The sequence below is a fragment of the Dendropsophus ebraccatus genome, chromosome 3, assembly GCF_027789765.1.
Source record: "Dendropsophus ebraccatus isolate aDenEbr1 chromosome 3, aDenEbr1.pat, whole genome shotgun sequence".
Taxonomy (NCBI): domain Eukaryota; kingdom Metazoa; phylum Chordata; class Amphibia; order Anura; family Hylidae; genus Dendropsophus; species Dendropsophus ebraccatus.
The window spans coordinates 54,054,730-54,176,625 of record NC_091456.1 but is presented as its reverse complement, the minus strand read 5'-3'; the positions used below and the strand labels follow the sequence as shown (position 1 = coordinate 54,176,625).

The following is a 121,896-nucleotide window of genomic DNA, read 5'->3' as shown; positions in this document are numbered from 1 at the left end:
GCGGCTGCGGGATTTTGGGCTTCAGGGCAGAGTGGCAAAGAAAAAGCCATATCTGAGACTGGCCAATAAAAGAAAAAGATTAAGATGGGCAAAAGAACACAGACACTGGACAGAGGAAGACTGGAAAAAAGTGCTGTGGACGGATGAATCCAAGTTTGAGGGGTTTGGATTACAAAGAAGAACGTTTGTGAGACGCAGAACAAATGAAAAGATGCTGGAAGAATGCCTGACGCCATCTGTTAAGCATGGTGGAGGTAATGTGATGGTCTGGGGTTGCTTTGGTGCTGGTAAGGTGGGAGATTTGTACAGGGTAAAAGGGATTCTTAATAAGGAAGGCTATCACTCAATTTTGCAACGCCATGCCATACCCAGTGGACAGCGCTTGATTGGAGCCAATTTCATCCTACAACAGGACAATGACCCTAAACACACCTCCAAATTGTGCAAGAACTATTTACAGCAGAAGCAGGCAGCTGGTATTCTATCGGTAATGGAGTGGCCAGCGCAGTCACCAGATCTGAACCCCACTGAGCTGTTGTGGGATCAGCTTGACCGTATGGTACGCCAGAAGTGTCCATCCAACCAATCCAACTTGTGGGAGCTGCTTCTAGAAGCGTGGGGTGCAATTTCTCCAGCTTACCTCAACAGATTAATAGCTAGAATGCCAAAGGTGTGCAATGCTGGAATTGCTGCAAAAGGGGGATTCTTTGAGGAAAGCAAAGTGTGATGTAAAAACAATGTTATTTCAAATACAAATAATTATTTCTAGCCTTGTCAATGTCTTGTCTCTATTTTCTGTTCATTTCACAACGTATGGTGGTGAAGAAGTGTGACTTTTCATGGAAAACACAAAATTGTTTGGGTGATTGTCTGGGTGACCCCAAACTTTTGAACGGTAGTGTATAATTTTATTGGGCAGCCGCCACTTAACGGCAAATAACAGCCATTATTTTAAAACAACAGCCGCTATTACACAAATAACGGCCATTGTTGTTTCGTTCTGTTAAATGACAGACGTGGTTTTGACAGTGTGTAAACATAGGGAGAGATTTATCGAACATGGTGTAAAGTGAAACTGGCCCCTAGCAACCAATCAGATTCCCCCTTTTATTTCTCACAGACTCATTGGAAAATGAAAGGTGGAATCTGATTGGTTGCTAGGGGCAACTGAGCCAGTTTCACTTTACACCATGTTTGATAAATCTCCCCAATAGCTTACATCAGGCACATTTGAATCTAAGTTGTAGTTATTATTTCCCCATGGAAACCTAATAACTCTAAAGAACACACCTGCTGGCATTTAGTGTGCTGTATATAATACTATGCTGTATGCTATTTGTACAGAGCGATGCTTCTAGTACAGTACATCCAGCAGCTAGTGAGGCTAGTACGTCTACAGGTGTCCTCTAAAAGCAACCAGGTCCCATCAAAGTACTGTAGTCATCTGTACAGTTACACACAATACTAATATAGATACTGCTGTGTGCATGGGGCCTAACACTAAACACTGCAGAAGTATCAACAGGATTCCATGAAATGACTTTCATCTTTTGTAGGATTTTATTAGGGATTGTCTGAAGAGTACCATACAAAACAATCAGGATGTTAACATAGAAATGTGATTTTTACTTTATACAAAGGTCATAAGGCTCCAATTACAGGTAGAATTTCTCCTATTTTACAACAGAAAGCTATACATACAGGTTTAATATGAGCTCCCAGAGTTGTGTTTGTAAAGACAAGCCACAGAAAGAGGTACATTGTAAAACTACATACAGTAACACATAACACTGTTCCAACATGATCATCATAAACCAGCTAAACATAACCTTTACTGTACAGACGTAATACATGAACTATCAAAGATAGCGCTGGGGTCCGGCTCCATCACCCTCTGTGCTATCATCACATGGGTCGGATTCCAGAGTGACAGGAGCCTACCAAATCTCTCCCAGCTGTCAGATGACAGTTAACAACCAGTAAGAATAGCTCGCCCCTGCTTTTTATTTGTCTCCCTTTTTAGGATTTTAATCCCCGGTGTGAAAGGCTAATGTTATTTTAAAGAGGAGACCACATTTTTACAATATAAAAAAATCCCTGTAAATTTCTGATGACGTATTTTACTCCGAGATCCAACTGTACTGTAGATTAGAAGGAAACAAATGGTAGCGGTGGTCAGCTGTGATGAAGTGTAACATGGTTTGTAATACATCATCTGTTGATAAAATTCCCCTTCAGGCCTATTTCAGACAGCTGCATTTAAGGCTCCATATTATGCCTACAACATCCCGACCTCACATGGACTTACTAAGCCAAACTTTGGAGGTTGTAATATGAACCCCATAATACGGTAGCCTGAAATAGACACCTTTTGTGGGCTTTTTTTTTTTTTAACTTAAATTCTGTGTGGGGATAAATGCAAAGCCGCTCTCCTCCAAGAGAGGAAAAAACCTTGCTCCACATCGCCACCTACCGGAGGTAGCTTACACGTTTCAAGAAAAAATGGCCCGCAAAGGTGTCCAAAGCCTTTATGCTGGGAATAAACTGGTATCCGTTCATATCCGATTTTCAGGACCCTGTAATAAAAAACCCTAATGTTGATGCAAAGAGAGGACTACTTTGCTCAAGAATATAATGGAGAGGACTACTTGGACTTCATCATTTGTGGGCTTATAGCAAAGGAATGCAAGAACATAGAAAGATAAAAATTGCAGATATAGAATCAGCGTTGTATACTCTACTGATGTATAATCTACTGATAACTTTTGATAGTTTTGCAAGTGTTTTGGAGGTGATAGTGTCCCTTTAAATTTTCTAGTCTTACCTAGTATTACTTACATTGTTATGGTCCACATAGCCCTTATTACATGGAAAGATGTGCAGCTGACGAACTATGATTTTTTTTTTAACTTGCTTAAAAGGTGTGATCAGATGACAAACTAGCACTTTCTCATACATCAGCTTATAACTAGAGTTGATCGAACCTCGGGAAATCCTAGGTTCGAACTCGAACATTCATGAACCTGCCTCATTTGATTCCCGATGCCTTCCCAGTCCATAGGAAAGGAGGAGACTGCTTGGGTACCGCCTAGGTAATAGGTTGAATCCCAGAATTCTAGCTGGTACCTGGGCACTCTCCTTCTTCCCCGCGGACCGGGAAGGCATAGGGAAACAAATGCGGCAGGTTCGTGAATGTTCGAGTTTGATCGAACCTTGGATTTCCAGAGGTTAAATCAACCCTATTTATAGCCTGGCCTATTACACAAAGATATCAGCCCATTCAGCTAGTGTAGTTCCCCGACACTGTATACATTCCCCCTCTGCAGGTAGTCCTCATACTTTATACCTCTCATCCCCCTCTGTAGTTGGCCCACATACCATCTGTCTCCTATATCCAATGTCCCCCAAATGTGCATCTTCTTACCACTCTTGCAGCTTGTGTTGAGCAGGTGGGGGGAAGAGTATAACAGGTATGGCATCGATTGGCTAATGCTCGCCACCCAGTATAAGAGATCTGGTCAGCTGACATTAACTAGGGCTTATTTCTAAAGTAGATAATGGCCAAGTGAGTAATGGCCTTGGTGCTTACATTGTAAGGTCCACTGAGGTAGGGACTGATGTGAATTAATAAAATCTGCTTTATTAGTTGGGTTATACATATAAGGCCTATTGATATTTGCCTATGCTTTCTATAGAAACAATTTCACCTTCTGTTCTGTTCTGTCAGCTGCACCCTATAAAGGAGGAGAAATTCTGCCCTTATACATTATTACGATTGTCCATATTTACTCACTACATAACATAATACTAATATCTTCACTGTACTAAAACCCCTTCTAATGGTGAGCACAACAAGGATTGCTTGGGAGACAAATATAAAAGTATTAAAAAGGAAAAATTGAGAACTTGTCCACAGCAACCCAATAGCTTTTATGTTCCAACTCCCATTAGAAAAAACTTTCCCCATTTATAATGTATGTCACATGCAATGAAGCCATCCACTTTCATCTAGACTTATCTGCACTTGCTTTAACCTGCTTCTAGTCCTTCTATATTATATGTTAACAGACAAACAATACACAACCTAGACACTGAAATAATGTCTAGTGACGTATTAATGCACATAGCTCTCTGCTCGACCATTGACAAGTTGCAGGAACCAAATACACACAGAGTATATGACAATTCACACACTGTAATGAATAAGTATGGGCTGAACACGCGGGAGGGTGGCTGTCATCAAGATGCCTTCATGCGCAAATCTACCAAATGGTATAAAAAGTCTCACTCTAATAATGTACTACTTGTACTGAAGTTGCATATATAAGTCTTAGAACCCATTCAAGGGCACAGGAAGCTGCAATGATACCAGAAATGTCTCATAAAATGGTGTGGCAAACTATACTATGGGCAACAAGGCCACTATATTCAAGACATATATTCTTGACAAGCCAAATGTATATAGCATCACAATGTACCTTGATGACAACTTTCCTTCACCCGATTAATAAAGAAAGAAGTTACTATATTTGCAAACAGTAAGGGATGCCTAGATCTGCAATGAGCAGCTACACATTAATATTGCATACTCAGATTAAATCTGATTAATCCCTTCAGTTCTCGGAATACCATCCAGTATATAATCTCTTACATGAACATTTACGTTAGGCTGGATCACTGTTTGCTTACATAACTGTCTTAGGATCCTGGCGGTACCCCTATATACTCTACTCATTGTGATACAGAAGGATCTGGTAACAGGAGGGAGGTGACGGGGGGTGGTACAGGCGGTATTATCAGGACGTTATTTGTTAAGGCTGTTACATATTGGGCATTGTAGTGAGTATAAAGCTCTGTATTAAGCAATGCATCCAGTTACCTCCTTTTTTTTCTTCAGCTCTGAATTATTTCCTGCATTTGAAAACAAGACATGAATTCATCATCCTTTTAGTCCTCTGTGCCAAATAGCAAGTAAAATCTTTAGGGTGTGAATGCAAAACCAATATCGGACATAAGCTATTTCCAGTTAAGTCAATCTCTGATGCATTCTCTGCAGAGAAACGCAATGTGGATTTGCATGTAAAATGAGTGATATGTGGGGGTCACCCTGCCATAATACTACAATAGAAATGCAACAACTAGAGCCCTGGGGTTCTACTGAATATGACCACTATAGGGCTCCGTTCAGTACAACCATGGATGGTCCAGGTGCCATAATACGGATGCTAGTACATGGCAGCATTATGGCTATGTGAAACTAGCCAAAGACTGTTGGTTTTGATATGAAGTCAATGGTGATGATATACAATAATGTTCCTTTATGCATAGATAACATATATTTGTAATTAAATAAATTACACAGTTCAATTATATAACACAAAATATCAAGAATAAAATGGCTGAATCTGACAACTCAATGTTTCCTTCAAACATAGTGCAAGTATATTGTAGACAAGGAGAATGACTTTATGAGTAACATCACTATGCCCCATATATAATGTAGCCAAATGAGATGATCCATGGTTCAACTGCAGATGGGTAAATATTTCCTCTGATTGTGACACTGAACCATTTTTGAATAGATTTCTTGTGTATTTCGGTCCAGTATTAGCTAAACAATATATTGTAATGTGCTTAAAGGGATTCTGTCAGCAGTTATGAGCTCTTAAAACTAACACAAGTTCCATTGAGAGGGTGGGCAAATGAGTTAACACAGAGAGGATGGGCAGAGGGGTTAACACATACCGATTTGATCATGCAGAATGCATGACAGAAAAAAAGTCTTGTAGTGTCTAAAGCTCCGCTACAAGTGCCCAGGAGGCTGACCCTTTACTCTAAGGGTCCTATTACACTGGCCGAGTAAGGACCGTTAATTTTAGTTTACTGGACCCATTAGATGGCCTGATATTCGGGCAGTAAGGGCTACATAGACATTGTTAGCAATGTCCATGCAGCCCAATGCCCAAACACCAGATACCTTACCTCCCCTTGCTCCTGGTCTTCTCTACTCTGCTCCACAGCTTCCCGGTGCAGAGCTGCGGAGCACAGGAGAGAAGACAAGGAGTGGGGAGAGGTAAGGTATCAGATGTTTGGGCAATTGTCAGCAATGCATCGCTATTACACATAGTGATGCACGGTCGTCACCCAACGATTTTAGGACCAAACCTAAACTAACGATCAGCCAATGATCGTTTCATCGGCTGATCGTTATCTCTCTTACATGGAGCAATAATTGGCCAAATCGGCCCGATTATCGCTCTGTGTAATAGGGACCTAGAGGCCCAGACCTCTTTGATCTAGACAATTCCTCCGCCCCTCCCTTTAGCTGTAAGTGACAGCTCTAGCATCCAATCAGGAGGCTGCATGAGGTTTAGGTAAGCTTTAACTCCTCTCTCCATTCTATATATGGAAATGTCAGCAGGTTGGGCTCTTCTGTGCTCAATATATAAGGATATTCCATTCAAAAACATTTAAAACTATTTACATGATAGATCTGGTGGACAGGTGAAGGATTAACATCCTATCATGTGACCACTGTGCATATGCTGGTAGCTCATATGCGTAAGTATATGTACTGTTAACTTAAAGGGAATCTGTCAGCTCTACATGATGCTCAGAACTGCAGACATGGGCAGATAGCTGGTAAGACAAATGGTAGCTTTCTTCTAGTTGATGGCTGTTTATTATGTTTTTTGAGCAGGGAAGGGAGTGGTGAGATAGAGAGCAGGCATGCATGCTGCTGCTCAGCCCAGTCACTGTGAGCTTATAAAAAGACACACAAAAAAACCCAAAAAACATGATTTTATATCTTTACAAATAGCCAACAGCTAAAAGACAGGTATAATTTGTCCCTATCAGTTATTTGCCCATGTCTGCAGCTCTGAGCATGATATACCCTTTAAGTGTTCGTTCACACATACTTATTTTTCTGTAGATTTGATGGTGCTGATTTGAAGCTGCAAAATGGAGCTATTTATTTATATTGGTTAAACCTGCACCATCAAATCTGCAACAGATTAAGTATGTGTAAATGTACCGGGGTATTCTCACAGGGGTATTCTCACCTAACAAACATTTATTATTTGTCAGATATCGCAAGAATAGACAATTTTTTTATTTTTTTTCATTAGCCAAATTGCTTCCTTATGCATCTTGGCCCTATTCTCTTACCTTATAGCACACAGCTCATTGCCTAGGTTACAGACAACCAATTGCCAGGCTGCTGACATCCTTGGTGGCCAGGTTGCTCTGGAGCTGGTAAGTATACCTTTGCCCCTTCTATGTCACCCTCTCAGATCACAGATGGTTCTGGAGCTTGTGGATTGTGTCTGGTTGTGTCTGTGATCTCAGTGGGTGACACAGAGACACGTAGCCGATTCAGCTCAGCATCACTGTGTCCAGACCAGTTGTCCCCTAAGTAACGAGAATGTATTTTCAATTACTGTTCTATTTATTCTCTATGGGATTTTAAGACTGGAGGCATGGAACCTCCATTGATCGCTCCAGCCATCCGCTAATAACCGTAGGACCTCAGTGTCGTTGTTCATACTCCTGTGGGGTCCGTTACTGGGCCGATTTTTGATAATTCCTGATATGCTAATTAGCATGTTCCGAGAATTTGGGGCGTTCCCAGTCTGCCCGGAGCACCTGCTTGGCCCGCCTACTATGCATATCCATATATGCATAGTTAGGCCGCTTGTTACTGGCTGCTCCCTGCACATGCGCAGCAACAAGCGGCCTAACAATGCATATATGAATATGCATAGTAGGTGGTCCAGGAGGGCAGGGTAGGCGGGCCGAACGGGTGCTCCAGGCCCCAAATGCTCGGAACACGCTAATTAGCATATCAGGAATTATCAAAAATCTGCCCAGTACCGGACAGGAGTATGAACAACGGCACTGAGGTCCTACAGTTATTAGTGGCTGGTGCATATTAGCAGGTTCACTGGCCTGAACCTGCTGATAGTGCCACTTTAAGCAACAAGTCTAAATACATGATATAATTTATAAAATCAAATTAGGATATTCTCCAGATAGATTTTTATCTTCACTTGAGCTTGGATTTTTTTTTTGTCATTTTTGATCGGAATAAATAATTGACAGTAAATGATTGTGTGCAGTAATAAGCTCAGCCAGTAAAACCTGAACATAACTCTTTCAGGAAAGAACAACGCTAACTCTGATATCAAGATTTGTACATGTAAATGGATGTAGCTGACAGCTGTGATTTGTTCATTTCAATAATTTATTTATTTGTTTTTGGATGTTTTATTGTTTTCTTGTCAAACCTTGTAGTGTTCTCTGAAGACAATGGTAATTGTATGCAATCATGTAAATGGTAAAATAACTGTACTTCTGGATACTTAAAATAAGCAGCTTCTCTCTTACTGGGGAAACGTTTATTTCAATTAGATATGAGAAATTTGAGTGGAGCTTTCTTTTTTCCATACTCATGAACTGGCTTGTGCAATTGGTGTAAATCATATAACCTGCTTTGGGAGGAACATACACACGTTTTACATTGTTCCTGGCTGTAGTCACCAATATATACCAGCTGAACACCATACAATGTGTTGTGCAAATGTCATCTCTTTTCGGAACACAAAAATATATATACGAGGCATAGATTGTATTAAACTGAAAAGAAAACATTGGGAAAAAGCAAGACACATATAAAATATCTTTCTCAACATGCGCTTGTGCATTAAACTTTTAGGTCTGTACAATGAAATAAGTTAAGAAGACATATTTCTTTACTACAAATTTACCAAAATATTTCAACACATAAAAAGGTAAGAAAATAAAACCAGCAAAAAAATGTTGCTTGTATAGGCATCGGTTACCCATTCCACTGCCAGCGATGACTGTACCATCCTTCTTTATACCAGTCCTCTCTGGCAGGAAGGCGGTATAGGAAATCATACTGAGGTTTATATTCAAATTGTCTCTTCAGGAATCGGTGAGAGTGGAAGTCTTGACACTTTTTCTACTTTATACACATTATTATGTCAATTGCTAAAAATATAGAAATATTTCCATAATTACCCCACTATACAGTATAAAACAATGAAATCTAGATAGTTTACAATGTAATTCTGTATTTTTGGTAACAGTATCCGTGACCTAGTTGAAGATTGACATGACTGCTTTAAGATATGGAAGGGAAGAGAAACATCTGAATATAACCCTCAGCCGTTAATATTGCAATAGTTTAAGAGCTGTTGGCAACATTGAGTGCCGAGCTGATTTTACATGCCAGCCACTTCCTAAGTGGGCAGTAGTACTCATTGTGGAACTGCTCAAACTCTGGAGTCTGTCGGATGTCATGTAGAAAGGAAATGTCAATGTCGGACTCCAGCAGGACAAGCAACAGCGGTAAGAGCACCAAGAGCAACCCCAAAGCTACCAAAACCAGCCGAGAAAAACTCTTCAGGAACGCATTCAGCTGCATGTTTCCCATGAGGAAATTGTAGCTCACGCTTAGTGCTTTCCTGGCCTCCTTCAGTTCTTCTTCCTCTGCAATCAAAAACGCATGTTCATCTGCATCAAATTCCTCAAATGAATCGGCATCGTCTCTTTCCCCCTCTGATCTGAGCGAGCTGTTAAAGAGCATCTCCACCCCCTCATCTACTGGTGTGGGCAGCAAGCTAGCACTGGGGTTATACACCTGCTCTGAGATAGTTAAAGGCTCCTCTTTCACGCTGTCCTCTCCATCATGTCGGAAATCTGGCATCACCTCAATATCTCTAGAAGGGGAGTTGCCAGACACAGGAGAAGAATTAACATCATTCTGCTGTGTCAGCAGGATACCTGGAGAAAAGAACAAAGAAACACTTATTGTCAGGAGTTCTAGACGATATTGGTCACATTATCTAATATAAAATAGCAGTCAAGAATGCAAGTTTTAATTGAGAAGGTTTTGTTAGCAACACATAACTTATTGTGAGAACGCTTCTTTAGTTAGCAAGTTAAGTAGTCATGTGGGTGGTCCTATTAAGTGATTGACAGATAAGTGTGCATAGAGAAAGCTGTGAAAGCTTAGCAGGACCACCCATTTGACTCCATAAGTCAGAATGAGCAAAGATTTACATGAGTAAATGACAGGTTATCCTGGAACTTTTGCCACAAAACTATATATTAATCTGCTCAGATCCTCCTGCTCTATAACATGATGCCTGCAGAATGGACAGCACATACAATGTCACAGGTTCCCATTAATGTAACATACATCTCTAACCAGCTCAGGCACAACCTGTCCTTTAGACGTCTTCTGCTCTACTCCTATAGACGCTGCTTTAAAATAATAGCCTGAGTTTTAGCTTGACATTGAATCTTTAAATAGAAAAAAATTGTTCAGACAAATAGATGATATGTTATAAATCTTCTACTCCGTTGCCATATGTCCGCCACCTCTTTTCTTTGTTCCCAGTCCCTTACAGTATAAGGCTATGTTTACACTTAGTAAGAGACCGGCCGTTCCGTGATCCGGCCGGGTCACAGAACGGTCGGTCTCTGAAAAAGATCATCCCAGCCAGTACTGCAGATGATCTTTTCGGGCTGCAGAGTTCTGATGCATCAGAACTCCCCACAGCACACAATAGAGCGAGCGGCCGGAGACGTACGCTCTATTGTGTGAACTGACAGGGTTTTCTGCGGCCGCTATTCACTGAATAGAGGCCGCAGAAAACTGACATGTTAGTTTTCTAAGCCGCCGCTAGGGATCCCGGCCGGAGTGTATACTATGTGTATAAAGCCGGGATTCCAGCCGGGATTGCCTTAGGCTGCAGCACTACGTAAGTGCCGCAGGAATCAAGTCCATTGTAACAACAGCCATGATTTCCGCAGCACTTACGTAGTTTGAACATAGCCTAGTGTTGTAAGAACAGTGCTTTCATGCTATACGTGAAAATAGACCATTATAACCGTAAACTATGGGGGAGATTTAGCAAACATGGTGTAAAGTGAAGCTGGCTCAGTTACCCCTAGCAACCAGACTCCACTTTTCATTCCTCACAGACTCTTTGGAAAATGAAAGGTGGAATGTGATTGGTTGCTAGGGGCAACTGAGCCAGTTTTACTTTACACCATGTTTGATAAATCTCCCTGTCTTACTCTAAACCACTGTGATCAACGGTGTGGGTTAGGGAGGTAATATTGGATTCAATACTGCACAAATAACTAGGATCCCAAGGAAGAATATCAGCTTGTAAAAACTGTTATACAAGAAAATAAAATGGGAAGTAGTTATAAACATGGATTAAAAAAAAGTAAGTCCTGACAGGTGCCAAATAGTCTCCCTTTTTATGCATTCTCCACAGGAACATCTGCACCTTCAAACTTTAAATGGGTTATCCAGGATTGTAAAAAGTACAGCTGCCTTGTGTGGCTATAAGTCTGTTTCGTTATACTTAGTAGTTTGTTGTGTTCATTGTGCCCTCTGCTAAAGTTTGTGAAGAAAGCCTTAGCTGCAATGTAGTCTAAACTGTTAGGGAAGTTTGAGGGTGTCTGCAACATATATCCTATTTCATTAATAGGGGGATGGTGGGGAACCTTTATTAAGTACGCTTATCTTGAATAATAGCATATTAATACCTCAGCTTCCTAGAGAATGTGGGGTTAAAGGGCACAGCCCATCAGGAGAAGCTTCATTTATGGAGAGGAAATTAATTGGTTTTTCACTTAGGAAGCAGTAGTGCTTGTGATGGAGCCCTGACCTCTGTGTAATTACATAATCCGATTCTCCATGGAAGTTTAACACACCCAGAGATAATAGTTAATCTGTCTTTATGAATCAAGAAATTGTGACCGATTATTAGCACTTCTGGGAGTAATTGCTACGTTCTATCTAGAGCACATCTATTGCTGCGGAATCTGTTGGCACTATATGAATAATAATAATAATTATTATTACGTCATAAAATATAATGTGCTTTCATATTGATCTTAGTTATAGCATATAGACATCCATTTGTCACGTAATTCACTTTGCAATATTGGGGCACATTCACTATTGCCAATGTTAGAAGAAGAATGGCTCAACATGCACTAAAACTTGGTGTAAAATCCTGCCATAAAGTAAGCCAACCACCAAGTATATCAAACAGCAGGAGCCACTGAGATCAATCTGGCCCAGTTATAGACTGCCTGGTCTATTTTTATGCTAAGTATTAGATAGGATAAGTAAAACCTGCCCCATTCTATCCAGAATACTAAGATACTTGATGGCCAACATTACTAGGACTGGCATTTGTTATTTTACGAAGCAAATATGTAGTTGGTGTGATTTGTCCGAAATTAAAACACACACCTCTTACATTTGGCACATTTCCACCTGTCTAAGGATAGTGGCACGCACATAACATGGCCTATTTCTGCACATCTATCATAACCAAATATATTGTAGCCGCAGCTACACAGATATAGGACTGTATTATGCTCATGTAAAATAGCTTTACAGTCAGTGAATTAAGTGAGTTCCCGTTATAAGCACTCACTCTACCTGTTACATCTTGCCTACACTTGTCTCACATTTTACAATTTTTTCAAATCACAGAATACGCTTAAGGATAGCGTTTTCTCATACATGTCTCCATAGGACACAGAGAAGACAAAGCGCAAAGTAAATGTATGCTAAAGCTATGTTCACACTATGTAACCACAACGGCCGTGTCAAACAAGGGCCACTGTCTTGGGTGTTCCCAGCAATCCAATTGACCACTTATCACAGTGTAAAGTACGACCGGGAGCTGTATTTTACACTGTGAGACTGTTTTCTATGGCCGCTGTTCACTAAAAAGCGGCAGTACAAAACAGACATGTCAATTATTTTCTGTGGTCGCAGTGAACAAAGGCCGTAGTGTATACAGTGTGTATACACTACGGCCATTGTCCCATTCACTGCTGTTTAATTAAGCACGGTTCGTAAACTACAGCTGTTGTTTTACGAAAAAGTACAGTAAGTGAACATGGCGTAAAAATGTGTTAAAAAAGTTTATAAAAACAAATATAATTGCAAAGATATAATTATAAATACAAAGCAAAAAAAAGTAAAGGCAGTCTTAAAGAATACCTGACATAAAAACTGATTAATGTAAGGTTACACGTATACACAAGTAATCCTACTCTGCATCAACATATTAATATGGCTGTGGTGTAAGATACCAAAAGTGCCCACCTATCCCTTCCTCTCCCCCGTCCCACAGCATCTGAGCTGTCTCTATTTGGTAGATTATAGAAGAAAAGCAAGTTTTACCAGCACTTGTGGCTTTGATCCTAGATCCAAACTTCAGCAAGCGAATGAAAATCTCTTTGTTGGAATGGTTCACCATGCGCAAATAAATACTTTTAGTGGTTTTGATTTTAACTAAGCACTTCACCATCATGGCTGATACTTTGCTTGCTGTTCTATGCACTGATGTGTATCAGTACTAGGGAAGAATAGCATTGATGTGCCTGAGGCAGAAATGTTTATAGCGCAGAGCAAGAGAATAGGAAGGTCACATAAACAAAGCCAAGGGATTTACATGGGAGGATAAAGTGAACCGCCACTCTAATAATACACGCTGTGGAACTCAACACTTTATCCTTTATCCTCACTATATGGTTACAGGTAATCTAATCAATTAATGTAGTTTAATGTGAAGCTCCATCTTTGGGTAACACTGGCTACATAAACATTGGGATCTGCTTTTCACTTACTTTAAGATTGGTATTACTGTATAGATACAGTGAACACATAGTCCATGATAAACATTTTTGGTGTATATAGTATATATATATATATATATATATATATATATATATATATATATATATAATTTTTTTTTCTTTTTTTAACTTTTCTATTTTACTATCTAAAATGGCCATTAAAGAGGAACTATCAGCAGGCTAGACAAATCTAACTTACTCATAGCCCCTTATAGAGCCCGGGACACTGAGGAGGAAGGTATGTGTGTTACCTTCCTCCTCGGCAATGGTCCCGTGCTGTAAGTCAGAGTAATCTTCACTCCGGTACACTGCTAACAGCACTGCTGCATCATCCAGCCCGCCCGTTCTATTAATTATCATTAGAAGGAGCAGCAGGATGACACAGCAGTGCTCCTAACGGTGCACCAGAGTGAAGATTACTCTAACTAACAGAGTAGGACCGGCGTAGAGGAGGGAGGTAATACACATACCTTCTTCCTCAGCGTCACCGGCGCAATTACATTTGTCTAACTTGCTGATAGTTTTACCTTAAAGGAGTACTCCAGAGATTTTTTTTTAATCAACAGGTGTCAGAAAGTTATACAGATTTGCAATTTACTTCTATTGAAAAAATCTAAAGCACAGCAGGTAGTGGTTTATTCTTTCCAGTCTGGAGAGAAGGAGAAGTTTTCTATGGGGATTGGATACTGTTCTGGACAGTCACAGACAAATGTGGCAGCAGATAGCACTGTGTAATGGTGCGTTTACACAGAAAGATTATTTGACAGATTATCTGCCAAAGATTTGAAGCCAAAGCCAGTAACAGAGTATAAACAAAGATCAGGTCAAAAGGAAAGCCTGAGATTTCTCCTCTTTTCAAGTCCACTCCTGGATTTGGTTTCAAATCTTTGGCAGATAATCTGTCAGATAATCTTTCTGTGTAAACGCACCATTAGACTGGAAAGAAATGTCCACTTCCTGCAGGGCATACAGCAGCTAATAAGTACTAGAAGACTTGATATATTTTAATAGAAGTCAATTACAAAGCTACTAGAGTAGAGATGAGCGGACCGTTGGACTTTTGGTCCGACGGCATCGGCGCTCTCTCATCATGCCTTTGATCCTAGCTGTATATTCCCGGGAACGCAAGTATGCGGCAGGGATCAAAGGCATGATGAGAGAGCGAACTGCTTTCGGACTAAAAGTCCGAGCAGTTCGCTCATTTCTATACTAGAGTACTAGAGTGTACAAACAATTGTTATTGCAATTGTAGTAAAGATGAACGAACCTTAAGCATGCTCGAGTTCATCCGAACCTTGAATGTTCAGCATTTGATTAGCGGTTGCTGCTGAAGTTGGATAAAGCCCTAAGGCTATGTGGAAAACATGAATATAGTCATTGGCTGTATCCATGTTTTCCAGACAACCTTAGAGCTTTATCCAACTTCAGCAGCCCCAGCTAATCAAATACCGAACGCTCGGGTTCGGATGAACTCGAGCATGCTTGAGGTTCGCTCATCTCTAAATATTAACTAACAACTATCGTTCTGTGCATTATAACAAATTAATTCAGGTTGTTCACAAAAGCGCTCATTGGCAGTTGTTTATTAAAGAAAATGAAAAAAATCGCTTTGTCTAATAAAAATGGTGCACCAGAACGCCATATTAAAGTCTATGTAGGGGTATTTATCAAGACGAATAATATTAAAGTCACTATGGGGGGGGGGCATTTTTTGAGGCATTTATCAAGACCAGCATACAAATAACCTTACATGCTGATGGACGGTGGGAGACCCCAGGAGATTACCTTCAAAGCAGCCTCTAACTTATTTTAACAGTTGTAAAGAGTTTTCTTGACATTATACATTGATGGTCTGTCCTAAGGTCAAGCCATCAACGACTGGTCCACAGGGCGCCAACACCCAGTAGGCCCCCTGATCAGCTGTTCAGGTTGCGACTTACCTTACCCACACAACAGATGGGGCCGGAAGCCATGCAACATTCACTGTGTAGTTACTGTAACTATTGAAGTGAATGGGTGCTGAGCTGCAGTTAACCAGCATGGCCAAAAAACAATGAACAGGCCACGGCTTGCAGCTCCATCTGTTTTGTGTGTGCTGGGTGTTGGGGCACCCTGTGGATCAGTCACTGATGTCCACTCAAACATAACTTTTCATATGGCGCTGCCCATGGTGTGTGACTAACAATTCATTCCATATTTGTTATCTATCTATCTATCCCAGTTCTTAGCTGCTGCTTTCTGCTGAATACACAACAAACTGTGTGTGATCTTTTCTCACTGTCTCCCCCTCCTCCCTTCTGAGGCAGCTGATGTAAAAAAAAAAATCCTGGCAGGCTTTATCTGCAACTTTGAAGCTTCTTTGTAATTCTGGGAGGGTTAATCTGAGATTAAACTGCTGTGATTAATCCTCCCTGCATTAAAAAGTTGCAGTTAGGGACTTGGTTACATCAGCTGTCTCGAAAGGGAGGGGGAAGAAGAGAGAAAAAGCAGAAAGCAGCAGAGAAGAAGGAGACTGAATAGATAATAACAAGTATGCAAAGAATGAATGGTTTGACTTACCATGGGCAGAAACATATAAAAAGTTATGTTTGAGTGGAATGCCCCTTTAAGATATGTCATTAAAGTAAAATGCCTGGAAAACCCCTTTAACATGTCCTTATAGGGCAAATGGAAAATGGGTTGCCCTCAACCCAAAAGGATAACCCTTACCCTTTAATACCCTGATGTCCTGCTTTATTAACACAGTAAATGCCAAGCATAGGAAATAGTATTTGTGACTTAAAATGGCCGTACATCAGGCATTTCAGATGTGATCCTGATTTGGGCTTAACTGATGGGATGCAGGTCAGTTGTGTGACATAAATGCTTTTTCAGCTACAGTAAGCAATGTGTAAAAGAATCTAACATGTCAGATCAAGTTTTCTACACCTATGTGTTTTCGTTCTGTCACGCTTGTTCATGTCACATACAGGCACCAACAGTCGGTCTCTTCAATATCTCTCGAGTAAGGCTAGCTTTACCATTTATTTAAAGGAGGACTGTTCTTTTACATAACCCAGAAAACTAGAAAACATGTCATTCTGTTCTGGTTGAGGTGGACTACAAGTGTACAGCAACAAGTATATAACGTTATTATAGAAATAAGTACATACATAATAGATGAAAACCTATATTGCTGAAAGGGCCACGATGCAGGTTGAGAGCATTGCACACACACAAGGCCAGATAAAGTCAAGAGGGGGATTGTGCAAGCAGGAGGCAGAAAGGTCTAGTAGCTGAATAGGTAGAGAAGAGGGATAAAGTCCAGATAGTGGTAATAAAACAAAGAGCTTGTTTTACAGCAGGTGTACAGCAGTAGTAACTTCAAGCCATAGTTAATGTAGATAATAATACAAAGAATAAAACCTAAACTCACTCAAATATTTTCTAGCCTGGGATGAAGGTCCTTTGCTCACGTGCGGGCTTGCCTGGGAGGCTCGGAAAAAAAGTTGAAAGGTCAGGCGCAGTATTCTGCGTTCCTTTGGATTGTCTAGTACACTACTTCATACACATCTAATATACGACTTCCAGCAAATTTCTATTTTCATACAGTACAGTAACTGAAAGAGAACCTTTCAAAAGGTGTTTCTGTTGTGACCAGTTATACACTGCATTGTTCTGTACTGGGCATGTAATGTGTTCAGCCTAAGGGACATCTGGTATTCCACTACCTCATGGTGTATGTTATAGTTGTAATCTTTCAGATAGTTACCCTGTCTCTTCTTATACAGGACAGCAATGCAGAACAGAGCATAAAACAAGATACCAACCCCACTTCTATACAATTCCAAACACTAGTACTTAGCCATGCAGAAAGCCATTGTGCTACACCACAGTTTATGCGGGATGGATTCAGATAGTGAGCAATAATGTTACACCACTACATAAGCACACAAGCTTTGGGCACCACCACCACCAGGAACACAGGCTCACACTACTCCACACTGCATGCGTATAAACAGCACACGTCTAAGCACATAGAGAAGGATTTATCAAAACCTGTCCAAAGGAAAGGTGGAGCAGCGGCCCAAAGCACCAGTCAGGTTCTACCTTTTGGCTGCTATAAGCACCTGCTCTAATTTTTTCCCGCGCTAGGTTTGACAACTCTCTCCCATGGGTAGTAATCCATCCCATACATAAAACAGGCTCCAAGGTAGGTGTAATATTATGTACAGCACACTGATACAATACTAACCAATTACTTATTTTCCTATAAAATGAACAATGCATAATGTTATCTGTGCTATATAAGCAATAGGAAATAAGTATCACAGAAAGCAAAGTATACAAAGTATCATCTCAGACAGACAAGTCCACAATATTGTATTATTGGATTAGTATACACAGCATGCTACCAGGCACAGGAAAGTAGGGCTGGGCATGCAGCTTTAGGCCATGTTCAAACAACGTATGTTTAGCATAAATCACGCCCGTTGTTGCAATTTGCAACAACGGCCGTGATTTATGCTAAACATATGTTGTATTTGAATAAATGGAATCCACACATAGTATACGCTGCGGCTGGGATTCCAACCGGCTGCCCGAAAAACTGACATGTGTTTTGTGCGGTGGCTATTCATTGAATAGTGGCCACACAGACATGTCAGATCACACAATGGAGAGTGCGGCTCCATCTGCATTCTCCCTTGTGTGCAATGTTGAATGGGGATGCGGGCTCACACGGGTGCGCCCACATCCAAATTCAACAGAAATGAAGATCATCCGGCCAGTACTGATCTTCACTAACACCGGCCTGCTCACAAAACGAACGGTGGCTCACGCTGTTTAACCCGTTTCTTGATTTAAGTCTGATAATGAAAGCAAGATACAATTCAGAGAAACAGAGTGCAGAAAACAACAGGACCAAATGTAATATGTCTAAATAATTAAGTTCTGCCATAACCCTAACATATAAAGAAACACCTACTGTATACAGTATACATTCCGAAGGATGTAAAAGTGAAGCATCAAAGCGCCCCTCCACCTCACCCTACAAGGCATTTTGCTAGGCTTCCTCTGGGAGCGTTCCCTTTGATGCTTTGTTTTATATCCTTGGGCTTTAGACTATATAGGGGTTTCTATATATATATTAGCTTTAGAGCAAGGCTTATGGTAATTATTTGGGCATTTTACATTTGGTCCTCTTGTTCCCTGCGCTTCATTTGTTTCTATAAATTGTATCTTCTTTTCATATAATAACTTATTGTCTTATGTAGTATTTTTCTGCTGGCCCTTTACTTTAGTCTAAATATATGTAGTATTAGTATAGTGGGGTTTATTGTTCATAGTACTTTTTTTTCTGGCCGTTGTTTGATACTTTAAACAACAGCCATTGTTTTGAGTATCAAATAACGTCTGTGGTTTAGCATGTTTCACCAGCCATTAACAGTAAAGACAGTAAAAAATGAATAATAGTGTGTAACAACTAAAAAATAACATCCATTATTTGCAAAAGGCGTCCATGAATAATTGTTATGAACATTTTTTTGAGATCCGCACAAATAACGTCTGTCATTGAATACAATGTGTGCATTGGGCGGCCTTCATTCCATTGACTTTAATGCATTCCATTAATGTCAATTAAAATGCTGTAATAATAGGCATCATTTAAGGGTGGGTTCACACGTACCAGAATCGCAGCGGATTTCATGCTGTGAGCTCTGAAGTGAGATTTGCTGTGATTTCCGGAACTGTAGGTTTACACACTTGCAGCAGAATTTTCATCCCACTGTATGTAAACAATGTCCCCCTTAATGAATACTTTACCCATCTGCGCTCCGGCCTGCTTCTGTGGCTCCCGACTCCCTGACATCCCACTCAGCCGATCACTATGCTGTCCTGCCACAGCCAGGGAGCCAGGAGCCACAGCTGGCTGGAGCGCGGTCAGATAAAGTATTCACCGGGCCGCGGCGGGTTTAGAGGGATGGCGCTTTACATACTCACAGCAGAATGTAAACCTATTCAAACTGACAGTGCCGTGAATCACAGTGGATCTTGCTGCTGAACTCGCAGTGCGAAATTCGCTGCGATTCTAGTATGTGGGAACCCACCCTTAAAAAGAAAAAGCGGAAGCCTTTCGCTTTTTTTTACTTAGTGTGAACATAGCCTTAGCCTACATTTAGGTATGTTTTTTATATTGAAGAAGTGGTGCCCTTTTTTTTTTACCTCCTCGCTCCTCCCCTGCTGCAGGCTGATATGTACACTTACCGTCTACGATCAGTTTCTAGCGGAGCTGCTTCATTTCAGTGGTACGGAGTGGTTAAGGTCCCGCTGGCGGTGACATCACGGCTTTTCTGACCCTCTTTTTTACCCATTGATTTTAAAGACCAGAAGTTAGGGTCTCCAATGCATCTCTATGAGAGCGCTCTCCTAGAGATACATTAAAGTGACACTGTCACCCCCTATTTGCATTTTGGCTGCTCTCCACATGTGTAAAGGGTAAGTGTTACAGCTTTCATTACTTATTTTATATTATACCTCGTGGTGCTTGTTCTGGTAAAAAGTTGTTTTTATCACCTGTGGATTGGTATATGTGGGCGGGGCCTCGCGGCCTATGTGCCACATCGCTCCGCCCCTAGCGCTATGTAGCCCCGCCCCATCTGTGACTTTTCCGCTGCATAGGCCCCACCCCCTCAGCAGCCATTATAAGGGCCAGCCTAAAACTCTAGGCCTATGCTGTGATGACGTCACGGATGGGTGCGGGGCTAAGTAGCACTAGGGGCGGTGCGATGTGGCACATAGGCCGCGAGGCCCCACCCACATATACCAATCCACAGGTGATAAAAACGACTTTTTACCAGAACAAGCACCATGAGGTATAATATAAAATAAGTAATGAAAGCTGTAACATTTACCCTTTACACCTGTGGAGAGCAGCCAAAATGCAAATAGGGGGTGACAGTGTCACTTTAAAGAGTCTGACCACTGGCCGCCAGCAGGCCCACAGCTAATAAGAACAGGTCATGTGACCATCAGCAGGACCCGATCGGCACTGTACCACCGGAATGAAGCTGCACCGCTGGAAACCGATCGTCAAAGGTAGTTATACATATCAGCCTGCAGCAGGGGAGAATATTACAAAAAAAGTGCACTTCTTTTTACTGGGCATACGGGCATATTTATCATTAATAAATGTTAATATTTTATGATTGCTATTAGTGTTGGCTTTTGTTCACTGCATTAAGGGTGTTATAGGTGATACAGGTCTGTTGCCCTTAATTTGTGTATTTTTGTCGTTTATGTTAGATTGAACAGCAGAATAGAGTCTGCAGATCTGAATGTGATTGGAGTATAAGGCATTATGTAGCAGGAGGATAGGGTCTGCAGCTCTCTAGGTGATTGGAGTATAAGACATTATGTAGCAGGAGGATAGGGTCTGCAGCTCTCTAGGTGATTGGGGCATAAGACCTTATACAACAGCAGAATAGGGTCGGCAGCACTGGAAGTGACTGGAGTGTAATACAATATGTAACAGGAGGATACAGTCTGCAGCTCTAAATGTGATTGGAGTATAAGGCATTATGTAACAGGAGGATAGGGTCTGCTGCTCTGGAGGTTATTGGAGTATAAGACATTATATAATAGCAGTATAGAAACTGCAGCTCTGGAGGTGACACTGAGTGTATGCCCCTACTGCAAGTGATACAACACTTCTCTCACTCCATATGCAATGTACATCGACTGATTGTAGAGAGTTATAGAGATTTTTAAATTGCTACAATTTAAAAAGAACTCAAGCTTTCCAGTACTTATCTACTGCCATATGTCCAGCACAAAGTGGGGAATTATATCCACAGTGCTCTTTGCTGCCACCTCTGTCCGTGACAGGAACTACTGTCCAGAGCAGTAGCAAAACCTCTCCTGCTATTTCCTGACAACAGAGAGGAGGCAGCAGAAAAAACTGTCAGACTGGATATAATACCCCACTTCCTGCAGAGAAGACAGCTGCTGAAAAGTACTAGAAGGCTTGAGTTAAATAGAAGTCATTTACAAATCTGTAAAACTTTTGGAAACCTTTCGATTTTACACCCGTTTTTTTTTCTTTGAAGTACCTCTTTAACTAAAGGATTTCATAGATTGTATGTATGCATGCGGTGCATTAAATCCTAAGATTATAGCTATTTCTGGATTATTTAATTACTTAGAAGGTCATAATTCACCATGTAATACACTTAACTCTTCTTAACATTAACAAGCACTGCATGCGCTATAAAGTATTCCATTTTGTGATATTCTTTTCTTTGACAAAGAAAACAAAAAGTAAGATATACTAGGTAAAGCCTGATGTGTTAGAGAAGACCAAAGGCATAAGAATTGTTTGTATTTGAAAGTATAATGAATCTGGATTTAATGTGGGTCATAAAAACCACCAGCTAATGAAAATAGCATTAAAACACTGACCTGAATAAAACACTACTTTACCTAAGAAAGTGGATGCATTTATGTGATTCACTTCAGCATAGGGGATCTGCAATAATGTTATGATGTCCTACTGTATATATATATATATATATATATATATATATATATATATATATGTACACATATATATATATAGGCTTTTTTTTTTTTTTTTACTCATTTGCATATCGGATTACAGGCAAATATAACAGGAACCAGGCAGCAGATTACAAAAAGCTCCACACCATCTGATTGACTGCGGCAGCGCCGACGGGGTGGTATATAAATCTTATTACTGGCCATGAGGTTGTACATTCTCTTTAAATAAATTATATATTTTCTGGAAAAGTGCAATCTGAGCTTGGGCGCTGTGTGACTGTGGAAGGAGCTGCTTCTAGTTCGTGCTTGAAAGCAGTTAAAGTGAGAGCTGTATGTACTTGTATCTCTCACCTTTGCCTGTGTGCAGAACTGAGGGGAGGGCCAGAAGGGGTATATCCAGGCAGTATGCGGACAGAGGAGGAAGCTCTGTGACACTCCTGCTGTCCACACTGTGTGGATTCAGAAGCTACCAGATAGCATAGTTTGTGCCTGTCACACATTATAGAGGTTATTTTTTCCATGAAATTGACAAGATGAGTGCATGTCTACCTACTCATTTCTCAGAGCCCAACTAGGTTATTTACTTAAGCCACAACCCAATCACTGAACCCGTCAAGTGATGTAGAAAAAAAAAATAGAGTGTTGTGTACCTCAGAACTATACCAATAAAAACTAACTGTCATCCTGCAAAAAACAAGCCCTTAATCAGTAGTTGATTCTTTGACAAAAATAAAAACTGTATGGTCTTGGAGAAGCTGCAACGCAAAAAAAAAAAAGGTTTATTGTGCAAAAAGGTAAAACAATAAATTTGGTATTAACTAGAGATGAGCAAACTTGCCGAAAATTCAGGTTCACACAAACCTGAATGATCGGCATTTAAATCCCGCCGCCTGGAGACAGCTGTTGTATCCATGTTGTCCAGGCAATCCTCGGGCTGCATCTTCCACCTTCTCCAGGCCGACTGCTTGGGTTTATGCAAGGCCAAACTTTTGGCAAGTTTGCTCATCTCTAGTATTAACATATTTTGTATGACCTGTAAGCAAATGTTAACACATTGTTTCATACTAAACAGAGAACAATGTTAATATAGATTCCAATAAGTAATAGTGCAAATGCTATTTATTTCCTATCTACCCACCACCCCATCATACCCCTAAAATGGTTCCTATAATAACTATAGCCAAAAAGTACAATGTTTCACACAATAAAAAAAGGTTCCTAAAGCTAAAATGAACAGGTACCTGCACAATTTTACATGCAGGCTCTATTCTGCAGTGCCATGTTGCTACACTTTAAAGGACTAATTGACTATACTGCACTATACTGAGGTAAGATGAAAAACACAGAAAAAGGTTTGCATTCATATGCGGCAGATATGTTGCAGAGAAGTCCCAATATATTTTAAGTTAAGCCCCAATAACATTTCTTTAACCACTCCACCACATGTGAATTTATCCAAAGTCATGCACTATGCAAGTAGGGATATTAGATAAGTTGTACAGATTTTTATGATTTATTTTTTTTTGTTGCTGTTGTATAAACAGCATTACCAAAATGGGGTAAGGCTAAAGTGAGCAAAAATGTAACTCCACAGTTCACAAAAATGCACAATGAGAAAAAAAGTCTAGCTGCAAAAAGTCTTAATCATGTCTTAGTCCAAAGGTCCCAATACACTTGATACTTTCAGTCCATCAGTATAAAATGTCAGTGGAGATAGGGTTTGGGCGTGATGGAATTTCGTTGCTCGACTACTTTGTTCTCAAAAAGATAAGCAGCCGCCAGAGCAGTCTGGCTGTGGCTTACCCTTACCTATAGAGAACATAGGAACATTCAGCTGTGCCAAACGTTCATGTGTATGGGGAGAACAGAGAAATAGCGGTTACTTATAGTTATTGAAGGTGTATGGTCACCTTTAAGCCTCATGCACACAACCCATATTTTGGGTAGCACAACTTTGTTTGGGTTGTCATATGCTCAATCTTGTTTTTTTTTACATACACCTAAAATATTTCTTCTATGTATAGTAATGTTAGAAGAATTATGGATATACAACAGCATGCATGACCCCACTAAAATGTATTATAGCCGTAATTCGTTTGCCTTGTTCAAAAACCGTAATGATATTGCCTTTGCACAGCAAAGCGTGGTACCTCCGTTCTTGAACACCTCGGTGTTCGAACAATTCAGTTTTCGAACCATAATTTCACCCAAAATATGGTTCGATACTAGAACTTTGCTCAGTATCTGATCAAAACTGGGGGAGATAACTGTTGGCTGAACTGTTGTTCCGTCCATAGCTATCAGATGTGATCGGGTACCACTTTTTAGAGCAGGGAATCTCATAAAGAGATTCCCCACTCCTTTAAATGGGGTTTCCCAGCCAGAAGCAGAAAACTGCTGTCTGTACTGCTGCTGTGTACAGAATCACCTTTTAACCCCCTTTGGAAAGGTTTCACTTACTCTGCCTGGGTCCAGTCTGTGTATTCATTCACAGCAGCCTTTAGTGCTGGTCACTTCATTGCCGCCTCTAGTGAGGGTCACATGAGCATCAATAGAGACTGATGCACATGAATACACTGGACCCAGGCAGAGTAAGTTAAACCTTTCCAAAGAAAAGCACCCTTCATTCTGGTGTCCTGCTCCTCCTAGGGGGTTAAGAGGTGATTCTGTGACCAGCATCACAACTCAACCCCTAGCTGGCTGGCAAACTGAGCAGCATTATAGACAGAGCCCTCTCTGGAACAGACGTTTTCTGCTCTATACTGGGAGACCCTATTTGTAGCTAGGATTCACCACTCTTGCAGTTAGGAGCAATGTGGAATGCAATTCTACTTATTGTGGACCAGGCTCTCTGCAACTCACCCATGGAGTGTAAAAAACAATTAAATGTATTTGTCTCAGTTCTCAAATTGCTCGGTTCTGGAACAGCCTTCCAGAACAGATTAAGTTTGAGAACAGAGGTATGACTGTATTAATATGGTAAGGTCTATTTTTACTACACAGAGGCAAGTACAGGAATTTATTTATTGTGGCCCAGGGAACAAGTAACTGGTAAGCTTCCCAGGTTAGCTCACTTTCAGTAAATCACTAAATATCTGGTACAGAATCCATAACTGTAAGACAACAAACGAAACCAAAAGTGGCCATATACGTATGATAGCTGGTGGCTGAATCATTCCGCCCACAGCTATTTCTTCCAACTACCTCATTATCCCTTGATATCTACCATTGGGGAGAGTCAGAAGACCACCGTACTAGATGGTCAGCCAGTCATTTTAAAATTAGGAGCTCGGTGGACACATATCTAATGTATAGCCAGCTTTACTAAACAAACCAAAACAAATACAGTGAAACCTCTTTAAGACAACCTCTCAAAAAGGATGTTCATCTCAAAGAAAATGTTGGCATAATATGTAGTGGAACTAAAAAAACAATTGAAGGAAATCTAGCCTAAATTACGGAGCTATTACACCAAGCAATTATTGGCCTTATTTGGCCAATTATTGGCCAATACGACTCATAATCACTTGGTGTGATAGCTAATGTTAAAAGGCAACGATCAGCCCACATGCACAATGTCAACTGATCCTTGTCTTTCAACTTGTTATAAAAAAACTTCAAGAATAACGACGAACTGCTAGCCATGGCTCCAAGCAATAGAACCGGCGGCAGCAAGCTATGGGCCCCTCCCGCAGCCAACCACCCACCCCCCCTTGAACTTACCCGCTCAATGTCAGCGAGTGCAATGGCGCTGGCAGCTAGCAGGATACAAGGAGCAAGTGAGCGCTGATCTGACCGGTCGGCACTCGCTTGCTCCTCCTGATCTGCCCGTGTAATAGGGCCTTAAGAGGGTTGCCTTCTCAAAGAGGAGGTCTTTTGGAGAGGCTTCACTGTATTTGATAAAAGGGGATAAAACAACTATAGCATGAAATAAGCAAACTGCATGTGTTTGCATGAATAATACACTTACTTTCATCTTTCGGAGCCTCTACTTCTTCTTCTTCTTCTTCCTCCTCACTTGGAGATGGAATGAGTGGCTGAAGTGGTTCCATGTTAATAATAAGCTGTTTGTTTAAGGAATAGGAGCTGCGACTGTGTGGTATTAGAGATCTAAAGAGCAAAAATACAATGCTGATTATACTGCGGGAAAACTAAGAACATATTCAGAGGGGTATTCCAGCAAAAAAAAAAATTTCAAATCAACTGGTGTCAGAAAGTTATACAAATTTGTACTTATTTATTTATTTATTTTTTTAATCTCAATTCTTCAAGTAGTTAGCTGCTGTATGTCATGCAGGAAGTGGTGTTTGCTTTTCAGACTGATATGGTTGCTCTCTGCTGACACCTCTGGCGGTGACAGGAAATGGCTGGAACAGTAGCAAATCCCCAAAGAAAACTTGTCCTGCTCTGGACAAGTCCTGTCACAGGCAGAGGTGGCAGCAGATAGATTGGAAAGAATACACACTTCCTGCAGGACTATTGCTTAACTCTGTAGGATAGTTTTGATATCTTTGTGGAAGCTCTGGCAAAATAAATTCTTTCAAATTAACTGGTGCCGGAAAGTTCAATAGATTAGTAATTTACTTTAAATTTAAAAATCTTGAGTCATCCAGTACTTATCAGCTGCTGTATGCCCTGCAGGAAGTCATGTATTCTTAAAGGGGTGCTCCGGCGGGGGGGGGGGGGCACTTTTTTGGGGGGACCGGGGAGGAGGTGGCTGAAATAAAAGACGTCCACTTACCTCCCCGGTTCCAGCGGCGGGTCCCGCATCATAGCGCTCCGGTGCCCGGTTCCCAGCCGCTTCCGAGTGTCTGACTCGGGCCCGAGACATGACGTCTCAGGGCCACTCAGCCACTCAATGAAGGAGGCGGGATCCGTTTGAAGACCTGAGTGGCTGAGCGGCCCTGAGACGTAGCGTCTCGGGCGGGGTCAGACACCCGGAAGCGGCCGGGGACCGGAGTGCCGTGATGCGGGACCCGCCGCTGGAACCGGGGAGGTGAGTGGACGTCTTTTATTTCAGCCACCTCGTCCCTGGTCCTCAAAAAAAAGTGCCCCCACGCTGGAGCACCCCTTTAACTTCTCCTTTAATGCTTAACTTCTCCTTTAATGTCATGCTGCCACTTGTTCATGATGTGAAATGGGGAAAGGAGAATGGACTGTGAGTTGGAAGAGGTGAGTAGTTTGCATAGAAAAAATAAATGTGTAGACATGGAGTAATACGCTGCAATGTGTATGGGTAGCATGTGGGTCAACTGTATATTGGTAGGTACAAGTAGATTTTTAAGGGTGCTGATACAACTGCACTCTAGGATAAGTGTGGTTGGCACCATAAATAAACAGTGTCAGTGACTAGCACTGCATGTGGACGTTTTATGGTTATCACTATATATGGGGGCAGGCAGTGATTGGTGGTCTTGTGTAATTTGGAGGTCTTTTGTCTGTGACTTTATTTGCATTTAGTAGCAGTCAGACAGTTGCCTCAGAACATTGCAGACTAGTACTGAGACATTTTCATGTTTCCAGCTTACAATATTGGAAAATAGACATATATGAAACCCCTTAGTCGCAAATAGAAAGACTAGGAACATTGACTACAGTACTAGTTGTTTAATAATAATCAGAATTGTGAAACACCGTTTTTATTGCTGCTCTTTGGCAGAAAAATTAGTTTATGGGTTTTTACTTTTTTCCATACATATTAACTTTATCTGTAGGATGAAATGTCACTTTATGTAACTGAATGTATGGATTAGGAATAGGTTAGATAACTATGGGTAGTTACAGCTCTTTTGAAATACCAATGTCCAATTTTACACACATGGAATCAGAATTAACTTTGCTAGGCCATGAACTCTATAACTTATAATATATACTGTATAGAGTAAAGATAAAGCATATTTGCTGGATTACATGAGGGAAGGAGACAAGTGCTAAAAGAAACATAAAGAAGGACATCAGCCTCCACTTTAGGCTCTGCTAATGTAATGTTTGTGAACTGCCAGCACATAACCAGGATGTATCCATAAAGGTCTGATTCATCTAGCTACACGTGGACAATATGCATGAGCATATACTTTTTACATATAAGGAGTATAGTAATAAAACATATCACCCAAGGTAGATATTTTTTTCCACAATGGAAACCCATGATGCCTATACAGTGCCATAAGTCCCAGTCTTGTAAAGGAGTGGTATGTCTGGAAGATTTTCTCCAGTAAAAGACTTAAAGGGGAAGTCAAGCGAAAATTTTTATTAAAGTATTGTATCGCCGCCAAAAAGTTATACAGATTACCAATATACAGTGGGGAAAAAAAGTATTTAGTCAGTCACCAATAGTGCAAGTTCCACCACTTAAAAACATGAGAGAGGCCTGTAATTGACACCATATGTAGACCTCAACTATGGGAGACAAAATGAAAAAAATCCAGAAAATCACATTGTCTGATTTTGTAAGAATTTATTTGCAAATTATGTTGGAAAATAAGTATTTGGTCAGTAACAAAATTTCATCTCAATACTTTGTTATATATCCTTTGTTGGCAATGACAGAGGTCAAACGTTTTCTGTAAGTTTTCACAAGGTTGGCACACACTGTTGTTGGTATGTTGGCCCATTCCTCCATGCAGATCTCCTCTAGAGCAGTGATGTTTTGGGGCTGTCGCTTGGCAACACGGACTTTCAACTCCCTCCAAAGGTTTTCTATAGGGTTGACATCTAGAGACTGGCTAGGCCACTCCAGGACCTTGAAATGCTTCTTACGAAGCCACTCCTTCGTTGCCCTGGCGGTGTGCTTTGGATCATTGTCATGTTGAAAGACCCAGCCACGTTTCATCTTCAATGCCCTTGCTGATGGAAGGAGGTTTGCACTCAAAATCTCACGATACATTTTCATATTCATTCTTTCATGTACCCGGATCAGTCGTCCTGGCCCCTTTGCAGAGAAACAGCCCCAAAGCATGATGTTTCCACCCCCATGCTTTACAGTAGGTATGGTGTTTGATGGATGCAACTCAGTATTCTTTTTCCTCCAAACACGACAAGTTGTGTTTCTACCAAACAGTTCCACTTTGGTTTCATCAGACCATGGGACATTCTCCCAATACTCTTCTGGATCATCCAAATGCTCTCTAGCAAACTTCAGACAGGCCCGGACATATACTAGCTTAAGCAGTGGGACACGTCTGGCACTGCAGGATCTGAGTCCATGGCGGTGTAGTGTGTTACTGATGGTAGGCTTTGTTACATTGGTCCCAGCTCTCTGCAGTTCATTCACTAGGTCCCCCCGCATGGTTCTGGGATTTTTGCTCAGCGTTCTTGTGATCATTTTGACCCCACGGGGTGAGATTTTGCGTGGAGCCCCACATCGAGGGAGATTATCAGTGGTCTTGTATGTCTTCCATTTTCTAATTATTGCTCCCACAGTTGATTTCTTCACTCCAAGCCTATTGCAGATTCAGTGTTCCCAGCCTGGTGTAGGGCTACAATTTTGTTTCTGGTGTCCTTTGACAGCTCTTGGTTTTCACCATAGTAGAGTTTGGAGTCTGAGTGTTTGAGGGTGTGCACAGGTGTCTTTTTATACTGATAACAAGTTTAAACAGGTGCCATTACTACAGGTAATGAGTGGAGGAAAGAGGAGACTCCTAAAGAAGAAGTTACAGGTCTGTGAGAGCCAGAAATCTTGATTGTTTGTAGGTGACCAAATACTTATTTTCCACCATAATTTGCAAATAAATTTGCAAATAAATTCTTACAAAATCAGACAATGTGATTTTCGGGATTGGTTTTCTCATTTTGTCTCTCATAGTTGAGGTCTACCTATGATGTAAATTACAGACGCCTCTCTCATCTTTTTAAGTAGGAGAATTTGCACTATTGGTGACTGGCTAAATACTTTTTTTCCCCACTGTACACTTATTACAGGAAATGCTTATAAAGTGCTTTTTTTCCCTGCACTTACTACTGCATCACGGCTTCACTTCCAGGATAAAATGGTGATGTCATGACCCGACTCCCAGAGCTGTGCGGGCTGTGGCTGCTGGAGAGGATCATGGCAGGGTAGATGCTCAGTGTCCCTCCAGTGCCCTGTGTCCCTCAGTGTCCCCCCTGCCATCATCCTCTCCAGCAGCCACAGCCCGCACAGCTCTGGGAGTTGGGTCGTGACATGACCATTTTATCCAGGAAGTGAAGCCTTGATGCAGTAGTAAGTTCAGGGGAAAAAAGCACTTAATAAGCAAAAATTTTTACCGAAGTTCTCCTTTAAACATCATGTGGAAAAGTCCAAAAGATTGGCACTTCCACTTGTAGATGTGATGCACATGGCTATGGGCGATTCCGAGATACTCAGAAATGAGGAAAAGCCTAACACTCATGAATCTTTAATGCAAGTGGAATTTTATATCAGTATACATAAATACAACAGATGGGAAGTCCGTAGCCTTTGTGAACTGTGTAATACATTTTACACTGTGACATCATTTACAGGGTACAATGTCACAAAGTGATGACATCACTAGGGAAAAAAAACATTTTTTTTTTCTGATGATGTCATCACTTTGCGACATTCTACCCTAAAAATGATGTCACAATGTGAGATGTATTACACAGATGTATTAATGTATACTGGTTGTGTGGAAAAAAATTATACTTGCATTGAAGATTCATGAGTGTCGAGCTTTTCTTCATTTCTTTGAACATCATGTGAACATGGCCTAACCATGATGATCTCTGGACTGACTGCAGACTGAAGCCTACTTCACTTCTCACACTGGACCTGAGATCAGTGAGCTACTACAACAGTAGATTTTACAGGTTGCCTACGAGAGACATAAGGCTATCATTACTATATGTTACCTGTGAACCTCTGGTGGGTCCCTCTGGATCTTTGAGCTTGCCTCTGCAACTTCTTTTGCAACTTTCCCACTGGATTTAAGCATAAATAAAAGACTGTAAATGCATTTTAATACCTATATATGCAATCCAATAATTCTAGCTTTGGCAATACAATAAAAAGTATCGTTATTAGAAATCTCAAGGCATGAGAAACAATGACATACTCCCGGGTGGGTTTTGCAGGGGGAGGTTAGAATAACAATGTTTATTATGTTTTATATAATGCACCAGAGTACTTCAACTTTCTCTGATTTCTAGAATTTATATGAATACATTGGAGGAGATTTATCAAACTGGTGTAAAGTAGAATTGTCTTAGTTGCCCCTAGCAACCAATCAGATTCTGACTTTCATTTTTCAAAGATTCTGTGAGGAATGGAAAGTGTAATCTGATTGGTTGCTAGGGGCAACTAAGAGAACTCTACTTTACACCAGTTTGGTAAATCTCCCCCATTGTGTGGAGGATTACATTTTCAATGCTGCAATAATGACAATTAATAAATAATCCCTGAACACTGAAACGAACCAAGTCCTAGCTCATGCCTATCCATCCTACCAGTATTTTTTTTCTTTGGCGTATTAAACACCACTATGGAATAGTAAGAATTGATTTATTGCCATCAAGTAGCCAGATTAAAATCTGCACTAATTATACTTTTTGGAAGTGACTGCATAATAAATAGGAAGAAATTAAAGTACTTACCAATACCGATACCTGCTGCCTTTAAAAAATATATTGCTACTGGTCACCGTTTTTACTTGACTTGATTTTGCATACCTGAAAAAGAATAATATATTTGAATAGAATGTGTGTTTAAGTGGATGCAGGTGAACATGTATATCACTGTGTTGCATTGTATTCATATGTCAGTGCTTCCATATGTAAATAAAATATTATTACTTAGTCAAACCCTGGCGGATGGTCTAACCCATAATTAACTAATACATGGTTTGTCATTATATGTTTCACAGAAAGAGCTCCTACACCAAAGAGAAGTATCAGTATTACTGTAACCTGTGTAGGTTTTAGGAGCAAATCCTCTTTAGGTCCCTACAACAATAATATTTTAAAAATAAATAAAATAAAATGAACAGCAGGTTCGCACATAAACCTGCTGATATGGGGCAATAGAACTAATGATGCTGATTAAATTGTTACCAATTGTTAAGTCATATCTGTAAAAAAAACGTTCTTTAGATATATAGTGCTGGAGCTACACCTTGTAATAAATATTTTTGTGACTCCTCTTCTATGACATAACGGCCATTCTCAGATTCCGCACAGGTTCAGTAACATTGACAGCACAGAGAATGGGATCCACCTACATCAAAGCAGTGGAGTCACATGAATATGTATTAGAAGGCATAGTTACTTGGGCAGGCGGACTCCAGTTTACCAATCCAGCTAATTTTCACATTGCTTCAAATAAATTAAGTAATCTTCCAAATAGTCCAACAGATGTAGCTAAAGAAAGTGATGATTTCATCAGTGTGATTAGCCCTACTGCCCCATGCCACCATGTTCATATGTACAAACCTGCAGTTAGTTTCCCTGTAAGATTTGGAGGCTGTAAAATTAATTCTTAAACAATAGAATAACTCTTAACAATGGTTTGCATGTGTATGGGACAGCTGACCTCTGGATGGAAAGATACATCTGCAGTTCCATTTTATCTGGCCACAATTTTTATTAGTAGAAAGGGTATATATTTAATAGGAACCTTTACTGTTACCTTCCAGAGTATACAAATGTTTCCAGGTCATGTGATGTATGTCACAAGACCATGGACATAATAGTATTCCCGAGGAAATACAAACCATGAGGAAATTTATAACTTTTTAACACATGGAAAACATGACTTTTCTGAAACTTTAATATCTCTGCATTTATTTAAAAAATTAAAAAAAAAACGTACTTGTAGAAGGCCTGATTTTCCACCCCACATTTCCACAAGTGTTTACAGGCTGCTGGTGTTGAGGTATGATAGGTTAAAACACTTTTTTTCTATAGGAATAAAATAAAAGTTAACAAATGGTTATATAATTATACAATAACACAATCGATCCATTTCACAGGGATCCTGTTGTGTTTTGTTGGGAATAACAGAACAATCATTCTTTGTATACATAGTTTACATTTGCTTTTACATTGCAACTGGCTCGCCCAATCACCTATAGGCACTTTGAGATTCTATATACAATGACTGGAACATTGACAAATAAAGCACTTATTGCCTCTCATCACCCCCAGTCATCCTAGTCTGTACACTCTCCAGAGCAGGTCTCTAATTCTGTATTTTGATATTTTAATTTATTCATTGTATAATTTAATATAAATATAACCTGTAATGTATTTATATATTTAAATAAGCGCTGCAGAATCTGTTGGTGCTATACAAATAAATATTATTATTATTATTATTATTATTATTATTATTATTATTATTGCAATCAAAGGGTCAGTCTAAATAAGACAATCCCATTCCATGTGCCCTTTTTAGCTATGTTCCCACAATGTAAAAATAAGGGCAAATAATAGAGTTTTCCAGGACTTTGCTGTTGGTGCTCTTAGCTTTAGCACCTGACATACTAATTAGGGTCTACATGACCAAGGGGGAGTTCACTACTGCTTGGCTCTCAATGGGGAGATCAGTGATGACCTCTATCTTGGCTACTAGTGTTGAGCATGTGGGTAACTTGGAAAAGTTACTCAAACCTAATAGTATATCATGAGTGGAGAGATTTCTAACCAAAATTCAATAATCATAAGAAATGATAGATGATTTAATATATAACTAATACCTCTTTTTGCATTACAACAACATGGAATGTTTTCCCATCAAATTTCATTTTGCAGATATCCGGCCTAGAAAACATATGAAGATACTGTGAGCCACAGATGACAGAAATGACTCTCATTACAACACGTTTCATTTACATTGTAGTTATCCACTGGACTTTATATGACAAATCCAAAACACAAAAATGGATTCAATGCATCCCTATGGCAATCCTATTGAAGAAAACATTGCTATATCTATATTAACTTTATATGTCATTATTATTATATGTTATTATATAACAGAAATTTAAAAATGAATCCAAGTGTAAGACCTCTGCTACGAATATACATGAACACACTATGGCCTGTAACAGAGAAGCATACAGTGGGTGCATTGTTATCTCTATATTTCTGCCCTACCATGGGTCAAAAAATTAAAAACTACTCACCATCCTATTAAGTGTATCCTCTTGTTACCCTGGAAAACAACAAACCCTGCAGCAGTATACCCAAGGAATGTTGTGGTTCCTGTTGAATCCTAAGACAAGCAAAACATACAGAAAAACAGAACATCAGCATTTAGAATAAAATAATTCTGAAGAATCAGGTCTAAGGGTCCTTTTACATAATACAATTTTTGGCCGCTGGGGCCGCACATGAGCCCTGATCAGCGAGATCTGTGCTTGGTCTTAGTGCTGTTACACAGCACCAGAAATCGAACACCCGGGCTGCACAAATGATCACTGTATTGTTTATGAAGCCCTGGTAACTGGCAGCACAAATATGTATATATCTGTGCTGTCATTGTATACTTACCGTGCTGCTTGTGATCCCCCATCTGGCTTCTCCAGTTCTCTGGCAGCTGGCTGTATGTCACTAATGTGATTAAAAAACACTGGCCAATTCTACATCAGGCCTTACCTCAAGTTGAGGAGTTTGAGAATCCACCACTCTTATGTTACAAGAGAGAAAAGAACTTACGTGACCACCTAGTAAGGGCAGATATAGGTACACTGCAACGCAGACCGATACAACGTTTCCTGGGCCCACCCCAGGAAGGTACCTTTCCATGTCTTCATTGCTCCCAGTGTTCCTCTGTGACTAAAGGCAAAACTTTTACCCATCCCCATACGGGTAAACAATTTCCCATCCGTGGTTTTTTTACCTGCGACACAAATTTTGTAGTGTACCTTATCAAGTGCCCATGCGGTCTCGGATACGTTGGAGAAACCACACAGCGTATCCGGGACCGCATTTCTAAACACAAATCTACTATTAGATGTGGTAATCTCCTACTCCCTATCCCCAAGCATTTTTCGGATCGAGGACATTCCATAGCACAACTAAGATTTCAGATCATTGAACACATTCCCCCTCTTAGAAGGGGTGGTAATCGCATTGCCTTATTGAAAAAACGTGAGTCGTACTGGATACATGTACTCCAGACGATTGAACCCAAAGGTTTGAATCGAGAGTACGATAGAAGTTTCAGTTTGTGAATATACTCTCTTGTAACATAGTATTTTTCTTTCTTTTTATATTTTAGGTTTTGGCATGCAGCAAGGATTAAGCACATGTGGTAACTATGGCCCGGCTCCCATCTGTTCTTTTACTTTATTTCATTGCTTTATTTCTCCATCTATACATTAACATTCATTACCTATATACCTCTAACCTTTGTTGTTAACATAACTACCTCCTCCTTCCCCCTGGTAACTCTGGATACCAGGACGCAAATATGGTCACCTGACATGCAGCCGATCATGTGACACCTACGTCACGGCATTATTTGTAGCAGCCGGCCCCTCTACACCTACGCCCTCCCACCTGTTTGGCACATCCACTAGAGATCTCCGTCATGCTGTGACGCGGCGCGGCGCGCCGGCGTCGCGGGGACGCTGACGCGTCGCTGTCACGTGATCACGTGACGCGATGCGCCGGCGTCGCCGCTACGTCGCCGCAGCTAGACGCACACGGGACCTATTTAAACAGGGCAGACGCTGGTATGCCGCACCACCAGATCTATTCTCATCTCTCCTTGCGTACAGGTAGTATATCACATCTTATTCACAGCATTTTTCTCAACTCTACCTCTTATTGCTCCGGACCGAGTTGCCTTATGTTCTTTGTGTATATTCATGTGTAAATATGCATGTCTTGTGCATGGTCTTACCCTCCATCATCCCACTTATAATTGTACTATGATGTATATAAGTGCACACCGTTTTTACTGCTAGAGTCTTAAGACATGCTTCAGAGTTGTTTAGTTTTAGTTTTAGTTTCTCCATCATTTAGCATATCAATTTTGGTTTTTTCACTTATGTATGATTTCCAACATTTATCCATGTTTATGGTTATATCACAACCCATACCTATTAGAGGGCTGATGTTATAGAACATATGCATACAATAATTCTGGATATCTTCTCACTAGTCCTTTTTGCATAGTCTTGTTCACACTCTGTTGTTGATCCACTTATTGTGCTCTTTCTTTATAGTTTGGCTACATTGGCCTGAGGAAGGTCGGAAGCACGACCGAAACGTTGCCAGTAGCACTACTTACCTGCATTCATTATTTTTGTATCCTGATTCCTGATCTGGTTGGATTGTGACAAACCATTCTTGTGTAAATAAAATTCTTTCATAAGCATCATAGACTTGGAAGTGCAGTGCCTTTGTCTTCAGAGTTATTCCAGAGGAGGCAACGGCCAGAAGATACAGCGGGTGGCCTGAGGACTGGAGAGGCCAGATGCCGGATAGCAAGCGTGGTAAGTATAGACTGCTTTTGATATGGAAACTGACAGCACAGATATCTGTGCTGTTTGTTTCCCCTTATGGTCATCAGCCTCACATCCCCTCGTATCGACCACACATTTTAAAGGCTGCTTTAAACAGACGATCGGCATTTTGCCCAACCTTGGCTGATCAGAGGAGAGGTTTTTCTTCCAGCACTCCAACCAAAAACTGTTAACGATTAAAAGCAGTCCTTTATTTCATCTTGGTTAAAAGTTTTACTCCCCATGGGAGAACCGCACCTATGCGTTTCGCACTCTCAGTGCTTAATCATGATTAAGCATTGAGAGTGTGAAACGCGTAAGTTCGGCTTTTCCTTGGGGAGTAAAACTTTTTTAACCAAGATGAAATGAAGGACTGCTTTTAATCATTAACAGTTTTTGGTTGGAGTGCTGGAAGAAAAAACTCTCCTCTGATCTGTAATTGTTGGACAAACAGCGTCTAGCCCACGCTTGGGAATTCCTGCACCCTCCCTCTCAAAACTTCAGGTCCATAGGAAAAGACAACCATATGAGGTATACTGTACAGTATAGCAATCAGCATGTGGACTATAATGTATAGTAAGCGAATAAACCTGAAAAAACAGCAGTTTGTACAACAACAATTTGTAGATACAGGGTGGAACTGCAGATCCCCATAATGCAGTAGCGTAGTACAACAAGCTAGAATAGAGAAGTGGGGCTGCTGTCAGAGGTCTGTGTGGTCACATGACAGCAATGGGGAAGGGGTGTGTGTTCAGCATGGACCAACCAGGAAGTGAGAATCACAGAGCTGTGTAGGAGGACAGGGACAAAAAACTTTTCTATACAGCAGTGTCTATAGCTGAGTGTAAGTGCAGGCACATTATAGCAAGAATGGAAAGGATGGGAAACACAAGAGATGACAGAGACTGCAGGAAGGAATGAGCAGGGTATAGGGCAGTGCTTCTCAAACTTTTTCTACTGGAGCCTCACCCAACAGACCAAGGCAATGCCTGGGCTTCACCAGACTGACCAGGAAGGTGCCTGGGCCTCACCAGACTGACCAAGAGGGTGCCTGGGCCACACTAGACTGACCAAGAGGGTGCCTGGGACTCACTAGACTGACCAAGAGGGTGCCTGGGCCTCACTAGACTGACCAAGAGGGTGCCTGGGACTCACCATCTGTGGTGAAAGTCCATCTAAAAGCTGAAAATAATGCAAGGGCTACCTTCCACCTGTCTCCCAAGCTCTATATAGTAATAAAGAAAGTACAAAATAAAATAATAATGTTGCTAAAATGGAGATTTTTGCAAACAGCAAAATGACTGTGCAGATTATAGTTACTTTTGTGAAAACTGGATCCTCAGCTGGGCCTCACCAACAACTAGGGGGCGCCTCACTGGTGAGGCCCGCCTCACAGTTTGAGAAGCACTGGTATAGGGTGAGCCCCGCTCCCCCTCCCACCCAGTACAGGGAGCTCTTAAACCAAAGCAATGCTCTTACACCAAGTTACAATTTTGAAAAACTGTGAGCTCTTCTTGCAAAACGCACTCAATCCTAGTTACTCTTAAACCAAGGTACCACTATAGTTCTGGAGGCACTCTTACCTTTTAGTTAAATATTCAACATTACAGCCTGGGGCTATGTACACACTACGTAAAACTACGGCCGTAGTCCGAACCACAAAACTACGGCCGTAGTTTTGAGGTTTATGCCTTGGCTGCAATATACACGAACTACGGTCGTACAATGCACACTACGTATCAGAAAACGGCCGTAGTTTTCACGGCTCCGTGAAAAATGAACATGTCATTTATTTCCGGCCGGAAATGTTCCAACTACGGCCGTGGATTTCAATGCGTCCGCGCATGGAATATTTATTTCTGCAAAATTAAACTTGATTTTGAAATAAAAAAAATTCTGTGTGGTTTATTGGGCTGGGGGCAGTATTCCAAATAAATGACTTGTTTCATCCCGCTCAGAGACAAGCTAGGAAGCTAAATTATACAACGGCCGTAGTCTCACGGCTACAGCGTATGGCCGTATTACTACGGCCGTAGTTTCAGGCGCACACGTCCGGCCGGATGAAAACAACGGCCATTAATTTACGTAGTGTGAACATAGCCTTAAAAAGTGCATGCATAATGGCAGCCAGAGGCCAGATATAAGTGCATTTTTTTCTAAGCGATAGTTGGTGAATTTCCCATCAGTCACTTTGCAACCAATACACATTCCACCCAAATTTCACATAATGTATAATGTTAGCTACACACAACTACTCATAGTTCACCGCCCTTTAAACCAGCAAGTGTTATCTAGTCACAGGACATGGCTCTATGAGTAAAGCGCTTATTGTGAGACAGCAGCCTTTCTGAAAGCTGGCTAGGAACAGCTGTGGTACCTTGCATGGATGAGGGTCAACACCATAGGTTTCCAGGGAATGTGCTTTCAACAGCAAATTAAATTCTGCAACAGCTGGGCTTTGACCTCTGAAACAGTACAAGGGGAGACAGAGGGGGGTCATTACTTCTTTTCCACACTAAGCAAAATATGTGCACAAATCACAATTTCCTTGTTTTTCCGACTTCAAGGGAAACAGTTAAACGGCACACTGACATCCAGAATTTACAGTATCCTGATTTCCACCCCTTGAAGTGCTGCATATTACATAATAGTACTATTTTGATCAGTAATTTACATTAGTATTTGTACGCCAAATTCAGGAGTGGGTTCAAAGCAAAGAATAAGTGAAAATAATTCCATTATGTTTTCTCTCTGTGTGGGTTCCATTCCTGGTTTGGCTTACAAATACTGATGCAAAATGCTGACTAAAACATTGCCATATGTAAGAGGATTTGGACACTTAAAGGGGAACTATCAGCAGGTTAGACAAATCTAACCTGTCGATAGCTCCCTATTGCGCATGGGGCGCTAAGGATAAAGGTATGTCTCTTACCGCCATCCCCGTGCTGTTTCCATGCACTTATTAATGTAATCCTGGGTCCGGTAAGGCAGTTTGGAGCACTGCCCCGGCACCAAGTGTTTCAGACAAATCACAGATTTAATAGTTGCAGGGAATGGGATAACTGATCATGGCGGCAGTCCCTAAGTGATGCTCCCCATCCTGCCGGCCTTGAGTCATACAGAGATGTCAGGTGGGTAGGGGAGCCGCGGACCACACTTCATTACTACTTACCCCATTCCTGGTGATGGCCAGAACCAATCAGCAGAAAATGGGTACACAGCTAAGCAAATGTGGTGATGTATCACCCAAAACACTTTCTAAACATATACATGTAGCCAGCATCCCTGCCTGGTATAACCTGAAAGCTTGCTCTGAAAAATTCATGTATATAAATGCAGGCCAAGTAGTCATGTGGCCAAGTAGTCACAACCACCGGCCGTATAAGTGCTGTAATCACGCCCCTGTTGATGTCATTGACAGCAATAAGTTACCCAGAGGCGAGCCTTCCATCATGTCAACAATATGACATCTTCACTGGGCAGTACAACACAGACAGGATGCTGCTGTACTGCATATGTCCGCCATAATGAAGAGGTCACAGCAATGACACAATGAAGAGCACGCCTCTGGGTAAAGTATTCCTGATACAGTGATGTCAATTATTACACAGTGACTGTGACTACTTGGCCCACAGATAACGCCCAGATGAATAGTTGGGCCTCAGAGCACCCAGCATCATGATTAATTACGATGGGCACTCTTAAACTGTTTAAATGTTTGTTCTAGTGCAGGAGCTCCCAATATCATAATTAAAGGGGTTATCCAGCGCTACACAAACATGGCCACTTTTGCCCCACTCTTGTCTCCAGTTCAGGTGTGGTTTGCAATTCAGCTCCATTTACTTAAATGGAACTGACTTTTAAACTCCACCCAAAATGGCCATGTTTTTGTAGTGCTGGATAACCCCTTTAATCGTGATGGTGGGAGCTCCAAGGTCCAGTCCAGAATTCTGCGGAGATGTGAATGCAGCCTAAAGCCCAGGGGGCGACAAGAGGGAACAAGCGAGCACCAACCTGTAAGGTCAGCGCTCGCTTGCTCCTCGTTCCGCGCTCACGCTATTACATGTGTCGGCAGCAAGCGAGTAAGAGCCGGGTGTGTGTGAAGAGTTGCCCGGGTGATCGCTATACCACGCCGGGTGATCGCTATTCCATGGAGCATCGGCAGCAGATTGCTGCTATCGTGATCGTTGATCATGCATGTTGGCTCACCATTGTCTTCTATTACACAAAGTGATTATAGGCCGTAACAGATGTTATTGGCCAAATATGGTCGATAATCGCTTCATGTAATAGGGCCTTAAGGACTAGCGATCCCTGAAAAAAGACCAATAGGGTAACTTAGTAGTGTTGTAGCAGTTAAACAACAGTCCTTAGCAGTCAAGAGATACCTGAGTTCACTTTTATGAACTTCAACAATTTTTCTCTCCAGCTTCTGTGATTGTTTGGGAAATATTTTGAAATCACAAATGTAATTGTCAGGATGTTCATCGGGATCATAATCTCCTATCTCAGCTGTGGAGGAAAAAATACAGAATGTTATAATTGCTGCTCAGATGTAGCCTGTGTTAACACACAAAAACACAGAAAAGTGCAACAGCTCACCGCAATGGCAAGATACAGACCCACTACAGACATGAAAATAGTTAAAAGCAGCCACCCCCCAAGTAAGGTTGCCTTATTTTGGTGGGGTGGTTTACACTGTTTGCAAATAGTAACCAAGAGCACCATTATTTTTGTGGGAATTTTTTTTTAGCAGTGTGTGGGGGGGGGGGGGCTGCTTCTAACAATTTTCATGTCTGTAGTGTGTCTGACCTTTTGTATTTTTCTGTGTTTTTGTGTGTTTGCTATATCAACTATAGCAACGTTGTCCTGTCTAGTTTGAATGGTGTTCTAGGCAGGGCTGTGGAGTCGTGGAGTCGGAGTCAGAGCTAGCTTTGGCTGGAGTCGGAAAAAATGTACCGACTCCGACTCCAGCTTTGAAAAAAATCCTAGAACAATTAAGTATTGAGTTTTGATATGAATTTTATAAGGTTTGCTCATCAATACATATTATGAGCAACATTCTAATAGGACACTGGCAGATAAGGGGGTTGAGGAAAGGTTGTCGGTCACTATTTGGCAGTTTGTTTCTGAGCTGGAAGAGTCCATTGTGTGTGGGGAGATCTGTGCTGTTCTCTTCCTGGATGCTGGATGACTGTATATGAGCAGCAGTGAAATGTAAAGATATCCTGTGTAATATAGAGTAGGAGTAGGAGAAGACATAAGTAGTGTAGCAGTAACCTCTGTCCTCAGTGTGGTGTTTTTCTTCAGTGTCCTATGGCTGCATCTGTGTGTGTGTGCTATGGATGCAGCAGGCTGTGTGTTTGTGCTATGGCTGCAGCAGGCTGTGTGTGTGCTATGGCTGCAGCAGGCTGTGTGTGTGCTATGGCGTGCCCCCACACCCAAAGTGACCCCTCTATGGCTGACCTCTATATTACAGGTTTCTGGCAGTGTTAGCAGTGTTTCTGTGTGTATGGTGAATATTTAGTTAGAAACATAGAAGATTGTCAGCAGGAAAAGACCACCTGCTCCATCTAGTCTAGTTGTGAGTAGTTCAGGACATGGAGGCTGGAGACTGACGCATGAAATAAGATAGTGTAGGTGAAAAGCAATGGAGGCAAATAAAACACTAGTGTTAAAGAAGCCTTAGAGCAAAGAAAGACCTTAGCATGAAGGTTTGTTCACAGTGACTAAAACTGCTGAGGGTCTGCTGCAGGTTTTCTCCATGGAACTACAAAGAAATGTAAGTGAATTGCACTCTCAAAATCCCATTTGGACACAGTAAAAAATCCTCATGGGTTTTTAAATCTAGAGCATTTTCTATTTAAAGTGGCTATCTAAGATTAGAAAAAGCACAGCTACTTTCTTGCAAAAAAAATCATAGGTTGTGAGCAGTAATACAATTCAGCTCTATTCACTTTAATGTAACTGAGCTGCAAAACCACACCCAATTCATTTTTGCCATTGCAAAGGGTGAAATCAGTGCTCAAATCACATGTATATCTGCAATTTTGGGTGTCCTTTGAAAGTTTATAGTATTTTTCATTTATGCCTCTGGAACATGTAATATAAGATTTCTATAGTTACCTTGGACAATGCAAGCACCAAGGAACGCAGCATCAGCGAATGAGCACAACAGGCGTCCATGAAAAATGTCCCGCTTTAACTGAAGGTACAAAAGATACCTGGAACGAGCAAAACAAACACAACTTGTAATGTCCATGTTATATAGCAGTATACGTAGAGAGGTTCACCAAACACATAAAACCACATAACTCAGTACATACCTCTGAATAATGCATAAACAATCCTTCATTGTAGCCTATTTTCCATTATCCCATTTGATTTCCATATGTGACACAAGTGATCATACCGAGCCTACGTGTACTTAGGGATAAGACACGGGGCCACATTGTCTATCTAGTGTATTATAAGTGCACAGATCTAGACTGGAAAGAATAACCACTTTCTGTAAGACATACAGCAGCTGATAAATACTGAAAGACTTGAGATTTTTTAATAGAAGTAAATTACAAATCTCTGGGATTTTCTGTCACCTGCTGACTTAAAAGATTTTTTAGCTGAATAACCTCTTTAAAGTTTATTATTACTTTTAACAGTTTCAAGTTATTTCAGTGACCATTGTGGGGGTCTTTCTTTGACAAAAGGGTACCACCAATTTTGTCTCTGTGTGTATATATAACTGTATACTAATATAGGTCATACTGATCCATATCACAACTACTGTATTTGTGTTAGCCGCCTCTTTGAAGCCCAGGATAGCTATGCTCATACACAAATGTAACATTTATTGCCACAAATCAACAAAATGACTTGAAATTGGCGGGTAGGTCTAAGCAGTTTCTGGTTTGCGTCCCAACTAAAAAGACTACATTCACGATCTGTGACTTCAGCTATAAAATATAGCAGTCATGATCAACTGGGTAACTTGTCATTTAGAGTTGGGAACGTCCCTGCTGCCAAGATGGAATTCCATATGACAGCCGGGTGCATGACTGTAATCCGGTGTGAGCTGTAAATGTGATTAGTTGTTGCTTCTCATACCATTCCATTGTTCTCATACAATTCTTAACAAAGAACAAGCGTGTTAGTCTGTCGGTTCTACCTTACATGTAGACAAATAACTCACATTTTACTCATGAACTAAAACCCAGCTCATATACAGTGAAACCACAACTAAACAACACTTCTTTGAAAAGACCAACCCTTTATATCTGTTGCAGAATGGCCAAATGCTTTGGGACGACTAACTTCAAGAGGTTAGTTGGGGGAAAGATCAGAAGCAACGTGAGAAAATATTACTTTACTGAAAGAGTAACAACTGTTATAAAACCTGATGCACTAAGTATAATTATATCACCTATGGAATACTCAGGAAGTCCTTAAAACATAACCTGTTAGTAGGTCTTGAGGACTGGAATTGAGAAACACTGTCTAAGTTTTCACTGTATGGCCATATTTACATGGCGTAAGACATTGGACGTTCTAGACGTTCCGAACAGCCAGTGTCAGAGAAAATCAACCTGGCCAGTACTGCAGTACCAGCCGGATAATCTTCATTTGTGATGAATTGGGATGCAGTCGCATCCATGTGCGCCCACATCCCAATTTGTGGCTGGAAAGAATGGAGTGCGCGGCCAGAGCCACATGTTCCATTGCGTAAACTGACAGGTTCTCTGCAGACGCTTTTCACTGACATGTCAGTTTTTTGCGCCACCACTAGCGATACCGGCCAGAGTGACTGCACAGAGGCTGTGTATTAATCACGGCCGTTGTTGCACATCGGCAACAATGGCCGTCATTAATACACAACTTACGTTGTGTGAACATGGCCTAAAATACAATTTGGTCAGAATAGTATTCTTTTGTTTTTGAGGGCTAGTAGGAAAATAATAAGCAGACAATATTGCGCTAATTTAATTAGACATGGAAATTGTTTGCATAAAAAGCTGTTCAGACAAACTGCCCTTGAGCAAAAGACTTGCCCACTTCAAAACAACCTAATAAAACTTAGAACTTTATTTGCCACTTTTAAAAATCAAATGTAATGTAAACCCGTTTGGAATGTTGCCCATATTACAACGAGTAGTCAGGTCAGCTAATTTAGCATCTGGGCGGACAGAGGGGAAGTTATACAAGGGCTGTTCATTAGTGTTTGTCCTTTATAGCCCCATTCACCCCTGAGGAAGAGGGGCCCCTCAGTGAAACATTACGGGAATTCATGATCTTGTCATTTAATTTAATCCAAACATCTCATCCTTGCTCACAGTAACAACCATTGTTAAGCCACACTGTGCTGTACTGCAGACACATACAGTAGCTGCACACAAATGATATTGCTGCTAAACCTCTCTCTGAGGAAATAATCCTGATCTAGAAAAAAATTACTACAAAAATGATAGAATGGATGGGTCATAAAGCATAACTAATGTATCCACATGCATGTTACAGGCATCAATTATAGGTGTGTTTGATTGGGGGGCAAATCTAAAGCTTAAAAAACTTAACTTGGTGCTGATTGGGGCAGGTAAAATTTACTTAACATTTTCAAGCCTGCCCAAGCCTGAAAACAAACTTTGTTTTTTGTTAGAAAAACCTTTTTACATTCTAAGAATGTGTAAAATGTCTGTACTGTAAAGGTTTTATGTGCTAGCAAAAGCAGTTTGGTATTATACTCTATTATTTTTAAGTGTTCTATGTTTAAATCAATGTTATACATATGGCCACTAGGTGGCTCACTTCCTGCAAACTTCAGTCCATTCTTGAGCACGCACAGAGTGGGACAAGTCTTCACTGTGCATGTGTACAGCTGCTGTGTGTCCACATTCAGTAGCAGAGAATCCTGGGGGTGCTCGCATTGTATGGTCAGCTCTCCTGTAAACACAGCACCAAAACCTCTGTAACCACACAGTGACATTATAGTGACTGAATCGTTGTATAATAAAGAGCAGTGTCTCCTGGTAAGCATGGATAGTTGATAATATATTCTTCAAAAGTTTATTGCGCTCAGTCGATTTACAACCTGCATCAGAAACAGGTGTCTTTCCTTGCGTGAGTGTGCAAAGGACTGGGACTTCCTGTGTTTGGTTTCCTGTGATAGAACTCTACCTTTTCATATTAGAGACCTAGGCTCAGGGACACATGTTAGTCTATGGAAGCAGCACTTTGACAAGTGAACAGGTGCATGGAGATGATGCAGATGATGTCTCCTGGATGTCGGGTTACCAAGTCAATAGAATGCTAACCCTGCCCCCAGAGAGGAGGTCACATGTCCTGTATCTACAAAGGGAGGGGGAAGAGGGAGCTGAGCGTTGTCAGAGTGGACACAGAGGAGATGAATTTAGATGTCCAGAGCGGATAAGAATGAGAAAAAAAACAGGGAAAGGGTGCAAGATAGGTTATACATGTATATTAGACATAGCGGGTATTGGGAAGGGAGATTGTTTAGAATATTATTTTTGTTACCTGGATAACCCCTTTAAGCTCATGATAAAATGAAACAAGGTGCTTGTAGTTTCATATAGTTTCCAGCTACCTTTACCTTACTGATCTATTAATACCTCTAACAAGAGACGTGCAGTGATAAGATGCCTAGCTGATAGAAGCACCCACCATGATCGAGTATCTCAAAAACAACTTTGTAGAACCATAATGCTGAGTAATGTTCAACAATATGAAAACAACAAACATCTGACCTATAATTTAAAACCTCAATAAAGCGTACCCATTTAATGGCTCCCATTTGTGACAATCTGAAAAGGACAAGTGGCCAGATTTGCTAAAATATCTATCCAACAACATGCTTGACTGGATGTTTTTCCAGCTCAACACAAAATAACATTTTGACAGGCACCCCAGTGATCTTAAGTGTGAAATGAATGTTACAAAGTAAAAGTGTGATGAGCAGGTGGCAGACAAATAGCACCATTAAGTTCTACTCTGTGCATTTAGAAACTGATTTTGCTACAAAAGAAAAAAAAAAAAGCATAAAAGAGTCATCTTTTCCTTAGTCTGATTATGTGACAGAGGTTGCTATATAAAATGTTGGAATTACTTCTTTCTAGGATTCCCGTTGGTTCCCATTATCTGTAACTGTGTAAGTGGTAAGATCCGTATTCTAGTTTTTGGGTATTCCTTTTATATCTGTACGCTTCAATATATATTATACTACATATCCTATACTATTTTTGGATGCATGCTTTATTTAATCTTTGCCGTTGCCATCTTGCCTAAATGTCCCCCATTGTTCCCATTCTCCTTAATTAGGTGGACGGGGAGAAAGCCACTTCCTTACTATTACTGTACGTTTTGCGTACAAAAACATCCTCAGAACAAGCTCCCTTTGCTTTTTGGGGATTTTCATTTTTGAAGCGTCTCCCAGTATGACCAGATAAAAATCCTTCTCTATTCGTATACATACTGTACAGTATTACTCGTCAGTCATTAATATTACAATTTCTGTTGTGCTTAGTCCTTTACTTTCTAAGAACCAGTAAAAACATTTCATTTATTTACTGCACAGGTACAAGTGTATGGGTAGCTGAATATGGTATGGACATGTGAAACTTACCTTTCCAAACCAACTACAAGAGCAAAGTGGGTAAATACACTCATGTCAGGATAATACACCCATGCATTCTTATAGCTAGTGGTAGAGGTACAGCCACATAGAGGTTACCTCTAGGCAGGCCATCCAGCTTAAAGGGGTAGTGCGGCGCTCAGAAATTATTCACAGAATAACACACATTACAAAGTTATACAACTTTGTAATGTATGTTATGTCTGTGAATCGCCCCGTTCCCCGTGTCCCACCACCCCCACCCGTGTACCCGGAAGTGTGGTGCATTATACATTACCTGAACCGTGTCGATGGCCGTCCACCATCTTGTGCCAAACGTCATCTTCGGACGGGCGGCCGAGTCGCTGCCGCCCGTCCCCCCTCCGCCGCGTCACAACTGTGCTCAGCCGCGATTGGCTGAGCACAGTTATGCTCAGCCAATCGCGGCTGAGCATTGGATGACGCTGCAGAGGGCGGACGGCATTCGGAACAGTCGGAGCTGTTCGCCGTCCGCCTGAAGAAGACGTTGCTGAATGAAGATAGAAGACTGGTGTCGGCACGTGACAGGTGAGTATAGCGCACCACACTTCCAGGTACACGGGTGGGGGGGGTGGGACACGGGGAAGGGGGCCATTCACAGACATAACATACATTACAAAGTTGTATAACTTTGTAATGTGTGTTATTCTGTGAATAATTTCTGAGCGCCGCACTACCCCTTTAATTCAATAGTAGTCCCCACTTTTTGCAGGTAGGGCTTATTTTGGGTGTATTCTGATTTTTGCGACCACAAAATGAGAAGAAAACATTTATTCTTTCAAACAGGATGTAGAGCTTATGCTGATTTCACAAACACTCTGGAAAGTGGTTGACCATAGCTACACCAGTGTGGCACAAATCTGACAAAGTGGAAGGCTTATCTACTATGTCTTTACTAGCTAATAAAGGTCTCCACACTACCTGACCAATGGTCAAGTATCCTGCCACATGCACAAAGATAATAGGTGTGTCTGTCCATAAGATGACCCACAAGGAGCATGTGACCATGCCCTGCCCCCCAGTGTCCACCACTGAGCTTTATATGCCTAAGGTGGAACTGGGGGGCGGGGCATGGTCACATGCTCCTTCATGTTGGCCATCTAATGGACAGAACCACCACAGAGCAGGGCAGCACAGTCTGGAGGAGGGGAATCTGATTTTAGCTCTATGAGGTACACAGGGAGCTGCTGTCAATATATACAGTGAGTACACTTACTAATACTGTACACTGAACAATTTTTATATAAAGTGGCCAACCCCTTTAAAGATTTTATATATGACTGGTATAATGGTGAACTATGCTGTCTAGCCAAATAACGTGAAGTAGCTATATAGTCAGAATAGCCTCTAATTTAATGATAAGGTATACGAGCTTGGGAAGAGACATGATTTATTCAATTTCTCACAGGACCGGCGCTCCGCTTTCACTGCCTGCCTGGTGGGTTCTCATGTACCTATAATGCACATTCCCTTTGATTCTGAAGCTACATGTAATTACTGATTCACTGTGAGTATATGATATGGCATTACTAGCATACTTATTAATTTAGAGGAAACAAAATAAATAAAATACAATGAAAGCAAATGATACATTGTAGCCACAATGTACGCTGTCTTTACCCATATTTTGTAAAAGTAGCAGACGTGTCAGAATACATCCAGACAGGCAGTATTTGCCAGGCAGCTACCAACCTCAGACAGACTTTACTAAGTATAATTGTGATTTATACCAGGCTCAAACACATGGTGATCTTAGATATGAGGCCATGGATCAATAAAGCTCTTGAATAATAGGTCTTGACCTGACATTGCCTCCAGAAGCTTTATATACTTTATATATTTGTATTCATATTGCATAAATGTGTACATAGTATAGCAAAATGTAACCCAACTGACTTACAAGACTTCTCTGTTTATGCTGAATGATTGCACTTATGATTATATTGTTCTACATGTGTTTATTATTAGATCTAAAATCAGGAAGAGTTTTATACCTGTTTTATTGCCTCGTTTTGCTTTTATCTTACTGTGTGTGAATATAGCCATAATGTTTCAAAGTTGTAAAATAACACAAAAAATACATAAATTACAGAACACATAAGCTACAGAATACATATAGCATGTCAGTTTTGTTGTGAAGTGTGTAAAAACTTAAAAACCCCAAAAGTTAGGTCAACTTATTTATGTATCAAATAAACAGGGTTTTTAACTTGCCACTTGATTAGACAGTAATTTTATTCTGGATATAACCTACTAACAAAGTATATGACTTTGCAAATATTTTATATTAGTGATCTTTTATCAACTTTATGCTGATCTTAGGTTATGGTATTTGCTGAATGAAAAGTGTTTATGAGAATCTAATTTCATGTTACGGTATTTCTTACAGCAATTCTCACCCAAAGCTTCATTCACACGTTACATGGCATCTTCTTAACACTGACATCATATTCCCTGTAGTCGCTTGTGGTTTCTATATTTTCTCATTTGCATTGCTGCATATAAAATCTTCCCATACCCAATAATTAGCTGATTCCGGCAGGACTGGATAATCTAATGTGTATGGGGATGTCACTGACTGACTGAGCTGCAGGAGGCCAGCGGTGGTCCGTAAGAGATATGTAAAGGCCCTATTCCATGGGCCGACTTGAGGAGCAAACGAGTGCTCTCAGCACTCGTTTGCTCCTCGTTCCCCACTCGCTGCCGCCGCTATTCCGTGCGGCAGCAGCGAGCGGGTGAGTCCGGGGAGGGTCGCGGGGAGCTGCCCGGGTGATCACTAGATCGTCCGGGCAGCCCATAGGATACAGCAGCGTCTGCTGCCGATGCTCCTATTCCATGGAGCGACAGCAGATCGATGCTATATCAGTCATTTGTTTTTCAACATGTTAAAAAACAAACAACTGCAATGATCAGCCGACATGAACAATGTCGGCTGATCATTGCCTTCTATTCCACGGGACGATTATCGTCCGTAACAGCAAATATCGGCCGAATGCGGCCGATAATCGTTCCATGGAATAGGGCCTTTAGTGCTGCGGGGGGCCCTGGACAGAAGCAAAACAGATCTGCGCTTGTATCCCTCAGGCTGCTGGCTCTGTGCAGGAGGATTTTGCCCGGAAACCACCTGGAAAGTATGGATACAGCAATAGCTGTATCCATATTTTCCAGGTGGTTTATACATATTTGGTATTGTAGTGTGCATAATTGTCCTATCTAGGAAAATATAACAATATTGTTCTCGCGCGGTGAAAAAACACAAAAGGAAGGCAAAAAAACACCAGGATTGCTATCTTGTTAATTAAATATTACAAGAGAAATTAATAAAAAGCAATCAAAAATTCCAATATGGTACCAATAAAAGCTTTTGATCATGGCACAAAAAATGAACCCCCAACCAGCTTTGTAGGTCTAGCATTATGGCTCCTAAAAGGCCAGGAGGATAGCATTGCTTCAGTGTGACCTGGACATCTGTGCATGAAGGGGTTACAGACTGCAAACACTGACCAAACTAATGTTAAAATGACACTTAAGCTAAGCTAGTATTGGTTCCTAGCCTCATTCCAAAAGATCATGACACACAAACACATAAAATACCTGGTGAGCTCTTCTTTAATCTTCAAAGGTTCATGAGGGTAGAATTTCACTCTAAAGCACATGGTGTATGGTGGATGAGCTGAAACGTTATAAAACAAAACAAAAAAAGCATGAGAACAGCGCAGGGCAAAGTTGCTTGATGAAAATGCAGGAGAAGTTTCTTTACAGTAAGTGAAATGGTTTTAAGGGTAGTCCAAGCCAGAGCAGTAAAGAAAAGCATGCTGGAAAAGCCTCAATGAGTTGGCAGAGAGCTTTAGGGACCAATATGTAATGTCACAAGCAGCTATGAAATGGCATCTATATTTATGCTAGAATTTCAGCGCCTCCTAAATGACGGCCACATTGTAAAAAAAACAAAACAACCACTTCAAAGTTATGATCCTACCCCAAATCTCAGTCTTACACAGTGGCAACTACTACTCAAGGTACATTGTACAACAAGCCATTCCTTGTGATGCCTCAGGTATACAAGATCTGTTTAACTCCTAACTTCAGTAAAAAGCTCAGCATATGTTTGCCACCAAAAACTCATGGTTCATGGTATTTTTGACGACATAAATGAATTAGTGCTGTCAGTTTGTAGATCACACAGCAGTGCATACTTACCTAGTATGCTGTGATCTGGCATCCTCTTCTCCGGCTCTCCCGTTGTATCTTCAGATAGCCGCCTCCTCGAGAATGATTGACAGCTAGACAAGGTGATGCCTGAACATACAGCAGCTAGACAGGAAAGCTGGAGGACAGGATGCCGAATCACAGTAGCAGCACACTAGGTAAGTATGTACTACTTGTGTGATCTAGAAACTGACAGCATGGATATATGTATATCCATGCTGTGAAGTTTCCTTTGCTGCACAAACGATACATGGATTGTTCGAGCAGTCTGGCTCGCTGATGGGTGTTTGCTTGTGGCCGCCGAAATGGTGTACATAAAGTGATATCTGGGCTTAACTTAGTTTTGCAGTTTGGCAAGAGAATAAGTACCTCTTTTAATAAAATAATATATATATATATATGTATACATATATACCTGTACACAATAAAATAAATTAAAATCAACCCTTTACTCTGCCCCTCTACCTTCCTATTCTTGTCATGCCACAGCAACTTATCATATATGATTAGTGCACAGCGCCAAGAACAGCGCACGCATGCTTTAATAAATATCAAGGTTGGTCAATTGACTTTGACTTTTGTTATTTTGGCCCACTGTGTATTTGAGTTTGACAACCCTGGTACAAATGTGTAGAGATGTGTACAGATGTACATACATTGTAAAATAAATAAATATATATATATTACATCAAATATACTCTCTCTCTCTCTCTCTCTCTCTCTATATATATATATATATATATATATATTTATATATATTTGTTAAATAAATGTATGTGCAAAAATAGTTCAACTACATTAATTTAGATGGGAATACCCTCTTAAGTACACAGTGGATGATTTAAAGACAGACAATGTCTAAGGTTGCAGGTGGAAGACTGTACTGAGTTAAGCACAGAGAACATGAAGCACATGGGAAATGTACACCAAACCCAGTTTTTTATATTTGCACTGTGTATTCTGTATATATAATATCTCAAAATACACAAAACTATGTTCTTACTATAGTCCCAAAATACTGTATAGAACTGATTCAGTGTTTAATGAAGTAATGTTCAGTGTTTCTAACATGATATCCCCTTTCTCATTATTTTTGCTTCCATTTGTCCCCGGATGCTGCTGCTAATATGTGCGGCTGGGAAAAGGCTCCAGGCAGAATCAGCCTCCTTTGCCCTCTCCGGCAGCGGACAGTATAGTCCCTTCCACCACCTCCGGCTGAAGGAGTCTTCTCAGCTGTACTGCTATCCTACTGCAGAGGCGAGGCTCCTCCAGTGACAAGCCAGGCAGAAAGCTACTTCTACTGGCTGCAAGTTATGAAGCCTGTGTGTCCACCAGCCCTCAGCTCATTAGGTGGACATGCACACTGCTATTCACCTTAACACCAGGTGGCACCATACTGTGTATATAAACAAAAGGACTTTTTATTTTTAACAGTATGTAAATAGAAAACAATGATTTTTTTTGTATCCTATGCAATGAATATGATGTTTAAAGCTCCCTGACTTTTAAAAAAGATTTTCAGCGCTGGTATAACCCTTAATTTGTATAAACGCCACCGTTTTTACATAATATTCATATCCCCACCACATATATAAAAGAACCAATATGACAGATCGAAATGTAATTCAGCATGCAATGTACTTTGGAGGCAACAGTACCGCTATTTTCAGCCATATACCTGTGGCTCCACAGTAACATGATATGCTTTGAGTGGGACACCACAGATGTGCACCACATAGGAAAAGATCTACAATTTGCAGTCAGCCATTAATGTCTAATTTTAGCAGAGCAGCTACTGGAATAGCAGGAGAACTGTCTTGGTAAACAGCAAGTTAGCGCTGTTCTCTGTGTTATATTTAAGTTAGGCACAAAGAGTCTTTCTTATAATCACAGTTTATCTCTTTTATGCTGTTTATGGGAGGGATAATTGCAGAGATGCTGTACATCACCTTAGGGGTGTTCTTCATGCCGCTTGTGACTCTGTTTGTGTTGAGGGTATATTTAGATCCTATTATCATGTGATTTATAATTTAAATGTGACTTTGATGTAAATCCATAGGTCTGTATTATGTCCTGGGTACATAAAGTACATAAAAATAGATTTACAGTATGCTAACCTTCATAATAGACACTCTTATTTTTTTAAGGGGGCTATATATGTGTATTTCTGCACCATGCAAAGAATCTCATAAACTGGTAAATTGAGGACTTGAGAAAGGTTTAACCTAGAAACGCGTTGTCCATATTAAACGTAGTTTTAAACTACCTACTGCTACTCCTATCATTTGCTCTGCATCAGTACTACTACAGCTTGCTGTACCAGCGCCTATACACCCGAATCCTTGCTACTTGTGGACCTCCACTGGTATTACCTGTTTCTTAAACTGGTAAATGGGTGTTATTAAGGGGAATCCATTTTTTGTACAGTGTGTCTTTACAGTAACTTTTCAGGATAATGTTTTGTGAACATGATAAGCAGGACTAATTCAGGCCATTCTGTCACTAGTATATGGCAATCCCCCCGCCTGTGGTCACCACCTTGCAAACTCCATCTCTGTGTCTGCAGACTAGCCTCTGTGCTGGTTCCTCCACACTACACTCTAAGGCTATGTTCACACTACGTAAAACAACAGCTGTTGTTTTCACCGGCTGGAATTTTGCGGTCAAAACAACGGCCGTAGAATTACGAGCATACGGGCTGGTCGTGAAACAACGTTTAATAGTGCCTCCTAGCATGTTTTTAATCGGGCTGAAACATATAATTTACGGTAATTGAAATACTGCGACTAGCCCAATAAACCACTCAGTAAATTTTTTACATTAAAATCAAGTTTAATTTGGCCGAAATAAATTTTACGCGTGCGGCCGCATTGAAATTCACGGCCGTAGTTGTAACATTACCGGACGCAAATAAATGACATGTTCATTTTTCACGGGTCCGTATGAACTACGGCCGTAGTCTTATTCTCTGTGTGCATTATACGACCGAAGTTCGTACGAATTGCTATATAGTATCTTCCTTAAAACAACGGCCGTAGTTTTGCGGTGAAAACTACGGCCGTTGTTTTACGTAGTGTGAACGTAGCCTAAAAATGGGATTCTGCAATCCTACCTCACTGTAGCAAACCTTCAGAAGTTCCAGAACTGATCTATCTGACCTGCCAAATACCCTGCATCCATCCCTGTATTCCCTTCCTGCTCACTCATCCGGCCTTAGCCCCTCCCCCTCCTTAGGGTTGTATGGGCAGTGTAAGCTGTTGACAGCTTTCTCTTAGTGATGAACAGATAAGAAGTGTGTGTATATTGGGGGGGGGGGGGGGGGGGAGACACATCCTTGTGCGTACAGAAGGAAGCTCTTTTGCCTAATCTTTTGCCTCTATTACAAAATTTGGAGGCCTGCAGCTCTACCTTTCCTGCACTGACAGGCCACCGCCACTCAGCCAATCACAGGCCGAGACAGGCCACCGGCCGCTCTGCCCGTCTACTTGCTCAGTAAATGAGCGCCAATCTAGCGCCGTGATTGGGCCGTGTAATAGGACCCTTACCATCTGCACCCTGCCTGCAAGAGCACGGACCTTTGCGGCACAGATCCTGGCCCCAACACATATCTCATATCTGCAACACGTATGGATGTGTGTACAGGGCCAAGGAAATGATTGGGTCAGCAGATTTAACAGATGTGTAAAAGGGGCCTATATGTGTGGTTGGTTGGGTATTTATTTGTATGTTGCACCTGTGAGCTGCTTAGAGCTTAAGTCTAGATCTGGCAAATGTGCAACAAAATCCATGAAATTAAAGGAGAAGTACGGCCAAAGTATAAAATCCAGTGCAGGCAGAGAGTGTAGGCAACATACTAAAGAATGTATTCTTGCCCATCCCTGTGCCGCTCACTGATCGCCGCCGGGCTCCAGTTTCTCCTGGGTTCCAGTGTCATCACAACCCTCTGGGAAAGTCCTGATCAGCCAGTCAGTGACTGCAGCAGTGTCTGCGGGCATTCCTGAGCCAGGACATGGCAGGATCGGGAGATCTATGAGGCTGGCGGGGGTCTGGGAGCAGTAAGACAGTACTGCAGGGGCACAGGGATGTGTAAGTATTGATTCTCTAAGTGATTATCAATTACTGATTATTATGTTCCTGCACCCACCTGCAGTGGAGTTATTAATTTGGCTGGACTTCTCCTTTAAATAAGGATTTTGACATGGATTTCATTGTGGTTTTTACAAATATTTTACCCTTTGAAATGCAAAGGGTGAGATCCGTACTACATTTGGATGGTTTTAAAACCCTACCTACATGTATTGTACTGTAAATCACAACAATTAAGTGGTCCAGAAGTGGCAAATCCACTGCAACTTTGCAGTATCTGAAAATAGCCCTATCCTTAAGTAGAATTGCAGCTACTTTGAACTAGTATGGCCTTTCCAGTAATATAAATACTGCCTACACCTTCCCTAAATTCTATAACTTTGTTAGTTGATATAGGGATAGCCCTTTAAAGGGGTTATCCAGCATTTAAATTTCTTTAGATATTGATGCTCTGTTGGTAAACATAATAAACATATGGGGGGAGAATTAAAGTAGAATTGACTCAGTTGCCCCAATCAACCAATTAGATTCCACCTTTCATGTCCAAAGAATCTGTGAGTAATTAAAAGTGGAATCTGATTGGTTGCTAGGGGCAACTGAGCCAGTTCTAGTTTACACCAGTTTGATAAATCTCCCCCATTATGCTTACCTCTCTGTCCTCCCCCGGTGTCCCGATGCAGGTTCTCCTGTGTCCCCCGCTGTCTGAAGCTCCACTACTTCAGTGATTAACTCATCTCGGGAGTGACAGCCCGCTTAGCCAATCACTGGCCTAGGAGATGTCCCTTCTCAGTCAGTGATTGGCTGAGTTGGCTGTCACTCCTGAGATAAGTTTGTTAGAAGTAGCTGGGCTGCAGTCAGCGGGGACACCAGAGGAGCCTGGAGAGGTAAGCATAATGTGTTTATTATGTTTACCAACAGGCCAGCAATATATATAAAATGTTAAACTTTAAGTAGAAAAAAACAGCTGATATAGATTTATTAATTAAGGCCAGTTTCTCACAGGGTAATACAGGGACATTTTGGATACATATTACCACAAGTGCCAGCCTGACTGTGGGTCTAATGACACAAACTGTCAGCTGTAAGTTCAGGTCATCAAACCCATGGTCAGACTGGGACTTAAGTCTATAACACGGATGCAAAAACGTGGGGACCCTTAGGTTGAATCCACATATGGCGGAAACATTCCACCATGGTTCTCACCACAAGTTAAATTCTCTTCCACACTTTGCAAAGTTTGCATGGTCAGAGATCGTTGGCAGCGCACAAGTCACACTTTCTCAATAACTGCCACACTAATGTCATTTTGGTGGAGAGCTTCTTTAAGATATGTGAATGGTAATTTAGAATTACTGTATATCTGCAAAACTCTGCAAAACATTCACACCCCACGTGTGGATGGTTTGGTTTACATCCTACTCATTCAATCCAGTACATTTGAAGGAAAATTAGCTCATTTGTCACACCAGATGGTCATTGCAAAGCTGCCCTTACACACCCTATAGCACATGGTAAATGCATATAAAGGAGGTCACCAGGATTTGATCACTTACATTTCATTTGCTTGGAAATAGGCTTACTGGGATCAAGCCAGTGCTGAAAAGAGAAAGCAGAAGACAGTGATGTAAATCTGATCCTACGAGAAGAGCATTCATACTCTGAAGACACGATTCTTGTAGAGGGACAGACATGGCCATAAGACGTAAGGGTGCTAATACTGTAAACAAGCGCTGGTCTGCTAGATCGACACTCCTTTATTGGGCCTATTACACGGCCCAATAATCGTTTAGCAAGGGCTGCACAGACATTGTTAGCGATGTCCATGCAGCCTTTGCCTAAACATTTTTTACAGTACCTATCAACGTTCCTGGTCTCCTCCTGCGCTCTGCATGCTTCCTCTCCAGTCCCGCGCACTGCAGCTTTAGAGCGGCCCATCAGAGCTGACAGGCCGCACAGCCAATTACTGGCCAAGACCACCGCTTGCAGTGATTGGCTGAGCGGCCTGTCAGCTGAAACAGGCCGCTCTGAAGCTGCAGCACGGGATTGGGGAGGAAACATGCAGAGTGCAGGAGAAAAAGTGGTTAATGTAAACCGTTTGTTTATTTATCAGCTGCCAGCCGCGCATCGCTATAGCATGTAGCGATGCACGGTTGGCGCCCAATGATTTTAGGTCTAAAGAAACGATCAGCCGATGATCGATTATCACTCCATGTTATAGGGCTATGGAATCATAATATATAGGTAGAAAACAATGAACAATGTTTGTCATGTGTATTTGCATGAGCAGCCACACTGTTTCACTATGTGATCAGTGGAAAAAGAAAAATGAGTGAAATAAAAGATACAGAAATAGAAGCCCATAAATATTTTGCCATAATCTAGGGCTTTGTATTTTTATGCACAGTGTGACAGTCATGCAGAGATTTTCCTCTCTGGAAGTGAATAGCTACTTGTTTGGTTCCTTTTACCAGTAACAATTTTCTTATTCCTAACTATTTCAGTGCATTCTTTCATTATTCTCCATGACTCTGAATATGCACTTTGGGGTATGGGTAACCATATCCTTACAAATAAGGAATTTCATGTGTTACTTTATGTTGGAGTCTTTCAGTAAATGTGACTAAATGTGACAAAGATATATTGCTTTGTTTTGTTTTTAATGAACAGATCGGCACTGGCGGGGGATGCCGGTGGTGTGCTCTTTTTTTTGCATGACGCCAGTATACTTGCAAGCCTGGGGGCAGGTCCGTCGGCTTCCAGCATGATGATCTCCCCTCCCCTCTGTGACGCAGCTCCATTGATTCTACAGAAGCCGACTAACAGAGGGGAAGGGGCTTCATCACATTGGGGGCCAGTGGGACTTCCCCCAGGGCTTCGAGGCAGGCTAGTGCTTTGGAATATACCGGCGCTGTGCAAAAAATAGGACCACACCACTGGCATCCCCTGCCAGTGCTGATCTGTTTATTTAAAAAAAAAAAAAAGCGATGTACCAAGAGGTATATTCGCTTTAATAAATCCCCACCCATATTTATTTTTAAGCTCAAGCTAAGCTCAGAGTCGAATGGACATTTTGTAAGCCTAAAGCAAATCTGTACCAGCCGATACCGACCCCCAAATGCCGGTACTATTTAGTACACTTCATCACTACATGTCAAGGGGTCAGCCTTTCTCCTGGGTCAAGTATTCTGCCGAAAAACAGCTTTTATTCCAGCAGTGCAGCAAGGTGGGGCTGAGCCTAGAGCATCCATGCGTCTCTCTCCCCACCTGATCCAGCCCAGGGACAAGCGAAGAGAGGTGGGGAAAGAGACGCAGTCCTAGGGCATGGATGCTCTAGGCCCCGCCTCATTGACTCCTGCTTTGCTGCCAGAATAAAACTTGTATTTCGTTAAAGTACTGGCCCCAGGAGAAAAGCTGACCCCTGGACCGGACATGGTGTATTGAAGTGTACAAAATGGGATCTGCGTTACCTGTAATCCTTTATATAAAGTCCTACTGCTACCCCAATCATTGCGACAAACAATTTCAGATTCCAGATGAACTTTCCTATTTCCAATTTCACAGGTGTAAAATCTGCCATTATTAAACAATGTAGATCTATGTCTTGGAGGGGTAACATCAGGCAGCTATTGATCATTGACATGCTTCTGCCCCCTCTTGCCTTAGAAGTTAGATAGGACCTTTTTTGATGTATTTCTGCCCTGAATTTAGAAATGCTTGTGCTAATGCAAATATTTTCAATGTGCGCAAAATGAGTCCAACTCTGAATATAGAAAAAATGAGAATATTTTAATACATTTCTCTAATGCAATTCCCATTATAGAAGTGGTTAATACCCACCTGCTACAAAACATAATTAAATCCATCACTCTGAAGTTATCTCTCTCCCTAGATATGCTGTACACAGAATAAAAAAGCTGTTTTGTCAGGATTACTATGGTTACATAAGAATAACCTAATGTGGATTGTCGATTGGGATATATAATCAGATCTGAATGCTTGCAAATCTGTATGAATATTTCTGCCCATGTTACTGGTGCTGCAGAAAATGACAGATAAGCAAATGTACTGCCCAGTGATGACATGGCCTCAATGGCTGCCCTTGTGTCTAGTGAAATAATAGCTGTGGTTGCCAGTCAGCCCTTCTAGAAACAACTCTGACTTCTAATGTTAAAAACCTTGGAAACTGTGATCAATAGTGATTAATAAGTTGTGATCCACGTCAGCATCTAACAGCATCTATGCATCATCACAGCATAGGAGTGATGAGCGTTCCTTACAGTAACTATCACCTCAGCATGAGAAAAGAATGATAAACAATTAGTTAATAATAAACAATTTACTAGATTGCTATTTATCTCACTACTGAATGAACCTTTCACTAATATAAAAGAGTCTTTACACTTTAGAAAGAGTTACTACACTGAAGGATTCGAGTCACATCACTAACAGTGAAGCTTACCCCTACACCTTAGGGTCCGTTTACACACACACAGATATCTGGCAGTTTTTTTAAGCCAAAGCCAGGAATGGATTTAAAAAGAGGAGAAATCTCAGTCTTTCCTTTATTACCTGTTCTCTGTTTAGATCATCTGTAAGATATCTGTGTGTAAAAGGACCCTTAAAGGGAACCTGTCACCCGGGACGCGGGCACAGAGCCCGCCCGACCCCCGGTGCAGCACCAGATACCCTTTCCTGCAAGTCCCACTCCTGTAACCGGTCCCAGGACAAAGATATCCCTATCGGAAGTGGTGTGCGCGCGCTGCAGGGATGAGTCCGATGCCCATAGAGAATGACAGCTCCGTTCATTCTCTATGGGCATCGGACTCATCTCTGCTGATTAGCATACAGCGCTCGCCCAGCTTCGGGTGCCGATATCTCCATCCCGGGACCGGTTCCAGGAGCGGGACTTGCAGGAAAAGGGTAAGTATCCGGGGCTGCCCTGGCGGGTCAGGCGGCTCTGAGCCCGCGTCCCGGGTGACAGGTTCCCTTAAAGGCCCTATTACGCGGGCCAATCAGGAGGTGCAAGTGAGTGCCAACCTGTCAGATCAGCGCTCACTTGCTCCTCGTTTCCCTCTTGCTGCTAGCGCTATTACACGCACCAACAGCAAGCGGGTAAGTGAGTCGGGCCGCAGGCGCTACACTGTTACACAGAACGATGGCTAGCAGACCGTCGTTATCATTGAAGTTTTTTCAACATCTTACATGTCGGCTGATTGTTACCTTTTAACACTAGCTATTACACCAAGCGATTATCGACCGCAACGGCTGATAAACGGCCAAATACGTCCGATGATTGCTTGGTGTAATAGGGCCTTTAGACAGCTGTGTTGATCCCGCTGTTGTTTCTAGCATCTTGCAAATCCAGTGCATGAATACAACCCCCCTATACAAACCACCACCATCAAAGGCTAGTCCATCTACACCAATGAAGTGCCAGCCTGTTCAGTCCAGGGTATTTTATTCAGCACTATGCAATGACATAGCAGAGAGCAGTAGGTTCTGTCCACTGATGTAAGGGAAAGGAAGTCCAGCAGTACAGTACAGATATGCTATATCTGTACTGTACCGCTGGTGAAGCTATAAGTGCAGTATACCATAAAGTAAGGTACATAAATGTCAGCAAATGCATATATGGACCAGCAATTAATAAATATGTCCTCTCTATATAATGAGAAGAGTGGCCAGTCTCAAGGACTGAAAGCAAAGGTTTACAAGCTAGTGTTTTTTTCTATAATATATAAAAGTATGTAAAGCGTGCAGGGCTTTGTTTCTTCCTGCTACATTTTGCTTTCCCATGAAACATTGGCTAAAAATTTCCATTTCTGTAAATAATGTCAAGATAAAGGAAAATACATACTCTTTGCTTTTCTGGGTCAACAAATCGGATTCCAAAGTAGTCCTTCTCCAACAAACTGTAGTGGTTGCAGATGTGGTCAAAGAGAAACTGGCCTTTGGTCTCTTTCTAGAAGGCAAAAAAATGGTTTTTATTAGATATAAGAATTATAGCTACTACTATATTACATTTATTGGGGATTTCCAGCGCTTTAAAATTGATGGTCTATCCTCAGAATATCTGTCAAAGATCAGCTGTGGGAAGCGGCCTCTCACTGTTTACATGTCTTTATACATCACAGCTTCATAGTTTTAGCAGTGGCTGTACCTGGTATTAAAGCTCCGTCCAGCTCACTCAAAGGAGACAAAGCTGTGGTGAATTATTATACCAGACACAACCGCTACCAAAAGTACTGGTCCGAGGGAATGTCAACACAACAACAGGACCCTCACCGATCTAATACTGATCATCTAACAATAAAGAGTTGACATCAAGGAACCAGATAACACTATAACAATGCAGTTTTAATACTAAGTACATCCATGGAATACCTGATATAAACAAATCTACACCTTCCCAATATTATATATATATTTCTATTATTGTAACATATTCTATGCCACTGTCCAATATGGTACACATGTTTTTATATCCACTGGCACCAGCAACTTATATATTTTTAAATTGCTTCTATTAAAAAAAACAACCTCCAGTATTCCAGTACTTATCAGTTGCTGTATATTCTGCAGGAAGTGGTTTATTCTTTCCCGTCTGACACAGTGCTCTCTGCTGACACTTCTGTCTGTGTCAGGAACTGTCCAGAGCAAGATATGGGCCAAATTAGTGACTCCCAATGGCAAGAAATAGTGGAGCTGACTCCCACTCTGTCATTATGTGAAGCTCAAAGACTACCGCAATTATTCTTGCTCCATCGGGTTTACAAAACCCCACATGTCATGTTCAAAATGGGTTACAGACAAACATCTAACTGCCCCAGATGTGACATGGAAGAAGCTCATATCTTACATATGTTTTAGGGCTGCCAAATGTTAAATGACTATTGGAAGGGAGTACAAGATATTATAAAGAGAGTATATAATCTAACGTTACCCTTGCTGCCTTTTTACTATATCCTTGGACTGCTCGAGGCGCTACAATGGGATGATCACACTGTTCTGGGTATTCAGAGAATACTGTTCCAAGCAAGAAAAACGGTGGCCTCAAGATGGGTCGACTCTGAACCCCCGGTCATAACTGATTTTATAAACAGAATGAATATGAATATTAGATTGGAAAAGGGAATCTATGCTAAGAGAAAGTGCTCCCGTAAATTTGAGCAAATCTGGGGTCGATGGTTAGACGCCCCAGGGATACCCAGCCAGATTCTCCTGCGTATGTGAAGAAACCCCTTCCAACAATTTCTCAACGCAATGGGTAGATAACGCTAGATAGCTTAGTTAAAGATGAGTAGCTCTATTATCCATGGCTCCAAGTGTATTTGGTTCATGCTCTTCCGTTCTTGAGGATAACGGGTTGATAGCCTCAGCGACCTCGTAGGTTCCCTGAGGTGCAATGCGGATTGTTTGGCTCCTGTTGAGCCAAAAGGGTTTTTTTTTTTCTTTTTTGTTTATTATAAAAGAAGGTTATTTCTGTGCACCTTTACTGTTACGGGATCTGTTATGCAATGAGTTGGATAATAAAAAGTTATCTGATTTAAAAAAAAAAAAAAAAAAGGAACTGTCCAGAGCAGTAGCAAATACCCATAGAAAACCTCTCCTGCTCTTGGCAGTTCCTGTCATGGGGAGGCGGAGGTGGCAGCACTGTGTCAGACTGGAAAGAATACACCACTTTCTGCAGGGCATATAGCAAATGATAAGTACAGTATAATACAGCCCCCTCGACGCCCATTGGTATGGGCCGACCTAGAGGAGGTGGGGCCTAGACCTTTAAGCCAGCCAGTTCCAATGGTCAATGAAGGGGTGGGGCCAACGATGGCACTGTGGGCAAGGATAAGTGGCCCTATTACCACAATCTGCAGTTGATAAAAGATGACTTTTTACTTGAACAAGCACCATGAAGTATGATATAAAATAATGTATAAAAAGTATATAAATTTACCCTTTACACCTGTGTAGAGTAGTCAGAATGCAGAAAGGGGTGACAGTGTCACTTTAAATACGAAAGATATAATGATTTTAGCAGAATATGGCAGAATGGCAGAATAATCTTTCCGTTTTATAGGACTCTTAGGTAAAGATAATTCAGGAGCCTATATAAACTTTCTCTGTAGACACACATGGGATAGCACTGCCCCCTCATTCTACTGAGTTACCACAGGGAGGAAGAAAAGCTCTAGCATGGAGATTAGTGTTAAACAGATAATGCGCTTTAGAGCACCTTCATATAAGCTGATGTTCTCTTCGGCCTGTATTTGGTCACTGAAAATATAATTCAAGCAGTAAAAGTCCATACTGTATTATATTGACAGCTACAGGCCTACTTTATGTGATTTATCATACTAGCTGGTAATAATTGAATCATCTAAATGTCAGTTTATTCCCAACCTGTTACATACCGTGCAACCAGAGGTCGTTCCTGCTGCTTAGGCTAGGTTCACACTGCAATTTTGCAATCCGTTTTTTTTCATTCATTTTTTGCAAAAAAAAAACGGATGAAAAAAAAGGATGCATTTGTGTGCATCCGTTTTGATCCGTTTTTCCATTGACTTCCATTGTAAAAAAAACGGATCAAAACGGATCAGTTTTTTTTAACGGACACAAAAATAGTGTCAGCTACGTTTTTGTGTCCGTCAAAAAAAATGGATCCATTTTGGTCCGTTTTTTTACAATGGAAGTCAATGGAAAAACGGATCAAAACAGATGCAGACAAATGCATCCGTTTTTTTCATCTGTTTTTTGCAAAAAACGGATGAAAAAAAACGGATTGCAAAAACGCAGTGTGAACCCAGCCTTACACACACTGAATGAGACCTGTGCTTTCCAATCTACAAGTCAGGCAGCCAGATCCCAGACTCAGAATTAAGAAGGTCAAGTCTGGTGAAGGTAACATATTCATATGTGGTATTTTTATCAGTCATGATAGCCAATCTAGCCACCCCACACTGAAATCCAGCTAACTTTCTGCCAATGATATGCATAATACATGGAATCCGAATAGGGTGAACCTCTATGTCTATCTTAGTTTTTTAGCTGTCGAATAAAACCAATGTAAACACATAAAATAAAAAAAATGTCACTTAAATTTAGACCTACAATCACAATCATCTAATTGCAGTCAATACCCCCCCTCTTGGGGTATGTTAACATCCACTATGACTATACATTCATGATACACATTGGCAAACTGGTTTATCGTGGTGTACCTGTGCAGGATCCATTCAGGTCGTAGTCTACTTAATGACAAGATATGGTTATAAATGGACTTGCAGACTATGTCTGCTACAAAACAGGGTCCTACAAAAGGGGTGTGGCTTAATTAAAAGGGGTGTGGCTCAACGGAAATCTTTTTCCCAGTAATTGAATCACATTACAAAGTTATATAACTTTGTAATATGCTTCAATCACCTATCTGCCCCCCTTCCCTATCTCCCCCCCCCTTCACCAGGAAGTGAAGTAATTTCAATCTTACCTAATGACTGTTGACCCCAGGCTGCTCTGTGGCAGCCATTTGGTGACAGTGACATCATCAAGAGGGAGGCGGGTCTAAGCCCTGTTAAGCCAGCCTCCTTTTGTCAGATGACACAGGTTGCTCAGCACTGAATGGCTGAACAAGATGTAAGCCATCTAACAGTTCTACAGAGTCAGTTAGACATCACAGGAGACAAAGTGCATCATGGGAAAGCCCAAACAGGGAAGTAAAGACAAAATAAAGTCACCAACTAGAGATTTAGGGACCTGCAAACAGCGGGAAATTCAAACTGAGACAGACCCAGGAGGGATGGTAAGTGTAAAAACTATGTTTTATTGATTGTTTTTTTTTTTATCAGCGCCAGAGTGCCCCTTTAAAAGACAATGCCATGTGTCAAAAGTATGCCTGAGTCTCGACTGTGATAAATCTTGAACGGGTTGACACACGCTTGCTCCTGCTGATCAGCCTGTGTAATAGGGGCTCAACTGCTGCCTGACACTTGCTGGATGTCTATGTAGTAGAGCGGTACCACTCATGAGGGGTTAATTACATATATTTTTTTTAACCTTTCTTTTCATGGCAATTATTATCTAGCAGCACTTTTTCTGGTTTCCAAAGGTTGTGTAATGTAAACATTATATCTTTGTGTAAATCCCATCTCTCTGGCAGATTTATTACACGTCTCTTACCTGCTGTTACGCTCCCATATGGCTGGAAGTAGTAGTCCTATCCCCAGTGCACCAAACCGGCTAATGTACATATTAATAAAACCAGGATTTAACAACAATAGCTCTGAAGACAAAGGTAAGAACACCACCTCCATTCTCAGTGTCCCTGGCACTATAGGAACATACCAGCAGGTTAGAGTCCCTTTAAAGGGGTAGTGCGGCGTTTAACATTTATTCACTAAAAAACACATTACAAAGTTATACAACTTTGTAATGTGTGTTATTTAAGTGAATGGCCCCCTTCTTCGTGTTCCCCCCACCCCGGAAGTGTGCTGCATTATACTTACTCAATTGCTGTCGACCCCGGCTGACATCTTGGGTTGATGACGTCATCTTCGAGAGGCCTGCCAGACCGCTCCAGCCGTCCTTCATGCCGGCACAGTTATGCTCGGCCAATCGCAGCTGATGACGTGGCAGAGGGGGGACAGCATTAGGGATGGCTGGAGCGGCCTCCCGTAGATGACGTTGTAGACCCAAGATGGCCGCCGGGGTCGGTGAATATAATGTACCACACTTCCGGGGAAGGGGGCCAATCACTTAAATAACACACATAACAAAGTTGTATAACTCTGTATTGTGTGTTATTTAGTGAATAAATGTTAATTGTGCAAGAGAATGTCACTTTATGTTTTTTCCCCCAAACTGAACAGCTTTCTTAAGAACTGACCAAGAAAGCCAACAGATTAAGAAGAAATAAAATGTTTCTGGAAGGTGAAAGCGGATCAGCTGACAGGAGTCCATCTCATCTGCTGGCTGATTAATGGCTCGCGTATAATGTACCGCTGAAATCGTCTCACAAATCCCTTAAGCACGGTACAAGCATATGGTGAGTGAATTAACAGGATTTTGCTGTTTGTTTTCTGCTCTACTGTTTACAAGATTTTACAGACAATTAAAGAGCTCCAACAGTTCTCCGATAGACACCGACTATACAGGATGATGAAATGTGGGAAAGCGCATTTGGGGAAGGCATTCAATTTCATGAGATTTATACTGCAACTTGCAATTTCTAAAACAATTATTTGTATTACTACTAAACACATGGACAACTTCAGCATAGTACTGGTAGCTAGCAAATAAAGAAATATTCGGTAAATTGATGTATAAAAAGTAAAATTAAATATAAAATGTATTTTTAAAGGGACTCTGTACTCACAATCTGCCCCCCCCAAACCGTTTGTATCATCGCATAGCTGCTTTTAATACAAGATCTGTCCTGGGGTCCGTTCGGCAGGTTATTGTCCTAACAACTTCTAAACTTGCAGCCCAGTGTCAAATTGGCATGGCCCAGAGTGTCTATGCCCTAGGATTGCACCACCCCTCCGTACCTCCTCCCCGCCCTTTTCATCATTAAGAATGCCCCAGGCAGAATTTCTCCAATTCATCACTTGTTTGAACACTGCACATGGGCCTTAACGATCCAGCATCTGTGCGGTGTTCAGACAAGTGATAAATAGGAGAAATCCTGCCTGGGGCATTCTTAATGATGAGGAGGGACAGAGAGGCAGTGCAAGCCTAGGGCACAGATACTCTAGGCCACGTCAATTTGACACAGGGCTGCAAGTTTAAAAGATGTTTTTTAGGACAATAATTACATCTTCTGCCAGAGGGACCCCAGGACAGATCTTGGATTAAAAGCAGCTAACCAATAATACAAGCTGTTTGGGGGGGGGGGGGGAACCCAGCACTGCTAATATTTAGTTTTTTCTGTTAAGATGACAGAAGAAACAAATGGAAATACTGATGCAGAATGTTGCCTGTCCCTTTAATGACGTATCTAGTAAAGATACAGTAATACCTATAGCACACATGCATTAGGAAGGCCATACTAAGATATAACAAAACTGTTAGGCAAGAAAATAACATCTTAGAAAAGTCATGTGAAACCGATGCAGCGGCTAGCTTATATGTAAGGTGCAGCTCTGTGGAGTCAAGGGCTGAAACTATAGCTCCACAAATTGTCAGGCTGGCCACCCCAGGAACAGAAGCAACCAAAATAGTTTATACTAATAAATCCAAGGCAAGTACAAAATCTATGTATAACTTATACATGCCCAGATTTGGAGAACAAGACCATAAAGTCCGACCCCTGAAACACTAGATAACACGTTGATATAGATTAAAGAGGGATTTAGAGAGCAGACAGGGACATACTGTTAAGCTACATGTTGCAATATTCATGTTAGTCCTAGTCTAAATCTACCCTAAATATCTTCCCGTTTACTGTGTCATTTATAGAGCACCTCTCGGCCTTCCTGACAATTCTGTTTAGTACATACTTTTACATCCTTTATATCTGCAAGACTGAAATGCACAGCACACCATGTTTTTGATCTTGACAAAATAAAAATATACATTTGGGAAATAGGATTAATGTGGTCACTAGTTGAATACATTTGGTCTATTAAAGTGAACAGGACCAGCGCCGGTATGCCGCTGCATATAAGTGCATACCTTTTTGCTATAAACCAATGTATGCCAGCGCCCATCTGTTGTACTGTCTATGCCGACAATAAAGGAAGGATGTGTTGCTCAGGAACATTTATAAAAATAAAAATTATAAAAATAAATAACCACTAGAGATGAGCAAAGTTGCTGAAAGTTCGGGTTCACACAAATGGGCATAATTCGGTTTGGTGCAAACTCAAACTTTCGGCAAGGTAACTCACCTCTAATAACCACATTGGTACAATGGGGTGTGTTCTGGATCTAACACGTCTAATGTAAGGAAGATCTGTCACCACTTCTGACCTGTCTGTTTTCTGTTAATAATAACAATTCTGAAGCAGCTTTTCTTATAACTCTGATTTGTGCCATTCACTTGTTCTTCTTACTAGAAAAGCATGGCTAAAAAGCCAACTGGGTGTTACCACATCAGCATCGATTCCATTTAACAAATCCACATTTACAAGCACAAATCTAATTAGTTCATTTGCAGTAATTATGTACAGTAGCGTCGTGTCATTAATTACACGGACCTTACAAGTGTATTAGCTCAGTCTTTAAGCCTTTTTTAGATACAATCTTATGAGGATTAGAAAAAGTGAATACCAGTGAAGAAGTTGAAAAAGTGATACCAGTGAAGAAGTTGGCCTTACAATGAATTCCCAAGCTGTACATCAGAACAGTTTAAGAAACATCTATCCACTTTCCTCGCTAAAAACAACTTTTTTTCAGAACAAACTTAAACGTAAATGTATATACTACAAACCTGCTGGTATATGGCTAGGTTCACACTATGTATATTTGAGGCTGTATTTGTGAGGCTGTATAGCAACCAAAACCAGGAGTGGATTGAAAACACAGAAAGGCTCTGTTCACATAATGTTGTAATTGAGTGGATGGCCATCATTTAATGGCAAATATTTGCTGTTATTTTAAAACAACGGCTGTGGTATTGAAATAATGGCCGTTATTTACTGTTATATGGCGGCCATCCACTCAATTTCAACATTGTGTGAACAGATCCTTTCTGTGTTTTCAATCCACTCCTGGTTTTGGTTGCTATGAGGACCTGACATGAGGACCAAATACTGCCTCAAATATACATAGTGTGAACCCAGCCTATACCTGTAATCCTATTCACCCTGATTCAAATGTGCTGCCCCATCTGTTTCAACATTTTTCTATTAGCAAAATCTGAATATGTAAATTAGGCAGTCTGGTGCACCCGCAGGCCCCTCAGTGCATGAGTCCACCCTCCCACCAGCCCCCTCCATCCCGCCTAATTATGCATATTTACAATATACAATGACGTATCTATTCCTCGGCTGAAGAGCCTGCACTTGGCCAGAAACAGCATCATATGCATAAGTATTTAGGCCCATTCCTGTTGGTAAATCATTCCAACAAGTAGATAAGCAGCTGCACAACATGCCTGGCGTTACTTATTTTCACGTAAACTAAAGCAAATATAGGCACTGGGATCCCCAACCTACAACCTGATGTCTAAAGTTGTGTTTCCACATTGCGGTCCACACATGCAGCCACAATGATGTCCCCATGTGGTCAACAATACCCACAAGAATAATCCCGGCAACATCTTGCAGCTATTGGTGAGGAAATGTGGACCTGGTTTTGGCCACAGTCAGGATCACAAGTCTGTGCAGATTACTGATCTCTGCAACCTGCTGTATTTTCCTGCAGATCCTGGGTTTTACCTACTGCTATCCAGGGTAAAATCATCTACAAATCCCACATTATCTTACATATCTTAGTGACGCCGCTGCCTCCTGACTTTCCCCTATCAGCTGGGTGTACATTTCCATGAAGTGGTGTGTGTGTTAGAAATGCCGTGACACAGGCAAATGGCTCATCACGAGCAATACGTGGTAAAGCATTTTATTTTTTTATGCTTGGCTAAAGGAGCAAGTTCTTGAGGAGATGTCACTTGTTCATCACAAGATCAACATGTACCTACAATAGCCTATTTATTTAGGGTTATATAACCCATCTATAGCCACAATCCTGGCCATATTTAAACAAAGTATCAAGACAGGCTCCTGTTTTACTAATGTAATAGTCTAATATATAGACTGACAACTATGTAAATGCAGTTTAATAGATGCATGATTATAGGAGAACTGTGGGGGACGGAGGGTTTTTAGAGGGAACCAACCAGCCCAATTGGGCTGATATGGTTCCCTGGAGCGCTGTATAAAGCTCCTGTGCAGCTCCCGACACGTACTGGCCACAACTGCAGCAGCAGCTTTATACCCGAGAAAATTAAGTTTAATTCCCTGGCGCGCGGCAGGTAGTCATCTCCCCGCTCCCCGCTCATGTCTAGTCACTGCTCTCTGCCTGTCAGCGCTCTCTGCATGAATGATTGACAGGGAGAGGCGCCAGTGCTCCAGGGAACCAAATCAGTCCAATTGGGCTTGTTGGTTCCCTTTAGGAACACATCTTACTGCTGTGAATGCAGCAATGAATTTTTTTTATCTATAAAAAAAACTTTTCAGGACTTCTGTTGACTGATCTTATTTAAAGCATACATATCCCTCTCATTGTTTTTCCTTCCAAAGTGTCTCATGCTAGATATAAACCTGACACAGACCGGTGCGCATATCTGTATCGTAATGGCTCAGCAGCCTTAAATCCATTAGCCATCAGAATGGCTGCTTTTCCTACTGCTGACTGCTCCAGAAGCAGGATAATAACCGGAATTACTGCACCGCATGCAAAGATAATGACACAAGACTAATTTATTTTTTATTGATCTCCAACTCAATTGACTTCAAACAGCACTGACTTATACTGTGCTTGGAGGTAAAAAGAAATAAATGTGTCTGTGATGTAACCCAGATCCATGAAAACAAGTAATGTATCCTGGAACCTAAGAGCGGCCTTGTCAGAAGCTTCATTAGGTTTCATGGCCTCTCTTTGATGACCGCTACTAAACTCTTCCATAGGTAACCTAGGTTCTTTACCGATTGCCTCAATTACCTTGTTAGAGAAATGTTCAGTAAGCAGAATTTTCATCATCTTCTCTAAATGCATCATTGATTTCGGGAGCACGTGAGGACAACCAATCATTCTCAGGAGATATGTTACTTTCTATTACACACGTCTATAACCGACTGTACAGAACCACACATGTCTCATAGGGTGCCTTTACTACAAGGCCCTTAACTAACTAAATAGTATACAGAATACATTTATATGAAAGACCTAGTCAGGAAAAGCTGTCCATAATGTACAGATCAGGATGGCCCATTGCTTGGACTTGCCTGTTAAGCTGTAACCATCTAAAACGTCTCCAGTTGAAGATGAAGGTAATGTGATCTGCTAATAGTATACATCTACAGTACAACCATTCAGTCTGCATCCTTTGCAGTATAAAATTTAGTAATGGAAAAATAAATGTAGCTTCACATCCCACTTGTGGCTTATGATGCAGAGATACATTGACAAAATGTCAAAATTGCACATTGTTTGTCATATCTGTGCACAGAGAAGCATGGGCCCCATTCATTCCAGTGGCCAAAATCTAGGTAATATTACGAGTGTATACAAGTTTTGTATAGGAACAAAAAATGTGGCGTGCTACGCTTTTTAGTCAGAGACGAACATAGTCACTAGCTCAAACGTAGTCACTAGCTGAATATCTTCTGGCCACTGAGATAAATAGGGGCCATGTCTGTCCAGGGATGGATACGTCACCAAGCGTCTCCTCCCATTAAGGATTTTTCTGATGTATCCATGCCTCAGAAGGTTATGAGGTGGCTAGGTAAGACACAGAATGGTTTCATTACAGTGAATGGGTCACCTAGAATTCTCGTCGTTTCTAGGTAAACTTTAAATCAAACGATGGCATTTTTGAACAGTAGTCGGTGTGTTCAGATTGTTATAGGCGGTCAGTAACTGAGGTGACAGCTAAAGGAACATGAACAAAGTAAGGAACTGTAAATGTAAACCAAACTGTCAGTACTATTACCAGTGTTACTTAGGTTTTTAGAAAGATGCCTATTATTTTTTGGAAAGCAAAGTCGAGGCCTAGTGTTTCCTTTGTGTCTTGGTTGTGACACAGTCTCTTAAAAAAGGTTATCCAGCCATTTAAACTAATGGAATATCAGCAAGATAGAAGACCACCAATGTAAGCTTATGGCACTTCAGCTGTTTGAAGGGGTTGCGATGCTTATGCAAGTGCTGCAAGTGTTAAAGGGGTTATCCAGGGAAAACCTTTTTATTTCTTATCAACTGATATCAGAAAGTTATATAAATTTGTAATTTACTTCTATTAAAAAATCTCAAGTCTTCCCATACTTATCAGCTGCTGTATGTTTTCGTTTCAGTCTGACACAGTGCTCTCTGCTGACATCTCTGGCCGAGACAGGAACTCTGTCTCAGTTTTATATGAATCCCCATAGAAAACCTCTCCTGCTCTGGACAGTTCCTGTCTCGGCTAAAGATGTCAGCAGAGAGCAGTGTGTCATACAGCAGCTGATAAGTATGGGAAGACTTGAGATTTTTTAATAGAAGTAAATTACAAATCTATATAACTTTCTAATATCAGTTAATTTGAAAGAAAAAGATTTTCGCTAGACAACCCCTTTAAGGGGATATAATAGGGCAGGAGACAGGGAGGCCACACACAGCATTATTGTCACTGTGATGCAACATTATTGAGTAAATATTTTTAAGTTTAAAGCGAATGGACCATCGTATACATCACTGCTTCCTTTTTACCTTAACCAAGCATGGGGATGCCGAAAGTGTGGTCCTTTTTTTGAATTGCCACCTGGTTCTCGCGCTCTACATCGGTCTTTTCCTGAGCACCGGTCCACCCCAGAGCACTGGGGGCAGGCCCGCCACCCAAAATTGTGACAAATCAGTGGAGCCGTGTTACAGAGGTGAGGAGACATTGCCCCAATGGGGGGCCACGGGCCTGCCGCCAGTGCTTCAGGGTAGGTTGGTGCTCTGGAAAAGACCGGCGCCAAGCATGGGAACCGGGTGGCATTTCAAAAAAGGACTGCACCATCGGCATCCCCGATGTACAGTGATGTACCTGATGATAATTATGTAAATGAGGGTGCTCTGCTCACTGGTGGTAGTCCTTTACCCCTCAGTTCACCGTTTGGACCACCTTCTGGTTCCTGCAGAACGCCTAGCGATGAACATTCAGCAGCCTAGAGCGCTGGCTAAATATTCAATCCTGATTTTATTCACGAAAAAAAAAATGTCTAGGGTATGGACCCAAAACCGCTCAAAAGGTGGAGAAAAACACTACATACAAATAAAGCACTGTTTGTTTTCATATCTCATGTTTTATATTTTACTATTGACTTTCAGCAAACATCTTGCTTAAAAAAATAAAAATAAAAAACATCTTGCTTAAGTTTTTGAAACAAAGTTGAATGGTTAGTTCTAATAATAACACTGTAAATAATCAGAGCTTCACAGCATTCTACTTCCTAGGCGACCTCTCTCTACAGACCCATGCTTATAAGTTTGGTATTTATGGAGCTGTTATTAGGGGGCTCTTTCTTTCCAGTGCAAACAAATCTTGTGTGCACTATGTGCTGCTCACACTTGCCACAAAGAACACTGAGGCACTGAACAAGAAATAGCCTGGCACAGAGACCGGACCAATAAATTGTCACTTTGGTTGCCATGGAAAGAGAGCAAAATCTAAGTGACTGGCAGGAGGCAACAAAAACAGTCCATGTTTTATAGGAAAATACAGCAAAGTACAAATATTAAACAGACGGCTGACTATGCACTTCTATTAAAACATGCAAGGTTATTTTCACAGCAAGAGCAAGAATGGAAAGTCTGACACATCGTCCGTACAGGATATGTTTTGAAGAAAGTATAAAAAATCATTTAGTGACTTCTATATATTCTATGTCTGTTTCTTTTAGGAAACTGGTCAACTGCTCCCACTGTATATCTTGGATAAATACCAATGATAAAATGCAAATTAGCATGTAGAACACGACGATCAATGTATAAGTATAGGACATAGTGTGATCAGACATGTATGGTGGGTACGCTGTTGGATATTTGACAAAGATGTCTATCCTCAGCTGTGCTGTCATGGTTATGCCTTATGCTGCGTTTACACGGAACGATTATCGTTCGAATTTTCGCGATAACGATCACATTTGAGCGATGATCGTTCCGTGTAAACACAGCGAACTATCAAGCGACGAGCGAGAAATCTTCATTTTGGTCTTTCAGCATGTTCTCAAATCGTCATTGGTCGTTCTCTAAAAATTTGCAGATCGTTTCATGTAAACAGTCTTTCAAAGATTCACCCTATGTGAAAGATGGGCTTAAGCGATCTTAAAAACGATCACAATAACGATTTCTCTAGCGTTTTTTCTCTGTCTAAATGCTGATCGTTATAAAAACTAAATAGTTTCTTCGAAATTGTTAGACGACCGATTGGGCGAATTATCGCTCCATGTAAAGGCAGCATTACACACACATAGCCAACACTGCAGTAACATTATTTTCTAGCTTTTATATATTATATCGGAATATATCACATATTTCTGGGATATCCCTTTCTGGCGTGCATAAGCAGAACGTCACCAGTGGCAAAATAAAAACAAAGTCACAAGACTTACACACAGTGAAGTGGGGAAATTCTCAGGGCGGCATTTGTATTCTACAGACAATGTACAGTGTCCCTTCTGACGCCCACCTCCTAATAGAAAGCCTACTTGCATACCAATCTGTGTGTGCTGAACAAGTGCCAGTCTGGCATGCGCTGATCATACATTAATGACATTAATAAATAGGCTTTTTCCAATGCAAAACATGTCCCAATTCTTCTAAGGAATGCACTGACTCCCACTGCATTTTTTCTGTAGTAATTCATCACTTTCAGAAAGTCGCTGCTCTCCAGAGTCCGCACAGCCGGATTTCTCATCACTAGATAAGCTCAGTTGCTGCAACCACACACAAATGTGTCTGATAATAAACACGCATCAAAACCATAAGCACAGCCAATAAAGAGTGGTCATGCAAATAACCAAAAGGCAAAGAGTGGGAATGAGAAATCTAATAGGCCATAGGATGTACATTAGTGTGAGCAGCCGCCGTCATTCCTAGTGCAAATATGGGTGGATTCTGTCCTGGCCTAATTGATACATTCTGGTTAACACCTGTGCATTTTCCTTGCCTTGCCGGTGATTGTCAGCCCTATCCTGCTGTCTAATGGTGCGTTTACACAGACAGATTTATCTGACAGATTTTTTAAGCCAAAACCAGGAACAGACTATAAACGGAGAGCAGGCCATAAAGGAAAGACTGAGATTTCTCCTCTTTTTAAATCCATTCCTGGCTTTGGCTTCCAAAATTGGTCAGATAAATCTCTCTGTGTAAACGCACCAGAACCAGAACTTTGAGACCAGAACTTTGTTTCTTTTAAAACTCAGTCAGTCATTCACTAAGCCTGATGCCTGCTATAGTGTATACTTATTATTCCTATACTCACTTCCTACCCTGTTATTTGCTATACTGATCTATTGGCTTGTGACTGACTACATGTTTGTCTCCTGACTTGGTCTGTATCTTTATGCAAAAAACACTGCAGAGACACCTTCATGTCTCTCAACGTCCACACTGATGAGGGGCAAATACCCCGAAACAGCTGTCTGTGGATGGATACCTTGCTGAGGTGGTTTCCTTGACTGGAGAACGCCTTTGGCTTGGTTGTTCCATCGAGACATGTGATGGTGTCTCTGCGGTGTTCTTTTGCATATTTGATTTCCCAGGGGGCAATGTCCTAGAATACACTGACGTTGAGACACGTGATGGTGTCTCTGCAGTGTTTTGGTTGATCTCCCTGAGGTCAACCAACGTCATTTTGGTCTGAATCTTTGTCCTGTGTTTTTTTTTACTCTGGCTTGCCTCAATTACTCAATTGCCTAGGGAATTTGTACTAGTATTTGCCTCAATATGTTCCAATAAACCCAGCACTTTACAAGTACATTTGTTTGCAAATATCAAAAAGGTAATCCAAAATCCCAGTTCACAGGATGAAAATGTAATGGCTTTCAAGTAAAAAAAAAAAAACAATATTTTCCATATAAAAGCTTGTGGAAAAGAAAGCAAAGTTTTCATTCCATTTTTCCTTCAATAATTTCTGTTTAATAAAAGATTAGGAATTACATTTGAATTATTCATTGGTTGAACATTCATGCTTCAAAGACTCTTATACTACTGGGCTATAATAAAATCAACTCTGAATCAACCTCATGCACTTTCCAGTGTGTAATTCCTCTCATAGCATGCATGCACTTTATAAAAATTCTTAACAGGTAAAAAATAAGTATAAAAAGTACATTGGAACATCTTAAATATGTCATCTGGGGGGGTCTTAAAGGGGTAGTTCAGAAAAAATTCTTTGAAATCAACTGGTGCCAGAAACTTCCAGAGATTTGTAATTTACATCTATTAAAAAATCTCCAGTATTTTAGTACTTATCAGCTGCTGTATGTCCTGCAGGAAGTGGTGTATTCTTTCCAGTCTGACACAATGTTCTCTGCTGCCACCTCTGTCTGTGACAGCAATTTTGTCCAGCAGTAGCAAATCCCCATAGAAAACCTATCCTGTTCCCCAGACTGGAAAGAATACACCCCTTCCTGCAGGACATACAGCAGCTGATAAGTACTGAAAGACTTGAGATTTTTATATAGAAGTAAATTACAAATCTCTGGCACTTTCTGGCAACAGTTGATTTGAAAGAAAAATATTTTTGCTTACTGTAACGTGTAACTTACACTTGTTTTCACATTCTCATGGGGATCACACAAGACGATACATGTTGATGATCACTGAATATAAATAACACAATTGTAGGCATCTACTGTAGTATAATGATAATAATAATAATACTAACAGTGCAGATGCTCCAGTGTTATAACTCAGACTTTCTTTAGAAGGGTATTCTGGAGAATCTTTTTGGAAAAGTAATAAAGTGCCAAAAAGTTAAATATGTTGCTAAATAATCTATTTTTTTTGTTCTACTTTAGGCAGCTAGCTGGTCCTGTGGAAGTACTTTAGCTTTTCTCTGGCCGATAAAATGTTCTATGCTGCCACCTCTGGCTGTGTCAGGTAAGCAGCAGCACTGTCCCGTCTGGCCGCAGCTCTGAAGTTCCAGGGTGAGGAGCGGGCGGAAGTGAGAAGAACATGGGGGAGAGGTATGTATAAAGTTTATTTCACACTTAAGGCAAGAGCTGCACAGACATTGTTAAAGTGACACTGTCACCCACTTTTTGCATTATGACTTAGCAGTTTTCATACCTTATTTTATATCTTACATCATGGTGCTTGTTCAAGTAAAAAGTGATCTTTTGTCATGTGTGAATTGTGCTACCTGGGGGGGGTCTTCACGGGCGAAGCACCTCTTAGCCCCGCCACCATACGCCCCACCCCCACTATGTCATCTGCACATAGGCCACGCCCCTCAGCAGCCATTGGTATGGGCTGACCTAGAAGGGGTGGGGCCTAGACCTTTAAGCTGACCTGTTCCAAGGGGCGGACTTATGCATGTTCGAGGGGGCGGGGCCTAAGCACAACAACGTCACGGGTCGGGGCCTTAGTGGCGATGTGGGCAGGGCCCATATAGCACAATTCACAGATGATAAAAGATGACTTTTTACTGGAACAAGCACCATAACGTTTGATATAAAATAAGGTATAAAAACTGCTAAATTTACCTTTTACACCTATGTAGAGAAGTCATAATGCAAAAGGGGGGTGACAGTTTCCCTTTAAGCCCCTATTACATGGGGTGCGGGGAGCTGCCTAGGTGATCCGGGCAACGCATAGAAGAAAGCGGCGGTCTGCTGCTGCTGCTCCTATTCCACGGAGTGACAGCAGCAGATCGATGCTATCATCATTGTTGATTTTTCAATTGTCTTGTTTAATTGAAAACAACAGTCAGCCAACATGCACGAAGGCGGCTGATCATTGTTTTCTGTTACTCAAGACATTTATTGGCTATAACACCCAATATCGGGCGAATACGTCCGACAATCGCTTCGTGTATTAGGGCCTTTAGCGATGTCGGTGCAGCCCTTGCTTCACAATTATCAAGCCATGTAATAGGCTCAGTAATCGAGCGCCGATCTATCAGATCGGCGCTCGCTTATCCGAGTAAGAGAGTCCTAAGCTGCAGATCACAAAGCCAGGACTGGGTTCAGCTGAGAGAAGATGCTAAACCCCATAAATTATATAAGTGTATTGTATTTTAAAGCGTAACTGTTAATTAAATGTTATTTTTTAGAAATCGATAACTATCAATAGTACAAGTGATTTTAAGAAACTCTGTAATAGGTTTTATTAAGCAAAAGAGTTTCCTTCTGTACTCAAAAAGCTGATTTCCTACCTCCCCCCTCACTTCAGAAGAAGCAGGATTTCTGTGTCCATTATGCTCTATGGAGAGGGGAGGGGTTAAGGGGGATGAGTGAGCAAGGAGTGGAGAAAAAGCTGCTCTACAAAACACTACATCCTGCAATCTTCTCTCACCAAGCTCCTAGATAAACACTGGCCTTTCTAAATCCAGCCAATCCAGCATTTTATGTGCCCAGACATTTTCCAAACTGCTGAGCCGCTTCTCTGCTTTCCCTGCTCACTCATCCCCCTTGACCCCTCCATAGGTTAAAATGGACTCAGCAAACCCATCTTTACTTTGCTCCTCTGTAATGAAGATGGCTTTTCCTGAAAATGCACAGATAATTAGTGAGGGGGTGTGGTAAAACAGCTTTTTGAGTACAGAAAGTCTTTTTTGCCTAAAAACCTATTACACAGTTTCTTAAAATCGCTTGTACTATTGATTTCTGTAAAAAAATTTAAATGACAGTTACTCTTTAAATTTACCAGTAGAATTGCGGATCAGTAAATTTACTGATAAAAAAAAGTACTTAAAAAGTCATTTTACACAGATGAAAATTAATTTAGACAATACTAATCAAAAATCAGATAGAAGGCTTTATATTATGTACCATGTCCTGCAGCAACCCAGACCAGAGGCATTTACTGACACAGCAGATACAGCAACATTATTGGGAGAAGTGAAATGCTTTACCCAGCAACATTTGCAAGCTAAATGTATTTTGATTTGGCAGATGGTAAGCTGCTAAAGTAAAAGAGGATCTTAGATGACCATCTGGGCTGTTCCTGCAACCTGCTTCAGTGCCCTCCCTATTAAAAGCAATCTAAAAAAACATTGATGGCACAAATCTCAGATTGTAAAAAAAAAAAACATCATTTAGTGTTTCGATAAGAAGAAAAGACACAAATTAGGGACACGCTGCAAATGTGTTGCTTAAATAACCACGGCTGATTGTGTTCACAAGTTAGCACTAATAATCATTTTATGTGACCTTGTGATCATCTTTTATCATCCCTTTTTTAAAGGGGTATTCCAAGATAAAACTAACTTGACCCCTATGCACAGGATCATGGGAGGTCTAACCTCCAGATCCCCATTGATCTCCATATCGGTCTGGCGGCTCCTGCAGCTTGTTTTGAACCACCGTCACCTGCAGCTCTAATTTTGTAATTACTGTTAGCCATGGCTGTGTGCAAATTGCATAGTGTGAACAAGTATGAATGTGCGGGCTTTGTTTTGTTATGTTTCACATGTGTGGGGGGTGGCTCCCTCTTTATAGCCGTGCACTTCATCCAGCTCCTGCAGGTGTGCTACACAGAGTTATGTTACCCCTATATGCCCAGATATGTAGACTTATAGTCCAAGAGAGGCCATTGTTAGTGTAGGTCCAACTCTCTGAGGGCACCTTAACGTGGTGAGTTGGTACATTCAGTTTGATCAAACTGTCTGCTAACAACCTCATTTTTTTTCAAAAGATTTTTCAAAAAGATTTTTCTAAAAAAAATTTCTAAAAAAACCTAAAAAGTTATATGGCACTTGCTCTTTGCTGGAGCATTTTCTGTTTTGTAATTACTGTTAGCCATGGCTGTGTGCAAATTGCATAGTGTGAACAAGTATGAATGTGCAGGCTTTAATTGTTTTGTTATGTTTCACTTGCAGTTCTATTCATTCCTATGGAGCCACCGAAAAGAGCAGAGCGCTGTACTCATCTTGCTCCAGCAACTCTATTCATTCTCTATAGAGCCATTGGAGCCGCAGAGCTCTACTAGCACAAGTTAGTTTTATCTTGGAATACCCCTTTGGGTGATGGGTCCATCCTTCAAACCCCTGTCGATCTCCATATCGCCAGTTCCTTTGTTTTGAAAAAAGCTACGGGCATGTGTACTCGGCTCTCTCCAGTGGCTCCATAGAGAATGAATGAAGCTCATCAGCAGCTTGACCTGAGATTAACCCTCCCAGCATTACAAAGAAGCTACAAAGTTGCAGATAAAGCCTGACAGGGTCTTGTTTACATCAGCTGTCTCAGAAGGGAGGAAGGGGATAGAGAGAAAAACTCAAACACTGATTTTTGGGTTTTTTTAGTAGAGAGCAACAGAACTAGGGGAAGGGGACTGAATCGATAATAACAAATATGGAATGAATTGTTAATCTCACCGTGAGCCACAACATATGAAAGTGGAAAACCTCTTTAAGCATCCCTACATTGAAGAAAAATTGCAGATTTAAAAGCTAACTTGGCACATTTACTTATTCTGGTACACCAGTCTATAGTTGCAGCTCCTAAAGACAACTGCGCAATGTGTTCCAGCTGCTGCCTACAACAGGTCGCCCCCTTTCTGCACATAAAAAAGGTCAGAATACAGAATCTATGTGTGGTTTACATGTACTAGCTATTTCTTATAAATATTTAACCCTTGCCTAATGTCTAGGGAAAACCTACCTGCTATCACTAACACAAGCAGAGCTCACGTCACACAGCAAACAAGCCGACACACAGTGAACTAGGGGACGAGAATTTCTGTTTTGCTGTAGCCCACATCATACTTGATATTAGCCACCCTGGATAGAGTTAATGTGTATTAGAATTCCAATGCACGGTTTTTGGTCATGTATCACTGGTTGTGCGATAGTATGTTGCCATGGAAACAGAGGGTTTCTCACCAACATCTAATACAAGCTTGTTGCTAAAGGCTGAGTAAATTTGCCCCTTTTTTTGTTTTGTTGTTTTTAAAATAAAAAAATATTTGAATAGGCACATAAAGAAGGTATACTCAGGAGCGCCCTTTACCTGCATAATATTGGGCTGGAGAAAATGGTTACAACTAGGGAAAAAGTCCAAAATAATCATTAGTGTAGTATTATCTATACTTTATAATGAGTATATTCTTTATATCCAAAGGAGACTAAGGGCCACATGTATCATCCGGCGAACGGATGATTTTCGGCGGAAAGTGCCGATTTGCGTATTTTTTTATACGCAAATGGCCGGTTTGCGAATAAAATATTCGCAAATCGGCACTTTCCGCCGAGTACGCCAGGGGGCGGAAAAGGGGCGGAAAGTGGGCGGAACGGAGGGCGCGGACTCAGAGTCCGCTCGATTTACCATCCGTTCCGCCAAAATGTACGCCGAAAACCTACTCCAGTCCTCAGCTGGCGTAGGTTTTCGGCGGTGCGCAACGGCGCGCACGGGATTTATGTAGAGGCAGTCCGCCTCTACATAAATCTCCGTAGCGCCGGAGCTGCGGGGGCATTTTTACGTCCGGCGTAAAAACGCCGGACTTAATAAATGCCTCCCTAAGTCTTCTGCGATCATATGTGGAAGATCAGTGATCCCAATGAGTGACCCATAGGCAATAGCCAGAATATGTTGTAGTTTCTGCTTGTAGTTGTGGGTAACCAGCTCATCTCCTTTTAACCCATTGTGGAAAGCGTTTTTCCTTCTAATAATATATTATTTTCACAAACTATTGAGAACAAGCAGCAGGTTAGGTGACACACGTGACTTCATATAGTCAGCACTGGGGTGGATGTCCTGAATCCGCACAGAGAACTCCTGTAACAAAAACACAATTTAGTGCATTCAGGGCCTTAAAGGGGTTATCCAGCGCTACAAAAACATGGCCACTATCCCCCCTACTGTTGTCTCCAGTTCAGGTGCAGTTTGCAATTAAGCTCCATTTACTTCAATGGAACTGAGTTTCAAAACCCCACCCAAACTGGAGACAACAGTAGGGGGAAAGTGCCCATGTTTTTTTAGTGCTGGATAACCCCTTTAAAGGGGTACTCCCATTTGAGGAGAGTTATCCCCTATCCTGATACTTAGTTCATTGCAGGGGATCTGACTGCTAAGCCTCCCCATGAGGTTCCATTAGAAGCTTGAGGAAACAAGCCAACACTGTACACCCATTATTGGAATTCTTTAGATAGAGGAAAACTTTCTCAGATGGGGTTACCCCTTTAAAGTGGCGCGGCCAGCAGTCAGGAAGGGGCATCAACCATATACAGTACTTGATGTCTAGGTCATGCAGCTTGCATGACCTAGAAACATTGCTGAAGGTCCTATTTACCACTGCTTTAAGTACCCAGGCGGCAAAGAACTTTCTTTTAGGGTGGGTTCAAATGTAACGGATCCACAGCAGATTCCACGCTGCAAGTTCGCAGCGAAATCCGCTGCAAATCCCTTACTGTTACTCTGAATAGGGTTACATATAGTGGAATTTTCATCCCTCTGAGTATGTAAATGCCATCCCCCTTAACCCATGGTGCATACATTACCTGGTATATGCTCTGGCCACCTCCTGGGGCTCCCGGCATTCTGACATCCCGCTCAGCCAATCAATGCACTGTACCGCCGCAGCCACTGATTGGCTGGGCAGGACTTCTGGATGCCAGGAGTCAGAGAAGGAGGCCGGAGCAGTACCAGGTAATGTATACACCGGGCCGCCGTGGTTTAAGGGGGCTGGTGTTTACATACTTGCAGTGGAATGAAAAGCACAGATCTCTGCGGCGGGATCGGCATCGGGAGTGGGACACGCAGGAGACGCATGTATAGAGTGGGTGGGTTGGGGGGGGGCTGACCAGGGTGACAGGTTCCCTTTAAAACAAAATCTGAGAAATGAAAGTTAAAATCTAGTTGCTATGGTCAAATGATCCACTGTTCCTGTGCAAAGGTGTTAATAAATCTTCCCCCCAGGCTACGTTCACATCAGCGTTTGACCATCTGGCACCATTCCGTCTATCTTTTCCGTTTTGGAGAAAGCAAAACGGAAACTGTCGGATCCGTTAAAATCCCCATAGACTCCCATGATATTTTAGTGTGCTCCGTTTGCCCTAATTGTGTTCCGTTTGCATGCAATCCGTTCAAGGTCCGTTGTTTTGAACAGAGAAAAAAATAGTGTTTGCAGTATTTTTCTTTCCGTTTAAAAAAACATCACGAATGGAAAGTGCACTTACGTGGTTTTTTTTACATTGTAGTCAATAAGGACGGATCTAAACGGTAGGTGTTTCCGTTCACATGCGTTTGGTTTCATCCGTTTTTGCACTGAGCATGCGCAGAAGCAGCAAGAAACCAAAGAAGAAGAATAAGCTGATAGAAAAATGGATGCTGACTGAGGCAAACGGATTTACAAAAGTCAGTTTTTTTAAGCCAAAATACAAATGGACAATTTAAAAAAGATGAACATTTTGCAATCAGTTTGCATCAGTCTGCTCATCAGTTTATGCTCATCCGTTAAATTAATATGGACGAATCCGTTAGAAAAAAAGAAAAACGCTAGTATGGCCGAGCCCTTTCTCCCACCAACAGCACCACTCCTGTGCTCCGGTTGTGTGGTGCTTCATTCTCTTCAATGGAACTTAGCTGTAATACCATACACAAAATGAGGACAACAGTGCAGCTGTTTCTACAAAGCAGCCATGTTTTCCTAATCCCGGATAATGCCTTTAACCTGTAAAAGTAGGGCTTACATTTCTGAGTACGCCTTTATTTTTTTCAGCTAAACAACACACTGATGTACTGTGAAATAACATCACGGATAGTAACAAATGACTGGTAACATACTTCTGGCAATGTTGTTTTCTACTATCAAACAACAAATACATGTATTTCATCATCCATATTATAACCAATTCCACTCTAGTTTTAACATTTTGTTCTGAAAATGTGGAACAGTAACTTTAACGCAATATTACAGCAGCCTATAGGTTAGACCAATGTTATATGCATCAGTAACTGCAGACTGTTCTGGTGGTATCTGCTGACTTTACCAAATGGCACAAAAAGTCATTAAAATCTGTCATGCTGAAGACCTCAAATCCATTTTCTCTGATGTTGCCCGGGGATTTAAAACGCATTTGCATATTAAAAAAATATAGAACCATTTGTCTTTTAATGCAGAATAGGGAAACCAACAAAATGGTGAACACTTGTCCTTTTATACATAAAAGCTGGAGATTTGAATTAAGATTGTCTTAACAAATATTCTTTCTTGGTACAGTCAATGCCTGCAGGACATGTGAGATTTACTAGACACAGCAGAAGAGTAGAGGCTTCCTCTGAAGAGAATTTCAGTGTGTTGTATGATCCTTCCACACTCCTCCATTGGGTATGCCTCCTGTTGTTCTGTATTCTTTTAGTTATACATTTTATTTTTGTAGCCAAAACAGCCCACAAAGGCCTTATTCACACTTCCCGTAAAATTGTCCGTGATCGCAGATCCGCGACCACGGACAATTTTAGGGCTCATGAAATCCTATGTGGGCATTCACACCATCCGTGCCGTGATCCTTGCCATGAAAAACAAGGACAGGTCATAGTGCTGATGTCAGCACGGATGCCTCCCCTCACTCCTGTCACTGCTCCCGGCTCGCATCCCCCCCTCCGCTGTCCCCAACTCCTGGCTCCCATCTCCCCCACTGCTGTCCCCCTGTTCCTGGCTCTCACCTCCCCCGCTGCTGTGCCCCGCTCCCGGCTCTTATCTCCCCCACCGCTCTACCCCGCTCCTGGTTCCCACCTCCCTCCGCTGCTGTCCCCCGCTCCTAGCTCTCATCTCTCCCGGCTCCCTTTCCCCCTGCCGCTGTCCCCCGCTCCTGGCTCCCATCTCCCCCACTGCTGTCCCTGACTCCCATCTCCCCCGCTGCTGTTCCCTGCTCCAGGCTCTCATCTCCCCAGCTGCTGTCGCTCCCTGCTCCCATCTCCCCACACGGATGCTAAGAGCAGACGTTCTGTGTTTTTCACGAAGCGGACAAAATCACGTTCCGTTAAAAACAATGGACATGTGAATGAGGCCTAACAGTCCAGCAATAGTAACTAGCGACTTCCAAATGCCACTGAACCACTAGGGTTTACTAATTTTATAATTGTGATGGTATTGAAAGATTATTATATCCCCCTCCCCCACCAGTTATAAAGCCATTTCCTAAAAGCAGCAATGTCAAAACAGCCTCAAAAAGGTCCATATCCCCAACATAAACAATATCTACAATAAAGTATTGTTTAAATGGGAGAAATATTACTCTTAGAAACAGAAAATGTAAACATTTTTAACATTTTTAAAAACTCAATTTTGGAATACATACAACTTTTTGACAACTTTATATATATATATATATTTTTTTTTTTTTTTTTTACAGTGTTCGCTATGTGGGATACATAAAATAATATTTTACGGCTACACTGCTTTTCTGCTGATGCAGTTGTATGCCATTCTGCAGCATCAGTTTGCCTTGCCTTACATCATAAAAACAATGTTTGTTTTGCGGTTGACCAAATTTTTCTGTACTTTAAAATTAGACATTCAAAAAGGGATACAGTGAAACACATGCAAAAATGCAGTGTGGCCTTAGCCTGACTTGTAGAGAAGTTGTTATAGCAATTATGTTAATGTTATTTTTTTTTTTAACTCCTTAATGGAAGAAATGTTAGCTGTCAAGATGGAACACATACATGTGAATAAACAATTCATGTTATATCAAAATAGATGTGCGCAGTTGGCAGTCAACTTCAAATTTTAAAGGAAACCTGTCGGCTTAGGTTCCTAAACTACCACTAAAGCATTTCTGTCTAATGGAAAGAGCTTTATAAAGACGTTGTATATTGTGTATTAATGCCCTGCGCGTGTGCTGCTTTCCTGCTGCATGGTGCATCTGCCAGGTTTTTTCAGGGTTTCTGGCTGTCCATCATAGAGAAAGAGGAGTTGCAGCCCAGGTCACCTCAGTGCCATGTGTCTCCTAGAACCACTAGTTAAACCCATCTTTTTTTAGCTACTGCAACCATGGAGAGGCTAAATAAAGGTAAGAATACTCACAGTGCAATGACTGCTGTATAACCATGTCACCAGTTAATGAAGCAATTCCTTGGTGACAGATTCCCTCTATAGCTATCCCACAGAATAATTACATGCAAAGCCAGTCCTCTATCATTTAATTATATGCAGAGCCAGCACCCACGAACACGCACTACAGTGAATGAAATGTATTGCCTGCCCCCACGGTAAATGATATTTGTGACTCCAGCTGATATAGGGAAGTCCTCTTAAAGCTGTACTGCATGGCCTAATATTCTGGGGAAAGAAAACTCCGACCTCTCAGCTCAGTGCTTGCTCCCCCCTCTTTCCCAGCTCACTGCTTGTGCTATTACATGTACAGACGAGCAGAAAGCAACGGGAGAGGCTGTCCGGAAAATCCTTAGATCGTTCAGGTGGCCTATTATAGTCAGAGATGGCTTGCTGCTGCCCCTCCTGTTGTGTGGAGCAATGTAGAGCAGACTGATCATGATCTTTTAACATGTGCTATTACCCTAAATGATTATCAGCCTGAATAAAAAAACTGGATTGAAATACCATATAACTATGATAATACATTCCTTTTACTTTCTGTTCACGTAGACAAGGAGTATCTAGATAAATGTCCTTCTGGAGCCATAATAATGGGTGTTCACATTAATGGGACTTGCGTAAACAGCATAAGAGCATTAGCAATGCTGCTTCTATAACTCTCAGTTACGGATGCAGAATGGGCCTCAGTGCTTTTCTGGTCTCACAACTCCTAATAAGGTAAATGGGAGGTACACAAATTGTATAAAACAGCCATCTTAGCTGTTTGTAGCCTCCTGGCTCAGAGGTGGGAACTGCATCTACCATGGATGCCACCAATGAAAATAACAACCAGATCCCAACCTCTAATGGATCACTTCGGGTTCAATGCAGACAGATCATTTTTAATGGAAGAAATATTTGTTAAAACATTTTGTTTCAGATGTTAAAGAGAATGTACCATCAGGAGAATAACATTTTTTTTTTACATTATCCTGTCGGAGCCGGCGCTGTGATTCCGGTGGTGCGGTCCTTTTTTCAAAACACGGCCCCAGCTCCCGCTCTCAGTGTCGTTTTATTCTTATGCACTGGCCCACTCTATACACTTAAAGGACAACTCCCACAAAAATTTTTTTTTGCTCATTTAACACACATTACAAAGTTATATAACTTTGTAATGTGGTTAAATACCCGGCCTGGCCCCCTTCCCCCACTTTCGGACCCCCGACCCCCCACCCCGGAAGTTAAGGAATGTATACATTACCTATTACGATCGTCACGGTCCTCTTCTCCGGGGCGGCATCTGGTGACGACGACGTCAGAGCCGAGGGGCGGTCCGGGTCTTCTTCCTCCTCGGCGTCTTCATGCAAAGTGAATGGGGATGAAAAGGCTGCTGGTGCACATGCGCACCAGCAGCCTTTTCATTGGCTGGAGCGCATCACATGGCTTCCAGCTTGCTCAGCCCTGATTGGCTGAGCTTGCTGGAAGCCATGTGATGCGCTCCAGCCAATGAAAAGGCTGCCGGTGCGCAAGCGCACTGGCAGCCTTTTCCATCCCCTGGACCCGGAAGTTGGAGACATCGCTGGATGGCGGAAGGCGGCGACGGAGAGGCGGACGGCGGGCGAATCGAGTGGCGATCGTCACCGGAGAGATGGTGAGTATGGTGTCTGTGTGTGTCTGTGTTTTTTTTTTTTTTGGGGTCCCGCGGGAGTTGTCCTTTAAGGTGAGCCTGGTGCCCCCCCCCCAACTCCCCTCGGTGACGTGGGCCAGGCTTGATTCTAATGGAAGCACATTACCGAGGGGAAGGGATATTGTTACACTGGGGGTACTGGGCCCACCTCCAGTGCATATAGTGGGCCGGTGCACATAATGAAAACGGCTCTGTGCATGGGAACCAGGTGGCGATTTGAGAAAAGGACCATGCCACCGGGATCCCATAATAAGTTAATGTACAAAAAATTTTTTATCCTCCTGATGATACATTTGCTTTTAATTATACAAAAAAAATAATGCTGTGTAATTTATTTATTTTTTTATTTAAATGTAATGACATTTTCCCTTTAAGCAACATCAAAACCAAAACTATGGCTAGTGAGTTGTCAAGGCAACTGAGAATTATTTACTGGAGATTACTTGAGTATTTGAAGGACAGTAAAATATAATGGGGGTTGATTTCTATATGCAGCTCTATGTGCAACCCGTCTCAAGGAAACCAAATAATTGCTTGGTGTCCTGTCTTTTTACTGACAGAATTCATTTTTTTTCTCATCCATTCCTACATACCTCTCTATTAATACAGTAGTATATCTTTGCAACTCTCTAAAAATATTTTTTTTTCATATAGTTTATGATTGCGCTAATTGTTTGCAATGTGCAATGAGAAATAAAGAGTTTCACCTACAGGAACTAATTTCTATTAATGATGTTACTGTGGGTAATGTGGATGCCCCAGCTGTGCTCTGCTGTCCTGCGTGAAGGAAGCCTGGCATTGATAGGACAATGAATAAGTTCAGGCATATGTGAGTCCTGCTTTCTGCTTCACACACAGCATGAGCTTGTAAGGCGACCAAGTGAGCTGTTGGCATTGCTGCTGGAAGTCTAGTAGTGATCGCCTCACTGAGGAAATGAACCAGCAATAACGCAAACGCAGGCTCTACTCAGAAGAGGCACTGTAAGCTTACTTACCTAGCTCTTCTAGCTGCAACATCACTGACCGGTTGAGCGAAGGTCCACTCAGCCATTCAATGACTGCGGCTCTGTCCTGCCCCAGTCACTGATTGGCTGAGCAGGCAATCACTCAGCCCGGTACGTGATGTTGCAGCTAGAAGAGCTGCAGGACACCTTTGGCTGTTAGCTGGACCCGGGAGCGGCGCTATGGGACAAGATGACAGGTTGAATCTCTTTATTTATTATTTGCCTGCAACCCCCGCCTTCCTGTCTTTGTTGGATTCGGTGGGACTTTTCCTTTAAAAGGAACCCGTCAGCATAAAAATGTACAATGTACAAATGTACCAGCTTCATGCTATGGAACAGCCAACCAAGCTATGACATGTTTTTCTTTAAATGTCTTCCCTCATTGCTATATATCTGATGCTCTATAACATAACGCTGTAAAAACCGGCTGTTTGTTAAATGTGGCGGGTTCTGTTAAGAGCCAGAAATGGTTAACAAGAGCACAGCAATTCACAATACCATAAAAATAAAAATAAATCACAACCCTATGCAAGACGGGCCACTTGTAGGGCCCAAAGGGGTTCTTGCATAGTCTCTGGATTATATAGTTTTACCCTCCTTAAAAGCTTATATGCTAGATATTCGCCTGCAGGTAGATAGCGAGGTAATGAAAAAACGTTCGTAGTAGACTTCAAAGTGGCTGACTATAGTCGCCACTCTCTGTCCTCAGGTATGGATAACAAACTGCTATAAAAAATAAAAACAAGATTCTTCTATTTATCTATATGGGTAACGGTGTCCATTATAGAGTATGAACAATCAAGTCCATGAAAAATATCTAAAAGCTAAATAATACACAATTGTTACTTAAAAACAAGGAAAGTTGTGTGCTACCATACAGTAAAAGAATAAATAATGTACAATACTGGTAAGACGGTAGAAAAAACATGCACTTCTATCTCCAATGTTAACATTCTGTAGCCTCACAATGCAAGTGGCTGGATTTCTCAGCCAAGATACTAATGTTCTGCTTGTTGTGTTTCCCTATTCATTTATTATCTGCAGTGTCCTCCTTTTCAGACCAATCACATTCCCTCTCCTAAGACTGCAAAGTGACCCTGGAGCTGTTTCCTTCAGTTTAGCCCATCAGTCTACACTAGCAGCACTAAGCCTATTTTTAGGATCTAGATGAAAACAATACTGAATTCCCAGGTCAGAACACAGGAAACTCACAGTACTCAATTTCCTTCAGATCTCTGACTCTCAACCAGTTGCTGAAACCAAGATACATTTTTAATGATCCCATTACTAATGGATGAGCTCTATCTAGGCTTACCGAAACAAAAATCAATCTAGCACCGTGCTATCAACCTCTTCATCTTCTACCAGAAAAAAAATCAGGAGTAAGATCATTGCTGTCAATATGACAGGACCCATGTCGTATGAGAGATATGGAGACAGTTACCACTGCACGGAGCACCTAAAGGGTAGCTGGTACCGCATGACGAACCACGTGAAAACCTAAGACATTGAACTGGCATTCAAGAATAAAAACAACAGACATGATAAGGGTGCTTAGTTATAGGTACTAGAGGCCTTCAGCCAAATCCAGCTGTTGTGTATACATGGGTATTATAAGATTTGTATCTGTATTAATCACCAGTTCTCTTTCTGCAGGCTCCATGTTTAATTTTCGATAGTTCCTGAGCTAGTAAGTGACAAATAAGTGATATTATGTCCCCTATACACTGCTTATACACAGGAGAGGACATATTGCATGGGATATGTTTTATATGGATGCCTATAAGTGACATAGGTAAATGTGGGAAGTATATCTTAAACAGACACTGCAAGACATGTGTAGAAGAAGCCTTACTAGAAGCAGCAGCATCTGTGTGTCTCTCTGTCTGCTGCTTGCTTGACCCACCCCATTCCTCTCTCTAGACTTCTTAGGGATCTATTCCACCGGACGATTATCGTTTGCATAATCGTTAACGATTAACAATCTCAAACAACCGCTATTGCGAAAGACCTGAAAACGTTTACTCATTTACATGGAACGATAATCGTTACTTATGATCGTATTTGCGATAGTTTTTTTTTCGCTATTTATTCACTATTGCGTTCGTATCTATTTCGAACGACCGAACGATGTCTTATTCGATGCGAACGAATTGCGGTCCTAATGACATTATGAAAAACCGGCGCAGATGGCAGGAATTGGGTGGCAGTTTGAAAAATAAAATTTATTGCGCAAAGTGGTACATTCGCTTTAAGGCTATGTTCCTACGACATCTTTTTTTGGCCATCATTATGAAATAACGGCCAAAAAAAGATGTTGTGGGGGCATAGCCTTAAAGTAAATTTAGCACAGATTTACTGCATACTATAGCTATGATATCTGTGTAAACAATGTTATTAAGCGACATATGCATTTTCATACGACCTCCAATAATTTTGCCAAGGGGAACTGCTAATAAACATAAAGAGACTCAAATCTGCTTCTATGACTCATTCATTCATAGTGCTGGAAATCATGAGAAGCTGCTGGAGGCAAAGAAAAAGCTTGGCTTGTGCTAAAAGCAAGTCTGTCTGAGCTCACTATGTTCACTGACACCTTACTTCACATTTGTGTCTGGAAGCTCATTCTTAGAATGGTTAAAAAGCGGCAAAGTAAGATAAAAATAATTCGACAGAATAGTAAAATTGTGCGATATAAAATACACAAAATAATAGAAAACCCTGCTTATTTAGCCATAACACCTAATACTACCAATCACTTACAGGTTATTCCACTGTGTTGGCAACAACCAGACATCATGATCAGAAAAACTCCAGTCCTCAAGCACCCCCAACAGGACGTGTTTTGAGGAATTTCTTAGTATTTTAAAGGTGACATAATTTAAGGCTAGGTTCACACACAATTAAATAAAAGCTAAATACGACCATAATTTTGAGTGAAAAAACAACAATGTGTGAACAGATGAAAAAAGGGCCTCATTTTGCAAAAGCAGATTGTAAGTAATTAGCATGTTCATTATACGGTGTGTGCGCTGCTGTTCAATTTCCCACTGACATCAACGGAGCTCATTATTATAGCGAGAATGCAGCAGTATTTTTACCTCAAAATTACGTCCGTATTTTATCTTTATTTTACAGTGTGTGAAAAAAGCCATAGACTATGTTACACTACGAACAAAAAACAGAAAGGCTATTTTCACACTATGTTCTTTTTCAGTAAAGAATGGGCGCTGATTGCAAAGGAATCAGCGTCCGTTCTTTACTGCAGGGCCGGCATTGCATTGACTTCAATGCTGTGTTCCCACATCAGGTTTTTTTTAACGCCCGTTCGTTAAAATAATGTACATGCCTATTATTTCCGGACAATGTCCACTGAACAGCGTATGGAAATAATAGCTGTTCACACACATGTGCGGCGACGGCACTTTACATTGAAGTGAATGCAAGTCGCAACGCAAGTCAATTTCCGTATGGAAAAAACCTGCAACATGTAGGTGAGATTTGTTAAAATTGCAGGTAGTGCGCAAATTCACATGAAAAATCCACAGAATTCTTGCTAGGCTCCTGTACTGCAAAACAAAAAATAACAGAATCAAAGGAACCATGTGCGTAAACCTAACTGTATTGCAGGGAAGGGCTATGCAGGACATGTATGTTTGTTACTAGTAATTATAATGACACATGAGCTATTTCTATGTACATAGACACCTATAGGTAATCATTTATACTATATATTGTCTAATGTATTATGCTTTGTATTTCACTCTCTATAAAGCTTTGTAGTATTATTTGGCTTGGTCACTAAAAGCTGCGCAGTAATAAAATGAAGACACCCTTGTTATGTGGTAAACTGACATAAACATAGCATAAAAGCCTAAATACACTGAGTCATAGTGGTGAAAGTCATCACTCTCCATGATTTACCGACAATCGGAAACCCTGGAGGCAAGTGCTCAGATTTCAGGTCTCAGTTCAGTTAAAGCAAAACTCTGACAACAAAAAAGAGGGAGGGAGTAAAAGATCATACGGGTTGTATGGTGAGCAAGAACTGGTTTAGTAGAGCTTCATAAAATGTGGCCATTCAAAAGACATCTGAAAACTTTACAAAAAATAACAAAAAAAGATATTTGTCAATGTGTGACAACCAGATCTTTGTTCCCTCACAGATCTTACTCCAAGTTCTGGTGGCACATGTTCTTTTTCTCCTTTTTAGCCTCCTGTTTATAGTGCAGAACAGGGATCAGTCCATTGCTTTCTGACAGAGATTTCTATTCTTTTCTTTAAACATTTGCATGTCAAGTCAATACCGAGGATCTACAACATGGAGTATGAAAGGTTGTAACTGTTCAATTATTTACAATATCAAATGGAGCAGTTGTCACACGAGATGTTTGCTCTAGCATGGTCCAATATGCCAGCCTTGCAGATAATAGCTTTTTAACTCTTAAATCTGCAGGGTTGGAAGAAGAAGGAAGGGGAATCACACACCAAAACAAGCAATTTCAACTGTTTACATGAGTAAAATCCTTTAAGTACAATGTGTAATACTTCAGCTTATTCTGCCAAAGGCAAAACATATTATTTTACACTCTGAGTCTAGTGTCTCAAGTACCACGCCATATGGCATATGCATATTTTCCTATAAAGGGATAAAAGAAAGAACTAGCATACACCACCCAGCTATTATGTTTCAAAAACTAGTAGAAAATTTACCTTCAAGCACAGTTAGGGCCAGTTCACACGGAGTAAAACTGGCGGAATTCCGCCTCTGTGTCATACTGGCAATCTCTGGGAGGTTTGTGTGCCTCCTCTCTCCGCACCTCTCCGCTCAGAAGAATTGACATGTCAATTCTTCCGCACAGAGAGAGGAGGCGCTCCCATAGACTGCCAGTATGACACGGAGGTGGAATTCTGCCAGTTTTACTCCGTGTGAACTGGCCCTTAGTATGGAAGAACTTTTCTGCCAAAATATTACCTCCTTCTTGAACCTCAAAAAACACTGTTCTCCCTACAACTGAGACAAGAAATAAAAGACAAGATGGAACTGGGCCTTTCAACAATGAAAAAGGAGATATAATAAAAATGAAACATAATGGCACATGAAACTTGGTCTGAATGATTACATGTCATAGGGGTAATAATTTGACTACTGAGCCAATGGGCAGTTCTTAGCAGTTCATTATATTATCACTACAGGAAGGCTTACAATGAACAGTAAGACCTACCTTTAAATAACACCATCCACAATAGGTGATGGTCCCCCAAATCCCACGCTACACAGGTCATAGAGCATGCCAAAGAACATGCCTCCCATATAAGTACATATACTATTCCAGCCTATTATTTTTAATAGTCCGTGTTGTTTCTGTAAAGCAGATCTCTGAATGTTGTTAACAGCAAGATGGCCATCCCCAAGGTGCAAGCAAGATGGCCTTCCCCACAAATATTCACTAAAAATATTTTTTTAAAAATTAAAAGGAGAAGATATATATATATCAATGTCTGGTTTTAATTAAGAAAATAAATATAGATGCATTCACTTTAAATTAATTTATGACTATGCTGCATTTATTTCTACAAGCTAGTTTGTCGAATTTACCAACAAGACAAAATTACATTTTACTACTATGAGAGAACGCTATGCAAATCCATCAGTATCATATAAAGACCTCTTTCTGATGTGCACATCCTACCTGTTTAACTGTCCAGAATATAGATGTAACACCTTGATACTCTACCCATGGTTTTACTGAACAAAACTTGTTCCCCACGTCTTAATTCTTTGTAACTATTGCACAGTGCCAAACAGCATTTACAGTATACCAGGGGCGTCCAACTTAGTTGTCCAGACAAGATGGGAATTGTATTTCGGCAGCAGCTGGAGGGCCGCAGTTGGACACTAATATCCACTAAGCAGCTCATAAAAGAAACTACCTGCAGAAAACAATCTGTGGCTGGCTGCTTTCTCCATCCTAACATGCATTTTTGCGAATGCTTCACTAAAATGTATTATGCAAATGCCGACTAAGCTTTTTCTTAATGAAAATGATTAAAGTGTTTATATAATTTGTAATGGTTGTAATAATGTTTATTTGATTTATGGGTTACATTTGCTTTATTAGTAGTGTGATAAAACATGCTATGCAGCCCTAGCCTGTGTAGTCAGAAGATCCTAGACTAATCTAAGGCTACGTTCACATCAGCGTTTGACCATCCGGAACCATTCCGTCTACCTTTTCCGTTTTGGAGTAAGCAAAACGGAAACTGTCGGATCTGTTAAAATCCCCATAAATTCCCATGATATTTTAGTGTGCTCCGTTTGCCCTAATTGTGCTCCGTTTGCATGCAATCCGTTCAAGAGACGTTTTTTTGAACGGAAGAAAAAATAGTGTTTGCAGTATTTTTCTTTCCGCTTAAAAAAACGGATCACGAACGGAAAGTGCACTTCCGTTTTTTTTTTTACATTGTAGTCAATGAGGACGGATCTAAAACGGAAGGTATTTCCGTTCACATCCGTTTTTTTTCATCCGTTTTTGCACTGAGCATGCGCAGAAGCAGCAAGAAACCAAAGAAGAAAAATAAATGGATAGAAAAACGGATGCTGACTGATGCAAACGGATGCAAACTGATGTACAAAAGTCAGTTTTTTTAATCCAAAATACAAACGGACCATTAAAAAAAACATTTTGCAATCAGTTTGCATCAGTCTGCTCATCAGTTTATGCTCATCCGTTTAATTAATATGGACGGATCCGTTAGAAACAAAGAAAAACGCTAGTGTGGCTGAGCCCTAAGCGATACATCATGCAATGAAGATATAAAAGTGCAGTATGCTGTGCCTGATGCTCTATATTGGTCAGGTTCGTACCGACACATACATTTCAGGGTTAAAGGAACACATTTTCAATTGTAAAATGTATTGGGGGAAAAAATGTTGTCCTCAGGACCCATCAGTGGAACACTTGGGGTGTTATTCCCACCAGAACCACAATTGTATGGTTGGCACTCCTTGACACTGTATTATTACTTTTTGTTGGGCTTTGAATTGGTAATTGTCAGTATATAACCATCTGTGGTGAGGGTCCGGTTTTGTGGGTTATCCTGATAGTAACATTCGCCAATGATGGCAAACATCTGACATGTTTCTAGATTTTATTACAAGGACTACACTGTGTTCGCCCCTTACCAGCTACCTGTAATTCAAATCCGAGCTGTATGTAGGAGAAAAAGAAATGAAACCACCCAGCTGTCACATCATTCTCCTCTGTACAATGCTGCAGGCAATTAGACATTTATAGGCTAGCATAGGATAAACTATCTATGAGATGGAGAGGTAACACCAAGCTATGAGACTAACAAGGAATGTATTACGTATGGTTGAAACCATCCTTAAAAATCAATAGCCAAGAAGATGAAAAATAAGGGAAAACACGTTTAAACACAGTCTTCTATTAGGATCATTTGGCTGCAATCTATTCCTTACTCATGGGGAGTCCTAACTCCTTGAATATTATATACCTGTTTAACTAGAATTAAGTAAGGAATCATAAAATTAAATAAGGCCCCTTTCACGCATACGTTTATTCTGCCCATTCATTTCTGTAGACCCATACACACACCCGTAGGTGTTACGGGTTCATGTTGGGACCATGATCTGCGTCGCAAAAAAATTGTCATGCAGAAAGACCCTGCCACAACCCATCTTCAATGTCCTTACTAAGGAAAGGAGGTTGTTTACCAAAATCTTGTGATACATGGGCCCATCCATGACCCTTTTAATATGGTGCAGTCCGTCTGTCCCCTTTACAAAAAAGTATGATGTTTCCACCCCCATGCTTCACAGTTTGGACTGTGTTATTGGGGTTGTACTCATTCTTCTTCCTACAAACACGACGAGTGGAGTTGATACCAAAAAGTTCTATTTTGTTCTATTCTCAGCTGACCACATGACCTTCTTCAGTGCCTCCTTTGGATCATCCAGATGGTCACTGGTGAACTTGCCTGGCATACGGGCATGGACATGTGCTGGCATGAGCAGGGGGACCTTGCGAGCCCTGCAGGATTCTAATCCATTAGGAGTTAGTAGTTTCTGCTGTTTTACTGCTGCATGAGCTGTTCTGAAAAAGGGGGGATAGATAGATATAATTCAAAAGAAGTCGTAGCACTCACAAAACGTAGAACCTCAAAATCGGTGGTTTATTATCCCATGTGGAGGTGGATACAGCAACGTTTCTGCTCGCACAAAGCGAGCTGTTTTCAAGCAATACGCATCATGTGAGCAGAAACGTTGCTGTATCTACCTCCACATGGGATAATAAACCACTTATTTGAACTTATACGTTTTGTTAGTGCTAAGGCTTCTTTTGAAGTATATATTAGCTACACATCTGGCTCCCTGGTGTGGCCGTCTAGCACCCTGTTCACACCACGAGTGCTGTGACTGTTTGTTTAAAGAGATAGATAAATAGATGAAGATACATGAAGTCTGGAGATATGGGATAAAAGTACAGATCATGGGGTAACACGTTTTTCTGACATCAAATGGGTTCTATGTTTTGCCATAGTAATGTTAACATATAGATTACATTTAGACTTGTAACGTTACTCCTAGGATGTGGAAATTCAATGTCGTAACAGTCTTAGTGATGGCACTATTAAACATGGCTTAATAGTTGTTGGTTCTATGAACAGACACTGTAAGGAAAGGGACAGGGAAACACAAGGACAGGTGAGCCCTGACATTGGCAACCGGCCCGTCTGTCTGTCCCTACCTACTTGCCTCAGATGCCCTAAACACCAAATGGACAACTGGACAACAGTCCCTGATCTTTCCAAAGGTGCTGCACAGAACAAAAGAAGACAGACAAACCCAATGGGAGCGTTGTAAGAAATCAAGATCAATAACAACCAAGCAGTGCAGTACAAAAACGTGTCTAAAGGGGTAGTCGAAGTCAGATAACCAGAATATAATGCAGGAAATTGCTGAGTCAAGATAAACTAGTAAACTAGGCACTATCGCAGGCAAGGTACATGAGAAAAGTGAGGATACTTATGGAGCCTGGAGTCCCAGCACCTGGCATGATTGGGGCTGAAGCTCCAGGTCCTGCCCAGACATCGATAGCTGACTGGTGTGTCAGCTGTCAGTCAACAGTCAGTGAACACACCATACCTATGCTGATCGGCCAGGTAGTGAAACCCTAGCCACTGCTTGAACAAGGAACAGCAAAGCATGAGTAGCAGTGTGGCTGCTATGGACGCTATTGTCGCGTCCCTAGCAACCAGCCCAAACAGTTACTATGGACACTGTCATTGTCTCCAGAAGTCCGTCCGCATGCTCCGGCGGAGCCAGGAGCCAATTGCGCGGCCCGGGCCCTGACAGATTCACTCCATACCAAATACAGATTACTGCCCAAACGTCCATGAAAAAGGTGGTCCGCTTTACAAAAGATGGCCAACATACACAATCTAAGGGGGAGCTACAAATGTGTTGCAGAAAATGTGGCCTAGTTGAGGAGGGGTTAAGGTGGGCTTCTAAAAGACGTGGCCTTTTGGAGAGGTTTTACATACAGAGTGATTCACTATCTAGTCCTATTCCTGTAATAAAACACAGGGAACAAAACTGGAATTTGTGTTCATTGCCTCAGGGAGATTGTTACAGAAAAGCGGCAATGTAAAAGGCAAAAGAAACAGACCCCAGTACGATAAACAGATTCTTTAAATGTCACGGGTTGGTAATCAGCTGAATGAGAGGGAACGTGTGCTTGTAACTGAAAAATAAGATATTCGGAGTTCATGTATCCCAGTGATATCAAGGCAGGGCTCTCCATTCAGTTCAACCTATGAAGCCATAATATGTCGGTGTGCATAGTCCCTTAAACTGAGTCAAGCAGTTCAAGCCATTATATGATATTTATATTAAACACAAAAATGTAGGTGGTAGACAGACCCTTTTACACAAAGCGATTTTTAAGACAGTGATTCAATACAGGGATCTGATAAACATTTCTATTGCTATGATTTTCCTACCAGCATAGAAATGCATCCTTGAGCGTTAGGCGCTAGGCAAAAAAAAAATCATAAATTTAGGTGTCAAGACAAGTAACATTTACACACCCTGTACCAATAATAATGATTTATATGACAGCACGATCAAAGAGAGTCAACAGGTTATAGTGATTTCCTACCTTCACAATGACCAACTATCTTTAGGATCAGAGCTGTGTAGATAACAGCATCCGCATTGGCTACCAAGAGGAGCCTCAGAGAATGAATGAGAGTAGCATAGGTGGCTTATTATTGAGTTGGGGCAAAACAGTTCTATGAAATACACAGAAATAACCCAATGTTTTACTTTCATAAAGGCATAAAGTAATAAAGTATAAAACGTTTATAAAATTATAACTCTTGTCTTGATGGTCATTAACCAACAACCAACCAAAGTAAAAATTGAAGAAGTCCAACAGGGGGCAAAAAAAAAAAATCACTACAGGCAGGGGATGGGGGGAAAATAAAAAAGCCAATATGCTTACCGCCCCCCGAGTCTGTGCTGTGCTGCATCACAGAGCTCACGGACCCCGCCGGCTTTTATCTTCTCCCGGATTCTGGGTATGTCACGACCCACGACATCACAGATGGCTGGGATTTAGCCCACTCAGCCAATCAGTGACTGCAGCGGCATCCTGATGAGCGGGGCATCCATCAGCCAGGTTGTGACGTAGCCAGAGGGGAGTTCAGAAGACAGTCGGCGGGGTCTAGGAGGGCACCGGGACAGGTGACTATAACTTCTTTTGTATTTTTCCCCCACCGCCTGCCCAAAATGATTTTTTCCCCCCGCCAGACTTCTCCTTTAACTACCTTTAAATTCCTATTTATTAATCCTACCATATGGCTTTATTTAACTAAACCCCAAATTTAGTCCCACTAATACCTTAACCAGAAAAAGAAACTTCCTGCCAAATAGTATGCAAATTCACAATTTAGCATCTTTCTAATAAATTCCCATTTTCTTCTTCTTTTACTCTATGTGGTGGCAAGAAAAAATCCTACTGGTATCTAGAAGCCATCAGGAAACACTCGCAGTTATTATGTATCCTTACCTTGAGTGCACAAGGGTTGACTGTTCTGAATGCTTTAATTGTCTCTATAATACCCGAGAATCTACTTTAAATATGCAACAGCAATGTTTTTGCAAGTGTATTTCACTTTTAAAACACATAACTATTGGGGTTTTTTTGTTGTTTTTGGGGGGGTTTTAACATCAAGTAATGCATAAAGAATTGTTTCTAATGATACATGAATATATCAAATTACAGGATAATGAGTTACAGGAAGTTCAGAATACATTAGAAAATGAAAAAGGACAGACACACAAGTCATAACATTTCCATCTGCTGCATAATAGTACAGATAAAGAAAAATAATGGGTTTCCCAGGAAACCACAAAACAGTCGATGGAACGGGAATATATTACAGTGAGTCAGATAAATAATCCCATTTACCTCCTGTCCTAATTCTTGTTTTTCTGTTGTGCACAATAACTGGTTTTCAGAATGATATCAGATCCATACCATTAACAAATGCACTGTGAGAAAATGCCGATCAATCTTACATTTAACTCTTCATACTCGGGGTCCATCAAGATCCCAGTAAGAATAAACACGTGAATTTACAATTAGGTTTTTTTACTATTATTTCTATTTTTATTTGTTATGTTTGTGTGTTTGGATTTGTATGGGGGATTCTGTAATTATAGTAGCTACATTTAAAAATAGTCTGACAAACAAGAAAAAAATAGACCCTAATCCCATCTACGTATGGGTGCATCTAAAAAGCTAAACGTGTCTTGTATGCATTCCAAAAAGCATAAAAAAAACAATAAATTTTATGTGCATAGCTCTCAATGTCATTCCTTTTGTCAGAACGTCTACAACAAAGGTGGCTCATCTATTGTCCTGCAAGCCTGGAATGACCTACAAGGCAAATAATAGAAATGCCTTGAATATATTTCAGGCTGGGAAGAATAATGACACTTCGTGTACAATAATGAGGTAATCGGGGGATATAACATAAACATTTGTAATGAACCTTTGCATATTGACAGGACACAATTTGCAGCCTATGCAACAGTTGCATTTCTGGTGCCTAAAGCAGTTATTGCTTCCCTTTACCCCCCAGCCACGAAGCAAAGTATCTGCTGCTGAATCACAACATGGTCCCTGCTTGAAATCAAATCCAAAAAAAAGGCTTTCTGGCTTTTCATGGAGTATAGTTGGCACACAGATCACATCACTGCTGAACTAATTGATGGCAACGACGGAAGACAACAAAACCTTTAGTTAATCCATTACAGAAGTCACAATATCATGCTGGCTGGATCTTAATAAATGCTCATGCCAGCTGCTAAAGCACTTACAAAAAGGCTCGATGTCACCTAATAACAAATAACATCAGCTATTAAAGGGTCTTTTACTGACTGAACCCCATAAGACATGAAAGCCAGACATGAAGTACTGGTGTCTGTACATTGATAGTTCTAAACCACCCCCATTTTCTGAAAATAATTGTATTTAAGGGGTCTTCCTATCACCTAAACTTTGGTTAGGTGATAGGGAATGCAGAAGAAAGTAATTTTGCATATGCTTTGCATTAGCAAAATAGATTTCTTCAGAAGTTTGGCCCCTTTCTCTCCCTGTATAGTTGTCAGCTCGTTGCCTAGATTCCCAACCACCTCTCTCCGCTCTGAGAGTAGTGGCCGGGCTGTGACACACTCGGGACTGTTGGATCTTTAGGAGCTGTAAGTACGTACTTTCACTCCCTTTAGTGAATGTGAGTATAAATATGTACTCACTTCTTACATGTGTAACATCAGTAGGAGACAAGGCAATGCCGAGCTGATTCAGCTCAGCACCGCTGCGTCACCGCTCCCCCCCCCCCCCCTGGGCAGCCATATTGCCTGACTGCGTGGTCAGCTTTGTTACCATTATTTAGACAGAGAGATACTTTAGAACAGCCACGTCTGGAGCTGACTCGCTGAATTCTATCAAGTTCCTAGGCATGCTCTAGGACCTGGTGAGATAACCATGTGCAGGGACGGAGAGGTGGTGACATAAATGGTGAATCCTATATCATTTCTACAGGTGTCCTCATTCATTACAATCCTATGAAAAGGGATCTCTCCAGGGCCGGAAGAGACAGGTATTATTTGACTTAGTGGCCAGAATAAAAACCTCTTAAAAGGGCAACTCCAGCAAAAAAAAAATCTTTCAAAACAACTGGTGTCAGAAAATGCCAGAGATTTTTAATTTAATTCTATTAATAAATCTCAAGTCTTACAGTAGTTATCAGCAGCTGTCTGTCCTACATATCTATGTCTATGTCTATGACATACAGCAGCTGAGATTTTACAAGTACAAATAAAAGTAAATTACAAATCTCTGGCACTTTCTGACACCAGTTGATTTGAAAAAAAAAACAAAAAAACATGTAGCTGGAGTTGCCCTTTGACTATGTTTTACTGTAAAACAGATATTCTGACAAAACAGAGTTCGAACAATGTCTCACAGCCAGTGTTAATGTGTCTGTGTCTGTCCATTGGGCAGCTTCCCTTCATCTTCCCCCACTCGCTTGTGTATCATGGGGCCTGTCAATCATAGAGACCTCAGAGGAGAGAAGGGGGGGGGGGGATAGATGAAAGATTCCCAGTGGCCCCTTCTCCCCGAGACCAGCAAATAACACTAGCTGCGATCTTGTGTTAGGGCAGTATGCAATTCTCTTTAAGATTAATGTTTTATAAAGTTTCAGAAAGACTGCACTGTTTTAACCATCACACAGCAAAATGAGAAGTATGCTGATCACACTTTAATGCACTCATCCAATCTCATAACTACAGCAAACACACTTGAGGAATATAACCTACAAGTTTGTTTATATATGAAATTGCTATTAATAATGGAGCCAGAAGAATCAAGAGCAATATCTTAATGAAGGATGCTATAGGATAAGAGTATAATTGTGGCTAATGACAGCGGTTAGCGCTGCACGTGGGTGTTCTCAGTAGTCACTGACTGCAGCTGCTGCTGCTGGAGAGAATGCACAGGGGTTTGCTTCACAACACTTATGCCCTAAAGAAACACACTGAAAAGTGAGATCTGTGGGAGTAATTCTGTGTACAGCATCCAGATGCATTCAGCCATGTTTGCTGGTTTAGTCATGTTAATACACTTATATAAACCTTTTGTTAAAGGCAATGTCACAATTTTTTTTTTTTAAGGAAAACAACAGGTGTTGGGATCGCAATCCATTCTGCAATATACCTGCTTTGTTTTTGTTTTGTTTTTTTATCAGCACTATACATACAGCTAAACTGTGGTCCATGCCCTCTCTATGCCAACATTTGGTCTTTTCTTTTCAAAAAAAGAGACCAAACACAGGAAGTCCCAGTCCTTTGTGCGCTCTCACAAGGAAGACACCTGTTCATCATGCAGGCTGTGTATCAGCTTAGGGCTAATTATATAATTAATTTTCGCTAATTATATTATCAACTATGCATGCTTACCAGGAGACAATGCTCAGTATAATGTCACTGTGTGGTTACAGAGCATTTGGTGCTATGTGACAGGAGAGCTGACCACACAATGTGAGGACCCCCAGGATTCTTTTTTTTTTTTTGAGGCAGTAATGACTTCAGTAGAAAGGAGTCATACATTTGTAGTTAGCCATATTGCCCTAATTCTTTTGGATCTATGAAAACTATGTCATTGGCTTAAAAAAGTGAAGGAGAAACCTGCCAAAATGCTGTGAGTGAACTCCCCAAAAGTGAGACAACTCTTTTAAAATTTTCCTGCTAGAATGAAATGTAGTATTAACTGGCCATCCAAGTAATACAAGGATGACTGGAGTCCAGACCAGGAGACCTCTCTCTTAAAGGGGTTTTCTGATTAAAACTTACTTGTCTCCTATTCACAAAATAGGGGACAAGTAAGAGATTTCGGGGGTTTGACCTCTGTGCCCCCTGGGAACCTCCAGATTGCCCCCTACTCCTTTGTTTTCAATACAGTTAGCAGGAGCTGTATGGGGTCTATGGGGCCTGCGAAAAGAGCCAAGTGCTGTACTCTGCTCTCTCTCTCTGGCAGCTTCATAGAGAATAAATAGAGCCACGGGTCAGCTGTATTCAGAAGAAAGGAGCAGGGGGCCAAACTAGAGATAACGGGGGGTATAGAGGTCGGACCCCCCCCCCCCCCCTCCCCACAATCTCTCATTTGTCCCATAAACTGAAGATAGGGGACAAGTACGTTTTACCGTATTGCAGCGGATTTTTAGCAGATTTGCAGCTGATTTAATCTAAATAACTGAACACAGCATCAAATCTGCACCATCAAATCTGCTGCGGATCTGCTGCAGATCCGTTGTGTGTGAAGACACCGTAAAGGAAATGTGTTGCCTAAATTTGTCTTTACTCGCTAGATCCCGATACTGAAACAAGTTTTTTTTTGTTATGATTGTAATTTTAGTTTAATTTTAGTACATTATTACTCCTGGACTCTAGACCCTATTCTTTGTATGGGACACATTTGTAGGCATGCTCTGTGACATGTGCAAAAGTCATTCCTCAAGGAGGGGGGGAGGCTGATAATGTGAACATTATCTATTGTATTTGGTGTCACCTTTGCCATAATTCTGTTGAGGCCACTTTCATGTAAATCTCGACTTATCATTACAGAGAGAAATGGAAGCCTCACTGGGACATAATACTACGTATAATAATACAGTGACTACAATGCCAACTACATTGGGGTGGGCTAAGGATATGAACAATAGTACTCCAGACTGGTGGGGTGCCAAAATCTGGCACCTGTGCCGATACGCTGTTCGGCAGGGCAATATGCACTGAATGAAGTTATCCCTGTTCAATGAGTAGCAGTGGTAATGTGCAACTGCAGCTCAGGTTCTATATATTTGAACGGGAGCTGAGCTGCAGTTGCGTATCACCACCAATACATGATGAATGGAAACTCCATTCACTGTGTACTGCACACTGGACAGCAGATCGGAGTGGGTACTGGGTGTGGACACCCCACTGATCAGTTATTGATGTGGATTGTTACCTGTAGATAACACATCAGTAAATTGTGCCCAGAATACTCCTTTAACTTTTTCTTATAGATCTGTAAGGAGACAATGCAAAGTGATACTTGCATTATAGCAACACTATAATATTAGTCCAGGGGTGTGGTGACAGCTGGGAGATGTGTCTGCAAATAGTAAAAGTAGTTTTTCTTAGAAGCTGTGATGGGTGACTCAAAGCAAACTTTATGTCACCGAGGGAAGAGAAATTACAGAGATTAGAAGAGAGTAAACACTCTGCTAGTCATCAGTGTGGCAAGCTGTTATCTGCAGAAAACTTCTTCCCCCAATATATAAGGAGGAATAATAAGGAGCACAGGAGGTTACTTACATCTACATGCACTATAGTTGTGGTTTCTCTTTATAATGGAATCCATTGTGCAGCGCCAGATCCATCATACAGTGATGCCAATGACCGGGTAGTCAGAATATATGTCAGGGCCCCAACAAAATGCCAATATCCAAACCAAGCAAAGCGGATTCACGCCAGGAGAGCAACACCAGCCAGAGCGATAAGCAACAGGGGGTCAAATAATCTATGATGGATTCCAGCAAGACAAGCAAGAAATAATGAAATCTACACAAACACCATGTATTATATAACAAAAAATAATCAGCAGAGGGACAAATCTGATCAAAACAGAGAGGAAGGCTCACAAGACTAGTTGTAATAACCCAGGCCCTGACTGGTGCAATAATCGAGAGCCTTGGTGGGGAGGGGGAAGGGGGCAATCAGCTGGACCCGTCGAATGGTTGTTTGCCAAAGTTGTGTGATTGGCCAAAGAGCTGTGCACAATGTAAAGACCAGCACCACTAATACGGCCTGTGCAGCACCACGGGAACACTAACAGATCTGTATGTTGCACCTAAATCTGCCAAAATCTGTGACTTTTTCCTGAAGTATGTCCTGCTCGTTTGTTCAGCAGGAAAAAAAAAGGGGGGAGGGGGTGTCGTCAAGAGTCCGTAGACATTTTAATGGAAATAAATCAGTTGCCCAATCAAATTCTAGATGATACTATGGATGGTGTCTTTAATGTAAGGACGAACCCTTCAAATCCCAAAATGGAGGCTACAATGTCCTTAAAAAGGGCTCATCTTACAAGGACAGTCCTTTTTTTTTCTTCAGGAGAATGTCACCTAGAAACAACTGATGGATCGGAATGTAAAACAAACTGCATAACGGAACTTTTTCAGAATATAAATGTCTATGCACGAGGCCGGCCTTAGTTATTTGTGACCAGTGCAGTCAAGAAATTACCTAGCGGGCGCCACAGATATCGAAGAACTAAGAGCCTAAGAGACAGTCACCTGCTAAGGTGGGAGTCTTATCCCTAGGGAAGATGTAGTCTGCAGGACAAACTGTCTAGTCTCATGTCTGCACACCTCAAAACATGGTCCTGCAAAGCAAACCATTGTGAAAGCGACTCTGTACCCACAATATGACCCCCCCCCCCTAACCACTTGTACCTTCGGATAGCTGCTTTTAATCCAAGATCTGTCCTGGGGTCCGTTCGGCAGGTGATGCAGTTATTGTCCTAAAAAACAACTTTTAAACTTGCAGCCCTGTGTCAAACTGGCCAGGCCTAGAGTATCTGTGCATTAGGCTGGCACAACCTCTCCATCCTTTCTCCCCACCCTCTTCATCATTAGGAATGCTCCAGGCAGATTGCCTCCTATTCATCACCTGTGTCAGCACGGCACATGGGCTGGATCGTTAAGGCACCTGCGCAAAGTTCACTGCAAAGAAATAGGAAAAATCCTGCCAGTGGCATTCCTAATGATGAGGAGGGTGGGGAGAAAGGATTGAGAGGTTGTGCCAGCCTAATGCACAGACACTCTAGGCCACGCCAATTTGACACAGTCTGCAAGTTTAAAAGATGTTTTTTAGGACAATAACTGTATCACCTGCCGAACGGACCCCAGGACAGATCTTGGATTAAAAGCAGCTATCTGAAGGTAAAGGTGGTTTGGGGGGGACAGATTGTGGGTACAGAGTCGCTTTAAAGACTAGATTCTAGGTTACATCACAGCCAGGCACATCTCTTTGTAGAAACCTATTTCTAAATATAAAATTGTCATCACTTTTCTCATTCTGTTTAAAGAAACCTGTAGGAAACAATTGCTTTGAAATGTGTATTTTAGTCATATTACATTGCAGCCTGGCCACTCCATTGTGCTATTCTGGCAGAGCTTCTCTATGGCCGAAGGCAATACAATAAGGGGGAGAATCTGGATCACAGCTCGGATTCTACAGCTGACATGGGCGATTCTACAAGGATCTTATACAGAAAGCAGAGAAATCAGCCTTTCTGGGCTTAAAGGGGATTATATCCTGAATTTTAGAAACAAAGCTGCTTCATTCCAAAAACAGTGCTACTTCTGTGCTCAGGTTGTGTGTGGTATTACAGCTCAGCTCAATTCACATCAACTATGCTACAACTACAATACTATACTGTACATAAACCAAGGACAAGTGTGGCACTGGTCCTGGAAGAAAGCAGCTATTTCTTTCTTGTCCTAGAAACCCCTTTAAATGAATCATATTTTAAAGGCAAGACTTCTTCATAGTCTTATTACAACGTACGGATATTATAGAACACGTGTCAAACTGCAGCCCTCCAGCTGTTGCAAAACTACAATTTTCTTCATGCCTGAACGGCTAAAGCTTTGGCTATCCAGGCATGATAAGAATTGTAGTTTTTCAACAGCTGGAGGGCCTGCAAATTTGACGTCCCTGCCATAGACAATGACCCCCCTATATACCCCCCCCCCCCCCCCGTTATGGGTAGATGTCCCCTACATTTCCTCTGCAGCACTTTAAGGTATATATGTGGGGTCAAATGTATTTGAAGGCAAACCTTTGGAAGAACTATTGTCACCACTACCTGTCATTATACTAGGGATAATGAGATAATAATGAAAATGTCATCTACACAGATCACAGCTAAGGCTATTTTCACACTACGTAAAAGTACAGCCGTTGTTGCCATCGGCATCAACGGCCGTACTTTGTACGGTGTGGAACACTGCCTTATCTGCTATGGGATCCCAGCCGGAGCGTATACACATAGTAGGACTATGAAGAAAATGCAAATGCACAAAAAGGTAGCACATCAAGTAAAAAAATCTTTATTTAAATAGCCTTACAGTACACAAAATATATACAAAACAGGAGCAGTCAACCTAGGGAGACAAGCCCTAAATGCCACTCAACATTAACAACACTAAAATGTCATCCTTGGTCCAGCTGGCGCCCCAGAGGGGGTGGCGTGGGTGGGGGGAAACACGGGGAAGGGGGCAATTCACTAACATAACATACATTACAAAGTTGTATAACTTTGTAATGTGTGTTATTTAGTGAATAATTGTTTAGCACCGCACTACCCCTTTAACTAAGGCACATAGGACAGTAGTATTGCACATACAAACCAATGAAACCATTATACTAAAGGGGACACAGGGTCCTTATGGATATAATCATATACAGGAGAATTTTTGCTAAACAAAAAAAAAGTTTCAACTACAGTATCTCATTTATTTGGGGCTTGCAGAAATCCATACACTTGCTGCAGAAACAGCTCCATTGATACAAAACTGATTTTTGGTTGCACAAATTCTCCTGTGTGTGAACATATCCTATTGGTTGGCTTATGTAACTCCTTTTTTCCTCTGTATTGATTATATAATGCTGATCATATTGCTCTGCCCTGAATATTCCCACTTATACCAGTTCCTGAAACCAATTACAATCTAATTTACCTAATCACACAACTGGATCAATAGGATCACAGGAGGCCGTATTCTAATTTCATTATTTTTTTAATGTGGGAGGATTTAGAAAATGTGTTGCGCTCGTTCGTCAGCTGTTCTGGTCATTTTTACCCTCTTTAAAATCATTGGCCTTCGGCCGCACATCGCCCTGTGAAAAGTATGGCCGATGGGTGATTGCAAAAAAGGACGAACAATACAGAGGTCATTTGTGCGGTTCTCCCCATGACTTGATTGAGCTCAAAGGGGTAAGGGGGCTCCAACTTTTTGGAGGGAAAATCTTGTTTCCACTTTTTACCAATATCCTCCTTAAGAATCAGAACTAGACCCAGTGGGCTATCCAATTCAATGCTGTGTGTATACCAAGTATTATCATGCTTTGCGGTTACCATATGATTGTAACTTAGTGCTGCTTGACAGTACTTGTCCTATATACTAGCTACTTACTTCCCATAACAGTGTAAGTGCCAGATCTAGAGCAAGTCTCACGTCAGAAGCAGGGACATATAGCCCAACCTTAGTGTCAGCACTGCCCAATGACTTTATTATATGAAAGAGCCTGTGCACTACTAAGTGGTGAGGGAGGAGAGATCAGCCGCCACTTATCACTGTGAGGGGACGTCATATCTCACAACCTGCAGTGCTTAGAACTGGAACTAACCAGTGCTGAAACACTACAAAGTGACAAGCTACACCAGTAAATTATAGATCTACGAAGATTCGAAGCCCAAGAATGTGAAAGGTGGAGCGTATCAAATATTTAGCAAACCTTTCCACGTAAAGAACATGTATATTTTATGCAGACATAGACTTGTGTGTTTTATAGCCCACTAAATGCCTTTTATGTGCTCCCATACTATGATTGAAAGGGGTCGTCATAAAAAAAAATAATAATTGATCTCAACATACAGGCAGTACCTGCTCAGGCAATCACTGGCCGCACTGCTAAACATTCATAAACATTTACACTTGTCCTATGTAATACATATTTGTACCTGAGAGGTAAGTTCACACATAGCATAGAAATCTCGGCAACAAATCTGCTGCCTGCAAAGACTTTGCGGTTTTCAGCAACTTCAAAGGGGAATGTAAATAGTGCTGAAAAACAGCACTGAAAAAAAGAAGTCATGTGTTACAATTTAAGAGCAGATCTTGGCCCTGAAAAAACGCCTAAAAAAACAGCATAAAAAACACCCTTTAAAAAAAACAAAAAAAACAACAACACATGTAACACGTTTTAAAGACTTTTTTTACAGGGTGTTCATACACAAGGGGGGAGGGGGTTAATAAAACTGCACAGACTGCAAAAAGTCACTAAATTTGTGCACAATTTTTGCTATTCGCAGCATTCACACCATGCACCAATTTATGTCTCTAACATGCTCTAGCAGCTCAAACTGTGAATTTTTGCTCTGTTTTGTCATGTTTTTGTAGTTGGTGAACTCCCATGTGTCTCGCTGACTTCGGCAATAGAAACAAACAAAAAAAACACACAATGTGAACACAACCTAAAACTGATCTGCACTGCATTGTAAATTGCTGACCATCAATTTCAGTAACAGTGCATTGCCACATTGTGGTCACTGCATGCAGCCACAACTACGCCCTCATACAGGCAAGAATAGCAGCACAATGTTGCCGGGATTGATCAGGTACATTGTGCAGCTATTGGTGACCAAAATGCAGGAATGCAATGGGAATCCATCAATTGACCACTTCTTCCTTCTCATAGAAACATGTTGCAAACAAGTAGAGATGGCATCTAATTTCAAGAATAGAAGCAGAATTGCACAGTATGCGGCACAATCTGACCCTGCACCTATACTGAACTGTCAGTAAGACCTGATATACAAGTAAAAGAAGTACAGTGATCCCAAACCTGTGACTCTATAGCAGTAGCAAAGTTATAACTCCCACTATCCTGTGACAGCCATGGCATATGCTAAAGTGTCACTGTTGTTGTGTTTTTTTGTTTTTGTTTAGTTTTTTTGAGAAATCCATAGTCCAGGCGATTTTAAGAAACTTTGTAATTGGGTTTATTAGGCAAATATGCCATTATCTGCATTCAGTACGACTTTTCCCAGGTCCCCCCCCTCCCCCCTCTCTCTCATCCACTGCTCATTATCAGGAAATCTCGGCTGTTTTACATCAGTCGGATCCTGTCTGTGCTATGGAGAGGGGAGGAGGGAGAAGGGGGATAGGTCGGCAGCAGAGAGCAGAGAACAAAGGATTACACAGCAGGGAGCTGCTGAAAGCCGGTATTCAGAGGTCAGAGAGGTCAGTGCCGACTGTCAGAGGAGATAGCCTGGTGATGTAGCTGTAAATTAACTCTTTGTTTTCCTCCTTTGGTGCCTCATCTCCCTCTACCCCTCCCCTCTCCATAGAGAATCATGAAGACAGGGGGGAGAGCTTCAAACTGCTTTTTCATTATAAAAATGCATTTTTCGGCTAATAAACCCAATTACAAAGTTTCTTAAAATCGCCTGTACTACTGATTTCTGCAAAAAAAAATTAAACGACAGTGACACTTAACCCCTAGACGACCCAGGGCATATAGTTACGCCATGGAAGTCTGTCCCCAGACGACCTAGGGCGTAACTGTACGCCCTGGGTGTTTCTCCCGCTATGAAGCGTGCTCCGGAGCGGAGCGCGCTTCACAGCAGGTGGGGGCCGGCTGCAATCAGCAGCCGGGACCTCACCGGCAATGACACGCTGCAGCGATCGCGCTGCCGCGTGTCATTAACTCCTTAAACGCCGCGATCACGGCGCGATCACGGCGCGATCGCGGCGCGACCGCGGCGTTTAAGTGTAAGTGACAGGGGGAGTCCCCTGTCACTTACCGATCGGGACCCCCGCAGTGTGACTGCGGGGGTCCCGATCGGTAAAACGGGCCGCCGGAGGTCTCTCACCTGCCTCAGTGCGGTCCGATCGGCGATCTGCTGCACTAAGCCTGCACAGGCAGGCTCAATGAGCAGAGCGCCCATAACACTGATCAATGCTATGCCTATGGCATAGCATTCATCAGTGTAGAAATCAAACTAATCTATGTAATAGTCCCCCAAAGGGACTTCAAATGTGTAAAAAAAAAAAGTTATAAACACTAACACACTACCCCAAAACCCCTCCCCCAATAAAAGTTGAAATTACCCCCCTTTCCCATTATATAAATAAAACATATAAAAATAAATAAACAAATAAACATATAATATACCGTAGCGTGCGTAATTGTCCGATCTATGAAAATATAACAAGCGTCATTGTGATCGGTAAACGGCGTACACGAAAAGAGGGAAAAAAGTGCGCGGATTACCGATTTTATGTTACATTATATATAAAAAAAAATTAATAAAAAGTGATCAAAACGTCCGATCTTCACACATATGGTATTAATAAAAACTAGAGATCATGGCGGAAAAAATGACACCCCATACAGCCCCGTAGGTGAAAAAATAAAACCGTTATAAGCGTCACAATAGGCCCATTTTATTTATAATTAATTGCCAAAAAAAAGGATTTCATTTAAAAAAAATATATAACATTAGAGAATCTGTGTAACCTGCATATGGTTGTGTTCGGACTGACCTATAGAATAATAGTATCATGTCGCTGTTACCATATAGTGCATTACGTAGACACAGGAACCCCCCAAACGTTACCATATTGCATTCTTTTTTGCGATTTCACCAATTTATATCTTCATAAATAATATATTTGGAATTCCATCATACATGTGATGGTAAAATGAATGACGCCATTACACAGTACAACTATTCCTGTAACAAATAAGCCCTTACATGGCCTTGTAGATAAAAAACTGAAAGTGCTAGAGCTCTTAGAAGGGGAGGAGGGGAAAACGGAAACACTAAGATAAAAATTTGCGCGGTCCACTGGGTCATTTTGGGCCTGGTCCTCAAATGGTTAAAGCTCAATTGTGGAAACATTTCTTAAGATTCAACTGTGACCTAGAACAAGGAACACTAACCTGTGTGGAATGGCAACGCTAAACCTGCCGTGGTGGTGGTATTCTTTTTCAAAAACATTTTTATTAGGGTCTGTCACATAGTAGTACAGGCACTCACCATAAAATCACTCAGAGCAGTAATGGTAGTATTGTTCTAAGAGCCGAAGAGCTATTAAGTCCACAGGTCAATTAAGGTCAACGCAAACTTAACTTGTCACGATTTTCACTAAAATTAGAAAGGTCTTCAAAGCCAAAAGTTTCCTCCTGCAGTAAAATACTGACCAATCTGTCCAAAAGATACCGGACCAATGAAAGGCAGCAATTGTCTGAAGCAGAGATTTTGGTTGGGAGTAAGACAATACGTCTATAGTTCAGGCAAGAACTCTCTCAGGAGGCTTTCTGGTCATTGATCATGTATGCTCGGACCCCCCTTTTTTCAATTAAGGGTTGTCCAACCATCAACCTCCTAGCTATAGCTGCCCGTACACCGGGGATGTGGAACCTTCCGCCCTGTAGCTGTGGCAAAACTACAATTTCCATCAAGCCTGGACAAAGTAATAGTTACCAACAACTATCTCTTCTGATCTGATCTGCCCGTACATATGACTGTTTGGCACAACCCAAGGTGTTCCCAATGAAGAAGGAAAGAGTAAGCTGCTGCCATGTAAATAAAAGGATCCAGCAGATGAAATCAAGCACATCCCATCCTTCTTCCCCCTGACATCATATACATATTAGACAGTCAGTCCCAGTGAAGATAGGGGGGGGTTGCTGACTTTTGACTAAACTTTATGGGGACCTTTAAGGTGGCCATACACATTACCTTCCAGCTGAACATTTGTTTCAGCAAAAGCTATCTCTCCCGCTTCCTGCAAACACATGAATGCTAGGCTTGGTTGAGCATTTATATGTTCTGACTGGAGAGAGAGTCGCTGCCAGACCCCTATGGTAGGGATTTATTTCCCCTAAAAACAAAAGGACCAGGTAGTCAAAATCCAACACGCCAACCCTTCTCTCCACTAACAGCATCTATCAGGGGAGAATCGGGAAGCTACCACACACATTACATGGCCGGCCAGACATGCTGAAATCGGCCCAGGAATCAGGTGACAACAATAAAGGACATTTATGGCAAGTTGTCCTAACACACAGACCGCCATAAAACTGCCCATGTTTACAAATGGGTTCTCCGTATTATTCAGGGGGATGTAGTACAACTCAGGGTGGAGACGTGAAAGTATCATGTCATGGGAAAGGAACTGGGAGAAAAACATGTGGAAAAAGTTTTGCTGGGATGATGCACTTGGGAAGGAGGAATCCTCTATTCGAGTATCACATCGGCAGTTTTGTGTTGGCAAAGACTTCAGAGGAGAAGGATTTAGGGGTAGTGATTTCTGACAGCCTTAAAATGAGTCACCAGTGTAACCAGGCAGTGGGGAAAGCAAATTGTATGCTAGGCTGTATATATACATATAATGGTATGCTGGGCTGTATATATATAATCTTATGCTGGGCTGTATATATATAATGGTATGCTGGGCTGTATATATATAATGGTATGCTGGGCTGTATATATAATGGTATGCTGGGCTGTATATATATATATATATATATATATATATAATTGTATGCTGCACTGTGTATATTTAATGGTATGCTGGGCTGTATATATATAATAGTATGCTGGGCTATATATATATATATATATATATATAATGGTATGCTGGGCTGTATATATATAATAGTATGCTGGGCTATATATATATATATATATATATATATATATATATAATGGTATGCTGGGCTGTATATATATATAATAGTATGCTGGGCTATATATATATATATATATATATATATATATATATATATATAATGGTATGCTGGGCTGTATATATATAATAGTATGCTGGGCTATATATATATATATATAATGGTATGCTGGGCTGTATATATAATGGTATGCTGGGCTGTATATATAATGGTATGCTGGGCTGTATATATAATGGTATGCTGGGCTGTATAGCTAGAGGTATAACCAGTAGGAATAAGGAGATTGTGATCCTGCTGTACAGAGCTCTGATAAGACCACATCTGCAATACTGTGTCCAGTTCTAGAGACTTCACCTTAAAAATGACATTGATAAAATAGAACGGGTCCAAAGACGGACTACAAAAATGGTGGAGGGTGAGAGGCATAAACCATATCAGGAAAGACTTAAGGATTTGAATCTGTATAGTCTGGAGGAAAGAAGGGAAAGGGGGGACATGATTGGAACCTTTAAGTATGTTAAAGGACTAAATAAGGTTCAGGAGGGAAGTGTTTTTTTTTAGTTAAAAAAAAAAAACTAAACTCAAGCACAAGAGGTCACAGTGAGAGGTTAGTTGGGGGAAAGATGAGAAGAAACGGGAGAAAATATTACTTTACTGAAAGTGTAGTTGATGTTTGGAATAAACTTCCAGCAGAGGTGGTTGTAAATCTACAATAACAGAATGTAAACCTATATCTATCCTAAGAGAATAGGAAGGGAAATACTAATAGGGCAAACTAGATGGACCCAGTGGTCTTTCTCTGCCGACAATCTTCTATGTTTCTATGAGATTTGATCCCAGGTCTCGGACAGGCTGTGCCATCTGTGCCATAGTACAGTATAACAGTCTTTTATTGGATACAACCTAACTACTAGATGCCAGGGATATAATATCACCCAGTACCTGAGGGGTATAGTATATCCTCACTAGATACCAGGGAGCCTATTATTTCCCATGTAGCTACTGTGCCAGCTGGGTATCAGGGTTATGGCATGTGTGGGCACAGGCAGGGTTATATGTCTGACCCCTCACATTGCAGCCTGGCACCCCGGAGATGCCACCCTCCTTTGTCAGATGAGAGGAGGGGGGGTGGCGCCTGGCACACGGTTCACGTGTAGGGAATACGGATGTAAATATACGGCAGGCTGCCCGCCCAGAGCGGAGGATGCCCGGCTACACACAACTTTCCCCGCGCGTCCTGGCACACATCGCCGCATAAAGTTGCCCCCGGTCGCCGCCGCTGTAACTTTCCCTCCCGGTCTCGTACCTGGATGCTGCAGGAGATCTCGGTGTCGTCCAGCAGGCGCACGGTGCAGCGCATCTCCACGTTCAGGGACCTCATACTGGGAGTCCTGAGGCGGATCATCCTCCTGGCCCCCGGGTGCCGCTCCCGCTGCTGCCGCTGCTGCTGCTGCTGCTGCTGCTCGGTGCACTGGCAGCCGAACATGCACCTCGGCTGGAGACAGCACAACAAGGGGCGAAGGCTGCTAGCAGGAGCGCAGGAGCAGCATCCCTCGTCTCTCCTCCTCCTGCCCCCTCCCTCCCCCCAGAGATGGGCCGTGGAGGGGTCTGGGAGCGGAGCCCGGGGATGCTGCTGCTGCTGCTGCTGAGGGGACAGGCTGCGGGGAGCTCCCGGGATGGCGGGGCTGCTGCGGCTGAGGCGGCGGTAGCTGCGGGGCTGGGGGTGCTGCTGCGGCGGCGGCGGTGAGAGCGAGGCTGCGGCTGCGGTGAGGAGCGTCACCTCCTCAGCTCTGAGGGAGTCCGCACTGGTGTCTGCGAGGAGGAGGCGGCGGGCAGTGCTGCCCTATGGAGCGCCCACACCGGGAGCTCTGCCGCCTCCTAGGTCACACCGTGCCCGGACCCGTGTGCCCGCAGGGAGGGACCGGCCTGCCCAACACCCGGCTACAGGCGGGCATAACACGGCCGCATGTGCCAGTATTACTCAGAGGGGATAATAAAAGTAGATGTCACCTGATGTATACTGGGAGCACTGGGATCTCCTACATCTAATAAGGGGACACACTAGGAACTATACAGTGTCCTATATACTGGTCCCATATATTACAAATACTGGTCCCATATATTACAAATACTGGTCCCATATATTACAAATACTGGTCCCATATATTACAAATACTGGTCCCATATATTACAAATACTGGTCCTATATATTACAAATACTGGTCCCATATATTACAAATACTGGTCCCATATATTACAAATACTGGTCCCATATATTATATATTACAAATACTGGTCCTATATATTACAAATACTGGTCCCATATATTATATATTACAAATACTGGTCCCATATATTACAAATACTGGTCCTATATATTACAAATACTGGTCCCATATATTACAAATACTGGTCCCATATATTATATATTACAAATACTGGTCCTATATATTATATATTACAAATACTGGTCCTATATATTACAAATACTGGTTCTATATATTACAAATACTGGTCCCATATATTACAAATACTGGTCCCATATATTACAAATACTGGTCCTATATATTACAAATACTGGTTCTATATATTACAAATACTGGCCCCATATATTACAAATACTGGTCCTATATATTACAAATACTGGTCCTATATATTACAAATACTGGTTCTATGCAGGGCCGTTTCTAGCGGTGGGCGGGCCGGCCGGGCGATCGCACGGGGCGCTGACAGATAGGGGGCGCTGGTGCACCCTCCGGACCTCACTCAGCCCTGTGTGTGCCTTCCGCCTGCACGCCCGCCCCATCATCTGCCCCTGCGCTCGGCCCATCACCTGCCACAATACCGCCCGCAGCTCTCTGGAAGATCCCCCACAGCTCCCCCCCCCTTCCCCGGACCGCACCTCACCTCAGTGGCGTGCGCGCCAACCCCCCCCCCCCCCCCCCGCGCCCCATCACCTGCTCAGATGACCCCTGCCTGCAGCTCTCCCCGGACTGCGCTCAGCCGCCACCGCCAGGCCGCAGCCCCCTCACGCATCTTCTCTGCTGGGGGATCCTGTGCCGCGCAGGCTTGGGGAGAAGAGGAGAAGAGAGAAGGACCCCGCCGTATGCTAGGATGAGGTGAGTATAATGTGTTTTTATTTTCTTTTGTGTGTGTGTGTATTTAGCGGGGGCGGGGGGGGGTCAGTGTTGCTATTGGGGAAAACCACAAGGGGGTTTATTACTATTACTGTGGGGGGAGCCCTGGGGGGATTATTACTATTGGGGGGGGGCAGTGGGGGGATTATTACTGTAAGGGGGAGCCCTGGGGGATTATTTATTACTGTAAGGGGGAGCCCTTGGGGGATTATTACTATTAGGGGGAGCCCTGGGGGATTATTTATTACTGTAAGGGGGAGCATTGGGGGGATTATTACTATTAGGGGGAGCCCTGGGGGATTATTTATTACTGTAAGGGGGAGCACTGGGGGGATTATTACTGTAAGGGGGAGCACTGGGGGGGTATTATTACTATTAGGGGGAGCACTGGGGGGGATTATTACTATAGGGACAGCACGGGGGGGGGATAACTATTTGGGTACTGCACAGTGGGCATTATTATTATATAGAGGCAAAGCAGGGGGCATTATTACTATATGGAGGACACAGAAGGGGATCCTACCTACAGGGGGCAACCTACATACCTACTGACTTTACTGCATATGACACAAAGAAGTGGAAGTTGTTGTAAAAGTGCGGAGCCTAAGATGTTTGTCTGGCAGGTTCAGAAGAGATGAATTGTGGCTGCAAGAAATCATCTCATGGGGGTCCGGGCCAGATGGAGGGGAAAAGTGACACCCCAGATCAAAGAAGACGTCACCTGTGAGTCACTGAATTACTTTTTTTTGCCTCAAGTTAAAAAAAAGGTTGAAAAACACGGCTCTATGCCATAATACACACACTGCTTCTCTATAGCAACAATCGCCCCCCCCCCCCCCCCCTTCACATTACTTAAAGGGGGGGGGCCATTTTAGCAAGATTCGCCCTGTAGTCAAAATTACCTAGAAACGGCCCTGGTTCTATATATTACAAATACTGGTCCTATATATTACAAATACTGGTCCTATATATTACAAATACTGGCCCCATATATTACAAATACTGGCCCCATATATTACAAATACTGGCCCCATATATTACAAATACTGGCCCCATATATTACAAATACTGTGCCCATATAAACAAAGTAAAGAATCAACATCACATAAAGTTAAAGTGAATGTACCACTAGGTACATTGCTTGTTTTTTTTTACATGAATAGACCAGCTCATGGATGCCATTGCTGCGATCCGAACAGCCACCCGGGTCTCGTGCACGGCGAGCAGCGGCCCAGCATTTCCGAGCAGCGGCCCAGCATGAAGCAATGGGGGCCCCCCAGTGTGACAATCTTCCCTCCCATTTGGGACGTGGCTCCATTGATTCTAATAGAGCCACGTCACAGAGGGGGCTTTTGTCAGACTGGGGCTAGCGGGCCCGCCCCCATTGCTTCATGCCAAGCTAGTGCTTGAAAACATACCACCGACGTGTGCGAGAACCAGGTGGTTCAAACTAAGGACTGCAGCAGCGGCATCCACACGCCGGTCTGTTCATATAAAAAAACAAAAAGGACCTAGTGGTACTTTCACTTTAAGGCTATGTTCACACTACGTATCTTTCCGGACGTAGTGCGAACCGCGAATATACACACGTAGTTTTGAGGTTGATGCGTTCGCTTGAAAGTATACGATATACGCCCGCACAGTGCACACTACGTATGAGCTTACGGCCGGATCGTATACGGCGCTGTGAAAAATGAACAAGACCATTGTTTGAGGACGGAAATGTTCCAACTCACGGCCGTGGATTTCCATGTGGTCCCGTACGGAGTACTTATTTTAGCCAAATTGAACTTGATTTTTAGATCCAAAAGGTTCTGTGTGTTTTATTGGGCTGGGCGAAGATTTCCAAGTAAATTACCTGTTTCAGATCGCTTCGAAACAAGCTAGGGAAGCATAACTCTACTACGGGCGCATGTTCGCGGTTCGCCCGCATGTCTATTTTTCCCACGGCTGTACTTTCAGCCGCACATGTACGGCTGGGTATGAACTACGGCCGGACTCATACGTAGTGTGAACATAGCCTAAATAATATGGGGGGAATGTATCATTCCTGCATTTTTTGGTGCAGGGGGTAGTTTTTATGGGCTGTGCAAAAATTATCATTAGGCGGAGGTGCCTTGAAAATTCTTGCTCATTTTTTTTGCACAATTTTTGCCTAAAACAGCTTGGCTAATAAAAAAAAAACTATGCTAGGGTAGCAGTGGAGTGCTGCTGCACAGTCTTTTGTGCAAAACAAAATTGCACATGATGGGCCTCATTTACTAACATTAGCTGTTGTTTGTGTCTGTTTTTTTGCACCAAATTCATTAATGTGGAGCACGCTCTTAGTAAATCTGGAGGGTTTTTACAGGACAAAACTTGGCCATCCCTCCTGCCACTAGAACTGGCTGAGATTTATGATAGAAGACCCATAAAAAAAAAGACAGTTTGCTTAGTAAATCTATTGGTTGTGGCAGGTTTTAAAGGACACAGCTATGACACAACACTTGGCAGGTTTTTGGATAAAAATAAATGGTTTGTCAGGTTTTTAGAAAAATTGTGTCGCACATCTTTAGTAAATATATGGGAACACTAAACCCACAGGGAAAATGGACAAAAGCTCAACAATTTGCTGCTGGGAACACATTAGTAAATCAGGAGAAAAAAATACCCCTCCTGACGCAAAAACTGGGAAATGTCAAATGTAGTGAAAACTATAGAAAGCAAACTAATTTGCCTTGATAAATGTGCCCAAAAATATACTGTGTAGACGAACTCAATATTAGCCAAAAAAAAGGAGCACAAGGACATTGAGGCTATGTTCTTTTCAGGTGAAATAACAGCCATTTTTTGATAATGGCAGCTGTAAGTAATGAACATAATCATTATTAACGGCCCCTATTATCAAAAAATGGCAAAATAAGTAAATAGCAAAAACTAGCTAGCTATAAGTAGACATGTCCATTGAGATACTTTTCAGGATTTGGGGAAAGTTGTCCTATTTATGGGGCGAGTTTTAATGACTAACAATCACAAACGAGTAACGCCCCGTGTAATAGGGCCCTTAGTGTTTTTTATTTTTTAAACAACAGATAACAGACATAAAAATTAATGGGATTTCTTCAGGTACCACTTCAGGTGTTGTTGGCTGTAGATGTTTATATGTTTACAAAGTATATGTATGATCTGTAACAGGAACCCATGTGTATCTTGTGTCCTTAATAATAACCCTTAAGGCACCAGAGCCCCAATGTGTCTGCTACCTCTGCATCCCCTATAGTTACGCCCCTGACACTGAACAATTCTGAATGACTAAAGTCCTATGTTCAAAATAGGGCAATTGTTGCCATCCCTCTGGGACACTGAGACTGGCATTGAAAACTTTGTTCATTAATAAGGAGATGCCTGAAATTTTCTTCAGCACATGTAACGCACAGAATTTACAGCTTCTATCAGGATAATCTCTGTCAGTATATACAAAGTTTTTGTTCCTGTATGTTGCTGATTTATGTAGATGGCCCCACTGCCCCCAACATCTGCAACTGGTAAGATTTCCCCATAGATGAGTTGTGGAGGAGGTGCCTGGCATCTGCTTACCAGACTTTCACATTTTTAGGAAGTTGCAGGAAGAGAAGTATTGACATCTTGACAAATCTATACTCATATTTTTATTTCATCCAAAGCTTTCTTTGTCATGTGTACAGGAATGAATTACTTAAAATACATTTGCCTAAAAAACGGAACACTTACGGAATACATGCAAACGGAGCACAATAAAACTACATAGAAATGAATAGGGTGTTGGACGGATACGTCATATTCCATTTATGTTGTTCAAAAACAGAACAGCTTAACGGAACTGTGGTGAAGAGAATAACGTTAATGTGAACCTAGCCTAACATACACAGTAACATAGTTTGTAAATCATAAATCCATTTGGTTCAGTCTTTA

General features: G+C 41.6%; 1 protein-coding gene across 3 annotated transcripts; it reads right to left on the bottom strand.

Moving 5' to 3' along the window:
* Positions 1 to 1,537: 1,537 nt before the first annotated feature.
* Positions 1,538 to 116,719, bottom strand: FRMD3 (FERM domain containing 3). 3 transcript variants are annotated; one of them, XM_069961789.1, is made up of 14 exons: positions 116,136 to 116,719; positions 61,502 to 61,606; positions 57,198 to 57,240; positions 50,944 to 51,022; positions 42,819 to 42,916; positions 41,081 to 41,204; positions 39,070 to 39,157; positions 34,365 to 34,453; positions 33,936 to 33,999; positions 33,050 to 33,138; positions 31,837 to 31,911; positions 31,096 to 31,164; positions 26,216 to 26,355; positions 1,538 to 9,810 (listed from the first exon to the last, which is right to left on the bottom strand). In XM_069961789.1, the coding sequence occupies exons 1-14, from the start codon at positions 116,313 to 116,315 to the stop codon at positions 9,212 to 9,214; spliced, it is 1,842 nt and encodes a 613-aa protein (XP_069817890.1). In that variant the 5' UTR covers positions 116,316 to 116,719; the 3' UTR covers positions 1,538 to 9,211. The 3 variants fall into 3 exon arrangements, with proteins under 3 accessions (XP_069817890.1, XP_069817892.1, XP_069817893.1); XM_069961791.1 differs by having other exon boundaries at positions 1,538 to 9,516; XM_069961792.1 differs by lacking the exons at positions 26,216 to 26,355; positions 31,096 to 31,164; positions 31,837 to 31,911; ... (8 more) ...; positions 61,502 to 61,606; positions 116,136 to 116,719 and adding an exon at positions 13,253 to 13,414.
* Between the last annotated feature and the right edge of the window lie 5,177 nt (positions 116,720 to 121,896).

Bases quoted from the DNA above. Each gene is read 5' to 3' on its own strand.
- FRMD3 (XM_069961789.1), bottom strand. From the start codon at position 116,315: ATGTTCGGCTGCCAGTGCACCGAGCAGCAGCAGCAGCAGCAGCAGCGG. The intron at 31,165-31,836 runs GTAAGTACTTTA...GCTTAAATCCAG, and splicing joins GGCAGCAGGTATCGGTATTG to TGGGAAAGTTGCAAAAGAAG. The intron at 26,356-31,095 runs GTAACATATAGT...TTTGCTCTTTAG, and splicing joins GACCCACCAGAGGTTCACAG to ATCTCTAATACCACACAGTC.